General features: G+C 39.2%; 3 protein-coding genes, 8 long non-coding RNA genes and 1 other non-coding gene across 23 annotated transcripts in view; 9 read left to right on the top strand and 3 right to left on the bottom strand.

The window, feature by feature from the left end:
* LOC110840826 (kelch-like protein 10) overlaps positions 1 to 6202 on the top strand; it is a 13727-nt gene extending 7525 nt beyond the window's left edge. For all 3 annotated transcript variants that reach the window (XM_087359923.1, XM_087359922.1, XM_087359921.1), the window contains 5 exons: positions 490 to 769; positions 2798 to 3034; positions 4563 to 4732; positions 5035 to 5205; positions 6064 to 6202. In XM_087359923.1, coding sequence (XP_087216049.1) covers positions 490 to 769; positions 2798 to 3034; positions 4563 to 4732; positions 5035 to 5098 — 751 coding nt within the window. In that variant the 3' untranslated portion in view covers positions 5099 to 5205; positions 6064 to 6202. The remainder of the gene's footprint in view (positions 1 to 489; positions 770 to 2797; positions 3035 to 4562; positions 4733 to 5034; positions 5206 to 6063) is intronic.
* Positions 6203 to 23302: 17100 nt separating this feature from the next.
* On the top strand, positions 23303 to 38807 carry LOC147871910 (ribosomal protein S6 kinase alpha-5-like). Of its 7 annotated transcripts, XM_087359916.1 has the most exons (12): positions 23303 to 23418; positions 24647 to 24898; positions 31550 to 31686; positions 32026 to 32151; positions 33543 to 33761; positions 33972 to 34087; positions 34499 to 34609; positions 35305 to 35385; positions 35856 to 35962; positions 36364 to 36514; positions 36724 to 36856; positions 37439 to 38807. In XM_087359916.1, the coding sequence occupies exons 3-12, from the start codon at positions 31632 to 31634 to the stop codon at positions 37675 to 37677; spliced, it is 1338 nt and encodes a 445-aa protein (XP_087216042.1). In that variant the 5' UTR covers positions 23303 to 23418; positions 24647 to 24898; positions 31550 to 31631; the 3' UTR covers positions 37678 to 38807. The 7 variants fall into 7 exon arrangements, with proteins under 7 accessions (XP_087216042.1, XP_087216043.1, XP_087216045.1 ...); XM_087359917.1 differs by lacking the exon at positions 23303 to 23418 and having other exon boundaries at positions 24637 to 24898; XM_087359919.1 differs by lacking the exons at positions 23303 to 23418; positions 24647 to 24898 and adding an exon at positions 26507 to 26673 and having other exon boundaries at positions 32035 to 32151.
* Positions 38808 to 45131: 6324 nt separating this feature from the next.
* LOC147871909 (uncharacterized) lies at positions 45132 to 49322 on the top strand. Its single transcript, XR_015538197.1, has 2 exons — positions 45132 to 46924; positions 48718 to 49322. It is a non-coding gene; the product is annotated as an uncharacterized LOC147871909 (long non-coding RNA).
* Positions 48992 to 59004, bottom strand: LOC147871907 (uncharacterized). 2 transcript variants are annotated; one of them, XM_087359908.1, is made up of 5 exons: positions 58719 to 59004; positions 57701 to 58560; positions 53964 to 54378; positions 49901 to 50179; positions 48992 to 49090 (listed from the first exon to the last, which is right to left on the bottom strand). In XM_087359908.1, the coding sequence occupies exons 1-5, from the start codon at positions 58798 to 58800 to the stop codon at positions 49038 to 49040; spliced, it is 1689 nt and encodes a 562-aa protein (XP_087216034.1). In that variant the 5' UTR covers positions 58801 to 59004; the 3' UTR covers positions 48992 to 49037. The 2 variants fall into 2 exon arrangements, 1 of the variants encoding a protein (XP_087216034.1); XR_015538196.1 differs by having other exon boundaries at positions 49015 to 49090; positions 49678 to 50179.
* On the top strand, positions 50732 to 53738 carry LOC147871908 (uncharacterized). Its single transcript, XR_015538198.1, has 2 exons — positions 50732 to 50877; positions 51260 to 53738. It is a non-coding gene; the product is annotated as an uncharacterized LOC147871908 (long non-coding RNA).
* Positions 59005 to 59181: 177 nt separating the features above from the next.
* LOC147871906 (uncharacterized) lies at positions 59182 to 60450 on the top strand. Its single transcript, XR_015538161.1, has 2 exons — positions 59182 to 59266; positions 59573 to 60450. It is a non-coding gene; the product is annotated as an uncharacterized LOC147871906 (long non-coding RNA).
* A 2062-nt stretch (positions 60451 to 62512) lies between these two features.
* Positions 62513 to 97968, bottom strand: LOC110828649 (uncharacterized). The gene is made up of 20 exons (XR_015538206.1): positions 97736 to 97968; positions 94026 to 94138; positions 92783 to 92947; positions 92352 to 92494; positions 90556 to 90743; positions 89832 to 89962; positions 89080 to 89190; positions 87310 to 87537; positions 86858 to 87053; positions 86168 to 86288; positions 85648 to 85760; positions 83956 to 84546; positions 83317 to 83726; positions 79138 to 79274; positions 78122 to 78981; positions 77463 to 77892; positions 72393 to 73252; positions 68417 to 68840; positions 63429 to 64288; positions 62513 to 63199 (listed from the first exon to the last, which is right to left on the bottom strand). It is a non-coding gene; the product is annotated as an uncharacterized LOC110828649 (transcript).
* Positions 64881 to 68199, top strand: LOC147871905 (uncharacterized). Its single transcript, XR_015538159.1, has 2 exons — positions 64881 to 64979; positions 65284 to 68199. It is a non-coding gene; the product is annotated as an uncharacterized LOC147871905 (long non-coding RNA).
* LOC147871904 (uncharacterized) lies at positions 79576 to 80856 on the top strand. Its single transcript, XR_015538160.1, has 2 exons — positions 79576 to 79674; positions 79979 to 80856. It is a non-coding gene; the product is annotated as an uncharacterized LOC147871904 (long non-coding RNA).
* Positions 97969 to 104223: 6255 nt separating the features above from the next.
* On the bottom strand, positions 104224 to 110103 carry LOC147871903 (uncharacterized). The gene is made up of 2 exons (XR_015538211.1): positions 105320 to 110103; positions 104224 to 104830 (listed from the first exon to the last, which is right to left on the bottom strand). It is a non-coding gene; the product is annotated as an uncharacterized LOC147871903 (long non-coding RNA).
* Positions 110104 to 114926: 4823 nt separating this feature from the next.
* LOC110828647 (uncharacterized) lies at positions 114927 to 137716 on the top strand. 3 transcript variants are annotated; one of them, XR_015538204.1, is made up of 4 exons: positions 114929 to 115130; positions 117388 to 117547; positions 134526 to 134697; positions 134922 to 137716. It is a non-coding gene; the product is annotated as an uncharacterized LOC110828647 (long non-coding RNA). The 3 variants fall into 3 exon arrangements; XR_015538202.1 differs by lacking the exon at positions 134922 to 137716 and having other exon boundaries at positions 114927 to 115130; positions 134526 to 134834; XR_015538203.1 differs by lacking the exons at positions 114929 to 115130; positions 134922 to 137716 and adding an exon at positions 115149 to 115491 and having other exon boundaries at positions 134526 to 134834.
* A 509-nt stretch (positions 137717 to 138225) lies between these two features.
* Positions 138226 to 142222, top strand: LOC110828648 (uncharacterized). Its single transcript, XR_015538201.1, has 2 exons — positions 138226 to 138526; positions 138746 to 142222. It is a non-coding gene; the product is annotated as an uncharacterized LOC110828648 (long non-coding RNA).
* Positions 142223 to 144179: the final 1957 nt, after the last annotated feature.

Here is a 144179-nt window from a genome sequence, read left to right as displayed (position 1 = left end):
TGAGTCTCTACTATTGTACATATCCATGACCACTTTCACCCGCTCATTGGTCGTGGTTCCCCCATTTAGTCCGGTTACACGAGGTTTCACTGGATTAACACACACAGTTACCAAAACGTCGTTTCGCCAAGGTTAAGGCCAGAATTCAAAATTCTAAACTTGTCATCTCACAGACTTCTTCACTTGCGTACGCCATGCCCTTGTTTCAATCTATAATCTTATCACGAGGACGAGCAGGCATTGCCTGGAAACCTTCAGAGCCGAAAACTGTCTATTTTGCACCGGTTAAATGGAGCACCCATCATCGTTGCCTCTCCACGTGTCTGCTCTCAGTCTCGCTATTTCGGGCTTCAAATGGCTAAGATAAAAACTGCAGGCGAAATACTGTGGTGTGGAAATGCTTGAGAATCCAGTTCTTGCTTCAGTATTTCAATGTGTCAAATCCGAAGGAGAACGATTCTGAGTCGGCTCTTAACCTCGCTGTCGCAGGTCTAACTCCTGCGCCGACCTTGATACTCACGTTCGTCGCTTCGTTCTGCGCCAATTCGTGGATGTGTCTCAGCAGAGCGATGAACTGCTGGAACTGCCTGTAGAGGAGCTGCAGGCGATAATCGAGTCCGAGGAACTGAACGTGAAGGACGAGGGAGTTGTGTGGGAGTGCATTCTCCGGTGGATCTACCACGAGTCGGACAACAGAAAAGGCCACATCGCGGACCTTTTGAAGGGCGTCAGACTGGGATTACTTGACGAAACATTTTTCAAAGAGAAGGTCAGTATGCCCCTGAAATCGTGGATGTTTATCGGAAGTGAAGTCCGCATTTTAAATTCCATATTCACACGTGTTCGTAACCAATTTATGCAAATCGTGAGCTTTTTTCTTCGTCACGTGTAAGCCCGTCTGTCTGTCCGCAGTTCCAGCTCGAGAACATCTAAACGGATATTCATTAGATTCAATACTGATGAGCTTTAACAGAATCTGTTGACACATTCAGATTCTGGTTAAAATCTTTCAATAACAACGTGAAAACTACTGTCCGCAGACCAGGAGAAAATCCCTGCTTTGGGAAGTCGTTCTGGTCGGTTTCGGGGGGAATGTTTACTGCCTGGTGGACTAGAGGGCTGCTATTGGTGGGAAGTGCGATACGTCAGAGTTTAACACTACTACACACAGACTGAAAACATCAAGCAATTAAGAGTAGCGAGTAGTGAGTGCACCTCTAATGTGTTCTGATAATATTCTGGATTAAATCGCTGTGCCGCTGTGAGGTAATCTTAAAGCTGTACCCATTAGAACACATGAAAGCCTGTCGTCTGTTGTTCGTTCAGTGGTTGTGGAACGAATGCTATTAGGATGGGACGTCACTCACCGCGAAATCTTGCGCATGCGCGTATATCGCATTGCTTGCAGGGCTTTTCTCGTGGTCTGCGGACTGTGCACAATGATTTGAATGTCTTATTCCGCGCAAAATTTGCTGCGTAAGAAATCTCCAGATTAACTTAGTTGCCATGGTTACAATAACAACCTGTGGGATGCCGCCGGTAACACGCTCGCATGTGTGTGTATGTGCAAAACAAATATTCGATTCTTCCTTTTATGGAGAAATGTGGTTGGAGTTAATGATCGTCTTTTATTCATCGTCTGCGCTACAAACTTTTATTAGAGTCTCAGCTTATATTAAGATCAATTACGTGTTTTAGTTCAACTACAGCATTCCACCGTCAACTACATTCAAACGTCCACTCAGCTCGAACAGGAAAATCCTCCAACTGATAAATCACGTCTTATGGCGCAGCGTTCAACTTAACCAAAGATCCTACTGCCATAAGAAGCGGGTCTTAGCTGATATAAAAATTTCACGCATCTCAGACGATAAAAACTTAGCATGATAATCTGTAGCTGATTGACCACATAGGGACAACAGATATCCGAAAATTTCAGCAAGAAGCCTTCGTTCTACTTCCAAGAGTAAATTACCCGAATGACTTCAAACTCATAGACAGCTCTAACATTCTAATATTTTAACCGACATCTCAGGTAGTAGCCATATTCTTTCTTCCATTCCACCATACGCTTTAACCCGAGAGGAAAAAAGTTTCTACCTAAGTCAAATGCCCTGTGATTTCAGCCACTCACCCCTTACTAATACGTGTGAAACAATCCCACGGATTCATGAAAATGTTATCTGCGTCAAATGTCTTTACAAATAATCATTCGTATATTGTAGTTTCGATAACTTAAGGAGAACCACCTGATGACCAAATAAGGTAGAAACATGCAATGCCTCATAATAGACATCGAGCACAATCACACGGTGTTGTGTTGACGGGCCTTCCACCCAACCATCAACATGTAGCAGGTTGCCTCAATGACACTCGAAGCAACTAATTGTCATAATTTTCTTTCGATGTTACGTAATTTTGGCGATTAATTAAGGTTGTTGAATCAAAAAAATGTGATGGTCGCACAGTGCATCTCGCACGGAAGAGACGAGAATTAAATTTCAATTTTTTAATGTAACTCAAAACGCAACCCTTACTGAAGTATTTAAATTTCGGTTGACACACATTTCAATAGATTTTTCTAAGATCGAATTAACCTTGTTTTCGTTTCTCTCCACAACCTGTGCTTTTGTTAAGAGCGTCGTTAAATAAACCAAAAAAACATTTTTTCCTGTATATACAATTATATTTCGGTGAGTTCCCAACCAAATTAAGTGTGAATTTCTTGTGTCCTCTGCAATGGAACATGGCATCACTTCCTAAAAGTTCATAAGGTCCACATTGAACTGTTCAACAGGTGTCAAATAATCCGTACGTGAAGGAAAATGAGGAGTGCAAACCCGTGATCTCGGAGACGCTCACATTCCTGGACGACGTGAAAAGGTTGTCGAAGGACGACAAGGAATTCGTGCCACCAAGGATTGCCCGCCCGCGAAACCGACGGGACATTCTGTTTGCTATTGGTGGGTATCGCGACGGAACAATGACAGATGTGATTGAAGCGTACGACGCACGAGCAGACCGTTGGACTGTGGTGAGTTGCGTAAAATTTCTACTATTACCGTGGGTTGTTAAATGACGCCTACGAGAAAAAGTACTTTTCCTCTTTCTTGCTAAACTTAATTACAAGGACCCCTTAGCCTCTTTATTTCGAATTCGTTTATTTCCATTGCAGTGAACCCTTTTTAAGATAACCTAAAAAGTCATGAATTAAAGAGATCTACTATAAAAATTTGTGATTAGTAGTTGTCGTCAAAACATGACGTCATCAACAATGCCACCTTATATTTGTTTACTAGGCATTGTTGTGGAACACATCAATGCTGAGTAAACAAATAACGCTTCACAAGAAAGAAATCAAAAACTATCAAGCCAGTCGCATTGTCACTGCTCCAGAAGCAGCACATCGCCTCCGAACAGCGACATAAAACTATTTAAGAAATGAAGAAACGTGAAAGAAGACGTTGCCAACACCAAAAATGTAATCTGATACTAATAATAATATTCATCCAATAAGAAACTAAACTAACCCCCCGAAGGGGGGTAGTTTAGTGTCTTACTTAAGATTTTAAAACGCAACCAACCCCCCGAAGGAGGGGTTGGTTACGTATTAAACAAATGACCAACCCCTCGAAGAGGGATTGGTCAGTTGTTTTAACCACCATTCGGGGGGCTTAGTTTAGTTTCTTACTCAAGGGTTAAAATACTTGAATGCGACACTAAACTAACCCTTCCGAAGGGGGGGTTGGTTGCGTTTTAAAAACTTGACCACCGAATGGGATTTAATTTTGCGTGTTACTTAAGATTTCAAAACGCAACCAACCCCCTAGAAGGGGGGTTTGTCAATTGTTTTAACCCTCAATTTGGGGGGTTTAGTTTAGGTTCTTACACAAGATTGGTTGCGTTTTACAAACTTGACCAACGGCCCCTAGGAGCTCCGAAAGGAGCGCCCTGCTCTAGTAAATAAATAAATTACTCAAATGCTGAGTCTTGTGTACAATGTAAGTTCTAATAGGAATCGACGAAGGATGAGAAGTTTGACTTAAATACCGTTTACAATAAGCGTCCTACTTCAACTGTCATGGCAACCTGTGTTCTGATTTTAGACATGAAACGAAGTCATCGTCGATCGTCAGTGGATTCCAACGTAACAAATGAAGCACTGATCAGTCTCGATGTCGGTCATCTGCGTGGTAACGCCTGGGGTGGGGTGGGGGACGTACTACCTCCAGCGTTTCGTCGATAAAACCCAAAACACCAACATCTGTCTTTGCCATCGCACGAACGTGAAATGTCAGCTGTTGATCAGAATTAATTCTTCATTTGTCTGTCGAACTTGACGAGAGTTTCTCTTCGGGTCTTCCTGTTTCCACCTTTGCTCCAAGTTAATTTCTCACGGTCTTTGTCGAGTGCCACCCTCCACGGTGTAGCAATTTTGGTCCACTGTTTGGGAGTGCACCTCTGCTCGGATGGTTGGTCGCTTGAACTCTAATGTAATGACTTCACATCAGTAGACGTAATGACCCAAAGAAACATAAAGCCATAACCTGTCATTCCTGCAGGTGGAGGGGGTCGACTCGATCGGTCCGCGAGCCTGCCATCGCACGGCAGTGGTCGGTGTCGACATTTACGTCATCGGAGGTGAGAACGGCGTTGAAACCTTTAACTCATGTCGCTGCTTCAACGCTGTTACGAAGACATGCCGCGAGGTGGCGCCTATGCATGAACGCAGGTAACTAAGGAACTCCTTGGAACAGAGTCCTTCTTCAAAAGCTGATAGTCGCTGTCTTAGTCAAGATATAAATGTGGGCAGGGGATGTAAAATTGAAACACTCACATAGACGAGCATCGTGCAAAGTGTGAATAGGTCGGAGGACTTTTGCGACAAAGTTGGTTTTAAGAATGCGATTTGCTTGTTAATTCATTTGAGTTAAGATTTAACAATGACGAGCGAACAATTGCCTTCTGCGAGAGGAAATGCATCTGAATCGTAATAAATGACCATAGGAGAGAGTATACTTTTTTTCGTTTCAGATACAGATTTATGGTGGCAGTTCTGCTGAGGTGCAGTGTACGCCATGGGCGGTTCTCATTCTGAATTGTATCACAGAACGGCGGAAAGATACGACTGCAAGACGAACAAGTGGTCGTGGATCGCTCCCATGAACACAGAGCGATCCGATGGAAGTGCGGCTGCACTGAATGGTACGTAAATCCTGTGAAACAGAAATTTGTGAATTAGTGTCTGTCTGTCTGTCCGCGTGTAATAACGCAAGAACGGTTGAAGGAATCGCAGGATTTGAGGATCTCACGGCGGGGAGTACGAAGATGGCTGTCGTTTGACTTCTGCCGACGTTTCAGACGAACTTTATGCCTTCATCATCAGGGAATTCCTCTTCGCTCTTGATCTTATTTTCCCTCACTCCATTGTCCCACATTCTTTTATTATCTCTTTCTTTTATCCGTGCTACGTACTTCGTTATTTCACAGACTGCAACGGCTTGAAGTTCTGAGTGCGTGATGGTTTCTTCTGCTCTCGTAAGCTGTCCCTGTGCGTCGTCTTCTGCCTTTTTAGTGTGCACTAGGAGTGAATGCAAACCATCAAACTATTAAACTGGCTATCATAAAATACAGATGTAATGTTTTTGAAACAGCTAATAATCTCACGTAATTAGCACATTATATTATAAATGTAGAGCACCTTTTAGCAGCTCTTTCCGTACATCTCTGGTACCAAATTTAATAAAAATCATTTCACGGAAGATGTAACTTACCGTCATTTCCATTATGCATTAATTTAAGCACTTTATGCTGTTTATGTTAAATTTTATCAGTTAAATTCATTTTCTTTGACACGCCGATGGTCTGCATTCGAAACAAAGAAACAGATGAACAGAGACGGCCGTGTCTGTGTAGTTTCTGTGACTCGAAGGGGGACTTAATAGATTTACAACTTTAAGTACGGATTGTCCCATGTCTGTGCTCTGCAAGGACCAGTTTAATTCCTCTCCCTACATCAAATATGTGTACAGTTTGTGTCATATGGTTAATTTGGTTTTACAGACAAAATATACGTCGCTGGTGGACATTATAATTTCAATTATCTAAACTCGGTGGAAGTTTATGACCCGGACACCGACGAATGGACGTTCGTTGCACGAATGCATTCTGAACGTAAGGATTTTTCTTGTGTCGAGTTCCACGGCTGTCTATACGCCCTAGGTGAGAACTCTGGACATTCCGAGTGAAGCTCCTCTGTCCTTTTTACAGAACTTTCTATTGTGAAATGTTTTCCTGGTATTTTTGAGTGACTCAGATTTTATGAACAGAATTTTTCTCCCGTCATAACAGAGTTAGTTTGTCAGTAATTTTAACCCCGATTCGTGGTTTCGATTAAATTCTTCACAAAGAGCACTTAACTAACTAACTAACATCGCACAATCTCTTGTGGTATCCAAAGTAACGTAAGCCCCATTTGTCACACAGACCCAGTTTTAAAGGTAAGTATTTTGTTCTTTTAGCAAGGAAATTCCAGTTTGCCGCTGTTATCCCCAAAAAGCCGATGGTTTAAAGCAGTCCCTTCGCAGTCTTTGCTTCAAGTACGAAAATAAAAGTGTAGCTGTTCCTGGTGCTAATACTGACAATGCAAGAGGGAATGAATTTTCTTTGTTGTATTTCATTCATTCGTTCCGTTTACGGAATAACAAATTTTAAGAGCGTAAAGACGGTCGGATTGTGAGCATTGAATTTACGGGAAATACAAACATCTATAAATTTGTAATTGGTAATCTTGAAGAGAAGATACCACTTGTGATACATAGTTTTAAAAGGGAGGATAATATTAAAATGTTTTAAAGCACCTAGATTTTGTGAGATGAGGTCAACAACAGACTTTTGTGAATAAGGTAATGCATCTTGTGGCTCCATAAAAGCCACAAATTTCGTGGCCAGGTCTCAAAGTAATACATATGAAGAAGGGAACCGCTTAATGGGGTTAGAATAAGTTCCCTTTGGCAGATTTTTATATCCTGTGACCTATTACGGAATTTGTGTGTGCAGGAGGACACAACGATACATACAATCCCAGTACCGAAAAGTACGACCCTGCAGAAGACACGTGGACCGAGATCCCTGCCATGAACGTGTATGAACTTTTTTTTAACGCAGAAGTCATCGACGATATGATCTTCGTCATCTTTGATTATTATGAATATGGCATCTTCCCCCGTGTCGCATGTTTCAATGACAAGGAAAATCGATGGTTTGTTTCTTTGTTTCTTTGTATGATTGTTCAGGGCTGTATAATCACAAACTGTTACTTTCGAAAAGCTCTAGGAAGTGAATCATTTCCGGTCAATGTATCCGCGATCTTGCGGTTTCTGCGCCTTGTAGTGACGTAGAAAGTGACCGACGTTTCGGAGGTTCTTACTGCTTACTCAGAACCGCGAAGAAGCGCGCTAAAAATGGATGGGAGGAATGAAAGAAGGCAGGGCGATGTAGCGGTCAAGCTGATTGGTTAAAGCAGAGGGCGAATGAATAGGAAATGCTAATCACACGTAAGCTGTAAATGCATTAATAAGAAGATTTTGACTAAGTTTCCTTGATCAGTGGCACTCTCTCGGGCAGGAACTTTCTGGCATTCAGAACATCATCTTCGGCTTTCATCAAAGCGTTAGGCCAGTTTCAGGTTTAACGACGCCTGTCGTCTCATGTTTCCATTCCTGATGGAAGTTTTCGAAATGGCTGTCTTTTTGGCGTGTTTGACCACGCAGTCTCCTGAAATCTGTTGACGGATTTAAATCAGGAGCTCCAAAAACATCCCAGGAGCCATATTTCTTCATACTTGTTTGTGCAAGAGCCAGAAATCCCTCGGAAATTCATTTAATTTTGTTTTTTGTCTGTTTTACGTCTAGCAGAACCTCTCCGGAACTATTTTTGGTGGGACAAAATATTTTTTAAAATGTATTGCTAAAAGAGGGAAATATTGTCATGGGCGCGTGTCTCAAACAAGACGTGCTTATCTCTCCAAATAAAATTTATGATTAAATTTATTTTTCTGACCTAAGCTAATGGCTTAATGAAGTTTATCAAACGTCGCTAGCCAGAACACAAGTCATTTGACAGGGTTTTAAAATAGTCATAACCTTTCCCTCCATTTTGATGTAATAAAATGTTTTACCTTATAATAGGAATATGGCCGGGATTTTATGTGCATGAGTGAAAGAACGATCACGTGGGAACTGTTCTGAAATATGGTGAGGTAATCGTGCATTGAATTCCGATTGGGGGAATTTTTGTTAAGGTTGTCAGGAAACAAATTATAAGCAACGGCATTTCGGTGGAAGCTGTGCCCTTAGCTTAAAGCAGTTTCCCATTATACATAAAAGCAGAGCCAACCCATCAGACATGGATATTTTTAGGGCAAAACAATTTACTACTCACAAAGATAATTATTTTTACTACATCGAAATCTCTGATATTTTAGAACCGCAGAAGTACATATATATATATATATATATATATACTGTAATTGTGTCCGCGAAATGTGATAAAAATTGTCTTGAGTATCGATAACATTGATAGATGATGAAAGATTGTTTGTTTCCACTTTTAATATTTCAAATTGCAGGGACAAAATGACAAACATGAATGTTCGTAGAGACTGTCTGTCGACTTGTGTCATCAAGAACCTACCGAATGCAGGCGACTACACCTAAAAAATACAGAGAGAAAATGATGGAGGAGAAATGCAAGAAAATGTTTTTTTGGAAATGTAACTGTCCTTCCACAAACACACACTCGTCCTTCTGCTGATGTAGCCACGGGTTCGAACCCATTAGCTAGGCCGGCGCTGGTGCGGTTAAAACGTTTGTTACTTCGGTGCGCGGAGAAGTTTAAAGGTTTTCTCAGGATACCTTGACATAGGGTCAGTCGGTGGGCGAGGATCTCCGACTCTCAGGGAAAATACGGAGATGCCTTAATTGGAGCGGCGTTCGCGGGAGGGCAGCGAAGTCGCTGAGCTGGTGCAATTTTTGACGACACAGTTGTTGTTGTTGTTGGTGGTGAAATCACCCAGTTTATTCACGAATTGAGACACTGATGCAAAGACACAATTATGTTGATATTCAGGCAGTGCAATGAATCGGCTGTTTATGTACGAGTTGAAGTCCAACACAACACAAGCGCGTTATCACCTTAACTGTTCTTAAATTTTGAATTGAATGCGGCGATCGGATAAGTCCCCCAAAATCACCCCACGACGTCGGAAACGCGCCGAAAAGTCACATTGGAATTTCATTGGTCCCAGTCGCAGTGAGGCGTCTGTTCTAGGGCAACCGTCATTCTATATCTGGAAAGGCTTAAGTTTTCGCCTCGTAAACAACTTTTACGAGGCGAAAGCTTTGTGAGTGTCACGGAAGGTCTCGAGGAAAGACATTGAAGCGACTGATTGTCGCTACTCTCTTCCAATCCAATCTTTCGAATTTGGATGATTCCGTTGTCGTAATGGAGTTCGAATTTCGACCGCACAAAACAAAAACAAACTCTCAGAGACAGAATCGAAACAGACGCCACGAGGAATTGAGAAAGAAGAGGCAATGAAATGTATCAAACGCGACATTTTAAGCCCCTGAAAATATGATGTCAGGTGGTCTTAAAACACAGTTCTCAGTCCAGTATCTTTGATACTATTTTACAACTCATAATTTCAGTTAATACTAATAATTTATCTCGTAAATAATGACAGAAGTTTTAGCAACATCAATTTCAAAACAATATTTTTACACAGAATCAAATACGAGCTGCTAAGTCCTAAGTTTTGTGTTTATCTGGACGTCATCCATCGCTGAGTATTCCAAAAATGAAGCCACTACGTTTCAGGAGCTGGCTCTGTTTCTAGGATATTGAACGACAGAGAAACAGCAGTACTGAACATATTGCACCACCTTTAGAACACATGTGAATTATGTTTAAAAACACACGAAGGTTTGCTCCTAATACAATAGTCAATGCTCATCATAATTTGCTAAGCGAGTGCGACGTAGGAGACCTTGGTAGCACGAGATGAAAACGAGGTGATGGTGGCGCCTCTTGTGGAACTGGGAGGAGTCTGGAGTAAGGCGCTCGGTTTTATTTACGTGTTTTTGGTAGTCGCCGTGAAGGTATTTTTACATTTAATTTACTCTAAAGAGAAATATTATAAATTGCGTAATTTTAATGTGATTTGTATTGATACTGCTGGAATAAATTGTTTTACTGTCGAACAAAATGAAGATTAATTCCCGTCAAGATAGACGGGCCACACTACGCTGGGAACTGATATAAACGTGTTACAGAAAGACGGACCTGAAGATGATCCGGAATCTAGCCAACTGATAACGGTTGCTATAAACGCTCTGACTCCATCGCATGTGAATCTCCTGATACGGTAGCCACATTTTAAAGCAATGTCGAATACCAAATATGCAGATATTTATGATGGCGTTAATAAACCGAAGTGCACTTCCTGGAATGTTGATTTCAGTAGGAGTGTCTGAGGCCTGCATTCTGAAACTCCTAGGATTAAAAAATCTCAAGGTTTGTAGTACCACGAGTGTGTCAGTGGTTCAAAGGAACACTGGACAAAGTTATTTATATTTTATTGGACGGTGAAGAGGCTAATTGCACTTTCGAAACAAATATATTTTTGTTTGTTTTTGTTGAGAAAACAACATTTCATACGCTGGCTCTGCTTAAATTATTCTGTAACACTAGAAAAACTCACTGGATACAGCTCGTCTCAATCCCCAGTAAATACTCTTATATTATTCTCCTTATAAAAATTTGTGATTAGTCGTTGTCATCAATAAATTACGTCATCAACAATGCCAACTTATGTTTGTTTACTCGGCATTGTTGTGGAACACAACAATGCCGAGTAAACAAATATAACGCTTCACAACAAAGAAATAAAAAAATATCAAGCCAGTCGCACTATCACTGCTCCAGAAGGAGCACTTCGCATTCTTGAATATTGACTGACAGTTGGCCTAAAACATCAGAAAATTGAAAGAAGACGTTATCAAGTATTTGAAGTACAAACTCCAACAACTTCAACAAGGTAAACTGATACGCATTCGATATATTACGATTACGAAAACTATTATGAAAACTGACTTTATGATCGCTTTTAAGACGAAGATTTGCTAGGGTGGGGCTGGACATAAAAAGTGGACTGAACAAGAACTGTTGACTTCTGAACAGCGACGTAAAGAACTACAACATCAGACATATTTAAGAAATAAAGAAAAGCGAAAAAAGACTTACATTGATAAATGTAGAAAGTTGACTAACCTAGAACAGTTGGCCTCTGAACAGCGACGTAAAGAACAACTACATCAGACCTATTTAAGAAATAAAGAAGAGCGAAAGAAAACTTACATTGATAGACGAGACCATATTAACGACACACGTAGAAAGACTTATTCGGTAAGAACAGGGGAGAAAAACAAACGAAGACTTGCAAGGGTGGGATTGGACGTAGAAAGTTGTCTGACCAAAAACAGTTTGCCTCAGAACAGCGACGTAAAAACTCAAACATCAGACATATATAACAAATTTAACAAATAAAGAAAAGCGAAGGAAGATTTACATTGATAAACGTAGAAAAACGTATTCAATAAGAACAGAAGAGCAGAAGAAAACAAAAGAATTCTTGCAAGGGTGGGATTGGGCGTAGAAAGTTGACTGACCAAGAACAGTTGACCTCTGAATAACGACGTAAAGAATTAAAACATCAGACCTACTTAACGAGTAAAGAAAAGAGAAGGGAGATTTACATTGATAAACGCAGAAAAACTTATTCAACAAAAACAGAAGAGCAGAAGAAAACAAACGAAGACTTGCAAGGGTGGGGTTGGACGTAAAACGTTGTCTGACCAAAAACAGTTGGCCTCTGAACATCGATGTAAAGAATTAAAACATCAGAACTACTTAACGAGTAAAGAAAAGCGAAGGGAGATTTACATTGATAAACGCAGAAAAACTTATTCAACAAAAACAGAAGAGCAGAAGAAAACAAACGAAGACTTGCAAGGGTGGGTTTGGAAGTAGATAGTTGATTGAACAAGAACTGTTAGTCTCTGAACAGCGACGTAAAGAACTACAACATCAGATCTATTTAACAAATAAGGATAAGCGAAAGAAGACTTACATTGTTAAACGAGACCATATTAACAACACACGTAGAAAAACAGACGAAGATTTGCTAGGGTTTTATTGGACGTAGAAAGTTGACTAACCAAGAACAGTTGACCTCTGAAAAGCGACGTAAAGAACTAATCCATTAGACCTATTTAACAAATAAAGAAAGACGAAGGGAGAGTTACATTGATAAATATAGAAAAACGTATACAACAAAAAACAGAATAGAAAAAAGTAAGACTTGCAAGGGTGGGTTTGGACGTAGAAAGTTGACTAACCAAGAACTGTTGGCCTCTGATCAGCGACGTAAAGAAGTAAAATATCAGATTACAGGAAGCGCTCCGAAAGGATTAGCATTCGTTGTCGTCAAAAAATGACGTCATCAACAATAACACCTTATATTTGTTTATACACGGGGGTTAGTTTAGCGTCTCACTCAAGATTTTAAATCGAAAACAAACCACTTCGGTGTTTTGGTCAAGTGTTTAAACCACCCATTCGGGGGGGTTAGTTTAGTTTCTTACTCAGGGGTTAAAACACTTGAATGAGACTTTAAACTAAATCCCCTTCGGGACTAACAAAGGTTGGTTGCGTTTTACAAACTTGACCAATCCCCCCTAGGAGCTCCGAAAGGAAAATCAACCGAAGAGTCTGGGATTGTCCCAGAAAATGTATCCAAATCAAAGAAGACGAATGAATTCAAGGGGGAAGGTAATTTCTCTTCCTTTAAATTATTTAAATTTGTTCTGTAGCATAAGAATTTAATATATTTCGTTACTGCCTCAGGGATTTATATGCTAAGTCTGTAGCAGAAGCTGTGTGACTTCAATATAGAGATAGAATTTTCATTGTGGGTTAATTTGAGTTGCTATTACAAGTACATTGTTTGGTCATGCAAGGGGCCACTCCTTTAAAATTACAGTTCTATAATTTTATGTTGAAAGTAGAATATTTCAAGGCTTTAATGACAATTCAGTACTAATGAATAATGAATTGGACAGATGGATGAGGTATGCAAGTCTCAGTTAGGATAACCAGTCTCAGACCAAGATCTGGACCTTGGAACTCCCAAATTTGAAGCACGATTGCTAATCACTTGGCTGCAATTTTTGTATCCATTATATCCAGAAGAAGCACGTGGAATCGCATTATTGATAATTTTCTGACAGTTGTCCTAAAACATCAGGAAAGTGAAAGAAGACGTTATCAAATATTTGAAGTACCTACTCCAACAAGGTAAAGTGATACTCATTCGATATATTATGATTATGATCGATTTTGAGACGAAGATTTGCAAGGGTGGGGCTGGACGTAAAAAGTTGACTGAACAAGAAAAGTTGGCCTCTGAACAGCGACGTAAACTTGAATGAGACATAAACTAACCCTTCCGAAGGGGGGTTAGTTTAGAATTTAAAACGCAACCAAACCCCCCGGGGAGGGGGTTCGTCAAGTGTTTTAACCCCCATTCGGGGGGTTAGTTTAGTTTCTTACTCAAGGGTTAAAACACATGAATGAGGAGGGATAGTTTAGTGTCTTCCTTAAGATTTTGAAACGCAACCAACCCCTCCGAAGGGGGGTTGGTTGCGTTTTAAACAATTTTCCACCACCCCGGAGGGTGGTTGGTCAAGTGTCTTAACCCCCATCCGGGGGGTAGTTTAATTTCTTACTCAAGGGTTAAAACACTTGAATGAGACACTAAACTAACCCCCCTCGAAGGGGGGGTTAGTTTAGTGTGTTACTTAAGATTTTAAAACATTAAAACACAACTCAATTCGGGGGGGTAGATTAGTGTATTACTTAAGATTTTAAAACGCAATCCCCCCCGAAGTTGGTCAAGTGTTTTAACCCTCCATTCGGGGGGTTAATTTAGTTTCTTACACAAGGTTGGTTGCATTTTACAAGCTTGACCAACCCCCCCCTAGGAGCTCCGAAGATTTGAAAGGGTGGGGTTTGACGTAGAGTTGACTGACCAAGAACTGTTGACCTCTGAACAGCGACGTAAAGAACTAAAACATCAGAACTATTTAACAAATAAAGAAAAGCTAAGGAAGACATACATTGATAAACGTAGAAAAACTTATTCACCAAGAGTAGAAAAGAAAAAACGCAGATATGTATGGAATGGGTTAGACGTAAAAATTTGGCTGACCAAGAACAGTTGGCCTCTGAGCAGCGAGGTAAAGAACAAAAACACCAGAACTATTTAAAAATGAAGGAAAGATAAGTAAGACTTACATTGATAAAAGTTGAAAAACGTATTCAACAAAAACAGAAGAGAAAGAAATCAGACGAAAATTTTCAAGGGTGGGGTTGGACGTAGTAAGCTGACTGACTAAGAACAGTTGTCCTCTGAACAGCGACATAATGAAGTAAAAAATCAGATTAGAGAAACTGCTCCGAATGAGACACTAAATTAACACCCCTAAGGGGGATAATTTAGTGTCTTACTCAAGATTTTAAAACGCATCCAACTCCCCGAAGTGGGAGTTAGTCAAGTGTTTTAACCCGCCTATTGGAGGTGAGAGTTAGTTTAGTTTCTTACTCAAGGGCTAAAACAATTGAATGAGACATTAAACTCCCCCCCGAAGGGGAGGGTAGTTTAGTGTCTTACTAAAGATTTTAAAACGCAAATAACCCCTCCGATGGGGGGTTGTCAAGTGTTTTAACCCCCCATTCGGGTGGGTTAGTTTAGTTTCTTACTCAAGAATCTAAAACGCAACCAACCCCTCCGATGGCGGGTTGTCAAGTATTTTAACCACCATTCGGGGGATTGTTTAGTTTCTTACTCAAGGGTTAAAACAATTGAATGACACACTCAACTAACCCTTCCGAAGGGGTTTATTTTAGTGTCATACTCAAGATTTTAAAACGCAACGCAATGTTTAAACCCCCAAATTCGGGGGTTTAGTTTAGTTTCTTACTCAGGAGTTAAAACACTTGAATGAGTCACTAAACTAACCTCTCGAAGGGAAGTTAGTTTAGCGTATTACCTAAGGGTTGGTCAGTTGTTTTAACCCTCTATTCGGGGCGGTTAGTTTAGTTTCTTACACAAGGTTGATGGCGTTTTACAAACTTGACCAACCCCCCCTAGGAACTCCGAAAGGAGCGCCCTGCTCTATATTATTTTTTTTATACTATATTATACTATATATTTATATATATATATTATACTATATATATTATATATTAACTATAAAAATTTGTGATTCCTCGTTGTCATCAATAAATTACGTCATCAACAATGTCAACTATTAACAAACTCGGCATTGTTGTGTTCCACAACAATGCCGAGTACAACACAACAATGCCGAAAAAACTAATAACGCTTAGTACCAAGCCAGTCGCATTATCACTGCTCTACAAGCAGCACGTCACATTCTTGAATATTGATTGACAGTTGGCATAAAACATCAGGAAAGTGAAAGAAGACGTTATCAACTATTTGAAGTATCAACTTTAACAACTCCAAGAAGATCAACTGATACTCATTAGATATGTTATGATTAAGAAAGTATTATGAAAACTGACTTTTGATCGATATTAAGACGAAGATTTGCTAGGGTGGGGCTGGACGTAAAAAGTTGACTGAACAAGAACTGTTGGCCTCTAAACAGCGACGTAAAGAACTACTACATCAGACCTATTAAAGCGAAAGAAGACTTACATTGATAAACGAGACCATATTAAGAACACATGTAGAAAACTTATTCAACAAATCAGAAGAGCAAAAAACAAACAAACTAAGATTTTCAAGAGTAGGGTTGGACGTAGAAAGTTGACTGATCAAAAATTGTTGGCCTCTTATCAGCGAGGTAAAGAACTAAAACATCAGACCTATTTAATAAATAAATAAAAGCGAAGAGAGACTTACATTGATAAACGCAGAAAACTTATTCAACAAAACAGAAGAGCAAAAAACAAACAAACGAAGTTTTGCAAGGTAGGGTAGAAAGTTGACTGATCAAGAACAGTTGGCCTCTGAACAGCGACGTAAAGAACTAAAACATAAGACCTACTTAACAAATAAAGAAAAGCGAAGGGAGATTTACATTGATAAACGTAGAAAAACTTATTTAACAAGAACATAAGAGCAGAAGAAAACAAACGAAAACTTGCAAGGGTGGGTTTGGAAGTAGTTAGTTGACTAACCAAGAACAGTTGGCCTCTGAACAGCGACGTAAAGAACTAAAACATCAGACCTATTTAACAAATAAAGAAAAACGAAGGGAGAGTTACATTGATAAACATAGAAAAACTTATTTAACAAGAACATAAGAGCAGAAGAAAACAAACGAAAACTTGCAAGGGTGGGTTTGGAAGTAGTTAGTTGACTAACCAAGAACAGTTGGCCTCTGAACAGCGACGTAAAGAACTAAAACATAAGACCTACTTAACAAATAAAGAAAAGCGAAGGGGGAATTACTTGCAAGGTTAAGGTTGGGGTTGGACGTAGATAGTTGACTAACGAAGAACAGTTGGACTCTGAACAGCGACGTAAAGAACTAAAACATCAGACCTACTTAACAAGTAAAGAAAAACGAAGGGAGATTTACATTGATAAACGTAGAAAAACTTATTTAACAAGAACATAAGAGCAGAAGAAAACAAACGAAAACTTGCAAGGGTGGGTTTGGAAGTAGATAGTTGACTAACCAAGAACAGTTGGCCTCTGAACAGCGACGTAAATAACTAAAACATAAGACCTACTTAACAAATAAATAAAAGCGAAGGGGGAATTACTTGCAAGGATAAGGTTGGGGTTGGACGTAGATAGTTGACTAACGAAGAACAGTTGGACTCTGAACAGCGACGTAAAGAAGTAAAATATCAGATTACAAGAAGCGCTCCGAAAGGATTAGTCGTCGTTTTCGTCAAAAATGACGTCATCAACATAATCACCTTATATTTGTTTATACACGGAATTGTTGTGGAACAACAATGCAGAATAAACAAATAACGCTTAGTACCAAGCCAGTCGCATTATCACTGCTCTATATCGTCTCCGAACAGCGACATTAGACTATTTAAGAAATGAAGAAAAGTGAAAGAAGACGTTACCAACACCAAAAAGGTAATCTGATAATAATAATAATAATATTCATCCAAGTCATACTGTTCTTCAAGGGTTAAAACACTTGAATAAGACACTAAATTAACACCCCGAAGGGGGTTAGTTTAGTGTCTTATTCAAGATTTTAAAACGCAACCAATGGGGAGTTAGTCAATTGTTTAAAACCCCCATTCGCGGGTGAGGGTTAGTTTAGTTTCTTAATCAAGGGTTGAAACACTTGAATGAGACATAAACTAACCCTTCCGAAGGGGGGATATTTTAGTGTCTTACTCAAGAATTTAAAACGCAATCAACCCCCCGGAGGGAGGTTCGTCAAGTATTTTAATCAAAATTCGGGGGAGGGGTTAGTTTAGTTTCTTACTCAAGTGATAAAACACTTGAATGAGACACTTAAATAACCCCCCGAAAGCCAGTTAATTTAGCATGTTACTTAAGATTTCATTACGCAACCTAACCCCTAATGTTTTAACCGTCAATTCGAGGCGGTTAGTTTAGTTTCTTACACAAGGTTGGTTGCGTTTTACAAACATGACCAAACCCCCCGTAGGAGCTCCGAAAGGAGCGCCCTGCTCTAGTCAAGTAAAATAAAACCCGACGTTATTTTTAAATAAGCGAAAATAAAATTGCAATTCTTTCTTATGTAAATTCTCATTATTTTTAAATTTACTTCCTTCTGATAAAGAACACATTCAATATTAATTATTGACTCTTTAAATTTATGACTGAATGTAACCAAATTATAAGTTAGAGTGATTCTCTTTGTATTTTTTCAACTACCAACAATGTGTAAATGTGGACCGACAATGATCAGCCTTTACGTGAACACCTTCGTGTATAACAATGCAAGAAAAATGATTGGAATTTATAATCAACGACTGCAACAATCTTGGTTGAGCATGCCGTAAGTCTCTTTTCTCCTTTCCTATGCATGCAGTATAATAGCCTGAATGAACCGTATTGCACTCCATTCCTTTACCCAAGAAACTAATTGTTACGTCATCTGTTTACTCGGCATTGTTGTATTCGTATGTATTGCCGTCAACAATCCGCTTTCGTTAGTCCACACCTGACGTCCTTGATATTGTCCTCATCAAGGACTTCGTCCTACCGGTGCACCTGACTGTCTGCCCCGCACTCAGCTCAGATCACCTGCCCGTCCTCGTCGACACCACGTGCCGATCGTCCTTTCAAAACCTGCCTGATCGCCCGGACTTCGCGAGAATGGACTGGGCTGCATTCCAGGCTTGCCTCGAAAGCAGACTACCGGGGAACCCCGTGGTAAACGACGAGGAAGAAATTGACAAGTGCGTCGAGGAGCTGACCAGTGCTATCCTGGAAGCCACAGCAGCGTCCGCTCCCAAGCTTCGACCCCGCATTGACAGGCGACCGCTTCTACCCGCTAATATTCGAGATGAAATACGCCTGAAGAACCGGCTGAGGAGGCGATGGCAGGTCACAAGAGACCCCGCTCTTAAGACCCAGGTCAATCGACTCCAGAGGTCGGTGACCTATCGTCTCAACGAGTGGCGGAACGAACAGTGGAGCGACACGCTCGAATCCTTGGACTGCGAGGACCAGTCACTTTGGAAAATGACCAAGCGTGTGATGCGAGTCCCCACTCCGTCGCCCCCCTTCTTAGTGATGGGAGGACTGGCTCTCTCGAACCCCGAGAAGGCAGAAGCCCTAGCCGACAGCCTTGAGGTCCAGTTCCAGCCGGTAGACTACCCGTCGGACCTGACTACAATTGACATGGTTAACGAGGCGATGCGAGCATAGGAGTATGCCCCTGTAAATGAACCAAAATTAACCAGTCCATCGGAGGTCGCCCAGGCCATCAAGGGACTCAAGCTTGGCAAGGCTCCGGGCCCCAACGGTATACCGAACAGGGTCCTGAAACATCTTCCACGACGCGCGGTAACCTTTCTCACGAAAGTGTTCAACGCGGTCCTTCGCAGGCAACACTTCCCCTCGGCATGGAAACACGCTCGAGTGGTGTCCATACTGAAGCCGGGGAAGGACCCCACGCTACCTTCTTCCTATAGACCCATCAGTCTTCTCGACACGGTCGGCAAACTCTGCGAGAAAATCCTTCTAACGAGGGTCCTACACGAGGTCAGTGAACGCGGGCTGCTGCGCGACGAGCAGTTTGGGTTTCGACCCAGACACAGCACATCGTTACAGCTGGTTCGCCTCGTCGAAAGGGTCAACAGAAACCTTGATGAGAAGCGGCTAACCGGCGCGGTTTTCCTGGACGTGGCCAAAGCCTTCGACACAGTCTGGGTCCAAGGCCTCCTATACAAACTGACCGTCCTCAACTTCCCGTCGTACTTGGTGAAAACCATCTCTTCCTACCTCGCTGACCGGACATTCCAGACATCCTTCCAGTCTTCCACGTCCACACGTCGTACCATGCATGCTGGAGTTGTGCAAGGCGGAATTCTCTCCCCTGTGCTCTTCAGTCTGTATGTCAACGACATACCCACACCGTCCCGCCACGTCGAGTTAGCACAATACGCGGACGACACGGCTCTAATAGTCACGTCCCGTAGCCCAACGCTTCTCGTCAGGTATCTGGAGACCTACCTCAGTAGACTTGAGCTCTGGCTCAGGGCCTGGAGGATTGCTATCAACGTCTCGAAGAGCACCGCGGTTCTCTTCATTTCCGCGAGAAGACACATCCAACAGCCCCGAGCAGTGCAGTTCCTCGGACAGCCGATCCAATGGGTCAAAACAGCGCAGTATCTGGGGGTCACCCTTGACGCCGGGCTTACTTGGTCGGCGCACGTCAACCAAGTGGGAAAGAAGGCAGCGCAACGATTAGGTGTGCTAGGCCCGCTTATCAATAGGAGAAGTGGCCTGTCAATCAGGAACGGTGTACTACTCTATAAGCAGCTCATCCGTCCCATAATGGATTACGCATGCCCGATCTGGAGGTCAGCTGCCCACAGCCACGTCCAGAAGCTGCAAGTTCTGCAATCCAAGTGTCTTCGAATTGTTACTAACGCGCCCTGGTACGTTAGTAACAGGCAAATACATGAGGATATGGGGGTCCCTTTCTTTGCCGACCACATCAGAGCACTAACTGAGAGGTTTGACTCAAGGTTAGCTGGTGTGGGGAACCCCTTAGTTCGGCAACTCGGAAGACACTCGTGCCGAATGAGGGCTGCCAGAGTTCACCCAAGGGCAACCGAGGGCGACTGATGTTCAGCAGGCCAGCCGAAGCCATCCCCAAAAGACGGCCAAGTCAGCACAACGAGTGGTTAGACTACTCGGCTACCCTGACTGAGGTTTTCCGTGCTTTCCTCAGTTGTAAGGCGAATGCCAGGGTATAACTTAATAGGGGCACGGCCCGCCACCCTTCCCCTCGATCATGGAGGCCATCAGCTGAAGTGATCTTCCCCCCATGCCGCAGAGGCCTTCAGCCGAAAAGGCCCCTCCCTCTCTGGGTTCATACCCCAGAGACCCAACCAACCAAATTCCTTCGACAACTTGCCTGACAGGATAACCTCCCATCAGCAGCAACAAATCCCAGTTTGAATGGTCGAGGCTCCCGCCACGACGAAACCCCTTTAGCGTTAGCAAAATTTCCGTTCTTCTATTACGACCGTTTACCATTTCCAGCAATGCGTCTTGTGCGCAGGAATGGTTTCACCTAGGTAGGGACGATGCTTGCGCTTGCGCAGGCCTCTGCCCTCAGTTAGCTTCTTTGGTTGGTTGGTTGGTTGGCTTTCGTTAGTGCGGAAAGAGCTTTGCTGTGAATCGCTTGTAGAAGAAGTGCGTCGTAGAGTAGACAATTCTGTGCTGTTAAATCCTTTTAGAATATCACAAGTTCTTTTCTTATATAAGAATTATTAAGAAGTCTGTGATACTCCATTTTAGTTTTGATTAGATCGATCATTGTCGGTGGACGTCGTGGTCTCGTACACTTGAACAAAGTTTGAGGTAAGGGTTTCCTATTTATTATTATTGTTCATCACATTTAATGTTTTCATCTGCATTTGTGAACTCGTGTAAGAGAATTAAACTTTTTTAACACAATTTCAAGTAATGACTTCTATTTGTTCACGGCATCACTGATAATAAAAGAATATTCCAGTAGGCAATTAACTTTTTAAAGGAATAAAATGTTTTTCGTATCCCAGAATCTTAATAAAAATATGTGGATCTTAAGAAGTGGGGTGTATATTCTGAACAATAATTCTAACACTTTACATCTCTTGATACATCGACATTATTAAAACGTTTTAGGGAACTCTGAAGAAATTTTATTTCGGATTTAGAAGTCTAATTATCGATGAATCTCCCTCTCATTATCTCCCTACAACAGCAGATTAAATCCGGGGTATGTTTGCTGTTATTGAGTGCAAAGTATTTATGGGTGCAAAACACGGTCTTTCACTTTGAGGGAGGAACAGAGACTGAGGGTCTCTGAGAACAGAGTGTTGAGGAAGATGTTTGGACCCAAAACGGGAGTGGGGCAGATAATAGAGAAAATGCTTGACGAGCTCCTCACCCGATGTTGTTAGGGTGAGTTGAGTGTTTACAAGGCCTGAAGGGAGGAGACCTTTGGGAAGACCTTGGCGTCAGTGGGAGGATAACATTAAGATGGATCTTAGGGAGATGGGACTCTATGGAGCGAACTGACTCAGGATAGACCCTGGTGGCGGTCTTTCTGAACACGATGATGAACCTTCTGGTTCAGTAAACGAAGTGCCGAGTACCAGTCGACTTTCCGTAGAATATCTTGCACATTGCAGTGTGTGAGTAGTGATCTAGGCCTGATCTACGCATGCGTTAGAACAAATTAGAGCTTTCGTGACTGTTCCCAACTGTAAATGTCGCGTTCATTTCATAAATTTAAATGACACATTGTGTTCGTGGTTTATATAAATTTGTAACTTAGGCAGGAAAGTCCTTAATCATGTAAGCTCTTACGCACTTTTAGTTCTACAGAGAGAGAAGAACGCGAAAATTTTATGCTTATGAAAAGGCGTAACCTTATTTTTGCAAAATTTATTTCTTAACTGCCTGGTTCTGCATCGAAGGTCACGCAATTTCAATGGCATATTTTTTCGTATTTTTTTAAAATCGATTTACCAGAGTAGAGGCATCTAAGACTTTATAGATTACATTGATATTTTATAAGCAATGTCTACGTAGATTACATAAAAGAAGATTTAAATTATGCGAGTAATGACAAACACGCGGCATGACTTAATATTCCCTATATCAGTCACATCTTCAGGGAGATTAAGCCAAGAAGAGTGAGATTGGCGGGGCATGTGGAGTGCATGGATGGGGCGAGAGGTGTGCACCGGGTATTGGTTGGGAAGCCTGAGGGAAAGAGACCACTGGGGAGACCTAGACATAGATGGGAGGATAATGACAAGCGGGATCTATGGGAGATGGGAGTTGAAGGAGATTGGATTTTGTTAGGCCAGGTCATTGATCAGTGGAGGGCCGTCTAGGTAGTTAGTTCGATTAGTCACATTTAGATCTTTGTCATTTTGTATTGAATCTCAACAGGCATTCTGTAACACAGAAACAAACTGAGTCCATCGAACCGAAGTCGTACTTGAGAATCTAACAGTAGCCCAGGTGATCAAATGTCTCTCCTTTTATGAAACATGAAGTTTTGTGCCCGTGTTTACAAGACCCCGCCTCTAAGCCACACTTTCATACCACATGTCTCTAAGATCGATTTTAATATTATCCCAGCAACGTATAGGACTTTAAAGTGACATTTTCTCTTCAGGTCTTCCGATTAAAAAGTTGCACTTCCTGTCTCTGTCATGTGTTCTACAAGCCCCGCCCATCTCATCACCCCTGATCTGACAGCCTACAATTTATTAATTAGTGAAGAGATCTATTAAGCTCCATATTACGCAATTTTCGCCATTCCCTTATCAGTAACTCTCTCGCAGGACCAGATATTCTTCTCAGTACCGTGTTTCCTCTCAGTCACTCTCAGTATGAAGAAAAACCCGTAACAGCGATCGACTGTCTTTTCAGGAGATGGAGTCAAACCAAAGTCGCGCCAAAGCATTTGTCCGCCTGAACGAGCTGAGAGAGAAGAACATCTTGTGTGACGCGATGTTGAGGTTGGAGGACGGCGGCGTCTTTCCAGTCCACAGAGAAATCCTCTCGATGTGTAGCGCATATTTCAGGTGTGTTTATGAACTGATCTAATTGATTAACACGTGAAATAAGGACAAAACAGACGTCGATTCGTGTGTGAAATGTTTTACCCCCTCTGATGCAGAAACATGTATTTTTATACGGCTATTTGTTCGTTGTCATGAAATCTCACGGCGCCGTAGAAACTGAGTGGCATTTCAGACGTACTTACTGCCTTCTTTCCTTCAAGATGGAGGCAGTAAGCACCTCTGAAACGTCCGATAATTTCTAAGAGACAACACGAAGCAACATCCCAGAAGACGTAGGTGGTCTTTTGTACTAATTTTTAAGTGCGGTTGTACCAAGGTGACAGTCAATCGATCTGGAGGGAGAATTAGAATCCATTTCCAAATCGTCTTGGTTTTAATACAAAAAGACGACCTACAAAGTCCAGAAGAAATTTGGTAATGCCCGGAACATTGAAAGCTGCTGTGTGTTGCTCTATCTGAAGTATAATAAACTATAATAAAGATCTTCGCGAGAAATGTTTCATTGTTACGAGAGAATCGTTCGAGAATTTGTGCATAAATTAATTTGCTTGTGTTTTAAATAAAGATGCGGCGAGTTCTCGAAATGAGAAATGAATTTTAACCACGAGCCATTGCTTCTGTTTTCCAACAGACGCTGTGCCCCTTTTTCAGTTTCCGACAATCAAATCTTTCTGTTTGGCTTGCACTGAAAATCCCTTAATTTGTAGTAGGAAACTGTTTGCTGGTTGGTGATCACCTCTTGAAGGCCTCGTAGAATCATCGGCTTTTCTTTTAAGTTGTTTATTGTCGAAAAACATTTTGACAGAACAAATAATTTCATATTACGAACTGATCAATCAGTGGAATGTACAGCCCGCGATGAATGTTGAAATATTTGCGTTGGCTTTAAAATTTCTGTAGGAGTTGTTATAACCTCAGACATCTCTTGAAGGATTCAAGGGTACTTAACAAAACGAGGGTGGCTATTCCATAGTACAAATTCTCGCTGCTTGCTTTCCGATTATTAGTTTAAATTCTTTTAAGTCTTCGCCCGCTTTTGAACCTCTCGCAGTTAATCCGGTCCCATTCGTACTCATTCTGAGAGTTTTTTAATTATTCAGGTAACAAAAATTCATTCATCACGTTAAAAAAAGATTATTTTATTTGGCTACGTAAGTCATAAAAACTTAAACTTTATGCGCATGACTTGTAATTTTCTGCTCGCCGTTTCTCCAAATCGACGTTTCAGGACCCTCTTCACGACATCACTGCACACCAGTGAGGTGACTGATGTTCTCCTCCACGAAGTCAGCTCAGACATGATGACCCAGATACTGGATTATGTTTATTTTCGCGAGGTGGAAATCAACTCCGACAACGCGTGTCAGCTGCTCGAGACGGCTGAGTACTTGTGGGTACCAGGCGTTACTGGCCTCTGCTGCGACTTCCTCATGGACGCGATGGACGCCGGCAACTCTATCGGCATCATGCAGTTCGCAAGGTAATTCATGTTCATTTGTCATTTGCTGTGACGCCAGCCTTCGTCGCTGGAGCGAATCAACTTTACTCAAGACAAGCAGCCGAGTGCCGTGTAAATTATAAAACGTTGGCATTTTGTTATTAATGACCCTGTAATTTAAATGTTCTGATTTAACTGCGTATGTTTTGATCGTCATTATGACCAGCAGATGAATAATTTCACCACGTAGAACATTAATCACGACCTATTGCAGGGTCATAATGTCTTCCTCTCGAAATACTTTTCTGTTTCTTTCTCTGCGGAATTCCTTGCTTCTTACATAATCCTCCCAATATCAAAATCAACATTCAGCCCCACATCCTTCTGCGTACAGCAAAATCTCCGTTAACCGAGCCTCGATTATCCGATTCCCGCATTAAGCGACCGAATTTCAACCAGATCGGTTGCGATTGGATTCCACCGGGGAGAGTGTTTAAATCGATGTCCACGCGGTACAGTTCATTGATCTAACCTCACCCCAGGTTTTGCTGATTATTATGAACACTTCAAGATATTTAGAGAATTGGTTATTATGCGGCAAAGACAAAGACCTACACTGTGGTTCCTGTAGAAACTGAACTCTGACTCCTTGTTCAGGACAACATAGGAATCAAATCAACTGACATCGGCAGAATCACACCAGAACCTCCAGTTCAAGCGATGGACAGAATTACTGATAAATTCACTATTTTAAAACAGGGACTACCTCGAACGGCACTCACGAGTGACTTTTGCCTGTCGGCTTGTGCGTGCGACTCGCCCGCATCATTCGCTGGCGACTAAAATATGTATTGAGTCTCTACTTATTTGTTCAATTCCATGTCCACGTTCCCCTTTCCCTCGCTTATCCGACCCGAGGTTCCCCCCATTTAGTCCGGTTACACGAGGTTTCACTGGATTAACACACGCAGTTACACGCTAAAACAATTGAAAGAGACATTAAACCCCCCCGAAGGGGAGGGTAGTTTAGTGTCTTACTAAAGATTTTAAAACGCAACTAACCCCTACGATTGGGGGTTGTCAAGTATTTTAACCACCATTCGAGGGGTTGTTTAGTTACTTACTCAAGGGTTGAAACAATTGAATGACACACTGAACTAACCCTTAGTGTCTTACTCAAGATTTTAAAACGCAACGCAATATTTAAACCCCCCCATTCGGGGGTTTAGTTTAGTTTCTTACTCAGGAGTTAAAACACTTGAATGAGTCACTAAACTAACCTCCCGAAGGGAAGTTAGTTTAGCGTATTACCTAAGATTTCAAAACTCAACAACCCCCCAGTAGGGGGGTTGGTCAATTGTTTTAACCCTCTATTCGGGGCGGTTAGTTTAGTTTCTTACACAAGGTTGGTTGCGTTTTACAAACATGACCAAACCGCCCGTAGGTGCTCCGAAAGGAGCGCCCTGCCCTAGTCTCCTTATAAAAATTTGTGATTAGTCGTTATCTTCAACCAATTTGTCTTCAAAAAATGACGTCATCAACAATGCCAACAGATATTTGTTTACTCGGCATTGTTGTGGAACACAACAATGCCGTGTAAACAAATATATGTTGGCATTGTTGAAGTCGACACAACAATGCCGAGTAAACAAATAACGCTTCACAACAAAAGAAATCAAAGAATATCAAGTCAGTCGCATTATCACTGCTCCAGAAACAGCAAGTCGCATTCTTAAGAATTGCCTAACAGTTGTCCTAAAACATCAGGAAAGTGAAAGAAGACGTTATCAAGTATTTGAAGTGCCAACTCCAACAAGGTAAAGTGATACTCATTCGATATATTATGATTATGAAAACTATTATGAAGACTGACTTTATGATCGATTTTGAGACGAAGATTTGCAAGGATGGGGCTGGACGTAAAAGGTTGACTGAACAAGAACTTTTGGCCTCTGAACAGCGACGTAAAGAACTAAGACATCAGATCTATTTAACAAATAAGGATAAGCGAAAGAAGACTTACATTGTTAAACGAGACCATATTAAGAACACACGTAGAAAACAGACGAAGATTTGCTAGGGTGTTGTTGGACGTAGAAAGTTGACTAACCAAGAACAGATGGCCACTGAACAGCGACGTAAAGAAGTAGAATATCAGATTACAGGAAGCGCTCCGAAAGGTTTAGCCATCGTTGTCGTCAAAAAATGACGTCATCAACAATATCACCTTATATTTGTTTATACACGGGGGTTAGTTTAGTGTCTTCCTCAAGATTTTAAAACGCAACCAACACTTGAATGAGACACTAAACTAACTCCCCTTCGGGACTAACCAAGGTTGGTTGCGTTTCACAAACTTGACCTCCTTATAAAATTTGTGATTAGTCGTTGTCTTCAACCAATTTGTCTTCAAAAAATGACGTCATCAACAATGTCAACTATAAACAAACTCGGCATTGTTGTGGAACACAACAATGCCGAGTAAACAAATAACGCTTCACTACCGTTCCAGTCGAATTATCACTGCTCCAGATGAAGCACGTGGAATCGCATTATTGATAATTTTCTGACAGTTGTCCTAAAACATCAGGAAAGTGAAAGAAGACGTTATCAAGTATTTGAAGTACCTACTCCAACAAGGTAAAGTGATACTCATTCGATATATTATGATTATGATCGATTTTGAGACGAATATTTGCAAGGGTGGGGCTGGAAGTAAAACGTTGACTGAACAAGAACAGTTGGCCTCTGAATAGCGACGTAAACTTGAATGAGACATAAACTAACCCTTCCGAAGGGGGGTTAGTTTAGAATTTAAAACGCAACCAAACCCCCCGGAGAGGGGGTTCGTCAAGTGTTTTAAACCCCATTCGGGGGGTTAGTTTAGTTTCTTACTCAAGGGTTAAAACACATGAATGAGGAGGGATAGTTTAGTGTCTTCCTTAAGATTTTGAAACGCAACCAACCCCTCCGAAGGGGGGTTGGTTGCGTTTTAAACAATTTTCCACCACCCCGGAGGGTGGTTGGTCAAGTGTCTTAACCCCCATCCGGGGGGTAGTTTAATTTCTTACTCAAGGGTTAAAACACTTGAATGAGACACTAAACTAACCCCCCTCGAAGGGGGGGTTAGTTTAGTGTGTTACTTAAGATTTTAAAACATTAAAACACAACTCAATTCGGGGGGGTAGATTAGTGTATTACTTAAGATTTTAAAACGCAATCCCCCCCGAAGTTGGTCAAGTGTTTTAACCCTCCATTCGGGGGGTTAATTTAGTTTCTTACACAAGGTTGGTTGCATTTTACAAACTTGACCAACCCCCCCCCTAGGAGCTCCGAAGATTTGAAAGGGTGGGGTTTGACGTAGAGTTGACTGACCAAGAACTGTTGACCTCTGAACAGCGACGTAAAGAACTAAAACATCAGAACTATTTAACAAATAAAGAAAAGCTAAGGAAGACATACATTGATGAACGTAGAAAAACTTATTCACCAAAAACAGAAGAGAAAGAAATCAGACGAAAATTTTCAAGGGTGGGGTTTTACGTAGAAAGCTGACTGACCAAGAACAGTTGGCCTCTGAGCAGCGACATAATGAAGTAAAAAATCAGATTAGAGAAACTGCTCCGAATAAGACACTAAATTAACTCCCCTAAGGGGGATAATTTAGTGTCTTACTCAAGATTTTAAAACGCATCCAACTCCCCGAAGTGGGAGTTAGTCAAGTGTTTTAACCCGCCTATTGGGGGTGAGAGATAGTTTAATTTCTTACTCAAGGGCTAAAACAATTGAATGAGACATTAAACTGCCCCCCGAAGGGGAGGGTAGTTTAGTGTCTTACTAAAGATTTTAAAACGCAAATAACCCCTCCGATGGGGGGTTGTCAAGTGTTTTAACCCCCCATTCGGGTGGGTTAGTTTAGTTTCTTACTCAAGAATTTAAAACGCAACCAACCCCTCCGATGGGGGGTTGTCAAGTATTTTAACCACCATTCGGGGGGATGTTTAGTTTCTTACTCAAGGGTTAAAACAATTGAATGACACACTCAACTAACCCTTCCGAAGGGGTTTATTTTAGTGTCTTACTCAAGATTTTAAAACGCAACGCAATGTTTAAACCCCCAAATTCGGGGGTTTAGTTTAGTTTCTTACTCAGGAGTTAAAACACTTGAATGAGTCACTAAACTAACCACCCGAACGGAAGTTAGTTTAGCGTATTACCTAATTGTTGGTCAGTTGTTTTAACCCTCTATTCGGCGCGGTTAGTTTAGTTTCTTACACAAGGTTGATGGCGTTTTACAAACTTGACCAACCCCCCCTTTGTTACACAAGGTTGATGGCGTTTTACAAACTTGACCAACCCCCCCCTAGGAGCTCCGAAAGGAGTGCCCTGCTCTATATTATTTTTTTTACTATAAAAATTTGTGATTCCTTGTTGTCGTCAATAAATTACGTCATCAACAATGTCAACTATAAACAAACTCGGCATTGTTGTGGAACACAACAATGCCGAGTACAACACAACAATGCCGAAAAAACTAATAACGCATAGTACCAAGCCAGTCGCATGCAGCACGTCGCATTCTTGAATATTAACTGACAGTTGGCCTAAAACATCAGGAAAGTGAAAGAAGACGTTATCAACTATATGAAGTATCAACTCTAACAACTCCAAGAAGGTAAACTGATACTCATTAGATATGTTATGATTAAGAAAGTATTATGAAAACTGACTTTTGATCGATATTAAGACGAAGATTTTCTAGTGTGGGGCTGGACGTAAAAAGTTGACTGAACAAGAACTGTTGGCCTCTAAACAGCGACGTAAAGGACTACAACATCAGACCTATTAAAGCGAAAGAAGACTTACATTGATAAACGAGACCATATTAAGAACACATGTAGAAAACTTATTCAACAAATCAGAAGAGCAAAAAACAAACAAACTAAGATTTTCAAGAGTAGGGTTGGACGTAGAAAGTTGACTGATCAAGAACAGTTGTCCTCTGATTAGCGACGTAAAGAAGTAGAATATCAGATTACAAGAAGCGCTCCGAAAGGATTAGTCGTCGTTTTCGTCAAAAAATGACGTCATCAACATAATCACCTTATATTTGTTTATACACGGAATTGTGGAACAACACCTAGCCTCCAAGTAGCTGGATTACAGGAGTACGCCACAACTCCCAACACTAAATTAACACCCCGAAGGGGGGTTAGTTTGGTGTCTTACTCAAGATTTTTAAACGTATCCAAACCCCCCCCCCCCCCGAAGGGGGAGTTAGTCAAGTATTTTAACCAGCCCATTGGGGGGTGAGAGTTAGTTTAGTTTCTTACTCAAGATTTCAAAACGCAACCAACCCCCCAGTACTGGTATAAATTGCGGTCTACAATCGGGATTCGTTACTTTGGAAAGGATTGCCTTGTGAATCGGTTGTTGATGAAGTTTATCGTGGTCTAGATAATTTTGTGAAAACCTTTGAAAATAACTCGTGTATTCATCTTCTGTGAATCATTAACAATTTCGTGACAGTGTACTGCACTCTTTCTATTCAATTTCTGATTAAACTTTTGCTCCTGTGGACATCGAGTTCTGTTCTTCTTTAGAAAGGGTGAGACAAAGGTTTCCTATTTATTTTTAATATTATTATTTGATTTTGCATTTGTGATTGTCTGTGGTATTTTGAGAGTTTGTGTGTAATTTTTAAGCATCCACACACGTCGGCTATCATCAACAAAGTTATTTGAGTTCCGGCTAAGTTAAACGCCTGATAGTGACTTAAGTCAGAGTCACTTGGGAATAAATAAGTGTCTTAAGTGTCTTTCGTAGTTTACCAGGAAACGCGTGGGATTGCTTAGGCGTTGCCCGCGAGCTACAGGTTGGGGAAATATTACCTACGCAAACCAAATCGATCGGTGGAACAGAGATCTGTAATGCAACGCCTCTCAAAATGTTTCTTGTCCCCTGGTTCCCGAAATGTCACTGAAAAGTTTCGAGGTTTCTTAACCGCGGTTACCATAAGATTAGATTGTAGTCTCTAACACTAAATATGTATTCATTACACATTTGTCATTGAATACTAATGTTTTCGATTTGTTTTTCATTCAATATTAATAATCGTTTAGTGGATCTACGTGGGAAAAAGAGTATCTTACGACCTTACGAAAGGTTCAAAGTAAAGGCTCACAAGTCTGACTGTGCATTTTAAAAATGTTCAGGCGTCCGAATACACCATCCAGTTAAACAGCAGTGAACTGAACGATTGGTATGTGGTCTGAAAGAGGGTTTGTTGTCAAAATTACTTATCTTAATCAAGTAATTTATTACACTCTTACTCGCACTAACGAGGGAATGGTCAGGTTGGTCGTGCGCTCAGGATTGTCCAAAATTCAAATACGCTACTGCGTCCAAGGATGAGTAATACATAAAAATATCTTATTCCTGGAGAGACAACCCAGGAGAAATCATTACCTTCTCGTATATGCTACAAAATATGGGGCACAGGGTTGGCCATAAAGCTTCCTTCGCCGAAAAATGGCGCATGTAAAGAATGCCTCAGTGCCGTTATTTCGAACAATGTAGAGTACGTAGTATAAATTTGTATTTCGTGTGTTCCGAATTTCGTGTTGGATTTAAAAGAGCGCCGATGCTATTATAATGTTGGAAGGTAACAGGATATACCTTTTTTGACTACAGGTGCCTGAGGAGAATCCCGATTTTTTTTGTCAGCAGACGAAGAAATTGAGTCAGAGACATTGCGGAACCTGTTCTGAGTTCGATGACTGACAAGCAACCAGAGATGGACAGGAACGTGACTTCCGGCAGTCAATCCGGTTAGTATTCAAAGTTAGGTTTTGCCTTCGATGTGACCTTTCTAAATCAAAAGTTCTAACTATAATATATTGGAAATTTGTTAGGTTTATATTTTAGGATTGTAGCGTAACGTAGATGCTCTGCGGGCTGGAGACAACAATAACATTAGACAATGTGCTATGTTTGTTGGCAATATTTGAATCAGCCGACATGTTTCTTTTGAAGACGATAACTTTGCATATCAGGAAACAGCCCGCCATGCGAACTGGCACTCACTGGTTCTTCCATAACTATAACAAAGCACGATGGGGAATTTCATGGTTTATTTTACTAACTAACTAACTAACTCCTTGTATCAGAATCTGCAGGTCCATCAACACCACAGCGTGCCACCGGACAGAATCCTGAGGCAAATCCAACCATTTGCCTTAGTCGCGGCCTCAGGCTAGACCATTTTAAACGCGGGAGGGTTCTAGGAAAAGGAGGTAAGTGGAGGTTTCTCTTAATTCTGAGACGATTTTTCTTCTTATAGAATGCGACCCTGATTACTCGAACCTTCATGGACAGCTTTTACAGCAGAATAGAAGTAAAGTTATTATTGTTATTATTATTAGTAGTAGTAGTAGTATCAGCAGAAGCAAGGAAAGTGGATCCCATCCCCAGTTTTGAATCAGTCACAATTTTTATAGGCACGTGATTACAGAAAAATTTAAGATACTGAACATCAGTTATAAATTATTTCGCTGTATAAGAATTGCAATTAGTAACAACTGTCTGAGCACAACTCAGATCCCCGTCGCTATCAAAGTTCCGAGGACCACGGAATTAACGCATCTTAATCATCTTGCGATATTTCCTTGTATCTAGAAGTGGAAGATAATTTAAAATAACTCAGGATTTATTTATCCCTTCTGTAAGACAACGAAAATGTATCAGCAACAAAACTGATTTCTTTTTACGTTTTTCTCTGATGGCTGACAAGTTATTGAACGCCTTCCGAGCAAAGTACATCGGCAAATCGGAGCTGTTACTAATGCTGCCTCGTTGTCGTCACATCTCCTTACTGATCCTCTGTGTGACGCTAGGTCCAGTTCCTAACAGGGTAGAAGACTTCTTAACATCGACGGAACCGCACTGAATCTTTTTCCATGTCCGTGGACTTTTTGTAACGCAATTCTTAAGCAGCAGACAATGAGGAGACGAGCATCTGACCGCTGCCTCCGGGCACTGCAACTTAGTCGAGGGTGAAATTTGCGGGTGGAGGCTGACAGGACAACATTCTGAAGTGTAGTTTCTCGCCAATTTACACTGTTTTGCTGAGTTTAACACTGCTGACTGTCCCGCCACGACCGTTTTAATGCATGAGTGATATATCTAGTTATTTTCAAACTGAGAATTATGTAGAGCCTGTTCTGACGTAGATAATTTTCAACCTATGGCCTATAAAAGTTTATTTGTGGGTAGATTCAAAGCAAGATGGCGAGTAATGAATTCGGGCATTGAGCTCGTGTGACTTGGTCAATCAACCCTTCGAAGAAGTATTATAACAGGAAAAGTTTAATTATGGAACACCTGTAATAAGATCAAATAAAGTTTTATTATGTTACTCTCAATTAGTAGGTCTATTCATACCCCTTACTTGAAATTATGTGCTCCAATAATTAGAAACTACGAAAACTTTCGCGCTTACTGCAAGTGATTCTAGTGTTTTTTCTAAACTGACTACAGAATATACTGAAAGATTCTTTTTCACTCAAGAAGTTTAGACGCTGCATAGAAATTGTACTGACTCCTAAGCTGTATGAGGAGATTGTTTTCTACGTGAGAACCTTTTGTTGAAAGGGCATGAATTAGTAACACAGATGAAATTTTACAGGTTTCGGGAAAGTTCGCTTGGTCGAGCAGATTAGAGGCTTCAACGAGGGAAAACTCTACGCGATGAAATCAATGAAAATGAAGAAAGTCACTGCCGACAGAAATTCTTTGTGGCTGACGATGATGGAGTGCCGCGTGTTAGCGGAGGTAGGCGACAGCCCGTTCTTGGTTAAGTCGCACTACACCTTCATCACGCAATCTCATCTGCACTTGGTGATGGGTGAGTACATAAAGAACTGCTCTCATGTTTGGGACAGACCCGCGACTGGGTGTTTGGTTCCTGAAAGTCAACGAACTGAAGTCTGTAACTACGTTTAGAGCTACACTTTACAATTACATTTTGTCGAAATTAATATGCAATACACTACTATTCGCTGATGGTCCTTAAAATAACGAGGTCTGGAAATTATTGTTTTTAATGTGTTCACAGATTATCTGGAAGGTGGAGACTTACAAGTCCTTCTGGACAAGAAACAGAAACTTCCTGAGGGCGATGTCAAATTCTACACATCGGAGATAGTCCTCGGTATCGATCACCTGCACAAGGTAGGCGCACTTCAGCCCTTGCCAATGAACTGCCTAACAAATACAGTATTTGTTTGTTTGTTTGCACGTTCAGATAGCCCATTTCTGTGTCGGGTCGAAAATGACAGCCAACAGTTTCGAAAATCATGATTGTTTTCATTGAGTAAAGAAATAATTATTTTTTATGAGTTGTGTTAGAAAAAGGTCATTTGTTAAGGTCACAGGGTTCCTGTCCCTAATCCTCCCCCTCCGCCGCTTTCAGACCCAGTGACTTGAAACTTCCTGACTCATGAGCTTAGTCATAACTTAATAAATAACAAGAGTTATGGAGCACAAAAGCAAACTGCTGGGTTGTGCATCTCCCAGCCACAATAAGTACGGAAACAAAACAGAACAGAAGGAATTTGTTAATTTTTGTTTTGTTTTTTACAGATAGATGTCATCCACCGAGACCTCAAACCCGCAAACATCCTCAGAGACTCCAGTGGCCACTTGAGAATCACTGACTACGGCCTCTGTAAAATGTTCCACTCTGATCAGAAGGTAAATTTAATCTCCACCTGAGGCCCATTTGTTGCTTAGTTCAGCTACAGGGAAACGTAGGCCGTCAATGCAGGAGCTGCGTGGATCACTGTCAGTACGCTTTGTCTGACGGGCGCCAGAATACAAGAATCGTAAAGGTTGTACGTCTCTCAGTTGTTAAAATCGCTTCATCCGTGATCAGATTTTGTGTCTTGTATCAATATTTAACGGAATGTGCGACTAACATGCATCGGATGCACTCCGAAGTTGAGGAGCTGAACTCAGAAGCACAGAACCATTTCAACTGTAGCGCGACTGTTTGCAATTCCTTCGGGATTTTTACCATAAAGAAATACAAACAGAAATTACCGGTGTTAGAAGATAAACTCTAATGGAAACAAAGCTGTATGAGGTACAGAGAGGACTAATTTAGATGTTATTTTATGAGAAACTTTGTGGATAAGTCTTCGTGGGACAAACCCCTTCGAAAGGGCCAATTCAGAAGACCAGGAAGAACATCGAGGGACAGAGTTAAGAGGAATATAAGAAAAAGAATTGATATTGAGAGCAGGAGGAAAAGGGCGCTGCGTCCAGTGGTGGTCTTTGGAATTAGCGATATTAAGAGTTCTTAGCCTCACTACCAGAAAGTTAGTCACTAGTTGCTTTGTGTGTCATAATACTCTCACACTTATGTAAAATGTTGTTTCTATCAACAGCCTAAAATTGCACGTACCAACTGCTGTGGCACTCCCAAGTACACGTCTCCTGAGGTGATCAAATGCAAAGGACATACCAAGGTAATTTCTTACGTAATGGCAATCTGACAACGAGGATTTCACTGTTTCCTGTGACTGAACCAACAGTTATATTAACGTAAACAAATCAGCCGTCGCAATGTGAGGGTACGGATGCATATGTACAAATTTCATGCGGGATGAGATGGTCTTCTACCTCCAGGAGGGGTCAACGACGAAGAAATATTTTAAAATCTGCGTGTGTTTTCCAACTGCTCATAACATCATTTAAAGACAAATAGTTGGCGCACGTTACAGGCGTCAGAATCTTTCGTCTGTATTTGGGGCAGTTAACTTTGCGCCGACTGACACACATTTGCCAGAAGAATTGAGAATTAATATATAAAACCTTAACGCAATAAATTAACAACACCTTATAGATCCCGCAAAAATTTTGTCGCCCTTAAATTCTTGTGGACATGTAGAAGTCTTTAGAAATGAAAAGTGACTGATTTCACCTGATTTTGTTGCAGGTGGTTGATTGGTGGAGTCTAGGCATCATGGTGTTTCAGATGCTAAAAGGAACCACCCCATTTGAAAAAGAGGGTGATGAGAGTGACAAATACAAGAACCTTTTCAAGTGAGTTCAGTTTGTGACGTACAAGCTCCTTTAAACACGTTTCTCTCGAAAGACGTTTGTCGCTAAATAAACCTTAGGGCAGGGAACGAATTGTAGTCAGGAAAAAATTCCTGTTGACCAAAACCATTTAAAATCTGACGATTTTACAGGGCTCAAATTGACTGTGAGGGACAGGGAAGTAAAGGGTTTGAAATGTTGAGAAGCTGAGTGCGTCCTTATAGATGATCCATCTTAAACGTCTGTGGTGTTACCCGCTCCAGAGATTTCCGTGTCAAAGAGCCACTGATGAGGTTTCTTATAATAGAAGCAAGAGACTTTAAACACACTAATTATGGATGCGTATTTAATATGAAGTTTTCTGTATACAAGTACAAGAATGGCGTTCCTTTCTCCCATTGCAGACGAATTCTGAGGCGGGAGCCGAAGATCCCAAAAGAGTTTTCCGCTGAGGCGAGAGATTTCGTCCTACGATTATTAGCTAAAAGACCAAAGAACCGTCTAGGTGCAGGCGGGAACGGAGTCGTTGACATGAAGGGGCACCGATTCTTCAACGTGAGTTCTGTCTCAGTTTAGAGTAACAAGTTAGGAAGAGAATGCATAAATCATTGACAGATGACGTTTTAGAGAAAAAAACCTCTCACCGCAAGCCTTAGATTTCCATATAACTGAAGTGTCTGTTCATATGAGATGTTCCCAGTTGTGCCTTGCCAGCCAGACGTTCGCTCTGCAATCACGGTTAATGCTCGTGTTTCATCCCACAGGACATCAACTGGGCTGATACAGAACGAAAAGCCGCGATAGCTCCGTTTGTGCCGGACTTGGACAAGGATAATCAAAATCCGGACAAGGATAATCAAAATCCGTCATCCCAGGATAGTGACATTTCATCCTCAGGTGAGATACTTGACATAATTTCAGAAGAAACCTACTTTTTGTACCTCGTGTTTCTCTAAACGAGTTTGATTTCAATGTGCCCAGAAAGTGACACGACATGTTGACGTTGGTCCCCTGCGTTTTAATGCCATGTGCACACGTAAATACATTTCTGCGTTCCGGAGGAACATACTGCCTCCATCGCCATCGCTGAAGATGGTATCAGTACATTCTTCCGAAACTTTGGTACAGAGGCAACTCTGATGATGTGAAATTCCTTTTCCACCCAATTGCTCCAGCTGCTTGCAGAAACTGTTGTCCCAGGTCACATAATTAGTTAAAATGTGGTCCAGGAATTGCCTTCTGCCCCACATTCACTCGACTCAGGTTATAAAACTGCTCAGAAGTAACAAGAAAGGCGACTTTATGGGGAGAATTATGCACAGCTTTAATTTTTAAAACATTGAATAGTAGTTGCAGTCTCCAGAGAATGTGAGAGTATTTATCAGCAGAAAATATACTGGAGCAGACGTGTTCAAGTATCGAGAATCGCTGTGTCCCTTACGCGAACACAGACTGAATATGTCGTGTATTTCTCTTCAGCAGAGGTTTTGACCGATTTACAAACGACGGAATCCTCTTCAGAAGAGATTATGAGCGATACACGAACGACAGAGGTTCCTGCAGGGCAAACAACACCTGCGGTTGTCGGGAAGACTCCGTCAAAAAAGAGGAGGATGAGCAGCTCGGAAGACGACGGGAGGCCAGTGAAGAGACCACGATCACCAACGTCGGAGGTCGACCTCCCAAATGACGGCCATGGAATTGCAGAAGGAGACTGATAAAATGCGGGAACGATTTCACTACTTGTCTGATCTAAATTTGAATTCACATTGAGCCAGACGCCATTAGTTTGGTGCGTTATGAGATCCTGATGGATTAGAACAATTTAATTCATTGGAGTGCTGTATAAAGTATATACGTGGCTGCATACCTCTCGCACGACCAGCAGCGTCAGACTGACTTACTGATTCCAATGGAACAAATCCCTTTGTCGATCGGCGGACACGAGACATTACCAGCATTTCTGCAGAAACAAAATATTTATGATCCTCGTTAATGTTTTTAAAGGGAAAATTAGTTGTTCATCTGTTTTTGATGTAGTTAGATTTCTGCATACCCAGTAGGTCTATCAGGGGCTACTCTACCTTTATTGAAAAACGCAATTTCAAGGCCGGTCCATCTGACAGATGCGTTTCTGGTGCCAATGCAGTCTGTAGGAGCATCGACGTCTTTAGCAAAGATAATGTTTTGATTACTGATGTCAGTCGGATTTTTAAACAAGTAGAGCAAATCGTCTATCAAGGTCATTCGGAAGACGGGTCAGAAGAATTTGTAAGGTCAATATCAACAAATCGACAGCAATGGTTACCTAGGAAACGTCATCTGTTTACTCGGCATGCAATGAAAGGAAGGGGGTTAGAACACTTGACCAAACCCCCCTTCGGGGTGAGGGGGGGTTAGTTTGTGGCATGTTAGGTAATATATTTCGACTTTAAGCATACTTACATTACTGAGATAATGATTTTAATTATTAGGCTTAAATATGTTATTTATGTATAAAGTAAAATGTATAATATGACGTCTACAGAAGCCTGAATAGTACAACCGCACAAAAATCCAGGTGCAAATTGAAACATTTTATATGTTCTGAAAGCTGGAACTCTGTATTATAGTTGAGTAAAATAAATTTGGTTCGAAAATGACATATTTGATATCTAAACATGTCTCGAGGAATAACTTCAACTAATTAATATTTCAAAATAAAACCGTTGAATAAATGATGTAAATATATAATGGAATGTAATAATAATATTTATTTAAGTAGAAATGTCTCTGTATATGTGCGCTACAATATTTGTAATTCACGACTAATCGTAGCTTGAATAAAATTTCGTCTGACTGAAGGCAATTCAGAAACACTGATTTAAATGATAAATACACCTCATAGATCTTAATTTTCAATGTTTGTATTAGTAGAAAGGAAGATACAATTTCCCTGTTCTGGTAACCCACGTAGTTCTGTTTAACTGTAGAAAAGACTTTTAATACCTTGAGGGCCCAAAATTCCTCTCCATAATCAGTCGGATTATCATGACAGATTCCTGTAAATACTAACACCAAACACCTCAGCGAACACGGGGCTATAAAATGATTAGGCACTATTACCTGAACGAGATACCAACTTAATACAGCATAACCTCGCTATAATGCGGGTCGCGGGGGACGGGTAATCTCGCGTTATCACGGAAGTGCATCGGAGAAATCGGTACAGTATTGATAGACTATCGCCATTTAAGAGTATACATACTTATCTGACTATGTCACGATTGATTTTTACGGAAAAAGTAATAATTAATTTGGCTTGCATTTCAATATACTGTACTACCATTCCTACTCTCGACTATCGATTGGTTAGATTTGCGACTCTACAGAAATCCTGCCATAAGGGGTACATACAGCCATTTTTGCCTGCTCTATGTTGAGATTGTGAACATAGCAGCTTCCTTCCAAGACTATTATAATGGCTATGTGGCAAAGTCTATGGAGGTCCGGGCGTCTGACTCCAGGGAGAAACACAACAGCCAGTGCCAGCATACCCAAGGCCAGCCAACCTAGGGCCACACCCTGTACCCCAGGGACAAATCCTTACCCAGGCATCAGGTGGGGTGAAATTTGAAAGAAATTTTGAAATCTTTTCAAAATTTAAGAAAAATCAAAAAACGCTGGAAATTGTCCAAAAAGAGCAAAAACCATTTTTTTTAAAAAAATCCCACTTTCAATTTTCTTTTCAAAAATTTAAAAAAAATTCAAAATTTTTGGTTTTGTGCGCTTTTCAGATAATTTCGAACATTTTGAAAATTTTTCAAAACTCTCACCAAGAGATGCATGGCAACCTCGGCGATTGCCTCACCCTGTCTCTGCCGGACTCGGCCTCGATCCTTTCCGATTGCTGACTGCCTCGGTTTCTACACAACCGGCCTATGCACAGGGCTCGATGTGTGGCCGACCGTGTCCCTGCCCGTCTCGGTATCTGTCTTACGTGTTGCATCGAGAACCTCGGCTTATAGAAGACGGCAGTAAGAGACCGTGTGAGGCACAGACCGCGTTCGTCAGAGACACAGTCCGAAGGCGATCTGTCCTGCATGGGAACAGGTGGGGTGAAATTTGAAAGAAATTTTGAAATCTTTTCAAAATTTTCAAAAAATAAAAAAACGCTGGAAATTGTCCAAGAAGCGCACAAAACAAAATTTTGTTTTAAAAATTCCACTTCCAAATTTTTTTCAAAAATTTCAAGATTTTTGGGTTTTGTCCGCGTTTCAGACAATTTTCAGCGTTTTTTGATTTTTCGAAAATTTTGAAAATTTCTTCAAAACTCTCACCAAGGGATGCATGCCAACCTCGGCGAATGCCTCACTATGTCTGTGCCGGACTCGGCCTCGATTCTCTCCGATTGCTGACTGCCTCGGTTTCTGCACAACCGGCCTATGCAGGATTCGATGTGTTGCCGACCGTGTCCCTGCCCGTCTCGAAATCTGCCTTACGTGTTGCATCCCGAACCTCGGCTTATAGGAGACGGCACATAAGAGACCGTGTGAGGCACAGACCGCGTACGTCAGAGACAGTACATCAGACACAGTCCGACGGCGATATGTCCTGCATGGCATCAGGTGGGGTGAAATTTGAAAGAAAATTTGAAGTTTTTTCAAAATTTTCGGAAAATCAAAAAACGCTGGAAATTGTCCAAAGAACGCACAAAACAAAAAATTGTGAAAAATTCCACTTTCAAAATGTTTTAAAAAAATTCAAAATTTTTGGTTTTTGTGCGCTTTTCAAACAATTTTCAGCGTTTTTTCATTTTCGAAAATTTTGAAAATTTCGAAATTTCGGAATTTTTTCAAAAATTTCGAAAAATCAAAAACCGCTGGAAATTGTCCAAAAAGCGCACAAAACCAAATTTTTTAAACATTCCACTTTCAAATTTTTTTCGAAAATTTCAAAATTTTTGGGTTTTGTGCACTTTTCAGACAATTTCCAGCGTTTTTTGATATTTCGAAAATTTTTCAAATTTAGAAAAAAATTCAAAACTCTTACCAAGAGATGCATGCCAACCTCGGCGAATGCCTCACACTGTCTCTGCCGGACTCAACCTCAATCCTTTCCGATTGCTGACTGCCTCGGTTCCTGCACAACCGGCCTATGCAGGGCTCGATGTCGGGCCGACCCTGTCCCTGCCCGTCTCGGTATCTGTCTTACGTGTTGCATCCAGCACCTCGGCTTTTAGAAGTCCGTGTGAGGCACAGACCACGTTCGTCAGAGACACATTCCGACGGCGATCTGTCCTGCATGGCATCAGGTAGGGTGAATTTTGAAAGAAATTTTGAAATCTTTTCAAAATTTGAGAAAAATCAAAAAACGTAAATTGTCCAAAAAGCTAAAAAAACAGAAATTTTTGAAAAATTCCACTTCCAAATTTTTTCACAAATTTCAAATTTTTGGGATTTGTCCGCGTTTCAGACAATTTGCAGCGTTTTTTGATTTTTCGAAAATTTTGAAATTATTTCAAAATTTTCGAAAAATCAAAAAACGACGGAAATTGTCCAAAAAGCGCATAAAACCAAAAAAATTTGAAAAACTCCAATTTAAAAATTTGTAAAGAAATTTCAAAATTTTTAGGTTTCGTGCGCTTTTCAGACAATTTCCATCGTTTTTTGATTTTTCAAAAATTTTGAAAATTTTAAAAAAAAATTCAACACTCTCACCAAGGGATGCATGCCAACCTCGGCGAATGCCTCACAGTGTGAGGCACAGACCGCTTTCGTCGGAGACGGCTTTCGTCAGAGACGCAGTACTTCAGACAGTCCGACGGCGATCTGTGCGGCCCAACCCCAGGGCGGCCCAACCCCAGGGAAGGAAGGATCCTGTTCATATGGACCTGTCGTCAGACAGAACACTAAATAATAATAAGATGAGGTGGTCTAGCGGTTAGAACGCTGGCCTTGTAATCCTGGGGTCTCGGGTTCGATTCCCGGCGGTGCACGAATTTATAACTTGTGTTGGGCAAGGCCGTGGTCTGGGCAACACGGAGTTTTCCTCCGTGGCATCCCAACAATTTCTCCATTCACACACAGAAGAAGGCAATGGCAAACCACTTCTGGATCATCTGCCAAGAACGTATATGAACAGGTCCCAGTCCGAGAAAAGGATCGAAGGATCTTGTTCATATGGACCTGTCGTCAGACAGAACACTTAAAAAAAAGAAGTAAGAAGAGCCTTTTTTGACAATTAATAATAATTAATCCGGGAAATAAATTAAACGTCTTTTATGGATACGTAGATTAATTTCCCTGTTTATAACAGCTCCTCCCACTCACACAACGTGCCCAGATATATGCAGTCCACACCCTGGCATTCTACGTCCTTTAAGATGCTTTTTAATATTATCCACCCTGGTGGTATTTTACTTTAGGTCTTCCGACTAAAATTCTATACTCATTTCTCCATTTTTCCCTTGTGTACTACATTCAACGCATGCCTCGTAAAAACCTTGTAAGTAAAGCTAACTAACCAACTAACTCCCTCCCTGGTAGCAGAACCCATAGGTCCAACACCGACAACACCAAAGACCGCCACCGGCCACGATCCTGAGCCAGCTCCATCCATTAGCCATCGTCACAGCCCAACTCCCAAAGATCCGTCTCGACGTTACCCTCCCATCTCCTTCTTGGTCTGTCCGGTGGTCTTTTCCATAAGGATTCCTTACCATAAATCTGCATGCACACCTTGCCTACAACCCCCCTCCCATGCGCGCTACACGACCAGTCCATCGGAGCCAGTTTTCAAACGCTTGTAATCTACGTTCTTCCTTCAAGGTAAGAGACCATGTTTTACAACCATACAAAATCACTGTTTTATATATCCTAACCTTCAGTATTTTGGGTAGTGAATACAATCGAGCGTTTTCCGAATGAATTCTACTCCTAATTTCGTCATGGACCTCATTTCTCTTTGTTATTATTGTTCTCATTGGATTTTTATAAAAAATTTTGGCGTCAGTGACCGTCTTCAGGTAACGGGGAACTGACAGCATGACGCACTGGTGCAACGTGTACCCTTTAGAGTGGCAGTATTGTTAATTAAATAACTTCTCCGCCTGGAGTGGAGTCTCCATAAGAACGGCAGCTTTTGGGTTTGTCGACTTTTGGTCAGTGCAGTCGTGCCCTCCCACCTTCTTATCGCATAAAACTGACAATAACATTATAAATCTGATTCAAGTACATTCTCATAAAATCCCAACTAAATTTATAATAAATAAACAATTAATAATTAAAGGTGTCTTCATTAAAAAACTTAATACACTGAACACAGACACAAAAATAAATTTCTGCAACGTCCATTCCAGAAGTTAATATTTCACACTACATTTAAATTCACGACAGATAAATTACTGCACCCAATGAACAGAATTATTCGCCTTGTCAACTTGGATGTTTATTCTGATCGCTGGTTTAGTAATTGTATTTCCCAGTAAGTTAAGAAGAATTTTGTTTGGATAAACTCAGCTGACTTCCCTGTAAACATCTTCTTATCAATTCAATTCAAAGCAAACAATTACTTACCCCAGATCGAAAGAAGCAGAATCATTAATTCGTTCTTGATAAGAAGACAATTAAAACAAAACACTTCAACGAACAGCCGATTCACAGCGAGGGACGGATCGAATCCTTACACGACTATAAACAGCCAAACCACAACTGACAACAACACAACACTCGCGGGTCAGAATCCTCAGAAGGAATGAAGAAATTTTGGTGGGGGGCGCCTGTAACTACAGAGAAAGAAAGAATTTGCCAATAAAGTAATTACCAGGTAGAAGAATGCACACTGCTACACCGAATTATTAAAACTAATATTTTCAAGGCGGATAGTAGCTCAGTGGCGAGCTCCTGTCCTCTGCTGATTGTCCCACAGTTCGATTCCCGTTCCCTGCTTCTCCTCTGAATGGTTTAAAGTAGCAATTTTGTCCGATTAATATTATTCAATTTACGAGCAGAATTAATGTGTTGTCATATTTCGCGTTTTCATTTCTTGAGAAGCAAAATTCTCTATCAACGATCATAGGCGTGCAGCGACCACGGAGTTCGTCGGGGATTATCGCAGCAACTGAGATGTGAGACGCGATGTTAGAAACATGCTTTATTATAACAACAAAATATCAGCACCTTAATTTTGAGACATCTGGTAGCTTATAGACCTAATCAGTAAACGAGTATCGTTTAATACGCCCGAAAAAATTACCTCAGAAACCAACGCCTTAAGAGAAAGGCTCGAACCGAGGACTGTATTCGTGTCTGTGACCTTAGACCCCGTAATTTCCTCTCCGAAACGAAAGAATTTTGCTTTGACGTCGTTCGTCTGTCTCGGTTGAGTTCCCGTCAAGAGAAACCGTCCTCGTCGGGAGTCGAACTCAGTGTCGAGGCCTTAGTTTCCGTAGTCTCCACTTCTAATCAAATAAAAACTCTGATCCTGGCTCCGTTGTTCTGTCTCGCTTAGTTTCGGAGATAAAGGAACCGCCCTTGAAGGAAATCGAACTCAGGACACTTTGCCCAGAGTTCCGACCTTCCTGTGTTCGCTCATTGGTCAAGACGAACAATCACGCCACGTTTTTCCTCAACGGGCCGAAAGCGAACGAGTGAAGGAACACGTCAACCCCCAATCTCGAGTTTACACGTGACCACCAGACTCTGCGGTATTTACTAACGGCAAATACAAATTCATCTTCTCGATCTGAGGACAGTTTTCGGGTTTGTGATCTTAGCCAATGAGATCCCTTCCCAGGAACAAACAACAACAGAAAACATCTCAGCCGGGATTCGAAGGAAGGAAACATTTTTCTCTCGCCAAGGGGCGATGGGCTCAACAGCGCCCAGGACCCTAAAAATCGTCTTTAAAACACGACGTTGTTTTTAAAATAGGGCAAATCAAATTTAAAAATATACCCCAAGCCTCTTTTCAGTAGTTTTAAATCGATTTCCTTCTTACAGAGAAAATATTTAATATAAATTATTGACTTTTTACAATTATGATGGAATGTAACCAAATTATAACTTGGAGTAATTTTTTTAGTATTCCTGTATCTTTTAACCCCCCCTAGGAGCTCCGAAAGGAGCGCCCTGCTCTATATAATTTTTTTTATTCTTACTATTATTATATTTTTTTTTCTCCTCATAAAAATTTGTGATTAGTCGTTGTCGTCAATAAATTACGTCATCAACAATGTCAACTATAAACAAACTCGGCATTGTTGTGGAACACAACAATGCCGAGTACAACACAACAATGCCGAGTAAACAAATAACGCTTCACTACCGAGCCAGTCGCATTATCACTGTTCCAGAAGAAGCACGTGGAATCGCATTATTGATAATTTTCTGATAGTTGTCCTAAAACATCAGGAAAGTGAAAGAAGACGTTATCAAGTATTTGAAGTACCTACTCCAACAAGGTAAACTGATACTCATTCGATATATTATGATTATGATCGATTTTGAGACGAAGATTTGCAAGGGTGGGGCTGGACGTAAAAAGTTGACTGAACAAGAACAGTTGGCCTCTGAACTGCGACGTAAAGAACTAAAACATCAGACCTATTTAAGAAATAAAGAAGAGCGAAGTAAAACTTACATTGATAGACGAGACCATATTAACGACACACGTAGAAAGATTTATTCGGTAAGAACAGAGGAGAAAATAAAACAAGACGCTGAAAAGGAAATTATTAGATATCAAAGTAAATTAGTAATGAAGAACCGAGGATGACTGCTAATAGCAGCACATTTTATGAACGACGAACATCAACAACATTATCTCGGACCTATGAACTATGAATGTATTCATTGCAAAGCGCTTCACTGGCTCGATGAATCGACTCAACGTTCCAGTAAATCGTTTTATTATTGTTGTGCACATGGAAAGGTTGTGCTTGATTCGTTGCCTGAATATCCTGATGAACTTAGAAAACTCTTTTCTCTTCGACATTTTCGCAACAAATGTCGTGTTTACAACAACATGCTTGCATTCGCATCATTTCAAGCGAATCTCATGGACTTCGGAATTAATCGACCAGGGCCATATTGTTTTAAATTGCATGGCCAAATTTATTATAACATGAATGCGGCATCTTTTCCGAAAGATAATGAGAATGCAACTTTTGGTCAACTGTTTATGATCGACGAAGAAGAAGCCGTCAAACAAAGAATCGAAAATGCACGTCAGAATTCGAAAGGCGACACCAAAGATGACATCAAAGAAGAAATTGTCACGAAATTAACTAATATAATTTCGCGCATTAACGTCCACGCAGAATCCTATCGCATGATGAACTACCAATGCAAGCTTGAAAAAGAAAACGCTGAGCATAACAGCGAGTCTGAACCGGAGCTAAACTTGGTTATGTCGATGCTTCCTGGTGACGACAAAAACAGGTACAATCCGAAATGGAGCAATGACGTCGCTGTTGTGTGTCCTAAAACCGACGACGGTGACATTCCTGATTCGTATGTTGTTGTTTACAGTACCAAGGAGCAAAGACTCAGACGTCTTTCGACAATGAATCCATTCGTTGAACCCTTCGTCTATCCCCTTCTGTTTCCTTACGGCACAATGCAATGGCATAAAGACCTGAAACTGAAAGATGCTAAAGTTCGTGATCGTCTAACACGAGGAATGTTCGCTCGCTATAGAATCGCTACTCGCGAAAAGGAATCTTCTCCCCTTATAAAAATTTGTGATTACTCGTTGTCGTCAATAAATTACGTCATCAACAATGTCAACTATAAACAAACTCGGCATTGTTGTGGAACACAACAATGCCGAGTAAACAAATAACGCTTCACAACAAAGAAATCAAAAACTATCAAGCCAGTCGCATTATCAATGCTCCAGAAGCAGCACATCGCCTCCGAACAGCGACATAAAACTATTTAAGAAATGAAGGAAAGTGAAAGAGGACGTTGCCAACACCAAAAGGTAATCTGATACTAATAATAATATTCAACCAAAAAGAAACTAAACTAACCCCCCGAAGGGGTTTACTTTAGTGCCTTACTCAAGATTTTAAAACGCAACCAACCCTCCCCAAAACGTAGGTTGTTCAAGTGTTTAGCCCGCATTCGGGGGACTTAGTTTAGAGTATTACTCAAGATTTTAAAACGTCTGACTGACCTAGAAAAGTTGTCCTCTGTACTACGACGTAAAAACTAAAACATCAGACATATTTAAGAAATAAAGAGAAGTGAAGGAAGTCTTAAATTGATAAACGTAGAAAAACGTATTCAATAAGAACAGAAGGGGAAAAAAGCAGACGAAGATTTGTAAGGGTGGGGTTGGACGTAGAAAGTTGAGTGACCAAGATCAATTGGCCTCTGAACAGCGACGTAAAGAACTACAACATCTGACATATTTAAGAAATAAAGAAAAGTGAAGGAAGTCTTAAATTGATAAACGTAGAAAAACGTATTCAATAAGAACAGAAGGGGAAAAAAGCAGACGAAGATTTGTAAGGGTGGGGTTGGACGTAGAAAGTTGAGTGACCAAGATCAATTGGCCTCTGAACAGCGACGTAAAGAACTACAACAACTGACATATTTAAGAAATAAAGAAAAGTGAAGGAAGTCTTAAATTGATAAACGTAGAAAAACGTATTCAATAAGAACAGAAGGGAAAAAAGCAGACGAAGATTTGTAAGGGTGGGGTTGGACGTAGAAAGTTGAGTGACCAAGAACAATTGGCCTCCGATCAGCGACGTAAAGAACTAAAACATCAGAACTATGTAACAAAAAACAGAATAGAAAAAAGAAGACTTGCAAGGGTGGGTTTGGACGTAGAAAGTTGACTAACCAAGAACTATTGGCCTCCGATCAGCGACGTAAAGAAGTAAAATATCAGATTACAGGAAGCGCTCCGAAAGGATTAGCCATCGTTGTCGTCAAAAAATGACGTCATCAACAATATCACCTTATATTTGTTTATACATGGGGGTTAGTTTAGCGTCTTACCCAAGAATTTAAAACGCAACCAAACCACTTTCGGTGTTTTGGTGAAGTGTTAAGTTTCTTACTCAGGGGTTAAAACACTTGAATGAGACACTAAACTAACTACCTTCGGGACTAACCAAGGTTGGTTGCGTTTTACAAACTTGACCAACCCACCCTAGGAGCTCCGAAAGGAGCGCCCTGCTCTAGTAGTCTAAAATGTACAAATTTTATAACATAATTTAGCTATCACAGAACAAACTTAAGCATTACTAATTCAGGTTAAATAATCAATGTCTAAATCAAACTTATCTCAAATGTAAAGCATGTTTAAAGTAAGTATTTAGAAAAAGCCAATATAAAAACTACCTTTCCGTATAGACGCATTTACGTCAAATTCTCCGGAAACGTGGTTCCACTTACAACTTTTTTAGTACAGCAGAAGTTTAAATTGCCAGAGCTCTGACATATTACTAGCAAAACTTGGAGATGTTTATTTGACTAAAGCAAAGCGCTCCTTTCGCCTATCAAGGTCATTTGGCAAAATTGTAATAAATGCGGGTCACAAAAATGTGGTTGTTATTTTTTATTTGATGACGTCATTTCTTGACGTCAAATTTCTTTGACGGCGACAAATTACGAATTTTTCTAGTAGATATTGATAACCAACAATACCAATTTGTAAACTAAGAATAAATATTATGATTGTAATAATGAAAATATACTTATTTGTTGTACGGTAGTCACCTTGCCCATTGACGAAGGTGAAAAGGACTTTGTCTTTGTCAGGTGTGGCCCCCTTCAGTGTGATAGTTACGGTGGGTTCACTTCCGTTGGCTTCCATCACTCTCTTAATGGTTACCATCTGAGGTGGCTGCTGCAAAGCTGAAGAATTCACTCGTGTGCTGGTGGCAATCTCCCCGGGACCACCAACATTCTTTGCTTTGCTACAATTTCCCTGGTCTACTAGCCCTGAATCTTGTTTCTTTAAATTCTTATTTCCAGAGATATTTGAAGATTTGTTAGATTTGAGGTTAGAATTGACACCATGTGAACCAGGAGTATTTACTACAGTATTTGTAACTTCTGGTGTCTTATTTTGAAGCTCTTCAAGTCTTTGCCCCTCTGCCTCTTCCTGATCTTTCTTCTCCTTCTCCTCCAGCTGGGGCGAGAGAAAAGATATAATTAAAAAATGCAAAAAACATCAAAGTAACATATTCCAAATGTTAAAGGTGTTAGAAACATAATTCAGTAAAATCTCCGATACTCAAATTTCACTACAAAGATGTTTTCGGATTAAGCTCTCTTCATAAGTCATGCCACTTAACAAATTCACTGCCTGTATAATAACACAAATTCCAATAAAATTAAGGTAATAAAGAAGTAATCACCTTTTTCTGTTTCTGTCTTGCTTTCTTGGCAGCTTTCTTAGCATCTTTACATTTACTTGACTGATCCCTCTCTTTGAAGCCCAGCAATGCTTCTAGGTTTCTAGGGTCCTTTATGGGCTGTGGAAGGGAACCAACTGAGACCTGCTTTGCAAGAACTGGGCCTGAGAATGCTGGAGAAGGTGTGGATGCCACAGAGGGTGTGGGTTTTGAACTTTCTGAAGGTTTTGATTGAGATTTCCTTAAAGCTGCAGCAGTTGGACCATCAATCTTTGTAGTTGTTTTACCAGGTGGCAACTTAAGGTTTTCTAAGCTAAATGATCGCGAGCCAGAAGCTGGTAAAGAGGCTTCAGATTTTAACCTTTGAGCTGCAACTGATGAAGACGATACGACAGGCGCCTTCCCAGCAGAGGAGATTGTGTTTATGACATTATTAATTTGAATGGCGGTTTCTGCGGTGAACTGATTCAGTGATGGAGCATGACTGAGTGGAGACATCACTGAAAGCTTTTCATTTGTTGCATGATTAACAATAACGGATGAAGACAGTTACTGCTGCTGTGACATACTGGACTTATTATTACCAGACGATGTTTGCTGCCTGCCCCCAACATTTACTGCAGAACTATTCTTTGTTCCTGAGGAAGCTTTCAGCATACTAGTATTTTTGGCAGTGGAATGTTGAGAATTAGTTGCTGCTACCACAGATGCATTGTTCTGCTGCTGAGGGCAATTGTTATTTCCTTTATTCTTTTTCTTCTTATTACTGGCTGAGCTGCTGTTTGTGCTACACTGACTGTTTTTTGAGTTCTGGTTGGACAACGTCTGCACCCCCACCACACTGTCCTTCTGTGACTGACAAACTGTAAACAGAAAACGGAAATGGAGAAAAATTTATTCTGAACACACACACACACACAGAGTCTTACAACAACATATGAAAGTGCCATCAAAGTAAATCTTATTTTATAAAAGCAGAAATATCAATATTCTAAGTAGTGTAATTAACCAACCTCCACAAATTATTGCATCTGTACAAAATGGAACTAAAATTATATACAAATTAAACTTTCGTTTGTGCATGGCTTTGAACATAACATATTTTGTTATTCATTTAAAAAAAAATTCCCTTTTTAAACACCATTTTAATCTTTACACACAACACTAAAACTGTTTCCACTACACATCTAGTTTTTTGACGTAAATAAGTCTATATTTTAGGGTCAGTGTCATTCGGCAAAAAAGCGTTACAAAAAAGTTTTACGAAAAAGGGAAACGGAAAAGTGTAACTTCATTGTTGATAAACAGATGACGCTTTCTAATTAACATAACAATGAAGTTACACTCTTTCGTTTCCCAGGTTACATAAGAATGATGTTACACTGTTATAATGGTTACGTAGGAAACGTCATCAGTTTACTCTGCATTGTTGTGTTACATTACTGCCGTCAACAATACGATTTCATTATTGCGGAAAGAGCTGATCTATGAATCGCTTGTAGAAAAGTGCGTCTTGGAGTAGATAATTTTTTGCTCGAAAGATCGTTTTACAATAACACAGGTACTTATCTTATATAATAATTATTAAGTAATCTGTTGTTGCGTTAGTTTGTTGCGTCATACTATGTACAACATGGATGACAGTGAATCTAAAAGACTCCATAAAACAGAATAATGAGACAATACAGAAAAGGTATAAACATAGAAATATTAAATAATGAACCTAAAGTTTCTAAAAAAAATACATAAAACTAATGCCAAACGTATAAGAAAGTACAAAAATCGGAAGGAGCAATTATCAAATAATGAACATGAGATTCCAAAAAGAAATACCAAAAATTAATGCTGGACGTATGACGGAATTTAGAAATCGCAAGAAGGAATTATTATCAAATAATGAACCTCAAGTTAACGCTGGTGCTCTAACGGTTCATAAATCGCAGGGTGGTACGTTTCAACAAATTGTATCAACTACAACAACAGTCTAGATCATCAGTTGGTGTACGTTGCCCTTTCTCGCGTTACATCGTTGGACGGTTTGTACATCACAAGCAGAAACATCGACTTCGTGTTTTATCATGCCCAAGGAACAAACAACCCGAAGGTAGAGGACTTGCGCACTGAACTGAGGCGGTTAGAAACACTTGTATTGCCCACGTTGACTGCTTCGGTGAGAGCATTCATAAGGAGTGCTGGTATTCGTGATCTAAGAATTACTACTCTACACGTACAGAGTTTAAAAACTCATGTGCAAGGCATTGCAACGGATACAGTGGTAACTGATACCGATATCCTAGCGCTCACCGACACGTGGATGCACAACAACGAAACTGTACATTTGGAAGGTTATAAATGCGTCACGCAATTTATGAGTGACGAACAAAGAGCAGGCGGAGTGGTTGTGTACGAGAAATATGCAGCAACTTCCATGGCTACCCCACATCTGTTGATGAAACTACCTAAGGAGGATGGAGAAGAATACAGAATAGCTGAAGCTGAAAACAGAAGTGATATTTGTGCTGCAGATTGTATGGTCAATGGTGAAAACGTTTTAATTGTAACCCTGCATATTTATAACCACACACCTATTGATGATTGTAAGAGATTCATTTTGAGTCATTTGAGTAATTATACAAAGATGGTTTCAGTTATGGCCACAGAAGTTCCTAATACAATGCCGATAATATTTACAGGAGATATTAACATTAATTTAAAGAAAGAGGAAAATCAAAGCTTTATCACATTTATGGAGGAAACGTTTGGATTAATGTTGATGTCAAATCCTGAATGTAATACTACTAGATCAAAATCTTGTATGGATATGATTTTTGCACGATATGTTGATCTAATATAAAAATTTATGGTTTCGTCGTCGTAAACCAATTTGTCGTGAACCAATTTGTCTTCAAAAAATGACGTTATCAACAATGTCAATAGATATTATTTCTTTACACGGCTTTGTTGTGGAACACAACAATGCCGAGTAAACAAATAACGCTTCACAACAAAGAAATTAAAAAATATCAAGCCAGTCGTATTATCACTGCTCAAGAAGGAGCACTTAGCATTCTTGAATATTGACTGACAGTTGGCCTAAAACATCAGAAAAGTGAAAGAAGACCTTATCAAGTATTTGAAGTACCAAACCCAACAAGGTAAACTGGTACTCATACGATATATAATGATTACGAAAATTATTATGAAAACTGACTTTATGATCGATTTTAAGATGAAGATTTGCAGGGGTGGGGCTGGACGTAAAACGTTGACTGAACCAGACCTGTTGACCTCAGAACAGCGACGTAAAGAACTACATCAGACAAATTTAAGAAATAAAGAAAAGCGAAAGAAGACTTACATTGATAAACGTAGAAAAACGTATTAAACAAGAACGGAAGAGCAAAATAAAACAGACGAAGATTTGCTAGGGTGTTGTTGGACGTAGAAAGTTGAGTAACCTAGAACATTTGGCCTCTGAACAGCGACGTTAAGAACTAATCCATCAGACCTATTTAACAAGTAAAGAAAAGCGAAGGGAGAGTTACATTGATAAACATAGAAAACCGTATTAAACAAGCACGGAAGAGCAAAATAAAACAGACGAAGATTAGGAATGGTGTTGCTGGACGTAGAATGTTGACTTATCAAGAACAGATGGCCTCTGAACAGCGACGTAAAGAACTAAAACATCAGAACTATGTAACAAAAAACAGAATAGAAAAAAGAAGACTTGCAAGGGTGGGTTTGGACGTAGAAAGTTGACTAACCAAGAACTGTTGGCCTCTGATCAGCGACGTAAAGAAGTAAAATATCAGATTACAGGAAGCGCTCCGAAAGGATTAGCCATCGTTGTCGTCAAAAAATGACGTCATCAACAATATCACCTTATATTTGTTTATACATGGGGGTTAGTTTAGCGTCTTACCCAAGATTTTAAAACGCAACCAAACCACTTCGGTGTTTTGGAGAAGTGTTTAGTTTCTTACTCAGGGGTTAAAACACTTGAATGAGACACTAAACTAACTACCTTCGGGACTAACCAAGGTTGGTTGCGTTTTACAAACTTGACCAACCCACCCTAGGAGCTCCGAAAGGAGCGCCCTGCTCTAGTAGTCTAAAATGTACAAATTTTATAAAATAATTTACCTATCACAGAACAATCTTAAGCATAACTAATTCAGGTTAAATAATCAATGTCTAAATCAAACTTATCTCAAATGTAAAGCATGTTTAAAGTAAGTATTTAGAAAAAGCCAATATAAAAACTACCTTTCCGTATAGACGCATTTACGTCAAATTCTCCGGAACCGTGGTTCCACTTACAACCTTTTTAGTACAGCAGAAGTTTAAATTGTAAGAGCTCTGACATATTACTAGCAAAACTTGGAGATTTTTATTTGACTAAAGCAAAGCGCTCCTTTCGTCTATCAAGGTCATTTGGCAAAATTGTAATAAATGCGGGTCACAAAAATGTGGTTGTTAATTTTTATTTGATGTCGTCATTTCTTGACGTCAAATTTCTTTGACGGCGACAAATTACGAATTTTTCTAGTAGATATTGATAACCAACAATACCAATTTTTAAACTAACAATAAATATTATGATTGTAATAATGAAAATAAAATTATTTGTTGTACGGTAGTCACCTTGCCCATTGACGAAGGTGAAAAGGACTTTGTCTTTGTCAGGTGTGGCCCCCTTCAGTGTGATAGTTACGGTGGATTCACTTCCGTTGGCTTCCATCACTCTCTTAATGGTTACCATCTGAGGTGGCTGCTGCAAAGCTGAAGAATTCACTCGTGTGCTGGTGGCAATCTCCCCGGGACCACCAACATTCTTTGCTTTGCTACAATTTCCCTGGTCTACTAGCCCTGAATCTTGTTTCTTTAAATTCTTATTTCCTGAGATATTTGAAGATTTGTTAGATTTGAGGTTAGAATTGACACCATGTGAACCAGGAGTATTTACTACAGTATTTGTAACTTCTGGTGTCTTATTTTGAAGCTCTTCAAGTCTTTGTCCCTCTGCCTCTTCCTGATCTTTCTTCTGCTTCTCCTCCAGCTGGGGCGAGAGAAAAGATATAATTAAAAAATGCAAAAAACATCAAAGTAACATATTCCAAATTATTTATTATTGACTGCAAATGGGTTTATACCCGGTGGAAGTGTCCTACAATAACATACAAAACAATGAGACAGAACAGAACAATGAGATTCATCAACACAATGAGACAGAACAAAACAATAAACAAAAGGACACAACAATAACAATAAGACACAATAAACAATGAGATATATCAACACAGAGACAGAACAAAACAATAAAAAAAGGACACAACAAAAACAATATGACACACAAACAATGAGATACATCAACACAGAGACAGAACAAAACAATAAACAAAAGGACACAACAAAACAATAAGACACAATAAACAATGAGATACATCAACACAGACACAGAACAAAACAATAAACAAAAGGACACAACAAAAACAATAAGACACAATAAACAATGAGATACATCAACACAGAGACAGAACAAAACAATAAACAAAAGGACACAACAAAAACAATATGACACAACAATGAGATACATCAACACAATAAGACAGAACAAAACAATAAACAAAAGGACACAACAAAAACAATAAGACACAACAATGAGATACATCAACACAGAGAGAGAACAAAACAATAAAAAAAGGACACAACAAAATCAACACATCCCACTCAAAATCAACCAACTCATAAATTACTAAACCATCCAACCTCAAGTACTTAACTTAAAAAAAAGAACTTAATACCACCTAGACATAAGACAACAACTGTAATGTATTACAAACGTCATGAACTGATGCACTCACACAACAATACAACATACCACACTCAAAATAAAACATCTGACACACAATAAAAAAAACACACATCCACTAATTAATCACAATACTTAGAGTAGAATATAAAGTCCGCTCTCAGTACATGAAAATTTTATCCCAAAGAACTACAGCCCTTCATCACTTGGAGACTAAGACACTTCACTTCCCTTATCACCATTTATTCAAAACTTAATAACCCTTAGCTTGTAACTACGTTTCTGACCCTCTTTCTAAAGGTGCCTAATTTACAGGGGAAAGACTCTAGCACGCCTGGAGGTAATTGGTTCCAGCTTCTTATGGTCCTATTTACAAAGGAATATTTGCCTACATCCGTTCTTTGTTTCCTAGTCCTAATTTTCAGAGTATGATCGTCCCTGTCCAGGTAGCATGGCTTTAATAATCTATCCTCTATCATTTTCCAAGCCCGGCCCCCCGTGTATGCTTTGAAAAGGGCGCACATTCGGGCTATCAATCTACGCTTTGCCAATGTTTCCCAACCAGATTCGTTCGTGAAATTTGCAAATTTAGCCGCTCTCTTCTGCACCCGATTTAGGGCTCTTACCTGTCCTTCCCTGTAAGGGTCCCAACACACAGCTCCATATTCAAGTATCGGTCTCACTAGCGACGTATAAGCTAAACGTTTCGTATTGTTATTTCCCTTTTTTAGTATACGCATTACGAAATGGAGAGCCTTCCAAGCTTTAATTAGTGTATAATTCACAAGATCTGCCCAGCTCAGATCACTGCGAATAAGTATTCCTAAGTACTTAAAGCTATTTGCCTCTGGAATTAATTGATCCCCAAAAAAGTAACTCAGCTTATCCTTCACCCTAGCTCTATTGAAGCTGACTGCTTTACTTTTACCTGGATTTATCTTCATTTCATTTTCTACCGCCCATTCCCATAATCTATTCATATCTGTCAGTAACTTATCAATGTCACTACTATCCATTATTTTCCTGTATACTATACAATCATCAGCGAAAAGCCGTATATTTGAATCAATGTTTTTCCAAATATCATTAACATAAGCTAGGAATAGCAAGGGACCTAATACGCTCCCTTGCGGCACTCCTGACGTTACCCTGACTTCATGAGATAGCTGTCCGTCCACTCTTACTCTTTGCGAACGTCCTAAGAGAAATTCCTTTACCCATAACACTAACCTCAAGTCCACACCGGTTGCAGCAATTTTTGTAATCAGCCTATCGTGTGGGACTAAATCGAATGCCTTTGAGAAATCTATTATAACCGCATCAGTCCTGATTCCCTCGTACAATGAATCAGCAACATCTTGACAAACCGTGACTACTTGACTTTCGCATGAGTACCCTGGTCTAAACCTATGTTGACCCTCATATAACCACTCACTCCTTTCCCAGACTTGCCTTAGATACCCTGCTATAACGTGCTCCATTTGCTTACAAACCACCGAGGTTAAACTGACAGGTCTATAGTTCCCAACTACCGATCGATCTCCCCCTTTATAAATAGGGACCACTATAGCCTTCTTCCAGTCCCCTGGGATAGAATTGTTGTTCATCGTTACCTCCAGCAGACGCGCAAGGTATGGAATCATTGCTTCCCCACCTAACTTTAAAATTTCCCCGGGGATGCCATCTGGTCCGACGGATTTATTTTTCCCGATTGCTGCTATCCGTTTCCTTATGATATTGATACTAATGGTAAACGTTTCATCTGAATCTGTTGATTGGATTAGCTGGTTATTTAGCGGATTTATCCGTTCGCAACTGAATACCGACGCATAATAAGCGTTGAGGGAGTTGGCCTTTTCCATTTGATCTGTGATGAGGTTTCCTTTAACGCCCTTGATTGCAGGAATAGTTTCTCTATTACCCTTACGTCTTTTAACATATTTGTAAAACTCTGTCCAGCTTCTCCCTTCGCTTTGAAAGACCGACGTTAAGAATGTCTCCTGAGCCTTATTTTTTACTATCAGCAACTCCTTGGATAACCGTTTCAGCTCCGCTTGGTACTGCCCTCCAGAATTTCTCTTATTATAAACCCTCCTCACCTTTACCTTCAGACGTTTCACTTCCTTGGTATAATATTCCGGATCCGGATTTTTACTCAGGATTCTTTGAGGTACAAAACGGTCGATACCCTCGAAGACTATATCCTTATAACTTTCCCATATCTCTTCCACGCTACTACCATTTCCAGCCCATAATTTAAACTTTTCCCGAAAAAAGTTTTGTAATCCTAAAACATTTGTTTTATGGAACATGGAGACTAATCTTTCTACCTGCGGTTCACGGATTTTTTCTTCCCATTCCACTTCTAATAATACCCCACTGTGGTCACTGATACCCTGCACAGATAAAGGTGTTAGAAACATAATTCAGTAAAATCTCCGATACTCAAATTTCACTACAGAGATGTTTTCGGATTAAGCTCTCTTCATAAGTCATGCAACTTAACAAATTCACTGCCTGTATAATAACACAAATTCCAATAAAATTAAGGTAATAAAGAAGTAATCACCTTTTTCTGTTTCTGTCTTGCTTTCTTGGCAGCTTTCTTAGCATCTTTACATTTACTTGACTGATCCCTCTCTTTGAAGCCCAGCAATGCTTCTAGGTTTCTAGGGTCCTTTATGGGCTGTGGAAGGGAACCAACTGAGACCTGCTTTGCAAGAACTGGGCCTGAGAATGCTGGAGAAGGTGTGGATGCCACAGAGGGTGTGGGTTTTGAACTTTCTGAAGGTTTTGACTGAGATTTCCTTAAAGCTGCAGCAGTTGGATCATCAACATTTGTAGTTGTTATACCAGATGGCAACTTAAGGTTTTCTAAGCTAAATGATCGCGAGCCAGAAACTGGTAAAGAGGCTTCAGATTTTAACCTTTGAGCTGCAACTGATGAAGACGATACGACAGGCGCCTTCCCAGCAGAGGAGATTGCGTTTATGACATTATTAATTTGAATGGCGTTTTCTGCGGTGAACTGATTCAGTGATGGAGCATGACTGAGTGGAGACATCACTGAAAGCTTTTCATTTGTTGCATGATTAACAATAACGGATGAAGACAGTTCCTGCTGCTGTGACATACTGGACTCATTATTACCAGACGGTGTTTGCTGCCTGCCCCCAACATTTACTGCAGAACTATTCTTTGTTCCTGAGGAAGCTTTCAGCATACTAGTATTTTTGGCAGTGGAATGTTGAGATTTAGTTGCTGCTACCACAGATGCATTGTTCTGCTGCTGAGGGCAATTGTTATTTCCTTTATTCTTTTTCTTCTTATTACTGGCTGAGCTGCTGTTTGTGCTACACTGACTGTTTTTTGAGTTCTGGTTGGACAACGTCTGCACCGCCACCACACTGTCCTTCTGTGACTGACAAACTGTAAACAGGAAACGGAAATGGAGAAAAAATTATTCTGAACACACACACACACACACACACACAGAGTCTTGCAACAACATATGAAAGTGCCATCAAAGTAAATCTTATTTTATAAAAGCAGAAATATCAATATTCTAAGTAGTGTAATTAACCAACCTCCACAAATTATTGCAACTGTACAAAATGGAACTAAAATTATATACAAATTAAACTTTCGTTTGTGCATGGCTTTGAACATAACATATTTTGTTATTCATTTATTAAAAAATTCCCTTTTTAAACACCATTTTAATCTTTACACACAACACTAAAACTGTTTCCACTACACATCTAGTTTTTTGACGTAAATAAGTCTATATTTTAGGGTCAGTGTCATTCGGCAAAAAAGTGTTACAAAAAAGTTTTACGAAAAAGGGAAACGGAAAAGTGTAACTTCATTGTTGATAAACAGATGACGTTTTCTAATTAACATAACAATGAAGTTACACTCTTTCGTTTCCCAGGTTACATAACAATGATGTTACACTGTTATAATGGTTACCTAGGAAACGTCATCAGTTTACTCTGCATTGTTGTGATACATTACTGCCGTCAACAATACGATTTCATTATTGCGGAAAGAGCTGATCTATGAATCGCTTGTAGAAAAGTGCGTCTTCGAGTAGATAATTTTTTGCTCGTAAGATCGTTTTACAATAACACAGGTACTTATCTTATATAATAATTATTAAGTAATCTGTTGTTGCGTTAGTTTGTTGCGTCATACTATGTACAACATGGATGACAGTGAAGCTAAAAGACTCCATAAAACAGAATAATGAGACAATACAAAAAAGGTAAAAACATAGAAATATTAAATAATGAACCTAAAGTTTCTAAAAAAAATACATAAAACTAATGCCAAACGTATAAGAAAGTACAAAAATCGGAAGGAGCAATTATCAAATAATGAACCTGAGATTCCAAAAAGAAATACCAAAAATTAATGCTGAACGTATGACGGAATTTAGAAATCGCAAGAAGGAATTATTATCAAATAATGAAGCTCAAGTTCCCGCTGGTGCTCTAACGGTTCATAAATCGCATGGTGGTACGTTTCAACAAATTGTATCAACTACAACAACAGTCTAGATCATCAGTTGGTGTACGTTGCCCTTTCTCGCGTTACATCGTTGGACGGTTTGTACATCACAAGCAGAAACAACGACTTCGTGTTTTATCATGCCCAAGGAACAAACAACCCGAAGGTAGAGGACTTGCGCACTGAACTGAGGCGGTTAGAAACACTTGTATTGCCCACGTTGACTGCTTCGGTGAGAGCATTCATAAGGAGTGCTGGTATTCGTGATCTAAGAATTACTACTCTACACGTACAGAGTTTAAAAACTCATGTGCAAGGCATTGCAACGGATACAGTGGTAACTGATACCGATATCCTAGCGCTCACCGACACGTGGATGCACAACAACGAAACTGTACATTTGGAAGGTTATAAATGCGTCACGCAATTTATGAGTGACGAACAAAGAGCAGGCGGAGTGGTTGTGTACGAGAAATATGGAGCAACTTCCATGGCTACCCCACATCTGTTGATGAAACTACCTAAGGAGGATGGAGAAGAATACAGAATAGCTGCAGCTGAAAACAGAAGTGATATTTGTGCTGCAGATTGTATGGTCAATGGTGAAAAAGTTTTAATTGTAACCCTGTATATTTCTAACCACACACCTATTGATGATTGTAAGAGATTTATTTTGAGTCATTTGAGTAATTATACAAAGATGGTTTCAGTTATGGCCACAGAAGTTCCTAATACAATGCCGATAATATATACAGGAGATATTAACATTGATTTAAAGAAAGATTAAAATCAAAGCTTTATCACATTTATGGAGGAAACGTTTGGCTTAATGTTGATGTCAAATCCTGAATGTAATACTACTAGATCAAAATCTTGTATGGATATGATTTTTGCACGATATGTAGATCTAATATAAAAATTTATGGTTTCGTCGTCGTAAACCAATTTGTCGTGAACCAATTTGTCTTCAAAAAATGACGTTATCAACAATGTCAATAGATATTATTTGTTTACACGGCTTTGTTGCGGAACACAACAATGCCGAGTAAACAAATAACGCTTCACAACAAAGAAATTAAAAAATATCAAGCCAGTCGTATTATCACTGCTCTAGAAGGAGCACTTAGCATTCTTGAATATTGACTGACAGTTGGCCTAAAACATCAGAAAAGTAAAATAAGACCTTATCAAGTATTTGAAGTACCAAATCCAACAAGGTAAACTGATACTCATACGATATATAATGATTACGAAAATTATTATGAAAACTGACTTTATGACCGATTTTAAGATGAAGATTTGCAGGGGTGGGGCTGGTTGTAAAACGTTGACTGAACCAGACCTGTTGACCTCAGAACAGCGACGTAAATAACTACAACATCAGACAAATTTAAGAAATAAAGAAAAGCGAAGGAAGACTTACATTGATAAACGTAGAAAAACGTATTAAACAAGAACGGAAGAGCAAAGTAAAACAGACGAAGATTTGCTAGGGTGTTGTTGGACGTAGAAAGTTGAGTAACCTAGAACATTTGGCCTCTGAACAGCGACGTTAAGAACTAAAACATCAGACCTACTTAACAAGTAAAGAAAAGCGAAGGTAGATTTACATTCATAAACGCAGAAAAACTTATTCAACAAGAACGGAAGAGCAGAAGAAAACAAACGAAGACTTAAAAGGGTGGGATTGGACGTAGAAAGTTGTCTGACTAAAAATAGTTGGCCTCTGTACAGCGACGTAAAGAAATACAACATTAGACATATTTAAGAAATAAAGAAAAGCAAGAAATCTAAGACTATTTAACAAATAAGTACAAGCGAAAGAAGACTTACATTGTTAAACGAGACCATATTAATAACACACGTAGAACAACAAACGAAGATTTGCAAGGGTGGGGTTGGAAGTAGATAGCTGACTAACCAAGAACATTTGTCCTCTGAAAAGCGACGTAAAGAACTAATCCATCAGACCTATTTAACAAATAAAGAAAAACGAATGGAGAGTTACATTAATAAACATAGTAAACCGTATTAAACAAGAAAGGAAGAGCAAAATAAAACAGACCAAGATTAGGAATGGTGTTGCTGGACGTATAAAGTTGAATGATCAAGAACAGATGGCCTGTGAACAGCGACGTAAAGAACTAAAACTTCAGAACTATGTAACAAAACAGAATAGAAAAAAGGACTTGCAAGGGTGGGTTTGGACGTAGAAAGTTGACTAACCACGAACTATTGTCCTCCGATCAGCGACGTAAAGAAGTAAAATATCAGATTACAGGAAGCGCTCCGAAAGGATCAGCCATCGTTGTCGTCAAAAAATGACGTCATCAACAATATCACCTTATATTTGTTTATACACTGGGATTAGTTTAGTCTCTTACTCAAGATTTTAAAACGCAATCAACCTCCTTCTGTGTTTTGGTCAAGTGTTTAAACTCCCCATTTGGGGGAGTTAGTTCAGTTTCTTACTCAGGGGTTAAAACACTTGAATGAGACACTAAACTAACTACCTTCGGGACTAACCAAGGTTGGTTGCGTTTTACAAACTTGACCAACCCACCCTAGGAGCTCCGAATGGAGCGCCCTGCTCTAGTAGTCTAAAATGTACAAATTTTATAACATATATCAGCTTTCACAGAACAATCTTAAGCGTAAATAATTCAGGTTAAATAATCAATATCTAAATCAAACTTATCTCAAATGTAAAGCATGTTTAAAGTAAATATTTAGAATAAAGCCAATATATAAACTACCTTTCCGTATAGACGCATTTACGTCAAATACACCGGAACCGTGGTTCCACTTACAACTTTTTTAGTACAGCAGAAGTTTAAATTGTCAGAGCTCTGACATGTTACTAGAAAAACTTGGAGATTTTTATTTGACTAGAGCAAAGCGCTACTTTCGTCTATCAAGGTCTATTGGCAAAACGTGTAATGAATGGGGGTCACAAAAATGTGGTTGTGAATTGTTATTTGATGACGTCATTTCTTGACGACAAATTTTTTTGACGGCGAAAAATCACGAATTTTTCTAGTAGATATTGATAACCAACAATGACAATTTTTAAACTAACAATAAATATTATGATTGTAAAAATGAAAATAAACTTATTTGATGTACGGTAGTCACCTTGCCCATTGACGAAGGTGAAAAGGACTTTGTCTTTGTCAGGTGTGGCCCCCTTCAGTGCGATAGTTACGGTGGGTTCACTTCCGTTGGCTTCCATCACTCTCTTAATGGTTACCATCTGAGGTGGCTGCTGCAAAGTTGAAGAATTCACTCGTGTGCTGGTGGCATTCTCCCCGGTACCACCAACATTCTTTGCTTTGCTACAATTTCCCTGGTCTACTAGCCCTGAATCTTGTTTCTTTAAATTCTTATTTCCTTTTCCAGAGATACTTGAAGATTTGTTAGATTTGAGGTTAGAATTGACACCATGTGAACCAGGAGTATTTACTACAGTATTTGTAACTTCTGGTGTCTTATTTTGAAGCTCTTCAAGTCTTTGTCCCTCTGCCTCTTCCTGATCTTTCTTCTCCTTCTCCTCCAGCTGGGGCGAGAGAAAAGATATAATTAAAAAATGTAAAAAACATCAAAATAACATATTCCAAATGTTAAAGGTGTTAGAAACATAATTGAGTAAAATTTTCAATACTCAAATTTCACTACAAAGTTGTTTTCGGATTAAGTTCTCTTCATACGTCATGCCACTTAACAAATTCACTGCCTGTATAATAACACAAATTCCAATAAAATTAAGGTAATAAAGAAGTAATCACCTTTTTCTGTTTCTGTCTTGCTTTCTTGGCAGCTTTCTTAGCATCTTTACATTTACTTGACTGATTCCTCTCTTTGAAGCCCAGCAATGCTTCTAGGTTTCTAGGGTCCTTTATGGGCTGTGGAAGGGAACCAACTGAGACCTGCTTTGCAAGAACTGGGCCTGAGAATGCTGGAGAAGGTGTGGATGCCACAGAGGGTGTGGGTTTTGAACTTTCTGAAGGTTTTGACTGAGATTTCCTTAAAGCTGCAGCAGTTGGACCATCAATCTTTGTAGTTGTTTTACCAGGTGGCAACTTAAGGTTTTCTAAGCTAAATGATCGCGAGCCAGAAGCTGGTAAAGAGGCTTCAGATTTTAACCTTTGAGCTGCAACTGATGAAGACGATACGACAGGCGCCTTCCCAGCAGAGGAGATTGTGTTTATGACATTATTAATTTGAGTGGCGGTTTCTGCGGTGAACTGATTCAGTGATGGAGCATGACTGAGTGGAGACATCACTGAAAGCTTTTCATTTGTTGCATGATTAACAATAACGGATGAAGACAGTTCCTGCTGCTGTGACATACTGGACTCATTATTACCAGACGATGTTTGCTGCCTGCCCCCAACATTTACTGCAGAACTATTCTTTGTTCCTGAGGAAGCTTTCAGCATACTAGTATTTTTGGCAGTGGAATGTTGAGATTTAGTTGCTGCTACCACAGATGCATTGTTCTGCTGCTGAGGGCAATTGTTATTTCCTTTGTTCTTTTTCTTCTTATTACTGGCTGAGCTGCTGTTTGTGCTACACTGACTGTTTTTTGAGTTCTGGTTGGACAACTTCTGCACCCCCACCACACTGTCCTTCTGTGACTGACAAACTGTAAACAGAAAACGGAAATGGAGAAAAATTTATTCTGAACACACACACACACACACACAGAGTCTTGCAACAACATATGAAAGTGCCATCAAAGTAAATCTTATTTTATAAAAGCAGAAATATCAATATTCTAAGTAGTGTAATTAACCAACCTCCACAAATTATTGCAACTGTACAAAATGGAACTAAAAGTAGGTACAAATCAAACTTTCGTTTGTGCATGGCTTTGAACATAACATATTTTGTTATTTCTTTATTAAAAAATTCCCTTCTTAAACAGCATTTTAATCTTTACACATAACACTAAAACTGTTTCCACTACACATCTACGTTTTTTGACGTAAATACTTCTATATTTTAGGGTCAGTGTCATTCGGCAAAAAAGTGTTACGAAAAAGGGAAACGAAAAAGTGTAACTTCATTTTTAATGTTACCTGGGAAACGAAACAGTGTACCTTCATTGTTGATAACCAGATGACGTTTTGTTGGTAACATAACAATGAAGTTACACTCTTATAATGGTTACCTAGGAAACGTTATCTGTTAACTCTGCATTGTTATGTTACATTACTGCCGTCAATAATCCGATTTCGTTATTGCGGAAAGAGCTGAGCTGTGAATTGCTTGTAGAAAATTGCGTCGTGGAGTAGATAATTTTGTGCTCGTAAGAACGTTTTACAATATCACAGGTACTTATCTTATATAATAATTATTAAGTAATCTGTTGTTGCGTTGGTTGGTTGCGTCATACTATGTACAACATGGATGACAGTGAAGCTAAAAGACTCCATAAAACAAAATAATGAGACAATACAGAAAACGTAAAAACATAGAAATATTAAATAATGAACCTAAAGTTTCTAAAAAATACTTAAAACTAATGCCAAACGTATAAGAAAGTACAAAAATCGGAAGGAGCAATTATCAAATAATGAACCTGAGATTCCAAAAAGAAATACCAAAAATTAATGCTGAAGGTATGACGGAATTTAGAAATCGCAAGAAGGAATTATTATCAAATAACGAAGCTCAAGTTCCCGCTGGTGCTCTAACGGTTCATAAATCGCAGTGTGGTACGTTTCAACAAATTGTATCAACTACAACAACAGTCTAGATCATCAGTTGGTGTACGTTGCCCTTTCTCGCGTTACATCGTTGGACGGTTTGTACATCACAAGCAGAAACATCGACTTCGTGTTTTATCATGCCCAAGGAACAAACAACCCGAAGGTAGAGGACTTGCGCACTGAACTGAGGCGGTTAGAAACACTTGTATTGCCCACGTTGACTGCTTCGGTGAGAGCATTCATAAGGAGTGCTGGTATTCGTGATCTAAGAATTACTACTCTACACGTACAGAGTTTAAAAACTCATGTGCAAGGCATTGCAACGGATACAGTGGTAACTGATACCGATATCCTAGCGCTCACCGACACGTGGATGCACAACAACGAAACTGTACATTTGGAAGGTTATAAATGCGTCACGCAATTTATGAGTGACGAACAAAGAGCAGGCGGAGTGGTTGTGTACGAGAAATATGGAGCAACTTCCATGGCTACCCCACATCTGTTGATGAAACTACCTAAGGAGGATGGAGAAGAATACAGAATAGCTGCAGCTGAAAACAGAAGTGATATTTGTGCTGCAGATTGTATGGTCAATGGTGAAAACGTTTTAATTGTAACCCCGTATATTTCTAACCACACACCTATTGATGATTGTAAGAGATTTATTTTGAGTCATTTGAGTAATTATACAAAGATGTTTCCAGTTATGGCCACAGAAGTTCCTAATACAATGCCGATAATATATACAGGAGATATTAACATTGAATTAAAAAAGAGGAAAATCAAAGCTTTATCACATTTATGGAGGAAACGTTTGGATTAATGTTGATGTCAAATCCTCAATGTAGTACTACTAGATCAAAATTTTGTATAGATATGGTGTTTGCACGATATGTTGATCTATCTAACTATAAAAATTTATGGTTTCGTCGTCGTCAACCAATTTGTCGTCAAAAAATAACGTCATCAACAATGTGAATGTCAATGTCAACGGCATTGTTGTGGAACATAACAATGCCGAGTAAGCAAATAACGCTTCAAAACAGAAAAATTAAAAAATATCAGCCAGTCGTATTATCACTGCTCTAGAAGGAGCACTTAGCATTCTTGAATATTAACTGACAGTTGGCCTAAGACGTCATAAAATTGAAAGAAGACGTTATCAAGTATTTGAAGTACCAAATCCAACAAGGTTAACTGATATTAATTCGATATATTACGATTACGAAAACTAATATGAAAACTGATTTTTTATGATCGATTTTAAGTTGAAGATTTGCAGGGGTGGTGCTGGACGTAAAACGTTGACTGAACCAGACCTGTTGACCTCAGAACAGCGACGTAAAGAACTACAACATCAGACATATTTAAGAAATAAAGAATTCGAAGGAAGACTTACATTGATAAACGTAGAAAAACGTATTCAATAAGAACAGAAGAGGAACAAAGCAGACAAAGATTTGTAAGGGTGGGTTGACCAAGAACAATTGGCCTCTGAATAACGACGTAAAAACTCATAAATCACAAATATTTAACAAATAAAGAATAGCGAAGGAAGACTTACATTGATAAACGTAGAAAAACGTATTAAACAAGAACGGAAGAGCAAAATAAAACAGACGAAGATTTGCTAGGGTGTTGTTGGACGTAGAAAGTTGACTAACCAAGAACAGTTGGCCTCTGAACAGCGACGTAAAGAACTACAACATCAGACATATTTAAGAAATAAAGAAAAGCAAGAAATCTAAGACTATTTAACAAATAAGTACAAGCGAAAGAAGACTTACATTGTTAAACGAGACCATATTAATAACACACGTAGAACAACAAACGAACATTTGCAAGGGTGGGGTTGGAAGTAGATAGTTGACTAACCATGAACAGCTGGCCTCTGAAAAGCGACGTAAAGAACTAATCCATCAGACCTATTTAACAAATAAAGAAAAACGAAGGGAGAGTTACATTGATAAACATAGAAAAACGTATTAAACAAGCACGGAAGAGCAAAATAAAACAGACGAAGATTAGGAATGGTGTTGCTGGACGTAGAAAGTTGAATGATCAAGAACAGATGGCCTCTGAACAGCGACGTAAAAAACTAAAACATCAGAACTATGTAACAAAAAACAGAATAGAAAAAAGAAGACTTGCAAGGGTGGGTTTGGACGTAGAAAGTTGACTAACCAAGAACTATTGGCCTCCGATCAGCGACGTAAAGAAGTAAAATATCAGATTACAGGAAGCGCTCCGAAAGGATTAGCCATCGTTGTCGTCAAAAAATGACGTCATCAACAATATCACCTTATATTTGTTTATACATGGGGGTTAGTTTAGCGTCTTACCCAAGATTTTAAAACGCAACCAAACCACTTCGGTGTTTTGGTGAAGTGTTTAGTTTCTTACTCAGGTGTTAAAACACTTGAATGAGACACTAAACTAACTACCTTCGGGACTAACCAAGGTTGGTTGCGTTTTACAAACTTGACCAACCCACCCTAGGAGCTCCGAAAGGAGCGCCCTGCTCTAGTAGTCTAAAATGTACAAATTTTATAAAATAATTTAGCTATCACAGAACAATCTTAAGCATAACTAATTCAGGTTAAATAATCAATGTCTAAATCAAACTTATCTCAAATGTAAAGCATGTTTAAAGTAAATATTTAGAAAAAGCCAATATAAAAACTACCATTCCGTATAGACGCATTTACGTCAAATTCTCCGGAACCGTGGTTCCACTTACAACTTTTTTAGTACAGCAGAAGTTTAAATTGTAAGAGCTCTGACATATTACTAGCAAAACTTGGAGATTTTTATTTGACTAAAGCAAAGCGCTCCTTTCGTCTATCAAGGTCAATTGGCAAAACGTGTAATGAATGGGGGTCACAAAAATGTGGTTGTGAATTGTTATTTGATGACGTAATTTCTTGACAACAAATTTCTTTGACGGCGACAAATTACGAATTTTTCTAGTAGATATTGATAACCAACAATGCCAATTTGTAAACTAACAATAAATATTATGATTGTAATAATGAAAATATACTTATTTGTTGTACGGTAGTCACCTTGCCCATTGACGAAGGTGAAAAGGACTTTGTCTTTGTCAGGTGTGGCCCCCTTCAGTGTGATAGTTACGGTGGATTCACTTCCGTTGGCTTCCATCACTCTCTTAATGGTTACCATCTGAGGTGGCTGCTGCAAAACTGAAGAATTCACTCGTGTGCTGGTGGCAATCTCCCCGGGACCACCAACATTCTTTGCTTTGCTACAATTTCCCTGGTCTACTAGCCCTGAATCTTGTTTCTTTAAATTCTTATTTCCAGAGATATTTGAAGATTTGTTAGATTTGAGGTTAGAATTGACACCATGTGAACCAGGAGTATTTACTACAGTATTTGTAACTTCTGGTGTCTTATTTTGAAGCTCCTCAAGTCTTTGTCCCTCTGCCTCTTCCTGATCTTTCTTCTCCTTCTCCTCCAGCTGGGGCGAGAGAAAAGATATAATTAAAAAATGCAAAAAACATCAAAGTAACATATTCCAAATTATTTATTATTGACTGCAAATGGGTTTATACCCGGTGGCAGTGTCCTACAATAACATACAAAACAATGAGACAGAACAGAACAATGAGATTCATCAACACAATGAGACAGAACAAAACAATAAACAAAAGGACACAACAATAACAATAAGACACAATAAACAATGAGATACATCAACACATAGACAGAACAAAACAATAAAAAAAAGGACACAACAAAAACAATATGACACACAAACAATGAGATACATCAACACAGAGACAGAACAAAACAATAAACAAAAGGACACAACAAAACAATAAGACACAATAAACAATGAGATACATCAACACAGAGACAGAACAAAACAATAAACAAAAGGACACAACAAAAACAATAAGACACAATAAACAATGAGATACATCAACACAGAGACAGAACAAAACAATAAAAAAAAGGACACAACAAAAACAATATGACACACAAACAATGAGATACATCAACACAGAGACAGAACAAAACAATAAACAAAAGGACACAACATAACAATAAGACACAATAAACAATGAGATACATCAACACAGAGACAGAACAAAACAATAAACAAAAGGACACAACAAAAACAATAAGACACAATAAACAATGAGATACATCAACACAGAGACAGAACAAAACAATAAAAGAAGGACACAACAAAAACAATATGACACAACAATGAGATACATCAACACAATAAGACAGAACAAAACAATAAACAAAAGGACACAACAAAAACAATAAGACACAACAATGAGATACATCAACACAGAGACAGAACAAAACAATAAAAAAAGGACACAACAAAATCAACACATCCCACTCAAAATCAACCAACTCATAAATTACAAAACTATCCAACCTCAAGTACTTAACTTAAAAAAAAGAACTTAATACCACCTAGACATAAGACAACAACTGCAATGTATTACAAACGTCATGAACTGATGCACTCACACAACAATACAACATACCACACTCAAAATAAAACATCTGACACACAATAAAAAAAAACACACATCCACTAATTAATCACAATACTTAGAGTAGAATATAAAGTCCGCTCTCAGTACATGAAAATTTTATCCCAAAGAACTACAGCCCTTCATCACTTGGAGACTAAGACACTTCACTTCCCTTATCACCATTTATTCCCAACTTAATAACCCTTAGCTTGTAACTACTTTTCTGACCCTCTTTCTAAAGGTGCCTAATTTACAGGGGAAAGACTCTAGCACGCCTGGAGGTAATTGGTTCCAGCTTCTTATGGTCCTATTTACAAAGGAATATTTGCCTACATCCGTTCTTTGTTTCCTAGTCCTAATTTTCAGAGTATGATCGTCCCTGCCCAGGTAGCATGGCTTTAATAATCTATCCTCTATCATTTTCCAAGCCTGGCCCCCCGTGTATGCTTTGAAAAGGGCGCACATTCGGGCTATCAATCTACGCTGTGCCAATGTTTCCCAACCAGATTCGTTCGTGAAATTTGCAAATTTAGCCGCTCTCTTCTGCACCCGATTTAGGGCTCTTACCTGTCCTTCCCTGTAAGGGTCCCAACACACAGCTCCATATTCAAGTATCGGTCTCACTAGCGACGTATAAGCTAAACGTTTCGTATTGTTATTTCCCTTTTTTAGTATACGCATTACGAAATGGAGAGCCTTCCATGCTTTAATTAGTGTATAATTCACAAGATCTGCCCAGCTCAGATCACTGCGAATAAGTATTCCTAAGTACTTAAAGCTATTTGCCTCTGGAATTAATTGATCCCCAAAAACGTAACTCAGCTTATCCTTCACCCTAGCTCTATTGAAGCTGACTGCTTTACTTTTACCTGGATTTATCTTCATTTCATTTTCTACCGCCCATTCCCATAATCTATTCATATCTGTCTGTAACTTATCAATGTCACTACTATCCATTATTTTCCTGTATACTATACAATCATCAGCGAAAAGCCGTATATTTGAATCAATGTTTTTCCAAATATCATTAACATAAGCTAGGAATAGCAAGGGACCTAATACGCTCCCTTGCGGCACTCCTAACGTTACCCTGACTTCATGAGATAGCTGTCGGTCCACTCTTACTCTTTGCGAACGTCCTAAGAGAAATTCCTTTACCCATAACACTACCCTCAAGTCCACACCGGTTGCAGCAATTTTTGTAATCAGCCTATCGTGTGGGACTAAATCGAATGCCTTTGAGAAATCTATTATAACCGCATCAGTCCTGATTCCCTCGTACAATGAATCAGCAACATCTTGACAAACCGTGACTACTTGACTTTCGCATGAGTACCCTGGTCTAAACCCATGTTGACCCTCATATAACCACTCACTCCTTTCCCAGACTTGCCTTAGATACCCTGCTATAACGTGCTCCATTTGCTTACAAACCACCGAGGTTAAACTGACCGGTCTATAGTTCCCAACTACCGATCGATCTCCCCCTTTATAAATAGGGACCACTATAGCCTTCTTCCAGTCCCCTGGGATAGAATTGTTGTTCATCGTTACCTCCAGCAGACGCGCAAGGTATGGAATCATTGCTTCCCCACCTAACTTTAAAATTTCCCCGGGGATGCCATCTGGTCCGACGGATTTATTTTTCCCGATTGCTGCTATCCGTTTCCTTATGATATTGATACTAATGGTAAACGTATCATCAGAATCTGTTGATTGGATTAGCTGGTTATTTAGCGGATTTATCCGTTCGCAACTGAATACCGACGCATAATAAGCGTTGAGGGAGTTGGCCTTTTCCATTTGATCTGTGATGAGGTTTCCTTTAACGCCCTTGATTGCAGGAATAGTTTCTCTATTACCCTTACGTCTTTTAACATATTTGTAAAACTCTGTCCAGCTTCTCCCTTCGCTTTGAAAGACCGACGTTAAGAATGTCTCCTGAGCCTTCTTTTTTACTATCAGCAACTCCTTGGATAACCGTTTCAGCTCCGCTTGGTACTGCCCTCCAGATTTTCTCTTATTATAAACCCTCCTCACCTTTACCTTCAGACGTTTCACTTCCTTGGTATAATATTCCGGATCCGGATTTTCCCTCAGGATTCTTTGAGGTACAAAACGGTCGATACCCTCGAAGACTATATCCTTATAACTTTCCCATATCTCTTCCACGCTACTACCATTTCCAGCCCATAATTTAAACTTTTCCCGAAAAAAGTTTTGTAATCCTAAAACATTTGTTTTATGGAACATGGAGACTAATCTTTCTACCTGCGGTTCACGGATTTTTTCTTCCCATTCCACTTCTAATAATACCCCACTGTGGTCACTGATACCCTGCACAGATAAAGGTGTTAGAAACATAATTCAGTAAAATCTCCGATACTCAAATTTCACTACAGAGATGTTTTCGGATTAAGCTCTCTTCATAAGTCATGCAACTTAACAAATTCACTGCCTGTATAATAACACAAATTCCAATAAAATTAAGGTAATAAAGAAGTAATCACCTTTTTCTGTTTCTGTCTTGCTTTCTTGGCAGCTTTCTTAGCATCTTTACATTTACTTGACTGATCCCTCTCTTTGAAGCCCAGCAATGCTTCTAGGTTTCTAGGGTCCTTTATGGGCTGTGGAAGGGAACCAACTGAGACCTGCTTTGCAAGAACTGGGCCTGAGAATGCTGGAGAAGGTGTGGATGCCACAGAGGGTGTGGGTTTTGAACTTTCTGAAGGTTTTGACTGAGATTTCCTTAAAGCTGCAGCAGTTGGATCATCAACATTTGTAGTTGTTATACCAGATGGCAACTTAAGGTTTTCTAAGCTAAATGATCGCGAGCCAGAAACTGGTAAAGAGGCTTCAGATTTTAACCTTTGAGCTGCAACTGATGAAGACGATACGACAGGCGCCTTCCCAGCAGAGGAGATTGCGTTTATGACATTATTAATTTGAATGGCGTTTTCTGCGGTGAACTGATTCAGTGATGGAGCATGACTGAAAGGAGACATCACTGAAAGCTTTTCATTTGTTGCATGATTAACAATAACGGATGAAGACAGTTCCTGCTGCTGTGACATACTGGACTCATTATTACCAGACGGTGTTTGCTGCCTGCCCCCAACATTTACTGCAGAACTATTCTTTGTTCCTGAGGAAGCTTTCAGCATACTAGTATTTTTGGCAGTGGAATGTTGAGATTTAGTTGCTGCTACCACAGATGCATTGTTCTGCTGCTGAGGGCAATTGTTATTTCCTTTATTCTTTTTCTTCTTATTACTGGCTGAGCTGCTGTTTGTGCTACACTGACTGTTTTTTGAGTTCTGGTTGGACAACGTCTGCACCGCCACCACACTGTCCTTCTGTGACTGACAAACTGTAAACAGGAAACGGAAATGGAGAAAAAATTATTCTGAACACACACACACACACACACACACACAGAGTCTTGCAACAACATATGAAAGTGCCATCAAAGTAAATCTTATTTTATAAAAGCAGAAATATCAATATTCTAAGTAGTGTAATTAACCAACCTCCACAAATTATTGCAACTGTACAAAATGGAACTAAAATTATATACAAATTAAACTTTCGTTTGTGCATGGCTTTGAACATAACATATTTTGTTATTCATTTATTAAAAAATTCCCTTTTTAAACACCATTTTAATCTTTACACACAACACTAAAACTGTTTCCACTACACATCTAGTTTTTTGACGTAAATAAGTCTATATTTTAGGGTCAGTGTCATTCGGCAAAAAAGTGTTACAAAAAAGTTTTACGAAAAAGGGAAACGGAAAAGTGTAACTTCATTGTTGATAAACAGATGACGTTTTCTAATTAACATAACAATGAAGTTACACTCTTTCGTTTCCCAGGTTACATAACAATGATGATACACTGTTATAATGGTTACCTAGGAAACGTCATCAGTTTACTCTGCATTGTTGTGATACATTACTGCCGTCAACAATACGATTTCATTATTGCGGAAAGAGCTGATCTATGAATCGCTTGTAGAAAAGTGCGTCTTCGAGTAGATAATTTTTTCCTCGTAAGATCGTTTTACAATAACACAGGTACTTATCTTATATAATAATTATTAAGTAATCTGTTGTTGCGTTGGTTTGTTGCGTCATACTATGTACAACATGGATGACAGTGAAGCTAAAAGACTCCATAAAACAGAATAATGAGACAATACAAAAAAGGTAAAAACATAGAAATATTAAATAATGAACCTAAAGTTTCTAAAAAAAATACATAAAACTAATGCCAAACGTATAAGAAAGTACAAAAATCGGAAGGAGCAATTATCAAATAATGAACCTGAGATTCCAAAAAGAAATACCAAAAATTAATGCTGAACGTATGACGGAATTTAGAAATCGCAAGAATTAATTATTATCAAATAATGAAGCTCAAGTTCCCGCTGGTGCTCTAACGGTTCATAAATCGCATGGTGGTACGTTTCAACAAATTGTATCAACTACAACAACAGTCTAGATCATCAGTTGGTGTACGTTGCCCTTTCTCGCGTTACATCGTTGGACGGTTTGTACATCACAAGCAGAAACAACGACTTCGTGTTTTATCATGCCAAAGGAACAAACAACCCGAAGGTAGAGGACTTGCGCACTGAACTGAGGCGGTTAGAAACACTTGTATTGCCCACGTTGACTGCTTCGGTGAGAGCATTCATAAGGAGTGCTGGTATTCGTGATCTAAGAATTACTACTCTACACGTACAGAGTTTAAAAACTCATGTGCAAGGCATTGCAACGGATACAGTGGTAACTGATACCGATATCCTAGCGCTCACCGACACGTGGATGCACAACAACGAAACTGTACATTTGGAAGGTTATAAATGCGTCACGCAATTTATGAGTGACGAACAAAGAGCAGGCGGAGTGGTTGTGTACGAGAAATATGGAGCAACTTCCATGGCTACCCCACATCTGTTGATGAAACTACCTAAGGAGGATGGAGAAGAATACAGAATAGCTGCAGCTGAAAACAGAAGTGATATTTGTGCTGCAGATTGTATGGTCAATGGTGAAAACGTTTTAATTGTAACCCCGTATATTTCTAACCACACACCTATTGATGATTGTAAGAGATTTATTTTGAGTCATTTGAGTAATTATACAAAGATGTTTCCAGTTATGGCCACAGAAGTTCCTAATACAATGCCGATAATATATACAGGAGATATTAACATTGAATTAAAAAAGAGGAAAATCAAAGCTTTATCACATTTATGGAGGAAACGTTTGGATTAATGTTGATGTCAAATCCTGAAAGTAATACTACTAGATCAAAATCTTGTATGGATATGATTTTTGCACGATATGTAGATCTAATATAAAAATTTATGGTTTCGTCGTCGTAAACCAATTTGTCGTGAAACAATTTGTCTTCAAAAAATGACGTTATCAACAATGTCAATAGATATTATTTGTTTACACGGCTTTGTTGCGGAACACAACAATGCCGAGTAAACAAATAACGCTTCACAACAAAGAAATTAAAAAATATCAAGCCAGTCGTATTATCACTGCTCTAGAAGGAGCACTTAGCATTCTTGAATATTGACTGACAGTTGGCCTAAAACATCAGAAAAGTAAAAGAAGACCTTATCAAGTATTTGAAGTACCAAACCCAACAAGGTAAACTGATACTCATACGATATATAATGATTACGAAAATTATTATGAAAACTGACTTTATGATCGATTTTAAGATGAAGATTTGCAGGGGTGGGGCTGGTTGTAAGACGTTGATTGAACCAGACCTGTTGACCTCAGAACAGCGACGTAAATAACTACAACATCAGACAAATTTAAGAAATAAAGAAAAGCGAAGGAAGACTTACATTGATAAACGTAGAAAAACGTATTAAACAAGAACGGAAGAGCAAAATAAAACAGACGAAGATTTGCTAGGGTGTTGTTGGACGTAGAAAGTTGAGTAACCTAGAACATTTGGCCTCTGAACAGCGACGTTAAGAACTAAAACATCAGACCTACTTAACAAGTAAAGAAAAGCGAAGGTAGATTTACATTCATAAACGCAGAAAAACTTATTCAACAAGAACGGAAGAGCAGAAGAAAACAAACGAAGACTTAAAAGGGTGGGATTGGACGTAGAAAGTTGTCTGACTAAAAATAGTTGGCCTCTGTACAGCGACGTAAAGAACTACAACATTAGACATATTTAAGAAATAAAGAAAAGCAAGAAATCTAAGACTATTTAACAAAGAAGTACAAGCGAAAGAAGACTTACATTGTTAAACGAGACCATATTAATAACACACGTAGAACAACAAACGAAGATTTGCAAGGGTGGGGTTGGAAGTAGATAGCTGACTAACCAAGAACAGTTGTCCTCTGAAAAGCGACGTAAAGAACTAATCCATCAGACCTATTTAACAAATAAAGAAAAACGAATGGAGAGTTACATTAATAAACATAGTAAACCGTATTAAACAAGAAAGGAAGAGCAAAATAAAACAGACCAAGATTAGGAATGGTGTTGCTGGACGTATAAAGTTGAATGATCAAGAACAGATGGCCTGTGAACAGCGACGTAAAGAACTAAAACATCAGAACTATGTAACAAAACAGAATAGAAAAAAGGACTTGCAAGGGTGGGTTTGGACGTAGAAAGTTGACTAACCACGAACTATTGTCCTCCGATCAGCGACGTAAAGAAGTAAAATATCAGATTACAGGAAGCGCTCCGAAAGGATTAGCCATCGTTGTCGTCAAAAAATGACGTCATCAACAATATCACCTTATATTTGTTTATACACTGGGATTAGTTTAGTCTCTTACTCAAGATTTTAAAACGCAATCAACCTCCTTCTGTGTTTTGGTCAAGTGTTTAAACTCCCCATTTGGGGGAGTTAGTTCAGTTTCTTACTCAGGGGTTAAAACACTTGAATGAGACACTAAACTAACTACCTTCGGGACTAACCAAGGTTGGTTGCGTTTTACAAACTTGACCAACCCACCCTAGGAGCTCCGAATGGAGCGCCCTGCTCTAGTAGTCTAAAATGTACAAATTTTATAACATATATCAGCTTTCACAGAACAATCTTAAGCGTAAATAATTCAGGTTAAATAATCAATATCTAAATCAAACTTATCTCAAATGTAAAGCATGTTTAAAGTAAATATTTAGAATAAAGCCAATATATAAACTACCTTTCCGTATAGACGCATTTACGTCGAATACACCGGAACCGTGGTTCCACTTACAACTTTATTAGTACAGCAGAAGTTTAAATTGTCAGAGCTCTGACATGTTACTAGAAAAACTTGGAGATTTTTATTTGACTAGAGCAAAGCGCTACTTTCGTCTATCAAGGTCTATTGGCAAAACGTGTAATGAATGGGGGTCACAAAAATGTGGTTGTGAATTGTTATTTGATGACGTCATTTCTTGTCGACAAATTTTTTTGACGGCGAAAAATCACGAATTTTTCTAGTAGATATTGATAACCAACAATGACAATTTTTAAACTAACAATAAATATTATGATTGTAAAAATGAAAATAAACTTATTTGATGTACGGTAGTCACCTTGCCCATTGACGAAGGTGAAAAGGACTTTGTCTTTGTCAGGTGTGGCCCCCTTCAGTGCGATAGTTACGGTGGGTTCACTTCCGTTGGCTTCCATCACTCTCTTAATGGTTACCATCTGAGGTGGCTGCTGCAAAGTTGAAGAATTCACTCGTGTGCTGGTGGCATTCTCCCCGGTACCACCAACATTCTTTGCTTTGCTACAATTTCCCTGGTCTACTAGCCCTGAATCTTGTTTCTTTAAATTCTTATTTCCTTTTCCAGAGATACTTGAAGATTTGTTAGATTTGAAGTTAGAATTGACACCATGTGAACCAGGAGTATTTACTACAGTATTTGTAACTTCTGGTGTCTTATTTTGAAGCTCTTCAAGTCTTTGACCCTCTGCCTCTTCCTGATCTTTCTTCTCCTTCTCCTCCAGCTGGGGCGAGAGAAAAGATATAATTAAAAAATGTAAAAAACATCAAAGTAACATATTCCAAATGTTAAAGGTGTTAGAAACATAATTGAGTAAAATTTTCAATACTCAAATTTCACTACAAAGTTGTTTTCGGATTAAGTTCTCTTCATACGTCATGCCACTTAACAAATTCACTGCCTGCATAATAACACAAATTCCAATAAAATTAAGGTAATAAAGAAGTAATCACCTTTTTCTGTTTCTGTCTTGCTTTCTTGGCAGCTTTCTTAGCATCTTTACATTTACTTGACTGATTCCTCTCTTTGAAGCCCAGCAATGCTTCTAGGTTTCTAGGGTCCTTTATGGGCTGTGGAAGGGAACCAACTGAGACCTGCTTTGCAAGAACTGGGCCTGAGAATGCTGGAGAAGGTGTGGATGCCACAGAGGATGTGGGTTTTGAACTTTCTGAAGGTTTTGACTGAGATTTCCTTAAAGCTGCAGCAGTTGGACCATCAATCTTTGTAGTTGTTTTACCAGGTGGCAACTTAAGGTTTTCTAAGCTAAATGATCGCGAGCCAGAAGCTGGTAAAGAGGCTTCAGATTTTAACCTTTGAGCTGCAACTGATGAAGACGATACGACAGGCGCCTTCCCAGCAGAGGAGATTGTGTTTATGACATTATTAATTTGAGTGGCGGTTTCTGCGGTGAACTGATTCAGTGATGGAGCATGACTGAGTGGAGACATCACTGAAAGCTTTTCATTTGTTGCATGATTAACAATAACGGATGAAGACAGTTCCTGCTGCTGTGACATACTGGACTCATTATTACCAGACGATGTTTGCTGCCTGCCCCCAACATTTACTGCAGAACTATTCTTTGTTCCTGAGGAAGCTTTCAGCATACTAGTATTTTTGGCAGTGGAATGTTGAGATTTAGTTGCTGCTACCACAGATGCATTGTTCTGCTGCTGAGGGCAATTGTTATTTCCTTTATTCTTTTTCTTCTTATTACTGGCTGAGCTGCTGTTTGTGCTACACTGACTGTTTTTTGAGTTCTGGTTGGACAACTTCTGCACCCCCACCACACTGTCCTTCTGTGACTGACAAACTGTAAACAGAAAACGGAAATGGAGAAAAATTTATTCTGAACACACACACACACACACACACAGAGTCTTGCAACAACATATGAAAGTGCCATCAAAGTAAATCTTATTTTATAAAAGCAGAAATATCAATATTCTAAGTAGTGTAATTAACCAACCTCCACAAATTATTGCAACTGTACAAAATGGAACTAAAAGTAGGTACAAATCAAACTTTCGTTTGTGCATGGCTTTGAACATAACATATTTTGTTATTTCTTTATTAAAAAATTCCCTTCTTAAACAGCATTTTAATCTTTACACATAACACTAAAACTGTTTCCACTACACATCTACGTTTTTTGACGTAAATACTTCTATATTTTAGGGTCAGTGTCATTCGGCAAAAAAGTGTTACGAAAAAGGGAAACGAAAAAGTGTAACTTCATTTTTAATGTTACCTGGGAAACGAAACAGTGTACCTTCATTGTTGATAACCAGATGACGTTTTGTTGGTAACATAACAATGAAGTTACACTCTTATAATGGTTACCTAGGAAACGTTATCTGTTAACTCTGCATTGTTATGTTACATTACTGCCGTCAATAATCCGATTTCGTTATTGCGGAAAGAGCTGAGCTGTGAATTGCTTGTAGAAAATTGCGTCGTGGAGTAGATAATTTTGTGCTCGTAAGAACGTTTTACAATATCACAGGTACTTATCTTATATAATAATTATTAAGTAATCTGTTGTTGCGTTGGTTGGTTGCGTCATACTATGTACAACATGGATGACAGTGAAGCTAAAAGACTCCATAAAACAAAATAATGAGACAATACAGAAAACGTAAAAACATAGAAATATTAAATAATGAACCTAAAGTTTCTAAAAAATACTTAAAACTAATGCCAAACGTATAAGAAAGTACAAAAATCGGAAGGAGCAATTATCAAATAATGAACCTGAGATTCCAAAAAGAAATACCAAAAATTAATGCTGAAGGTATGACGGAATTTAGAAATCGCAAGAAGGAATTATTATCAAATAACGAAGCTCAAGTTCCCGCTGGTGCTCTAACGGTTCATAAATCGCAGTGTGGTACGTTTCAACAAATTGTATCAACTACAACAACAGTCTAGATCATCAGTTGGTGTACGTTGCCCTTTCTCGCGTTACATCGTTGGACGGTTTGTACATCACAAGCAGAAACATCGACTTCGTGTTTTATCATGCCCAAGGAACAAACAACCCGAAGGTAGAGGACTTGCGCACTGAACTGAGGCGGTTAGAAACACTTGTATTGCCCACGTTGACTGCTTCGGTGAGAGCATTCATAAGGAGTGCTGGTATTCGTGATCTAAGAATTACTACTCTACACGTACAGAGTTTAAAAACTCATGTGCAAGGCATTGCAACGGATACAGTGGTAACTGATACCGATATCCTAGCGCTCACCGACACGTGGATGCACAACAACGAAACTGTACATTTGGAAGGTTATAAATGCGTCACACATTTTATGAGTGACGAACATAGAGCAGGCGGAGTGGTTGTGTACGAGAAATATGGAGCAACTTCCATGGCTACCCCACATCTGTTGATGAAACTACCTAAGGAGGATGGAGAAGAATACAGAATAGCTGCAGCTGAAAACAGAAGTGATATTTGTGCTGCAGATTGTATGGTCAATGGTGAAAAAGTTTTAATTGTAACCCTGTATATTTCTAACCACACACCTATTGATGATTGTAAGAGATTTATTTTGAGTCATTTGAGTAATTATACAAAGATGTTTCCAGTTATGGCCACAGAAGTTCCTAATACAATGCCGATAATATATACAGGAGATATTAACATTGATTTAAAGAAAGATTAAAATCAAAGCTTTATCACATTTATGGAGGAAACGTTTGGATTAATGTTGATGTCAAATCCTGAAAGTAATACTACTAGATCAAAATCTTGTATAGATATAATTTTTGCACGATATGTTGACCTAATATAAAAATTTATGGTTTCGTCGTCGTAAACCAATTTGTCTTCAAAAAATGACGTTATCAACAATGTCAATAGATATTATTTGTTTACACGGCTTTGTTGTGGAACACAACAATGCCGAGTAAACAAATAACGCTTCACAACAAAGAAATTAAAAAATTTCAAGCCAGTCGTATTATCACTGCTCTAGAAGGAGCACTTAGCATTCTTGAATATTGACTGAGAGTTGGAATAAAACATCAGAAAAGTGAAAGAAGACCTTATCAAGTATTTGAAGTACCAAATCCAACAAGGTAAACTGATACTCATTTGATATATTACGATTACGAAAACTAATATGAAAACTGATTCTTTATGATCGATTTTAAGTTGAAGATTTGCAGGGGTGGTGCTGGACGTAAAACGTTGACTGAACCAGACCTGTTGACCTCAGAACAGCGACGTAGAGATTTACAACATCAGACATATTTAAGAAATAAAGAATTCGAAGGAAGACTTACATTGATAAACGTAGAAAAACATATTCAATAAGAACAGAAGGGGAACAAAGCAGACAAAGATTTGTAAGGGTGGGTTGACCAAGAACAATTGGCCTCTGAATAACGACGTAAAAACTCATACATCAGATATATTTAACAAATAAAGAATAGCGAAGGAATACTTACATTGATAAAATGTAGAAAAACGTATTAAAGAAGAACGGAAGAGCAAAATAAAACAGACGAAGATTTGCTAGGGTGTTGTTGGACGTAGAAAGTTGACTAACCAAGAACAGTTGGCCCCTGAACAGCGATGTAAAGAACTAAAACATCAGACCTACTTAACAAGTAAAGAAAAGCGAAGAGAGATTTACATTCATAAAAGCAGAAAAACTTATTCAACAAGAACAGAAGAGCAGAAGAAAACAAACGAAGACTTAAAAGGGTGGGATTGGACGTAGAAAGTTGTCTGACTAAAAACAGTTGGCCTCTGAACAGCGACGTAAAGAACTACAACATCAGACGTATTTAAGAAATAAAGAAAAGCAAGAAATCTAAGACTATTTAACAAATAAGTACAAGCGAAAGAAGACTTACATTGTTAAACGAGACCATATTAATAACACACGTAGAACAACAAACGAACATTTGCAAGGGTGGGGTTGGACGTAGATAGTTGACTAACCATGAAGAGCTGGCCTCTGAAAAGCGACGTAAAGAACTAATCCATCAGAACTATTTAACAAATAAAGAAAAACGAATGGAGAGTTACATTGATAAACATAGAAAACCGTATTAAACAAGAAAGGAAAAGCAAAATAAAACAGACCAAGATTAGGAATGGTGTTGCTGGACGTAGAAAGTTGAATGATCAAGAACAGATGGCCTCTGAACAGCGACGTAAAGAACTAAAACATCAGAACTATGTAACATAAAACAGAATAGAAAAAAGAAGACTTGCAAGGGTGGGTTTGGACGTAGAAATTTGACTAACCAAGAACTATTGGCCACCGATCAGCGACGTAAAGAAGTAAAATATCAGATTACAGGAAGCGCTCCGAAAGGATTAGCCATCGTTGTCGTCAAAAAATGACGTCATCAACAACATCACCTTATATTTGTTTATACATGGGGTTAGTTTAGTGTCTTACTCAAGATTTTAAAACGCAACCAAAACACTTCGGTGTTTTGGTGAAGTGTTAAGTTTCTTACTCAGGGGTTAAAACACTTGAATGAGACACTAAACTAACTACCTTCGGGACTAACCAAGGTTGGTTGCGTTTTACAAACTTGACCAACCCACCCTAGGAGCTCCGAAAGGAGCGCCCTGCTCTAGTAGTCTAAAATGTACAAATTTTATAACATAATTTAGCTATCACAGAACAATCTTAAGCGTAACTAATTCAGGTTAAATAATCAATGTCTAAATCAAACTTATCTCAAATGTAAAGCATGTTTAAAGTAAGTATTTAGAAAAAGCCAATATAAAAACTACCTTTTTGTATAGACGCATTTACGTCAAATTCTCCGGAACCGTGGTTCCACTAACAACTTTTTTAGTACAGCAGAAGTTTAAATTGTAAGAGCTCTGACATATTACTAGCAAAACTTGGAGATTTTTATTTGACTAGATCAAAGCGCTACTTTCGTCTATCAAGGTCATTTGGCAAAACGTGTAATGAATGCGGGTTACAAAAATGTGTTTGTTTATTGTTATTTGATGACGTAATTTCTTGACGACAAATTTTTTTGACGGCGAAAAATCACGAATTTTTCTAGTAGATATTGATAACCAACAATGACAATTTTTAAACTAACAATAAATATTATGATTGTAAAAATGAAAATAAACTTATTTGTTGTACTGTAGTTACCTTGCCCATTGACGAAGGTGAAAAGGACTTTGTCTTTGTCAGGTGTGGCCCCCTTCAGTGCGATAGTTACGGTGGGTTCACTTCCGTTGGCTTCCATCACTCTCTTAATGGTTACCATCTGAGGTGGCTGCTGCAAAGTTGAAGAATTCACTCGTGTGCAGGTGGCAATCTCCCCGGGACCACCAACATTCTTTGCTTTGCTACAATTTCCCTGCTCTACTAGCCCTGAATCTTGTTTCTTTAAATTCTTATTTCCAGAGATACTTGAAGATTTGTTAGATTTGAGGTTAGAATTGACACCATGTGAACCAGGAGTATTTACTACAGTATTTGTAACTTCTGGTGTCTTATTTTGAAGCTCTTCAAGTCTTTGTCCCTCTGACTCTTCCTGATCTTTCTTCTCCTTATCCTCCAGCTGGGGCGAGAGAAAAGATATAATTAAAAAATGCAAAAAACATCAAAGTAACATATTCCAAATGTTAAAGGTGTTAGAAACATAATTCAGTAAAATCTCCGATACTCAAATTTCACTACAAAGATGTTTTCGGATTAAGCTCTCTTCATAAGTCATGCCACTTAACAAATTCACTGCCTGTATAATAACACAAATTCCAATAAAATTAAGGTAATAAAGAAGTAATCACCTTTTTCTGTTTCTGTCTTGCTTTCTTGGCAGCTTTCTTAGCATCTTTACATTTACTTGACTGATCCCTCTCTATGAAGTCCATCAATGCTTCTAGGTTTCTAGGGTCCTTTATGGGCTGTGGAAGGGAACCAACTGAGACCTGCTTTGCAAGAACTGGGCCTGAGAATGCTGGAGAAGGTGTGGATGCCACAGAGGGTGTGGGTTTTGAACTTTCTGAAGGTTTTGACTGAGATTTCCTTAAAGCTGCAGCAGTTGGATCATCAACATTTGTAATTGTTATACCAGGTGGCAACTTAAAGTTTTCTAAGGTAAATGATCGCGAGCCAGAAGCTGGTAAAGAGGCTTCAGATGTTAACCTTTGAGCTGCAACTGATGAAGACGATACGACAGGCGCCTTCCCAGCAGAGGAGATTGTGTTTATGACATTATTAATTTGAATGGCGGTTGCTGCAGCAGTGGTTACACTGGGAGGACTTGATGGTGCTGGAAGAGTATCTAGTGGCAGCAGATCATTTACATCTTGCACTGCAGGACTTGTCAGCTGAGATGAAATTACATAAGCTGGTTTAGTATCAGAAACTGTTGTCAACTTTAACATAACAATTTCCAGCATGATCTTATTAAAACAAAATAATTGGAAACTCACAACATCCTTGTGATTCACAGCTATTCTGAGCCTTCATAACAGAATTTTTTTATAATGGATCTAATTCTATCACAATGCAGAAACTTTCAAATCTAATTTCATGGAACTTGCCATGAATAACTATACCAGCATCATTTAACACACAGCACTGTGCATCTCCCTGTCTATGGCAGTATAACATAAAATGTGTATCTTGAAATATACGAACAATTTCTTCAACCAAGAAGAGGGGCCAAACAGAAAACTTAATATTTATATATGAGACCCACAGAGGAAAAAGATCAGAGATGCAGGTGTGTGAAAAGACAAAATCTACAATTTCAGAAAGCCAGAATCCTGGATTATATCCCTGTGGTTTTAAACATACCACATGGAAAACAGTGTGTTAAGTTAGAGTATAAACAGCTCCTTAGTCACAATAAGAAAGTGTGAATATTTGTGTAAACATTTAGCACTACCGTTTCATTCTATGGCTGCAATCTGCCCTGTCATATAGAAAAAATGAAATGATAATGATGATGATTGCAACAACAAAATTATGCTGAATATAATCATGTAATATGTACATTATGCACACACACAGGATGTCACACCAAAGGACACTTCTATTTAATACAAAGACATTTACCAATCTATTTCTGTTTTATTTGTGTATTCTATTGCTTGACTACTGATTAGGACTTCATTTCTTAAGATTCTGAATTGTGTTACATTAAAAAGTGTTCCACCTCAATTACGGCAATGAAACACAAGTGCTTAGACTTGCACACGAAGTTTGAAGTAATATGTGTGAAATCAGTGATTTATCAGAGTGAAACAGGAATGCAAAATAACAAATTGTGAATTGTAGATAAAGCATAACTCAAACATATATTTCTTATTACTTATTCTGTTTGTATTAAAATTCCTCTGCATAAAGATCCAAAATACAGAAAGCATTAAAATCCAAAAAAAAGACCTTAGGTCTAACACTATCTGGAATCTGCTACTATACAATGTTTTAAATGCTTCTATGTAGTTCTTTGGTTCATATTATATTCTTACTTGAAGGTGATCCTGAAGATAAACACCAAGGTGTGAATGTTTAGGTCCCAGCTGTGTGAGAAGAGATGGATGAATGTTATATAGATGTGGGTATAAACTGCCAGCATCACCACCTGTAAAAACGAAACACACTTATTTTACAATATATAGTTTAAATGGATACAAATGGATAAAAAACTGAAACAATCATAAAAGGAGCTCCAACACTTTCATTTTCATCTACTTAACACGACACTGAGAGAAGAAAACAACACATTCCAATGGAAGTATGGGGAAAATATTTTATGGCTACGAGGCACTGCTTTCCAAACGATGCACAATCACTGTGATGGCTGCTGTGGGTTGCAGAGAGTCAGCAGCAATAATAAAAGAAGTGTATTCGAAGCATTATATAAACCAACAGTTAAATTGACTCTCATTCAAGAAAGTAAATAATTCAGTTCTCCTGAGAATCCTTACAATCGTATGGCATAAGGCACTTCACAAACAGAGAAATATGAAGGTCCATTACGAAACTCACCTTCTCCAGTACCATGGATATGTGGGTACAAATGAAAACCACCGGCATGCAGGTTACGTTTGACAGCTGATGTACCTCCAGGAACACAAGTATGACATTCGTAGCTTTCCATAAGATCCATCTGAAACAAGCAGCAATACTACTGCTCAGACTTCAAAATTTATTTAAACTAAGACTTAATCACACATTTATGAGGAATTGTAACGATCAACCATCTCAATTACCATTAACTTACAATTTATACATATATGGGTGTGGGGCAAAATAGATAGTTTTTTAAAAGTGGGAAACTGTGTCTTTTTCCCAGTAACTCAACATGCCAAACTTCAAAATTTGCAGCTTTACAATGTTGAATATGGGTTCTAGAACATATTTCAAAAGCCTGAGAGTTATCAAGTAAATAAGTCTAGAAATCAGAACCATATTCTGAAACACAACCATGCATCAGAAAAAGTGCATTTTATTGTTTGAAACCGGTTTTCCAATTGTTTTTAATTATAGAACTGAAGTAACAGTGAGCATCTCCATATTCACAATATGCCATGAAATACACTGAATAGTAAAACTAAACTGAAAAATTATATATATAAAATCAAATATTAAATTTATGTGGTGAAAGGGGATATTTTCTACATCACTATTATAACTCCGGAGCTGAACACATCGATTGCACTCGAACACAATGCTTACAGGAGTCATGAGTGGGGCAGTACACACATGACACTCGCAACTCTGCTGCTGAGCTGAAGCTAACTCTGTGCCATCTGTATCTCCTCCTCCTCCAATTGCACCTTCACCCAAAACATCAGGTTCTAATGGAGATTCTTGGGGCTGCTCACTGCCCTCGCCCTCGACGCGATACTCTTGTATGACATCCACTTTATGACTGTAACAAGAAAGAAAATATAAGATTTTTTAGATTTTCACAGTAGCGAAAATTCCAACTGTGCTATTCTAGATTATAAAGCCATGTAGTTTCATAGGTAATTACAAAAAGTTTGGAAGAAACAATCTACTCCATCTTCTGAGCAGAAATAAAGATGGTAGCAAATGGAACCTCTGTAATGTTGGTAACCAACTAAATGCAGACTATTATAATCCAAAAAGGAGCAAAACAATTTTTGTTCACAACCATCTAGTACCTGTAGAGTGGGCCTGGGGAGTCGGGTGGTGTGATGAGGCCACCACAGGTCATGAGATGACACTCATCACATGGACAGCCCCTGCGAGAGCTACAGCTAGGGCAGTACCCCCCTGTACCTCCAACATCATCAGGGCTACTATCTCTGGGACTACCAGCTCCAGGACCTGATAAAGGCCCACCAAGACTAGCCAGCGTCATCAACTGCTCATAATACTCTCGGAGTTCACTGCAAAAGAAGGACAACCGAAATTTTATACTCACCTTTCTCTCATTCGTATACATACACATGCTGCCCACAAAGCCAACAACTTCGGTGGCTGTCTGTTAGTCACTGCTCACTGCTGTCAACTGTGCCATAAAGCAAAAGGTTTTCATTTTGAAAACCTACACTAGATTCACTAAGTGCCATTGCTGATGTATACAATGGTTTAGTTTATTAAAATGTATTTTATTCACTGAATGTGCGCATACAGGTTTTTGGGACAACTTGTATATCAAGAACACTGCCTGATTTTCAATATTCTGAAAACTAAAGCACAGGAGACCTCTTCAAGTTTTCATAGTTACCACAACACAGAAGTGTTTAATCATGCAAAATCGATGCATAAATTTGAAGCATTATGCACAAGAGCACCATCTGTTAAATTCCAAGCCAAACTAACAAAGCAGATAACATGGGACATTTTATTCTCTTGCTTTGCGGTAAAATCTTACAGAAAATGCAAGATGTTCTTTGTGGCAGAAAAAATGCCAATATTCCCATCAGTCATTTAAAGATGACTGACTTTTCAAGAATGACGTGAGTGCTGAATTAGTTTATTACTGAAATTTTGTGTGGCAGTAGTGAAACCGACACAAGTAATGATGACAACGTTAAGGATTACACACAACTTCACAGTGTTTTATATTAAGCATTTAACAGTGACATGTGCAAAGAGCCATCCATTTAAACTGATGATGAATTCTTGTGATCATGAATCAGAGTTGATTTTCCATATAAAGGCACAAAAATACCATATAGTTTTATAGTGAGTCTAAAAAATGGCGTATTCTGTGTGGGAAAACTTATTGTCTTTTCTCGATGAATAACCAATAAACATATTTGTGCCTCTTATAACATTTGCAATCTAAAGCTTAATCAAGAATATGTAATTGAGGGTTGTCACAAGAAATTAACTGCATTGTTCTTGAAATTCTGATGTTTACTGGTGATTGTGATGATATAATGTCCATGAGAAACTGATGATTTTAAAAGTGGGAAAAGTCACATTTTTATCATGCATTAGTTTTTCATCAAAAATGTTTTCCCCTTAGAAACACTATAAAAAATGGGGTTCGTGCCTTATCTAGGGGCACATGATATTAAAAAAATTATAAAAAAACGTAGAATAGATGCTCACAGATTCAAGCCAGCCACTTGAAAACAGCTATAACTTCTGCTGGATTTGACAAGGTAGACATACAGATGACTAAATTTTGTAATTTTATTTCTGAATACATAATGGTTTGCAAAAAATGCTTAATTTTGAATAGATAATTACGAGACACTCTGTTTTATTAATCAGCTCAAATATAATGTGACATGAAGATGACTGTTTTTCGGATTGTAGATCCCTGTAGTCTGGTAGAAGTTTACCAACATATCAGAGATTGTTGAAGCCTCCATCATCAGGGTGATTCACTCACAGAAGATAGCCATTTTTGTACTCACCGCCACGAGAACCTCAAATCCTACTTAGAATGTGACATGTTAGGATTTCATATGCACCTTGCAGCCTTATTCCACATCTTCTGCTGAATAAGCTTTCGTTGTACTTTGAACAGCTCCCAGTCCTCCCTTAGCATGCGCTGCTTAGCTCTCAGGGTCGCCTGCTCTTGACTAGAACATAAGATATAAGAGTAATCTTAAGCAATGAGCTGGAGTAATATAATTAGCTAATTTGTACCTGATATGAATATGTATGTTTCTATGCTACGGTGCCCTAAAGTCTTCAACTGGGGGTTCAAGGTAGATATTGACAAACCTTAAAGTAAAGGGTTTTAAGTGAAATAAAATGTCCTACTGTAACCAAAATAAATTAAACACTGCTTCACAGATACTATGCACATCATTCTTACATTTGAAACAAGGTCACATATGTGGTCCAAACCACAGTTCTCAAGAGCTGCTTTGGTATAATTAATATATATATATTTTTCTTAATATTTATACAGAGTTGCATATATTGTAAATGTAGTTCAAATAACAAAGAAGTCAGCCAATACGTAGCCTAACAGAAAATGAATGAGGGCAATTACAAAATAATACCTCCAAATATTAGTAGTTAGGGGTCAGTGACAGTCTTTTTAAACACAGAAATCAATCTTTAGGTCTCACAAAAGGTAGGGTATACTTAAAAAGCTGAGTAACTATCAGCTTCTCAAGGAATGTGTTCCAGGAAGTAACTTACTGTCAGCACCAATTTTGTCAAAGAGCACATTTGGGAGAGAACTAATTTCACAAGTAAACAGAAATCTTACTTATATTTATGAACAAGCATCTCTGTGTCCCTCCACATAGCTCCAATAAGGGTCATTTCATAATCAAATACCAAGTAGCGGTGCACCAGCTCAGAGTAGGCTTGATTCTTCCCTGGCAACATGTTACGTAACTGGAATGGCAAGAAATCTGCTGTACATTTTATGCTATGAAATACTTCAGGTTTTCTAAAAGCAACATGATGACGCTCAACATCTCCACATAAGCACATTCAATGTCATGGCAAAACATAGTAAGCGTTGTGGAACATTTGTTCCTTTATTTTCCTTAAAAAGTAGACTGAAGTGCTTAACCTTGCCGACAACTTGGCAGAAAGTCTTAATATTGTGAACATTTTATGTGAACAATTTGAAAGCCAACTTGATATAAACTGACAAACACAGATAGTCAACAGACAAGGTGTTATTTCATTTTGGACGTTTGCACCAATTTAAAAAAAACATGGCAATTAATGCTTACAGACCAAAACAGTAAAAAAGGTTATTTAATACACTTAGGGGAAAAAAGTCATGATTTTGGAACAATTTTAATTTTAAATACCAATTCGTCAATTCCTTTTTGAATAAAAAATCTCTGCATGCAAGTCTACAAATACACAAGCCCAAGTATTTCTGAATAAGTTTCTTTCTTTTAGTTGCATCTAAACCAAACACCACCTGCAAATATTATATAACCAACAATCAAAAGTAACCCATATTTGCTCACCTGTCCTATGTAGTGGGGAAGATTATCCTGTACAAGAGGGTCAGTATAGACACAACTCTGATACAAGTGTTTGTTAAGGACCTCCCATGTAAGGTTGAATCGTTGCAAGTGTTCAGTCTCCAACTGCTGTAGCAAAGGGGCTAGCTGCTTTGCAGCAAGGCAAAGTTTGTCATATCCCTCCAGAAGACCTGTACAACATAACATAACAGAGTTTTCATCACAAGTCCTTGTGGCCATACTGGAATAAAGAGCACATCCCCCTCCCCCCCAAACAATACAATACATGCTTTGCCCAGAAAATTGGTATACTAAAATTTGTCATTGAAAGGTTTAAAAGATACGTGACGTGTGAAAAGAGACGAGTAAAAATAAACGAACGAACAAAATTTAAATTTAAAGGTTTCTAACAATGGTATGACACAATGTGGGCTTAACCCACAATGTTTTTTAATAAAACAATTTTACAGCATCAGAACATATACACTGCCTGATCAAACGTATCCGGACACTCCTCTGTAAACGTAAACTCGAGTCTAGATATCACTACGCCCGCCGCTGCAGCTATAAAAGGAATCAGAGGGCTCGATGTTGTTCGGTGCTATGCGATACCGACAGAATGGGTAGAGCAAGGGAACTCAGTGACTTCGAATGTGGTATGGTTATTGGTTGCCACATCAGTAAGCAATCCATCAGGGCCATTTCCGCCCTTCTCAAGTTGCCCAAGTCGACCATCAGGGACGTGATTGTGAAGTGGAAATGAGAAGACACAACCACAACAAAATCACGGTCGGGTAGACCACGTGTGTTGACCGACAAGAAACCGTCGAGAATTGAAGAAGGTGGTACGGGAAAATCGCATATCATCGTGTGATACCATCACCCGTGAATTCCGCAGTGCCACTAATTGTGCACCTAGCACCATGACTGTGCACCGTGAGTTACGAGGACTGAGGTTCAAAGCCCAGGCACCTGATCATAAACCACACATTTCGCCTGTGAACGCTAAGCGCCGCTTTCAGTGGTGTAAAGAGCGCCGCCACTGAGCTGTGGACGATTGGAGACACGTGATTTGGAGTGATGAATTACGTTATACCATGTGGCAATCCGATGGGAGGGTTTGGGTGTGGCGAATGCCATGTGAATGCTACATGCCGGCCTGTATAGTGCCACAATGAAATTCGGTGGGCGTGTTTTTCATGGAAGGGACTTGGTCCTCTCGTAATACAATGGAGCACGTTAAAGGGGGAAGGATATAAGTACATTTTGACCTGCTGCGTGTTGTCTACGGTAGAAGACCAGTTCAGAGATGACAACTGTGTGTTTCAGCATGATAATGCTCCCTGCCACAAAGCAGGGTCTGTTCATGAGTCGTTTGTGGACAATAAGGTTCCAGAAATGGACTGGCCAGCCCAGAGCCCCGATATCAATCTTATTGAACACCTCTGGGATGATCTAGAAAGGCAGCTGCGCGCCAGACTCCAACGATCCACATCACTAACTACGCTTGCTACAGCGTTGCAGGAAGAATGGTCGGCCATTCCCCCGGCGACGTTCCAACATCTAGTAGACAGTCTTCCCACACAGAGTTAGAGCTGTAATAAATGCCAATGGTGGGCCCACCCCGTATTAGTATAAACTACTGGGAAGTAAATCCGAGGGACACTTAGAGGACAGTTTCGCATACGTGTCCGGATACTTTTGATCAGGCAACATACCAAACTAGGACTTAATCAAGGTTCTTATTCTAATAAGTTACTTTTATCTCTCCTCCACATCCACAGATGTTCAGATTCTACCTGTGAGGAATATCTGAGCAAATTCAGGAGTTTGCTCCTCTCGATGAAGAAGTTCTAACTGACGGACTTTGGCTTCAATTACAAATTCCTGCACTTGTGACTCAAGCCTCTGAAAAAACTGATGTGGATCACGAGCACACATCCTGCAATGAAATAGAAGATTAAGTAACAGAATAACATTTATAGACCAGAATATGCTATAAGTTAATTAACACATTTTACAGAATCTTCCCTTTGAGACCCAGTACACATGCACAAGCACACCTGTGTGTATGCACACACAAACAAGACAAGAATATTCCATGTGCAGAGGAAATGATTGATACATCATGGTCTCCCCACACCAGTAAATGGATGAAAACACAACCTAGGATAAGGAATATCCCTTTCAGTAACTCACGTTTCAAAGGGTTAACAGAGTTTAAACTCACTTCTGAACCAAGTCCTTCATCTTGACCTCATAATCCTCTGCACCATTGTTCTCTACTGTTCTGCCTTCTATGGCCATACGGTAAACCATACGGATGTACTGACGAAGCTCCATCCAATAAGTCTGTAATCGACGCATTTCTTCCAACTGTTCTGCTGCTAACTCTCTGAAACAATAATTCAACATGAAAAGTAATTCTGCCAAGACCTCTTATTAATACATAGAAATACAGGAAAACCAATGAAAAAACACAAACTTTTAGTCAGAAAATCCAAAGAGAAGACACCACTTTGGAAACCTACATGTAGACTGAGGCTCATGTTATAACATACACTAATTTTCAGTACACTTTTGCATCCTATAAATGTGGGTATAAACGTGAGTTTACACTCTCGTCTACAAATGTACAATATGTTCTGGCAAATATGGCTATTGCGCTATGCAGTCTGGTAGAAATTTAGGTGCTGGGGATCTGTGTATTACAGAAAGGCTCAACTTGTGAAAACATCTTAAATATGGAGCCACATACAGTATACTGGCAGCTTGGTTGGTTAGTTGATCACTTGCTGTTAAGCACTTACGGGTCTTTCGAATAATATTTGTGTGTGTATGTGTTGGTTGTTATAATCTCTGAATGACTGCCATGGTAATGCTGTTTAGGGACATTAGTTCTATCTACATAATAGGGAAGTGTTGGCTGGTTGGTGATCATGTGCCATTACGGGATTTTGAGCCTTATAGAATAATACAAAGTGGATTTCCTTCTGCAAGACTATGTGGTGTGGCCAAACAGGCAGCCAGCTGGGTCCCAACCCACCACATGTGTAGCAGTAGCAGTTAGCGATAACATACTTCCACTATGGATCACACTGTTTATCTGTGTGTGTTAATGCATTTCTCAATCAATCATTAAGTGTTGTATAACATGGTTTGAATGAAATATACTACTGATTAGTGAGTGTAAAAATAATCTGCAAGAAATTTCATTATTTCAAGGCAACTTCAAAGTGTCTACAGACATTTTTTTCAAGAATTGATTGTGTGCAAAGAACCTGGTTAGCACTTCAAAACTCTACTCTGAACGAAGGTGGGTAGTACTGCAGGGAGGGAATGGGCAGCAAATAAACAGCTTCTCCTAAGCTGACATGTAAAAGTCTTGCAATAACAATGTATGGGACCTTGTCTCATGATAAACTGGATACCTTGCAGAATTCCTTTTGCAAAAACTAACAATATGAACATACCGCTTGTCCTTGCAGGCTTTACACGTACATGGCTTCTCCTCTCGCTGGCTTGCTGCAGCTACTGTAGAAATGACTGGCAATGCTGAACTTTCATCTGCTTTTACAATTTCATCCTAAAAGAAAATCATGGATTCATGACAAATATTAAGATCCAGAAAAAATGACACATATGTTAACAATTTAGGGGACAGGAAAAAGGATTAATATGGATTTAAGGCTCTGAGCTGTAAACGTTCAAGCCATTTGCCAGCTAACTTTACTCATTTTAGAACTAGAAAATCTAAAAAGTACACAATCTCAAAATTATGTCCAATAAATAACAGGAAAAAAGAAAAAAGAATCACGTGACATGTTCTAAAACAATATAAATATATGTGTATGAGTATATTTGAGATGAGGGGTCTTATTATTTTTAGGTGTTCATGCTCTGGTGTGAGCAAAGAACACCTTTTAGGCCCATCAATGTCCATATACCACCTTTCTTGAACAATGAAAACTGAGGTCATCACTGAAACACACTGTTGTGCAACAACGACCTGTGGTAACATCAGTGTAAAAGTAACATAAGAAGCAACAATTACTTCAGAATGTATTAGTGCAACAACAACCTTTGTGATGTAGCACAAAAAACACCTTTGGAAGTCTATGTACTTCTCAGTTAGTTGTAAGTAAATGTCACTTAAGCAGTGACTGTGATCTTGGTGCCAGCCAATGGCCTGACAAACTGGGGAAAGGATGGCCAGATGTGATAAGAATCTGGGAAATAGAAATGCTACTTTATAATTCAATGTGAAAACATTTTTACTGCTTATCATGAGAAATGAAAATTAATGTATTTACAAATTTATGTAGTACTATATTTATTCATATACAATTTTACAAAGGATTTAATGTTTAATGACGCTGTATTAATGAGTTTTATTACAATTCATACACTGAAAGTTTTGGACATAAGCTTAAAATTACTTTTAAACTTAAAAAGTTATAAAAATAGTACACCTTGTTTCTAATTTTCAGAAATTTTAAACGGTAAAGACATACGGTAGAATGTCAGTTTCTAGTACAATTACAATAAGAGCAAATAAAAACAGAGAGATCAAAATGTCTTCCATTTTACTGTTCATTAAACTACCAAACATGGCAGTTGCCAGTTCCTTCACAAGAGAGTGATTAAAATCACTGCTGCGCATCCATAGCCTAATCAGTTACCAGCTACTTGTTAAGTTGGATATAAGCAGTAAAATGTAAACAGAAACTAAAATCACTCCTACTTCAGAGTAACTGCTAGTGATAGCAATGAAATCAATGTTACTTCAATACTTTTCATATATATTTTAACATTCATTAGTAAATTATGTTCACATTTTCAAGTTCATTTATAGTTTCATATGTTTTACAAAACCTCACTATTCTTGTTTGGTAATTATAAAATAAAAGAAACATTTAATTTATACATGTTTCACACTATAATATTCACGAGAGATACAGTATTTGAAGAACTGTAAAAACAACTTTAATGAACAGCTTCAGGTAAGAAGGGTAAATTCTGCACTTGTTTATAAGATTTTAAAAGTGAGATATTAAATAAAGTCGTCTTCTGGATTGGAAATGCCATCATCATCACTAGGGTAGTGTTCAACCCCTCCAGGTTTCATCCTGTGTGACCTATTAAGGCAAAGGTCTACAGAAACAATTCTCACATGATTAACAACATTAAAGAAAACATTTGACATGAAATTACAACCATGGCTATGAACATGTGTCTTTGCTAATTTGGACCACAGCATCCCATTATACATGGATTCCACAGGCAATCACTTTCAGCACCCAATGTGGTGAGATTCAGTTTCACGGTTGAGGTATGTACCTACAACATCTGATCATTTGTTCATAAACAGAGGTTCTACGGCCACAATTTTGGAGCCCCTAGTGAGAGGATCACCCTGTAGAATTTCTTGGGTGATAACTACAGTTTCAAGTTATCATGGTTTCCAGTGAAGATGCTGTTTTCTGGTTCTGTTTGTAATAATGTTGGCCATGATCTTTCAAAAATTTAAGTGTGTTTAGAGAGAAAGCCTTTAACTCTCATGCTGCACCAAGCTCATGCTTTTCATAGCAAAGCTTCTAGAGGCAGAAGTTCATTACAAGGTCGATTTCTGTAAATTTAATCAATAATACAGTCTTCTTTAATAAGCTTATAATTAGCTAGTCAAGCTCTCCCTACCAACACCCTTCATTCCCAACTATAAACATTTTAAAGGAAAATAAAATAAAAATGACCAATTCTTAGGTTATTTCACGATCTTGCTGCAGCTTATGTCTTGAATTAGATTGAAAGATGATCATGAATGGTCAGTAGGTGAGGTTAAGAGAGGTTGCATGGTCTTGGGAAAAACAATAAGAAACCTTAGTTACTACAGCCAAATGCCATAAACTTTTAACCAGGTTCCTCAAAGATACAAGTCTAGATCATTACTACTACACCACCTTCCTTAGTCTTTAATGTCACGTCTCATGTGAATACATCAAGGACATCACAGGTAGTCAGAGCTTGTTATTTCTGTAACTTGTAATACCATTGTTTTCCAATTCATTTTGTATCGCACTGCAGCCAATATTATAACACGGACTTACCTCATAACTCAACTTCCTGTCTCATAATTATCCTGCATTAATGTTACGCCATAGTAGTAGAAGTAGTAATGCTACTGTTAATAGTTTTACAAATACTTATAAGTATGAGTGTGTATGTGTGTGTGTGGCTAAAGGCATTTGCCGGTGTACAACACAGTGTTTAATAAATGACAGACTAGATATAAAATTATTAGTGTAAATACAATGAGTACAGCAATATTTGAAAATTACAACACACTTGATACAGCAATAAAATGCATTTATAATAATATAAATAAATAAAGGTAGCTTTTGAAAAATGTTTAAGTTAGGTAATATAACATATTCAAAGATGGTTCATAATACAGAAAACCCTCAATTTAATGCACTAATAGCAAGGAAATTGGTGTCTGGTAATGTCAATTGTCCATTAAATTGCACTTTTTATGACAGTAATGCGGCCTTAGGCCACAATATCCTTTAAAAATCTCATTAAACAGATTAGGAACATTAATCAGACACCTACAATAACATACGGTTCATTAAACCACTAGTGTGAACAGATAATTAAACATAAAATTTAAATCCAAGTCATTATTGGACATTTTCAATTTCAATAGTCTTTGTCCGTTAAAATGGAGAATATCCGCTAAAGCCTTGCATCCAGAAAGTATCTGGCAATATAACACAGTGGCCATTAAATCGAGGATTTACTGCATTGCACCTCTGAAGAGTGAAATGAAAAGTGTTGCTTCCTTGCGATCTGGTTCAAATATTAAGAAACGCTGTAAAAACAATATATAATTAACAGCACACATTAACAAAGGCTACAGTATGCTAACTAAATTCAACAATGATCAACATTAGGTTCAGCAATGGTTTTAATATTTTCATCTACAACTTTTGCAATTCTTTACCTTTCATTTGTCTATAAAATATGCATCTCTCAACTGCTGTAAACAAGAAACTGACACTGAGAAATGCGAATTAACAAAACTCTGGATAATGAACCTAAATACAATATTTGTTATAACTCAATTGCAAATTTAAGCCTATCCTACTTTTTGATAACCTATACCCAAACACAAACAGCTCACCTTGATTTCATCTGGCCGTTTCAATTCGTAGCTATCCAGTTCTCCACTAGATTGAGAAGACTGTTCATCTCCACTGGGAGCCCCATCGGCCTCCTCTCTAACATCTTCACCGCACATTTCCTGCGGCATTTCATCTTTCTCTCCATCCCCGCATTCTTTCCCAAGAACGTTACCCATGTTTCCACTTAACTGCTCTTTATTTTCTTCGATTTTTTCGAATCCGAGCAGCTCATTCTAGTTCCCAATGTTTAAATAGTGATTATTACCCATGTTAAATTAGTTGCTAACACTATATGAGAAATAGTTCCTCAAATACTTGTAGAATCACAAGGTAAATTACCCCAAGCTTTACGAGCAACATTCGCTCAATATGGCGTTACCACTTTCATATTTGTATCAATAGATGCCGTCTTCGTACCCATGAGATTCATAAGAATAATAATAATATTATTACCGATGATGAATAATTAACGGTCTATCCTTTATAAAAAAACATAATTCCTAGAACTATGTAAACAGTAGGCATTTTAGGACCTAAAGTACAAATAGAATTATATCTGATTGAAGTTAGCTTCATCGAATGTACGCATTATGCACTATACCACAGACTTGTACATCCCTGTACCGTTACCTCATATGCGGTACTTAAAATAATACGTTATCTGTGCTTAAATACAAAATTAATTTGTATACAGTTCTGTAATTATTTCCACACACTTCACTAGATATCACGTAAATGATTACTGAATAATTAGCCTCTACACATAATGAGTAATTATTCCTGCCAAAAGCAGGAAAATGGTTTAAATCCTACCTAAATAATAGAAGGCAGAAAGTAGAAATTAAAAGCCCCCATACCAATCATAATACCTATTCAGGATGGGGTATCGTAAATCACGGAGTGCCACAAGGTTCAGTTATCATACCCTTACTTTTCCTTACATATACGAGGTGCGATCGGAAAGTTTCTAGACTGCGCCTATAAAAACCCGTACACTTATTTCAGGTATTAAATTCATCCATCACCCTCGAAGTAGTTCCCTTGGGAGTGAAAACAACGATCCCAGCGCCGCTGCCAAGCCTGGAAGCAACCCTGGAAATCTTTCTTTGTCAGCCTGTCAAGCACCATTTGCGATTCTGCCTGAATCTCTTCTATCGTCTCAAATCTCCTTCCCTTTAGCTGAATTTTCATCTTTGGGAAGAGGAAGAAGTCACACGGAGCTAAATCCGGCGAATAAGGAGAGTGCGGGATGACGGCCATGGTGTTTTAGGCCAAAAACTGCCGAACTTTGAGGGCGGTGTGCGCTGGCGCGTTGTCATGATGCGTCACATGTGGAGTTCTTCCTATAGAATCAGCTGACAGGTCCCATAGCCTATCCCAACAATGTCGCACAAGTCGTTGATGGTACGACGTCGATCTTCGTGAATGGCCTGCCGAATCTTCGTAACATTTTCGGGCGTTATGCTCGAAGATGGTCGTCCAGAACGCTCGTCATCATCGACAGAGGTTCGGCCATTTTTAAAACGTGATTGCCACACAAAAGTTTGTGCACGACCCATTGCGGACTCCCCAAATGCTTGCTTTAGCATTTGATAGGTTTCCGTAGCCGTTTTGGCGAGTCTTTGGCAAAATTTGATGCACACTCTTTGTTCATGAAAATCCGCCATTCCGAAATCGCAGGAGGGTCGGTGTAATGCACTACCAAAACGCCCGTAACTAAGAAACAAATGCTAATTCGATGATGCCAGCTGGCACACTGATTCACTATGAATGTAGGCCGCACCCCCTAGCGGCAGAAGCTCGTACTACATCCAGTTCGCCCTCTATTGACACAGTCCAGAAACTTTCCGATTGCATCTTGATACAAGTATCATTATTGTTGATCTATCTTCAAAGTATCATGGATGATGTCTTTGCCAACATAAACAAATGGTTTAGAGCTAACAAACTGTCACTAAATTTTGAAAAGACACACTTCATAAAATTTGTTACTAAGCACAAGACATATCCTAGATTAAATATAGGTTTTGAAGAAAAATTAATTGTGGAAGTTGAAACAAACAAATTCCTTGGCTTACAAGTCGACAATACCTTAAATTGGAAAAAACACATCGAGTATGTTGTCCCCAAATTAAGCTCTGCATGCTTTGCCATGAGAACAGTCGTAATGAAATGAAATACGTTCTTGTACGTGTGTTGAAAGTTCTGAAGTGTATGTATATTGTATGAAATGACATGTTCTACATCCTTTGGTTGAGTCCTAAGAAGGATCTATGGAATGTAAATAAACTCTACTCTACTCTACTCTACTCTACTGATCAAATAACATACACTGTAGTCTACTATGCTGGGATGAACATTTTAGAAATGCCCCCTTTATATATTATGTTTGTGTAATAACAAAAAATAATTTAGGGTAATATAAAAGGAATTACTGAGAGTCATACATTAGATTCTGTTGACACTAATTCAGTGACATTTTCAGATGCCTGGCTCAGGTCACATCTTCATACCCCACCATCTCACCCAACAAATATAAAAAGGGTACTTACAAATAATTCAAATTTACAGTAAATATAGACTGCCTATAGGCAAAAAAAGAGCCCCTAATACACACGAATCAAGCGAAGTCAAGTTTCTTGCGCCTCTGTACGTTTTCATTTATATTATTTTTAATACCAATACTAAGAAACAATGTGTGCCTAAATACAAAATTTGTTTATAGATTTTGTGTTTGTTTATGTGCGTCGATTTTAAATTTATTATGGTGATTAAGAGAGCGAAATTTCAAAGTGTAATTATTTGCTTTGCCAACAAACATATCGCAAATGAGATCCTAATCTTATACAGAGATGATTTAAAATACACACGAATATATGATTTAAGAAGTCAGTATAGATTTAATGATATCTTCTATGCAGCACATAATTCACTGACAAATCACTCTCTTACTCATTCTACATTCAAAATCTGTGCTCATGGCAAACAATGTGGCATTTCTTGTTTTTGAAGCAAATACATTCTCTATGGATTCAGGACAGTTGTCCAAAACATAACAACCCGAAGGCCATAGATTATTAGCACTTTAATTTAAAAATCACTTTATTTGTGCGGAACAATCTATATCAGCACAATATTTGACTGATTTCTCGATTCTCTTTTGTTATAAACTTATAAATTAGTTTTTTATAATTAAGATGTCGAGTGTTTGTTTCGCCTTTTCATCCTTGCGTTGCAAGGGGCTGTGTGCAGATGCTATGGTAGTAAGCATAGGTGATGTCTGTGGTGGAATATGATACACGGAAGGTCATCCGTGATGTATAAAAATCTTTTCATTTGTTTATATTTTATTCTTTATTGTATATGTAAGACAACTGCGGCGGAGTTTAGGTATCCCCCTCATGGGCCTTTAGCAAAGTGTTCGTTTCTGTAAGTATATTGAATTGGGCTGTCAGCAATTTCTCTTCCTTTGTAGGTTAAGTTTGTGAGTTCCGTTCTTAGATGTATAATAAACACACATTTGAGGATGACAATTCATTTCGAGAAATATGTAGCGTCGATTAATACTGGTGTGGAGTATAACGGGTTATGGACAGTGAATCAAGCGGGTAACAATATTTTATCATCTTCTTTCACTGCACAGCCTGTTTTATTATAAATTCGACAAGTAACTTGTATGAAGGAACTAGACTAGACAGTGTTTTGTTGCACAGAAGTCATAATTTTAATTTCGATTGTATTGAAAATCGACACTTCATTTTGCATTGAACACACTGGTGCCCCCCTCCCCTCGAATTTACCATTTAGAAGATGAGGAAATGTAGAAACATTCCAAAAATTAAATGTCCAACGATTCAAACGCATTTCACTCTTGCAGGGTTATCAATTGTGGTCTTCTGGGTTGTAATGTAATGACAAAGGAGAGGAAAACTACATATAATTTGGGATTTCTGACACAAACTGCAAGGAGGACCACCACATGTCAAGCACAAAAGTGGCTTTACTCTGTGGTTGCTGTTTAAAATCAATACCTTTTCCACAACTGTTACTGAAGCCATGAGATTAATATTCTTAGCTTGGTTATTATTATTTTTGGTGTTATCAGCAAGTCCACCTAACTACCAATGTCTTCTTTATTTCACAGACCGTTGGAATTCATTGATTGTGACCCTCCAATAGATCATAAAGGTAATAAAACTGCAAAGGAAGAAGATGGTGGTTATGGCTGTGTTAAGGTAAAATAGCTCATACTGTTTCAGTCTTTACTGTCAAACAGAAACAGGTGACATTGGAATCAGCTTCTGTGGAGATAATTATTCCTTTCTCCCCATGTTTCCATTGTACTTATTTTCCCAAATTTCTGTGTGTCTAACATTACATTAGCCACATTGCTGTTAAATCAGTAATATTATTGAATTCAGGCAATTTAATGAATTAAAATGGCAAACAACCTAAAACAACTGGAAAAATTTAACCATTGGAAAGTAAAATCTCTAATACTGAATATAGTACTAAATTTTATGACATGTTCATAAAGCAAAACTGAGGAAAGGTACATGAATTTGTGTGCAATAGTAACAAATGCAACAGTGTAAATAATGATTCCATTTCAGGATCACTCTTGAAATTTGAAGAAAGAAATTGAAATTTTAGTTTATGAAATTTTTGTACTTGTGTGTGGTACTACATTTCACAAAATTTATATTCAGATTTTTGAGATAACATTGAAATTTACTGTGCAAAATAACTCTGAATATGATGTTTATATATGAGTAGCTTTTCGCACCCTAGTTTGGTGGATATAGATATGAAGATGTTGAAAAAGGAAAGAGAAACTGCACAGCACTACAAGACATAGAATGTGAAGGTGAAAGAACATTTGGACGGGATGGCTTTCCCTGTCTCAAGTAAGTGTTTTTATATTGTTGGGTAACTTTTATACAAAGCAAAATAAAATAAAAGTTTCTGTGGAGTTGGATCCCTTCATTTGTCAACAAATGATGTACTTTCAGCAGTACTACTGATGAGTCAATTCTTTAATTACATTTGAACGGACTTATGAGGTTACCTCAAGACTTCGTGATCAATTCTGAAACATTACTTTACATATTTTTCCAAACATGTTTTTGATACTGTTGTTATATTGACTCGAATGCCTTCAAGTATTTAGAGATGAGACTCCCTGAGGAAGCCTTGGTTTTGTGAACATAAATCATGCGGGACGAATCAAGTCTGTAGAATGTGAGAAAACGTTGTGTTTGCTTTTGGCCAACTGTTGAATTTCTGAAAGTTCACTTGGAAGACATGTTATGATGCAGAATTCACTTTTCCAGCCAGAGATTAGGTCTCTTTGGTGTATTGCAGGACTTTGAGAGAGAATGTTAGTTTGGTTTGGAGGAAAATCTTCAAAAATTGATAATTATATCGATACTAATTAAAACTGAACACCATGTTTTTGATGTTGTATCCTAACATTGTTTTCTTTCTCCCAGTTTCAGCAATTTTTGCATTTTCTTCCTCTATCACATTGGAAGATCATGTCACTTTTTTCTTCTTGCTGCTGAGATGTTTCACTGCGAGTTTGGCTAATGTTAAGATCTGCTAGTTCTACAATCATCTGTACATCAAATTACAGTAATTTCTCATTTCATATGTTGAGCAGTGCTAAGGGCTAACAGGACCTCCAAATATCATACCTTTGTTGAATATGATAATTACTGTTACAAGTATGGTGGTTACTACTTTGCTAACACCATCATCTACAGTATTTTATTAAGTTTCTTAGGTATGGACAGATTTTGTTTGGGGCAAACAGGAACAGCTGTTGGAAAACTATTCACTTTAGGTGGTGTTGGAATTTGGTGGATTGTTGATATAATATTGTTAGTGACAAATGGATTACAACCAGAAGATGGAAGCAACTGGAATCCATATGTATAAGTGACTTTGGATTTTATACTATATGCATAACATTTTACATTACTGATGTAAAATATTATGAAACCAGTGTGACCCAGGGTTCATAATCAACATTTCATCTACTGATTACAAAGACTGAGGTTATGTGATTATAATAAAACACTATTTGATGCTTAACACAATTACACAAAAATATATTTCACCATGCGGTTCACCATCCAAAATACATTATTTTACTTCAGTGCTGTTCAAAATATAAATTGTGCAATCAATATAAATTATAAAGATTTCTGTCTTCTGGGTTATTGCGCTGTGTAGTCTGGTCGATGTTAACCAACGTTTCAGAGGTCATACTGCCTCCGTCATCAGGCCCTTCCTCAACCATCCAACATTATTTTAACAGTAATAAACATTGCATCCATTCCACAGGCCTTCACAACTAGAACATTTCTAGGCTGAGGTCTCTAAATGGTGTTGAACGATGCCCAATATTCTAGTTACAAGACAAACATCACAGGGAATAAATCTGGCATATTACAGGAACTAGCTTTTAATGTCTCACATAAAGTCAATTGAAATATATATTATTCTCCTTAACAAAATGGTATAAAAATGGAAAATTCATTTGAAATATCATTCAAAACAAAGGCAAAAATAAAATGCATGTAACTAGTATATAATGGATTACATACAGATAACACTGAAAACATGACTCAACTTAACTTACATTCTTAGATAGAAAATGTCATGGAATGTACATAATGGAGGTTTCACACTATGCTGTTCTAATAGTTATTGGACATCATGGTTATTAATGCATCATACATACATACATACATAAGAACAGTGACATTTTATTTTGGAGTATTTTCAGACTTACTAATAGCTAAACATATTCAAATTAATAACTGCATAGTAAATAATTTCCCAAAGCACCAATTAAAAAACACGAAGCATTTATGAACAAATTATATATACATATAATATATATATATAGAAATTCCTTCATATTCTTGGACCCTACATAGTAAATTCAGCACCAGAAACATTTATAAATGGATGCATTTGTTTCCATTTAGACCAATAATAGTTCCGTGGTGTAATTCTTTGTCACTAGATGCACAAGGCTACCATTTGGGGGAAGTTCTTCTCCTCTGCTTTACCGAAGAAATAATCTGGAATTATTCCTTAAGCTTTAGTAGGCATATTATGTTATTAAGTTACAATGCAACCACAAGGATCAACAAGATTAGGAAAAATGCTCAGTGACAGGGGCGTGTAAAATCTGATAATGGATGAACTACATAACCTTCAAGTCCTTCTCCTGACTTCTAATTATGTATATCACAATATGACATTACATTTTTAATCAGTAATGTGGCTAGAGTAATATTAATTGTTGAAGTGGTTATCATGGTGATATGTGACAACATAGTTTTAAGGGTACAGATTTGTAAAAAAATCGCTACTTACATTCTTGAAATATGGCAAAATGTTAAAATAAATTATTAGTTATAGGTGAATAGCTTCGCAGTCTACCCCTTACTGTACTTTGCCAGAATTTAAATTGTACAGTGCTAAGTAACTTCTAAAGTAAAAAACAAACTTTATATGTTGCAGCAGCCTTTGTTTTTACTAATTTCTTGCTGCTACTCTGTACTTACTCTGCTACAAATTCAAGTGGTGTCCAGGTTGAGAAGTCTGCATTTGGCATCCATTTGCGATTCATTGGCGTGTCGAGGGTCACTGGAAGGTTAGCAACTGACAGAGAGTTTGGTGGAAGTCCACTATTATCTGCAGCTAAGGACTTTGTGAGCTGGTGAACAGCTGCCTTTGCCATTCCATATTCAATCATACCTGCAGTTGTTAAAAAGAAGCAGTGAAATATGTAATTGACCACCGTTTGTACTTCAGCCACTTCCAAACATGACAGTTTTACACAAGCACTATGCAAGTGTATCAGTTTATATAATATATGTGTACATTTTACAGTATGAGCACAAAACTGAAATTTGGGCATGGAAGACAGCTGACAACATTAAAAAAGCAGGCTGAAATATAATGTACTTGTGTATAATTTAAATCAGTAACTCTGGTCTGAGTTCATATAACATACATTTTTATACCATTTCCACTACACACAACACAAGTGATTAAACATTTGAAGATAACTGTTCTATAGTTTGTTGGACTGTGTAGTCTGGTAGAAGTTTACTGATGCTTCAGAGATGAAGCATCAGTAAACTTATACCAGACTATATAGAGCAGCCGGAAGACAGCTATCTTCATACTCGCTACTGTGAAAACCTGACATGTTCCTTGCTTTCAGGCAGTTTCCAGTATTTTTTTGATTGTAAAGAAGGAATTTATATAGCAATTCTGATGTAATCTTTGGGCCACCCTGTTGTTATACATTAAAAACTGTTAGTTGTAACATGCCACTCCCCTTCTGCTCCCTGTAACCTATCAGGCAGATTACAGCACGTATAAAAACTGGAATATTAGGTTCCCAGTTACTTGAAATAAGGCTTGTTCACTTTTTGTGTAAAGTACTATCTTGTGTTTCCTAATGCTTTATATGATGTTTTACATTATTAATCGGTAGTCAGGAAGGAGGGTTTTAAATGCATACAAACTGTTTAATTTAAACCCATATTACTGAGCATCAAAGATTTAAAAACTTAAAACATATTTTACACATGCATAAAAAATTAATTTTAGGTGAAAAAATGAGGACACATGATTTTCTGGTTAAGAAAATGGTTAAATGCCATAAACATGGGGGGGATGCTGCATGTTCCAAATACTTTTACAACACTATATATCAATGATTAACAAAGAAGAAGATTTCCGTCTTCTGGGTTGTTGCGCTGTGTAGTCTGGTCGATGTTAACCAACATGTCAGAGGTCATACTGCCTCCGTCATCAGGGCCTTGCCCAGGGCAGCGTAGGCAGCATCCTCCAATGGCCTTCAGCTCAGGTTAACCACAGTTTTCTTCGTGTCGGGCCGCGGGCCTGCATGTTGAGCTCCATGCAGTCGTTGGAACTTCTGGCACTGCCTGACTTTGTCGTCAGCTGCAGCACGTGAAATCCTCTCGAAGGTGATGCGGTCGATGAGAGCCCAGTTCGCGGTGGACAACTCCGCAGCGAGGCGGAGGTGCATGCCCAACAGGTCCCGGGAGATCGCATCCAACTCGCGCCGCAGTGGCACTTACAGTGTTGCCCATCGAGGATTTCCTGAGCGGTGTTGAGAGAGCTGTTCGCTCCCTACCTGTGGAAGCGGCCGAGGAGGTCCGGCAAGAGACCGTTCGGATCCTGAGAGCCTCCAAGAAGCCGAAAGACAATCTGTCCGGAGCTGAGAGGAAAGCTCTTCGAGCCCTGTGGAATAACGCGGACCTGACAGTCCTCCCAGCTGACAAGGGCAGCGTGACGGTTGTCCTTAGCACTGATGATTACAACGGGAAGATCCGAGCCCTTCTGGAAGCCCCGACGTACAGGTTACTGCCCAAGGACCCTACGGAAGCCGTTGAAAGGAAGACCAACCTGCTTCTCAAGAAGTCATCATTCCCAGAGGAGGTCATCCAAAAGCTACGGCCCCAGGGTTCGAGGCCCCCTAGACTGTACGGGCTACCCAAGATCCATAAGGAAGGAGCTCCCCTCAGGCCCATCTTAAGCACCATCGGCGCTCCAACCTACCGGCTTGCCCAGTATCTCGCGGGTCTACTCGGTGGATTGGTGTGACACTCTCCACGTCACGTGAAGAACTCCACCGAATTCATCAATACTATCAAGTCGCTCCGCGTGGGCCCTGGGGACATCATGGTCAGTTTCGATGTCGTGTCTCTCTTCACCATGGTACCCGTTGGTGAAGCCCTACGTCTCCTGGAACGGCACTTCGATGGCGACGTCTTGAGGCTGTTCCACCTTGTATTAACATCTTCATACTTCAAGTTCGGCGGCCGGTTCTACGAACAGACCGACGGGGTGGCTATGGGTTCCCCACTATCACCTGTCATCGCCAATTTCTACATGGAGCATTTTGAAGAAATGGCGGTAGACGGGGCGACCTTCAAGCCCCTCTGCTGGTTCCGTTACGTGGACGACACGTTTGTTCCCTGGCCCCACGGCCCTGGCAAGATCGCTGAGTTCCTCAACCACCTGTATTCACGAGAGCATCCAGTTCAATATGGAGACTGAAAATGACGGCCATCTCCCATTCCTCGACATAGATATCCACCGGAAACCTGATGGCTCATTAGGCCACAAGGTGTACCGAAAACCTACCCATACCGACCTTTACCACAATTACAATTCCCATCACCACCCGTTCAACAAACAGTCCGTGCTTTCCACCCTGGTACACAGGGCTAAAGCTCTTTGCGACCACGAGAGCCTACAGAGTGAACTGGAGACACTCACCACCACCTTCAGGAAAAACGAATACAGCAACCGTCAGATCCAGATAGATCTCAATCCGCCTGCGAGGCTGTCACCGCCTACTGGAAACCCAGCCTCGGTTGCCTTCCTGCCCTACGTAGGGACGACCTTCAAACGCATAAGCAGGTTGCTGGCCAAGCACGACATCAAGTCTGTTGGTCTTCCGCCAAAGAAAATTCCCAGTTTTCTCCGGCCGGTAAAACACGACCTAGAACTGAAGACACCTGGCGTATACAGCGTTCCCAGCGAGTGCGGTTTAGTCTACATCGGCCAGACAGGATGTTCCGTTGAGGCCAGGATCAAGGAGCACGAACGCCACATTCGGCTCGGTCAGCCCGAGAAATCTGCGGTTGCTGAACACCGCTTCAACATGGAACACCGCATACAGCTCGAGGACACTTCTATCCTCTCCTCAAAAACCGGCTACATAAATCGGATAATAAGGGAAGCCATCGAAATCGAACTACATCCCCATAACTTTTACAGGGAAGATGGACTTCACCTGAGCCGGTCCTGGAAGCCTCTTATTCACACACTTCGAAGACTCCTTGAGCGAGCAAGTGTGCGCCGCCAGAACCAACCAGACCACTAACATGGCCCTTTTCAGGGCCCTGATTCATCCAACCAAACTCAACCTTTCTCTCTCTACTTTCCCTACCTCTCTCACTCTCGCCCACGTGCTACCATTGGTCCACTCCCATGCCTGCTCCCATTGGCTCGGGGCAGCTACAACTTTCACTTTCCGGCTGAACCGACTTGCTGACTCGGTTGTCTGCGTATTCTAAGCCCCGAGGTATTATTTGGGAAACCAAGGAACATTGAAATTTTAGGCAGTTGAACATAAACACTTCACCAATCAAATCAATATGAATTTAAACAAAAGAAACAAGAATATAATTATTTTAAAAAGACAAGGTGAAATGACAAAAACTGTAATATTAAACAAGGAATACAAACCAATCTTTCAGAAGAAACACATTCAAGTTCACACACAGACAAAACCGAGGTGGGTCCACACATCAGTGGCTACCACACCCAATACACTGTAATGGAAAACATTTCCCTTTGATGCAGAATTAATAATTAATGCCCCCCTCAAAATGTGTAGGTTTGCGGGCACTTGCTTCTTACCCGACTTACCCCCAGCCGCCAGTCCGGCCGCAACTAATAACTTCAATTATTAGCTCTCAACCACCTTCCCTTCATCACATAAACGAAATTTTAAATATTAAAGTTGGAGTGCGTCCACTCCCCATCTCTTACACAACAGCGACGACAATGTTGAAGATACACCGCCTATGTGGTAACACATATGAGCGTGCCAACAAACTTCAACCGAACCCTATTTGCCCCAAAGCACGGTTCACATGTTCTGGTTCCCTCCACGTCAAGAATCCAGAAAAAAACTTCACTTTACTTAAAGAATGACCAAGTTCCTTTATGGTCAGCCTTCCCACACCAACTCACTTCTTTTTCTGTCTAGCGTCCCAACGCCAACCGAGACAAAAGAAGCCTCTAGCCTCTCACAGGGCGTAGGCTTGTAGATCACGCGACCACCACGCAGTGACCTTCACAAAACTGTACTTCCCCGGGACCGATCTCTCGGTGCTAGCCTGAGAACGGCGCCCCATTCCACCGTCTCAAAGCCGCACCTAGTGATGTCATCAGTACCCGTTCCAATATAAATGAATTAGCTATATACGTAACGCCAAATTCAAATACACGAGAATTTTTGGCTGTAGCATATAAAAAAAACAATAATACAAGTCAACCTAATATGAAAATGAAGGGCACACACAGTTTACACTGGGCCAGGCCCAACCCCTATCATACATACTTACAAGTCCATTTTCTCACAAAAATATGAACACAACAGAACATAAACTTTATGTACAAGTGCAGATCCCGTCGGCTACCATAGTGAGCGTACTAAACTTAATTTTGAACCAAAATTGACGACCCAGATAATTATGAAGCCAGACCAAACTCTACGCACGTCCAATCACTATGACAGTCGAGCAGGAAGAGGACGACCGAAGGTCATATCAGTCCAGATCACACGTCTTCCCGAGCAGGAGACAGGAGAGGGGAAAAGTGACAGCTAATTGGCTAATTATGACGTAAAGGGACATAGAGATTTTCTTAGCCGGAACGTCATCTCGCAGTATACCACTCTCTCGTGGCCGACCAAACACAGTTCAAATGCCGGGCCACAGAGGTCGTTCTTAGCCCTGAACCAAGGAACGGTTCACGGCCTATAAACCAAGCAACTCACACCCTATTGGCATGGATCCGATAGATGGTTCACGGATAGTTGTCCACGGATAGTTGTCCACGAATAGTTGTTCACGGATAGTTGTCCACGGAGAGTTCATCAACGCTCGGCGAGGCATGGAAGGAGGTGAGCTGGCCTTTCTGAAGGCCCACCTCCCTGAGCTGTTCCAGCAGGTCCGGAAACAGCTCCTGGACGCCATCGCCGCGGAAAAGAAGAGAGAGCGGGCAGCAGCAGCAGTAACTACAGCAGCAACAGCCGTAGTCGGAGGGCCCACTCGAGCCAACGCTGGCAAGAGGAAAGCCAACGTGTTGAAACCCGCATCAAGGCGCCCGAGCCACTGTCCGGAGTCGGGTCCAATCCTCTGCCGGCAGCGGCAAAAGTTCATCGGCCCGATGGCCCGGCGGTAGCAGCATCATCCACCACCGCTTCCACGAGCGAACAAGCCACCTCGCGTGGCCGGCAACTCAGCTATGCTGAGGTCAGCGCGGCGTACACCGGGGTAGTGGCCGGGCGACCGGTTAAAGGGGCGACTGCTGGGGTGGATTCCTCGGCACCGCTCCCCACTAAAGCCGGGGCCTCGCAAGAGGTTAAAGGAGTGAGGAACGTGAAGTCGTCCCGCGGACCTCCCCCCGCTCACCCCGCCGCGCTGAAACCGCCAAGCGAGACAGTGAAGCCCGCAGCCGAGGGACCCGGCTCCCAGTTATGCACCCAGGTGCGTGGCCTGCAGGGACGCTCACCCATCCGGGTCGTGTGCCACCCCCAGGCAGCAGCTTAAGTGCTGCAGCTGCGGGGGCAACCACACCGCGAACTATAGAGGTTGCAGTAAGTGAAAGGAAGCCAAGGCGGCCGCTGCACAGCGTGCGAAAGGGGATCGCGGCAGAAAGGACGGCGTCTCCACGCGCCTGCCAGCGCCCAAATCGGCGCCAGCTACGCCTTCCCTCGAGCAGGTGAACTTGGGCCCTGGGTGGAACCCCGTGGTCCGTGGTGGCCGCGTCGTCAAGGCTGCGGCTATGAAGAACCCCGCCCCAACACCATCTGGCGCCATTGCACGGACTGAGCGGCAGACTGTCCCCAAGGGCGGCCGTGCCAAGCCCGCTCGTTCTGTGGTGCCGGTGGCAAATCCCACTGCACCTGCTCCCAAAAAGACTGACCCCACCCCACCCAAGGGTCAGTCACCGCTCCAGGACATTTCAGATGTCCTGGAAACCCTATCGCCACGGGTCTGCATCGAGTTGACAAGCCGTCTCCTCGCCGCGATCCATTCACTCCCACCCGGGGGGTCTCGTCCGCGAGCCCTCCTCCAAACCGTTCTCCTCTTCATGGCCGACAATGACTGCACGGCCTAGAGGACACGGTAGCAAGGCCTTGCGGCTGGCTTACTGGAACTCCGACGGTGTTCGCGACAGGAAGCTGGAGCTGAAGCAGTTCCTCGGCGACTACGGAGTCGATGTTTGCCTCCTGAACGAGACGCACCTCACGTCGGGTCGGGCCTTGAGGTTCGCGAACTACGTTTGCCACCGTACGGACAGCCCGACGCTGGGGGGCGGCACAGAGATCCTTGTCCGCAGGGGCATTGATAATTACCCTGTGCCTGTCTCGGGTCTGCAGCAACTGGAAGCAACCGCCATTCACCTGGTGCTGGCAACCAGGAAAGTCAAGCTCGTGGCGGCATACCTCGCACCCACCCGGCCATGGATTGAGTCGGACCTGACCGAGTGCTTGAGCGGGGGTTTCCCGGTCCTCTTGGCTGGTGACCTCAACGCGAAGCACACTGACTGGAATTTTAGCCTTATCTCTGCTAGGGACTCGCTCCTGCGTGATTACGTCAACAGAAATTCCTGCTTCATCTACGGGCCGGATTCCCCAACCACGGCTCCCTACACAAACAACGCCACACCCGACGTCCTTGATATTGTCCTCATCAAGGACTTCGTCCTACCGGTGCACCTGACTGTCTGCCCCGCACTCAGCTCCGATCACCTGCCCGTCCTCGTCGACACCACGTGCCGATCGTCCTTTCAAAACCTGCCTGATCGCCCGGACTTCGCGAGAATGGACTGGGCTGCATTCCAGGCTTGCCTCGAAAGCAGACTCCCGGTGAACCCCGTAGTAAACGACGAGGAGGAAATCGACAAGTGCGTCGAGGAGTTGACCAGTGCTATCCTGGAAGCCACAGCAGCGTCCGCTCCCAAGCTTCGACCCCGCATTGACAGGCGACCGCTTCTGCCCGCTAGTATTCGGGATGAAATACGCCTGAAGAACCGGCTGAGGAGGCGATGGCAGGTCACGAGAGACCCCACTCTTAAGACCCAGATCAATCGACTCGAGAGGTCGGTGACCTATCGTCTCAACGAGTGGCGGAACGAACAGTGGAGCGACACGCTCGAATCCTTGGACTGCGAGGACCAGTCGCTTTGGAAAATGACCAAGCGGGTGATGCGAGTCCCCACTCCATCGCCCCCCTTCTTAGTGCCGGGAGGACTGGCTCTCTCGAACCCCGAGAAGGCAGAAGCCCTGGCCGACAGCCTTGAGGTCCAGTTTCAGCCGGTAGACAACCCGTCGGACCTGGCTGCAATTGACATGGTTAAAAAGACGATGCGAGCAAACGAGTATGCCCCCGCAAATGAACCAAAATTAACCAGTCCCTCGGAGGTCGCCCAGGTCATCAAGGGACTCAAGCTTGGCAAGGCTCCGGGCCCCAACGGTATACCGAACAGGGTCCTGAGACATCTCCCACGACGCGCGGTAACCTTTCTCACGAAAGTGTTCAACGCGGTCCTCCGCAGGCAACACTTCCCCTCGGCATGGAAACACGCTCGCGTGGTGTCCATACTGAAGCCGGGGAAGGACCCCACGCTACCTTTTTTCTATAGACCCATCAGTCTTCTAGACACGGTCGGCAAACTCTGCGAGAAAATCCTAGTAACGAGGGTGCTACACGAGGTCAGCGAACCCGGGCTGCTGCGCGACGAGCAGTTTGGGTTTCGACCCAGACACAGCACATCGTTACAGCTGGCTCGCCTCGTAGGAAGGGTCAACAGAAACCTTGATGAGAAGCGGCTAACCGGCGTGGTTTTCCTGGACGTGGCCAAAGCCTTCGACACAGTCTGGGTCCAAGGCCTCCTATACAAACTGACCGTCCTCAACTTCCCGTCGTACTTGGTAAAAACCATCTCTTCCTACCTCGCTGACCGGACATTCCAGACATCCTTCCAGACGGCCACGTCCACACGTCGTACCATACGGGCTGGAGTTGTGCAGGGCGGAATACTCTCCCCTGTGCTCTTCAGTCTGTATGTCAGTGACATACCCACACCGTCTCGCCACGTCGAGTTAGCACAGTACGCGGACGACACGGCTCTAGTAGTCACGTCCCGTAGCCCAACGCTTCTCGTCAGGTATCTGGAGACCTACCTCATTAGACTTGAGCTCTGGCTCAGAGCCTGGAGGATTGCTATCAACGTCTCGAAGAGCACCGCGGTTCTCTTCATTTCCGCGAGAAGACACATCCAACAGCCCAGAGCAGTGCAGTTTCTCGGACAGCCGATCCAATGGGTTAAAACAGCGCAGTATCTGGGGGTCACCCTTGACGCCGGGCTTACCTGGTCGGCGCACGTCAACCAGGAAGGAAAGAAGGCGGCGCAACGATTAGGTGTGCTAGGCCAGCTCATCAATAGGAGAAGTGGCCTGTCCATCAGGAACGGTGTGCTGCTCTATAAACAGCTCATCCGTCCCATAATGGATTACGCATGCCCGATCTGGAGGTCAGCTGTCCGCAGCCACGTCTGGAAGCTGCAAGTTCTGCAATCCAAGTGTCTTCGCATTGTTACTAACGCGCCCTGGTACGTTAGTAACAGACAAATACATGAGGATCTGGGGGTCCCTTTCTTTGCCGACCACATCAGAGCACTGATTGAGAGGTTTGACTCGAGGTTAGCAGGGGTGGGGAACCCCTTAGTTCGGCAACTCGGGAGGCACTCGTGCCGAACGAGGGCTGCCAGAGGTCGCCCAAGGGCAACCGAGGGCGACTGATGTTCAGCAGGCCAGCCGAGGCCGTCCCCAAACGACGGTTAAGTCGGCACAACGAGTGGTTAGACTACTCGGCTAACCTGACTGAGGTTTTCCGTGCTTTCCTCAGTTGTAAGGCGAATGCCATGGTATAACTTAATAGGGGCACGGCCCGCCACCCTCCCCCCCCCCCCGATCATGGAGGCCATCAGCTGACGTGATCTTCCCCCCATGCCGTAGAGGCCTTCAGCCGAAACGGCCCCTCCCTCTCTGGGTTCAAACCCCAGAGACCCAACCAACCAAATTCCTTTGGACAACTTGCCTGACGGGATAACCTCCCATCAGCATCAGCAGATCCCAGTTTGAATGGTCGAGGCTCCCGCCACGACGAAACCCCGTTAGCGTTATCAAAATTTCCGTTCTTATATTAAGACCGTTTACCATTTCCAGCATTGCGTCTTGTGCGCAGCAATGGTTTCACCTAGGTAGGGACGATGCTTGCGCTTGCGCAGGCCTCCGCCCTCAGTTAGCTTCTTTGGTTGGTTGGTTGCTTTCGTTATTGCGGAAAGAGCTGAGCTGTGAATCGCTTGTAGAAGAAGTTTGTCGTAGATTAGATATTTTTGTGTTGTTAAAAACCTTTTAGAATATCACAATTACTTATCTTATATAAGAAGTCTGTGATACTCCATTAGTTTTGATTAAATTGATAATTGCCGGTGGACATCGAGGTCTCTTACAATTGAACAAAGTTTGAGGTAAGCGATTCCAATTTTTTATTATTGTTATTATTTGCAATTGTATTTGTAATTGTCTGTGGTATCGTGAGTGTTGGTGTGTAATCGTTAAACATTCACATGCCAGCAATGCCATTTGAAAGATCTCGTTGAATCTAGAGGACTCTACTTCTGTAATGTTGGCTACCGGAGGAATTCTGTAGCCACCTTCGTCCTTAAGGGAGGATAGCAGCTGGTTCTTTTTATGTCATGTTATTGGCAACGGCCGATTGTCTGATTTTATTTGTGCTGTCACGAATACTAAACAATTTGAGGTAGAATTGCATTGAACTGTTTTCTACAGCACGAGGTTGTTGTACTCCAAATACCTTCTGCATTCAAGGTGAATATTTCAACTTTACAGCAATACGAAAAAATCTCTTGAATTAATTTCGTAACTCTTAAATCGGAAGACGGTCTGAGAAATATTTAAGAACTCCTAATAACCACTGCTTGCAGTGCAACCGATAAACACAGAATGCAGCGTTGAAGCTGATGGTTCATGCACGAAGTGTCGTGAAAATTAAGAAATTTCCTTGAGTTCAGTGCGTAACAGTAGCCATAGTAGCTTGTTGCTTTTCAGATTTAAACGATGATCAACCAACTGACAAGTGTGAAATCTTCTTATTAACTGCTGGCGTCATATTGAGGGAACGTAAATTCTATTTCTGGGAATTAAAATCGTAGAAGGCCAGTGTTCGTGATCCTGTTTTGATCAAAAGCGCCGGAAATTTTTTTTGATAGATCCAAGACATGATTTATTTAGACTAGACACATTTGAAATTTAATTTGAAAACGACTATTTTGATAAAGGAAAACAAAGAAGTTTTACCTGGCGCTAGTAGAAATTTGGGGATAAGTGAGGTTTTCCGAGCTTTTCCTCAGTTGTAAGGCAAATACAAGAGTATAGTTCAAAAGCAGGACGGTCCGCCAACCCAAAATTTTTGAGTCCTTCAGCTGAAGTGAACCTCCTCCCCCATGTCCAATTCGCAGACCGTCAAGTCTTCCGAAGCGACAAAACTCTCGTTTCAGCTACGAGGCTCTGTTTACCATTTCCAGCTAAGCGTTCGTTACGCAGGAATGGTGTTTTCTTAAGACAGACTCGGGTCTGTGACCTTAGATCCTGTAAATTCCTCTCCGAAAAAGAATTTCGCCTTGGCGTCGCTCTCTTAACGCGGTTGCGTTCCTGTCAACAGAAACCATTCTTCTTGTCAGGAGTCGAACCCAGTGTCGAGACCTCTGTTTCCGTAATCTCGTCTTGGTAGCAGAGAAACTCTGATCCTAGCGCCATTGATCTGTCTCGCTTAGTTTCGGAGTTAATAGAACCGCCCTTGAAGGAAATCGAACTCAGGATATTTTCTCCAGAGTTCCGACCTTCCTGTGTTCTCTCACTTGTCTTGAGGAATAATCGCGCTATGTTCCTTCTTCACGAGCCACAAGCGAACGAGTAAAGAAATGTCAACCCTCAATTTCGAGTCTACACATGGCCGGTAGGCTCTGCGGTATTTACTAAGGAGGGAATACGACGGGTCCTTACAAATTCATCTTCTGGGTCTCAGACAGTTTTCGGGCTTATGACCTTAGTCAATTAAATTATTTCCCAGGAACAAGAACAGAATTTGCCTTAGCGCCATTCGTCCCTAGTGGTCGCTGTCCGAACAACAGAAAACGTCTTTGCCGGTGTTCGAAGGAAGGAATTATTTTCTTTGGCTCAGCGCCTGGGCACCTCAAAAATCATTTTTAAAATTAATCAAGTACACTGAAACCGGGCGTTATTTTAAATAAGGGCAATGAAATTGCAATTCTTCCTTATGTCTCTCCTCATTCTTTTTAAATGTGTTCTCTTCCTATAGTCAAAGAACTTAGTATTATGAATGAATCTAACCATAATTATAAGTTAGAGTAATTATCTTTGTTTTTATTTGTGACGTAAATACGTCTATATGGAAGGGTCAGTGTCATTCCGCAAAAAAGTGTGACGAAAAAGGGAAACGAAAAAGTGTAAGGAAAATGTGTTAGATGGTAACCTAGGAAATATCAAGAATTTGTAAATATGGACTGACAACAATTTTCAGCTTGCATGCATTAATATGTTACCTAGGAAACGTCATTGTTATGTTACCTGGGAAACGTCAAACCTCATTATTTTGTTACCTAGGAAACGTCATCTGTTTATCAACAAATAAACAATAATTTTTACCTAAGTAACATCTATTTACTCGGAATTTTTGTTACCAAGGAAACTTCATCTGTTTACTCGGCACTGTTGTTTTCCATTATTGTCGTCAACAACCGACTTTCGTCAATGCGGAAAGAGCAGAGCTGTGAATTGGTTGTACAAGAAGTGCGTCGTAGAGTAGACAATTTTGTGCTGGTAAAAACATTTCACAATATCACAGGTACTCATCTTATATAAGAATTATTAAGAAATTTGTTATTGCGTTAAGTTGTTGAGTCATACTGTGTACAAGATGAAACTCTCTTTGTGTTTAAGAAGAACGATTTTATTTCTAGGTTGGTTAGGTTAAGTTAGGATAGGTTAGGTTAGGTAAGGTTAAGTTATGTTAGGTTAGGTTAGGTTAGTTTAGGTTAGGTTAGTTTAGGTATGGATAGGTTAGGTTAGTTTGGTTAGGATAGGTTAGGTTAGGTTAGGTTAGGTTAAGTTAGGTTTTGTTAGTTTAGGTTAGGTTACTTTAGATTAGGTTAGGTTAGGTTAGGTTAGATTAGGTAAGGTTAGGTTAGTTTAGGTTAAATATGTTAGGTTAGATTAGGTAAGATTAGGTTAGGATAGGGTAAGTTACAATAATTTAGGTTAGGTTAGGTTAGGTTAGGTAAAGTTGCGTTATTTTAGGACAGGTTAATTTAGGTTATGTTAGGTTAGTTTAGGTTATGTTATGTTAGGCCAGGGTAGGATTGGTTAGGTTATTTAGGTTAGGTTAGATTATTTTAGATTAATTAAATTAGATTAGATTATGTAAGGTTAGGTTAGGTTAGGTTAGTATAGGTTAGGTTAGGTTAGGTTATGATTGTTTATGTCAGGTTAGGTTATGATATGTCAGGTTAGGTTAGGCCAGGTTAGGTTACGTTCGGTTAGGTTAGGTCAGGTTAATTTAGGTCAACCTAACACTACCTAACACCCTAACTAATCTAACCAAAACTAACCTGTATTAACCTAACCCAACCTAAACAGACGTAACGTAAACAATTCTAAAATAACCTAACATAACATAAACTGACCTAACGTAAAATGATCTAACCTAACCTAACCAAAAATAACCTAACCTAACTTAACCTAAACTATCCAAACCTACCATAATATAACCTAACCTACCCTAACCTAAACCTATCTAACCTAACCTAAACTGAACTAAATTAACCTAACCTAACTTAACCTATCCTAGCCTAACTCGAACTAATCAAACCTAAATTAATGTAACCTAACCTACATTAACCTAACCTTAAGTAGCCTAACCTAACCTAAACTAACTTAACCTTATTTAACCTAACCTAACTTAACGTAACTTAACCTAACCTAACCTAACCCGACATAACTTAACTTAAATAACCTAACCTAATCTTACCTAAACTAACCTATCCTAACCTAACCTAACCTAACCTAACGTAACCTAACCTAACTCTACATTACCTACCATAACCTAATCTAACATACACTAACCTAACCTAACATAACCTAACCTAACCCAATCTAACCTAATCTAAACTAATCTAACTTAACCTAACCTATCCTAACCTAACCTAAACTAACCTAACGTAACCTAACCTAATCTACCTTACCTAACATAACCTAACCAAACCTACCCTAACTTAAACCTAACTAACCAAACCTAAACTCAACCAACCTAACTTATCCTAAACTAAACTTACCTAAACTAACCTAACTTAACCTAATCTAAAATAAGGAAACCTTATCTAAACTAATTTGGTTTAGGTTTGGTTAGGTTAAGTTAAGTTAGGTTAGGATAAATTAGGTTAGGTTAGGTTATTTTTGGTTAGTTTAGGTTAGGTTATTTTAAGTTAGGTTAGTTTAGGTTAGGTTAGTTTAGTTAAGGTTAGGTTAGTATAGCTTAATTAGATTAGGTTAAGTTCGGTAAGATTAGGATGGGATAATTTAAGTTACGTTAAGTTAGGTTAGGTTAAGTTTAGATCTATTTAAGTTAGTTTATGTTAGGTTATTTAAGTTAGGTCAGGTTATGTTAGGTAAGGTTAAGTTAAGATGGACTATTTTAAGTTAAGTTAGGTTAGGTTAGGTTAAGATAGGTTAGGTTGGGTTAAGTTAGGTAAGGTTATGTTAGTTTTTGGTTAGGTTAGTTTAAGTTAGGTTATTTAGGTTAACTTATTTTAGGTTAGGTTAAGAAAACATGTTAACTTTGGTTAGGTTCGGTTAGGTTAGGACAGGTTAGGTTATTTTAAGTTAGGTTATGTTAGATTAGGTTAGATTAGTTTAGGTTAGGTTACTTTAGGTTAGGTTAATTTAGGTTACGTTAGTTTAAATAAGTTAATGTTAGGTTAGGTTAGGTTAGGTAAGGTTTGGGTAGGTTAGGTTATGTCAGGTTTGGTTATGATACGTCTGGATTGGTTAGGCGAGGATACGTTACGTTCGGTTAGGTTAGGTCAACCTAAAAGTACCCAACACCCTAACTAACCTAACCTAAACTAACCTAAACTAATCTAACCTAACGTAAACAGACGTAACGTAAACTAACATAACTTAACCAAACCTAACCTGATATAACATAAACTGGCCTAACTTAACCTAACCTAACTTAACCTAACTAAACCTAACCTAATCTAAATTAACCTAAACTAACCTTAACTACCATATTCTAATCTAACATACCCTAACCTAAACCTACCTAACCTAACCTAAACTGAACTATCCTAACCTAACCTAACTAAAATAACCTAACCTAACTTAACCTATCATAACCTAACCTAACCTAACCTATTTTAATGTAACCTAATCTAACCTATCCTAACCTTACGTAAATTAACCTAACCTAAACTAACATAACCTTAGCTATCCTAACCTAACTTAACGTAACTTAACCAAACTTAACCTAACCTTCACTAACATAACCTAACCTAATAATCCTTAACTATTCTAACTTTACCTAAACTAACCTAACTTAACTAACCTAACTTAATTCAACCTAACCTAACCTAATCTAACCTAATTTAACCTAACCTAACCTATCCTATTCTAATCTAACCTAAAATAACCTAACCTAACCTACCCCAAACTAAACCTACCTAACCAAACCTAAACTGAACTAACCTACCTTAACCTAAACTAACATAACCTAAACTAACCTAACCACATCTAACCTAATTTAACCAGACCTAACATAAACTAACCTATCCTAACCTAACCTAACCTAACGTAACCTAACCTAACCCTAACTTAACTACCATAACCTAAACTAACCTAACAATAACCTACCCTAAAATAACGCAACAGTAAATAAACTAACTTTGTTTAGGATCGAGTAGGTTTACTTAAATTAGGTTAGGTTAATTTAGGTTAAGTTAGGTTAAGTTAGCTTAGGTTAGGTTAAGTTAGACTAGGTTAAGTTAGGTTAGGTTAGGTTAGGTTAGGAAAAGTTAGGTTAGGTTAAGTTAGGTAAGGTTATGTTAGTTTAGGTTAGGTTAGTTTAAGTTAAGTTACATTAGTTTAGGTTAGTTTAGGTTAGGTTACTTTAGGTTAGCTTAGTTTAGGTAAGGTTATATTAGGTTAGGTTAATTATGTTAAGTTAGGAACGGTTGCGTTATTTTACGAAAGGTTAGGTGTGGTTAGGTTACGTGAGGTTATGTTTGGTTAGGTTAGGTTAGGTTAGGTTAGGTTATCTACGGTTGGGCTAGATTAGGTTAGGTTGGGTTAGGTTAGGTTAGGATATGTTTCGTTATATCAGCTTAGGTTATGATAGTCTGTTAATGTTAATTCAGCTTAGGTTAGATCAACCTAACACTAATAACACCCTAACTAACCTAACCTAAACTAATTTAACCTAACCTAAGCTAACCTAACCTGACATAACATAACCTGACCTAACTTAACCTAAACTAACTTAACCTAACCTAACTTAAACTATAATAACCAAATCTACCATAATAAAACCTAACCTACCCTAACCTAAACCCACTTAACCTAACCTAAACTAAACTAACCTAACCTAAGCTAACCTAACCTGACATAACATAACCTGACCTAACTTAACTTAACCTAACCTAACTTAAACTATACTAACCAAATCTACCATAATAAAACCTAATCTACCCTAACCTAAACAAACTTAACCTAACTTAAACTGAAGTAACCTAACCTAAGCTAACCTAACCTATCCTAAACTAACCTAACCTAACCTAATCTAACCTAATCTAACTTAATCCAACTTAACGTAACCTAATCTAACTTAATCCAACTTAACGTAACCTAAACTAACCTAACCTTACCTAACCTAACCTAACTTAACGTAACTTAACCTAACCTAATCTAACCTAACTTAACTTAACCTAACATAACCTAACCTAACTTAACTTAACCTAACATAACTTAACCTGACCTAACTTAATCTAACATAATTTAACCTAACCTAACCTAACATATCTTAACCTAACATAACCTAAACTAACCCTACCCTAACTGCCATAACCTAACCTACCCTAACCTAAACCTACCTAACCAAACATAAACTTAACTAACCTACCTTAACCTAAACTAACCTGGCCTAACCTAACCTAAACTAACCTGCCTTAAAATAACACAACCTTACCTAAACTAACTTTGATTAGGTTTGGTTAGGTTAAGTTAAATTAGGTAAGTTTAGGTTAGGTTAGGTTAAGTTATGTTAAGTTAGGTTAGGTTAGTTTAGGTTAGGTTGGTTTAGGTTTTATTAGTTTAGGTAAGTTTAAGTTAGTTTAGATTTTTGGTTAAGTTAGTTTAGGTTAAATTTGGTTAAGTTAGGTTAGGTTAGGTTATGTTTGCTTATATCAGGTTAGATTGTGATATGTCTCGTTAGGTTAGGTTGGTTTGGTTACGTTGGGTTAGGTTAGGTCAGGTTAGGGTAGGTTAACCTAACACTATTTAACACCCTAACTAATCTAACCTAAACTAACCTAACCTAAACTTCAGTAATTGAACCTAACCTAATTATCCTAACCTAACCTAATTTTACCTAAACTAACCTAACCTAACCTAACATAACCTAAAGAAACCTAACAACATCTAACCTAGTCTAACCTAACATAATATAACCTAACCTATCCTATTCAAACCTAACGTAACATAACATAACCTAACCTAACCCTGCTTAACTAAAATAACCTAACATAACCTACCCTAACTTATCTTACCTAACCAAACCTAAACTGAACTAATCTTACTTAACCTAAACTAACATAACCTAAACTAACCTAACCTAATCAAACCAAATCTAACCTAACCTAACCTAACCTAACCTATCCTATCCTAACCTAACCTAACGCAACCAAAGCTAACCCTACCGTAACTACCATAACCTAACCTAACCTAACTTAACCTACCCTAAAATAACGCAACCGTAAATAAACTAACTTTGTTTAGGTTTGATTAGATTAACTTAAATTGTTTTACGTTATGTTAGGTTAGGTTAGGTTATGTTAAGTTAGGTTAGGTTAGCTTAGGTTAGGTTAGTTTAGATAAGGTTAGGATAGTTTAGTTTTTTTAGTTAAGGTTATTTTAGGTTAGGTTAGGTTAAGTTAGTTTAGGTTAGGTTAAGTTAGGCTAGGTTAGGTTAGATTAGGTTAGGTTAGGATAGGTTAGGTTATGTTAAGTTAGGTAAGTTTATGTTAGATTAGGTTAGGTTAGTTTAAGTTAGGTTACTTTAGGTTAAGTTGGGTTAGGTTAGGTTAGTTTAGGTAAGGTTATGTTAGGTTAGGTTAATTAGGTTAGGTCAGTAACGGTTGCGTTATTTTAGGGGAGGTTAGTTTAGGTTAGGTTAGGTGAGGTTATGTTTAGTTAGGTTAACCTATCCTTAGGTTAGGTTAGGTTATCTACGGTTGGGCTAAGTTAGGTTAGTTTAAGATAGGTTAGGTTAGGTTAGGTTATGTTTTGTTATGTCAGGTTATTTTATGATATGTGTGGTTATGTTATGTCAGGTTAAGTTAGATCAACCTAACACTACTTAACACCCTAACTAACCTAACCTAAACTAACCTAACCTAACTTAACCTAATCAAACCTGACATAACCTGACTTAACTTAACCTAACCTAATCTAACTTAAACTATACTAAATAGATCTACCATAGTAAAACCTAACCTACCCTAACCTAAACCTACTTAACCTAACCTAAATTGAACTAACCGAACCTAACCTAACCTAACGTGTCCTAACCTAACCTAACCCAATCTAATCTAACCTAACCTAACTTAACTTAACCTAACATAACCTAACCTAACCTAACAAAATCTAATCTAATCTAACCTAAATTAACATAAGCTAACCTAACCTATCCTAACCTAACATAAAATAACCTAACATAAACTAAACTAACCCTACCCTAACTGCCATAACTTAACCTAACCTACCATAACCTAAACTTACCTAACCAAACCTAAACTTAACTACCCTACCTTAACCTAAATTAAAATGACCTAACCTAACCTAATGTAACCTGCCCTAAAATAACACAACCGTACTTAACTAACTTTGTTTAGGTTTGGTTAGGTTATGTTAAATTAGGTTTGGTTAAGTTAGGTTAGACTAGGTTAAGTTAAGTTATGTTAGGTTACTTAGGTTAGGTTAGGTTAGGTTATCTACGGGTGGGCTAGGTTAGGTTAGGTTAAGTTAGGTTAGTTTAGGTTAAGTTATGATTCGTTAAGTCAGGTTAGGTTATGATATGTCTGATTATGTTAATTCAGTTTAGGTTAGATCAACCTAACACTACTTAACACCCTAAATTACCTAACCTAAACTAACCTAACCTTACCTAACCTATCCTAACCTGACACAACATATCTTGACTTAAATTAACCTAAACTAACCTAACCTAACTTAAATTATACTAACCAAATCTGCCATAATAAAACCTAACCTACAATAACCTAAAACTACTTAATCTAATCTAAAATGAACTAACCTAACCTAACCTATCCTAACCCAACCTAACCTAACTTAATCTAACCTAACCTAACTTAATCTAACCCAACGTACCCTAAACTAACCTTACGTAAAGTAACCTAACCTATCCTAACCAAAATAACCTAACCTAACATATTATAACATAACATACCCTAACCTAAACCTAGCTAAACTAACCTAAACTGATCTAACCTAACTTAACCTAACCTAAAATAACCTAACCTAACCTAACCTATCATAACCTAACCTAACCTAACGTATCTTAATGTAACCTAATCTAACCTATCCTAACCTTACGTAACCTAACCTAACCTAATCTAACATATCCTTACCTATCCTAACCTAAATTAACGTAACTTAACCAAACCTAACCTAACCATTACTAACATAACCTAAACTAATTATCCTAACCTTACCTAACCTAACCCAACCTAACCTACCCTAAAATAACGCAAACGTACCTAAACTAAATTTGTTTAGGTTTGGTTGGATTAAGTTAGGTTAGGTTAGGTTAGGTTATGTTTCGTTACGTCAGGTTAGGTTATGAAATGTCTGGTTATGTTAATTCAGTTTAGGTTAGATCAACCTAACACTAATTAACACCTTAAATAAACTAACCTAAACTAACCTAACCTTACCTAACCTAACTTAACTTAACAGAACTTAACCTTAACTAACCTAACCTAACTTAACTAAACCTAACATAACCTAAACTAACCTAACCTAATCTAACCTAATCGAACCTAACCTAACTTAACCTAACCTATCCTATCCTAACCTAACCTAACGTAAAGTAATCTAAGCTAACCATATCTTAACTGCCATAACCTAAACTTAACTACCCTAACCTAAACCTACCTAACCAAATCTAAACTGAACTAACCTACCTTAACCTATACTAATCTGACCTAATCTAACCTAAACTAACCTACTCTAAAATAACGCACCTTATGTAAACTAACTTAGTTTAATTTCGGTTAGGTTAAGTTAAATTAGTTTAGGTTAAGTTAGGTTAGGTTAGGTTATGTTAAGTTAGGTTAAGTTAGTTTAGATTAGATTAGTTTAGGTAAGATTAGGTTAGTTCGTTTGTTTATTTTAGGTTAGTTTAGGTTAGTTTAGGTTAAGTTAATTTAGGATAGGTTAGGTTATTTTAGGTTAGGTTATATTAGGTTAGGTTATGGTTAGTATAGGTTAGGTTACTTTAGGTTAGGATAGTTTTTATTAGGTTAACTTAGGTAAGTTTATTTTAGGTTAGGTTAATTAGGTTAGGTTATGTTAGGTATGGTTAGGTTGGGTTAAGTTAGGTTAGAATAGGTTATGTTAGGTTAGGTAGGTTAGGTTATGTTTGGTTATGTCAGGTTAGGTTATGATATGTCTGGTTAGGTTAGGTGAGGTTAGGTTACGTCCGTTTAGGTTAGGTTAACCTAACACTACCTAACACCCTAACTAACCTAACCTAAACTAACATAAACTACCCTAACCTAACGTAAACAGAAGTAACGTAAACTAACATAACCTAACCTAACCTAACATGACATAGCATAAACCGGCCTAACTTATTCTAAAATAACTTAATTTAAACAAACCTAACCTAACGTAACTTAACCTAAACTAACCTAACCTACCATTTTATAATATAACATACCCTAACCTAAACCTACCTAAACTAACATAAACTGATCTAACCTAACCTAACCTAACCTAAAATAACCTAACATAACCTAACCTATCATAACCTAACCTAACCAAACCTAACCTAACCTATCTTAATGTAACCTAATCAAACCTATCCTAACCTTACGTAACCTAAAATAACCTAAACAAACATATTCTTACCTATCCTAACATAACTTAATGTAACTTAACCGAACCTAACCTATCCTTCGCTAACATAACCTAACCTAACCTAACCTTACCTAAACTAACCTAACCTAAAGTAACCTAACCTAACTTAACCTAATCTAACCTAATCTAACCTAACTTAACCTAACTTAACATAACTTAACTAACCAAAACTATTCTAACCTAATCTAACCTAAATTAACATAACCTAACCTAACCTATCCTAACCTAAAATTACGTAACCTAACCTAACCCTACCTTAACTACCATAACATAACTTACCCTAACCTAAAAATACCTAACCAAACCTAAACTGAACTAACTGAACTTAACCTAAATTAACCTAACCTTTTCTATCCTAACCTAACCTAAAGTAAAGTAACCTAATCTAACCATACCTTAACTGCCATAACCTAATCTAAACTACCCTAACCTAAACCTTACTAAAAATACCTAAACTGAACTAACCTACCTTAACCTATAATAACCTGACCTAACCTAACCTATCCTAAAATAAAGCAACCGTACCTAAACTAACTTTGTTTAGGTTTGGTTAGGTTAAGTTAAATAAGTTTAGGTTAAGTTAGGTTAGGTTATGTTAAGTTAGGTTAAGTTAGTTTAGATTAGTTTAGTTTAGGTTAAGGTTAGGTTAGTTTGTTTGTTTAGGTTAGGTTAGTTTAGGTTATTTTAGGTTAAGTTAGGTTAGGATCGGTTAGGTTATTTTAGGTTAGGTTATATTAGGTTAGGTTATGGTTAATTTAGGTTAGGTTACTTTAGGTTAGGATAGTTTAGATTAGGTTAATTTAGGTAAGTTTATGTTAGATAACATACAATGACCTAAACCTACCTAAACTAACCTAAACTGATCTAACCTGACCTAACCGAACCTAAAATAACCTAACATAACCCAACCTATCATAACCTATCATAACCTAACCTAACCTAACCTAACCTAACCTAACTTAATGTAACCTAATCTAACCTATCCTAACCTTGCGTAACCTAACCTAACCTTATCTAACATAACCTTATCTATCCTAACCTAAAATAACGTAACTTAACCAAACCTAACCTTCACAAACATAACTTAAACTAATTATCCTAACCTAACCTAACCTAAACTAACCTAACCTAACTTAATCTAACCATATCTAACCTAACTTAACCTAACCTAACATAACCTAAACTAACCTAACCTACCCTATCCTAACCTAACTTGACCTAACGTAAACTAACCTAACCCTACCTTAACTACCATAACCTAACCTAACCTACCATAACCTAAACCTACCTAACCAAACCTAAACTGAACTAACCTAACTTTACCTAAACTAACATAACCTAAATTAACCTAACCTAATCTAACTTAATCTAACCTATCCTAACATAACCTAACTTAACCTGTCCTATCCTAACCTAACCTATCCTTAAGTAACCTAACCTAACCCTACCTTAACTACCATAACCTACCCTAACCTAAACTTAACTAACATACCCTTAAAAAACGCAACCGTACATAAACTAACTTTGTTTAGGTTTGGTAATTTTAAGTTAAATTAGGTTAGGTTAAGTTAGTTTAGGTTAGGTTATGTTAAGTTAGGTTACGTTAGTTTAGGTTAGGTTAGTTTAGGTTAGATTAGTTTAGGTAAGGTTAAGTTATTTTTTTTGGTTAGGATAGTTTAGGTTAAATTTGGTTAACCTTACCTAAACTAACCTAACCTAAACTAACCTAACCTAAACTAACCTAACCTAAACTAACCTAACCTAACGTAAACAGACGTAACGTGAACTAACATAACCAAATCTGACCTAAAATAATTTATCCTAAACTAACCAAACCTACCATATTAGAACGTAACATACTCTAACCTAAACCTACCTAACATAATCTAACCTAAAATAACCTAACCTAACCAAACCTAACCTAACCGATCTTAGTGTAACCTAATCAAACCTATCCTAACCTTACGTAACCTAACCTAACCTAAACAAACATAACCTTACGTATCCTAATTTAACTTAATGTAACTTAACCAAACCTAACCTAACCTTCGCTAACATAACCTAACCTAATTATCCTAACCTAACCTAACCTTACCTAAACTAACCTAACCTAAACTAACCTAACCTAACTTAACCTAATCTAACCTAATCTAACCTAACTTAACCTAACCTAACATAACCTAACTAACCTAACCTAATATATCCTAAGCTAACCTAACCTAACTTAACCTAACCTATCCTATCCTAACCTAACCTAACCTAAAGTAACCTAATCTAACCATACCTTAACTGCCATAACCTAATCTAAAATACCCTAACCTAAACCTACCTAACCAAACCTAAATTTGATCTAACCTACCTTAACCTATACTAACCTGACTTAACTTAACCTAACCTACCTTAAAATAACGCAACCGTAACTAAACTAACTTTGTTTAGGTTTGGTTAGGTTAAGTTAAATTAGTGTACGTTAATTTAGTTTAGGTTAGGTTATGTTAAATTAGGTTAAGTTAGTTTAGATTGGAGGTAAGCTTAGGTTAGTTTGTTTGTTTAGGTTAGATTACTTTAGGTTAGTTTAGGTTAAGTTAGGTTAGGATAGGTTAGGTTACTTTAGGTTAGGTTATATTAGGTTAGGTTATGGTTAGTTTAGGTTAGGTTTCTTTAGGTAAGTTTATGTTAGGTTAGGTTAAATAGGTTAGATTAGGTTAGGTAAGGTTAGGTTGGGTCAGGTTAGGTTAGAATAGGTTTGGTTAGGTTAATTAGGTTAGGTTATGTTTGGTTATGTCAGGTTAGGTTATGATATGTCTCGTTAGGTTAGGTCATGTTTGGTTACGTTGTGTTAGGTTAGGTCAGGTTACGTTAGGTCAACCTAACAGTATTTAACACCCTAACTAACCTAACCTAAACTAACCTAACCTAACCTAACATAACCTGACATAACGTAACCTGACCTAAATTAACCTAACCTAACCTAACTTAACCTATACTAACCAAACCTACCATAATATAACCCAACCTACCCGAACTTAATCAACCTAACCTAACCTAAATTGAACTAACCTAACCTAACCTAACATAACCTAACCTAAACTAATATAAACTAACCTAACTTAATCTATCCTAAACTAAAATATCCACAACCTTACGTAAACTAACCAAACCTAAACTAAACTAACCTTACATAACCTAAACTAACTTAACGTAACTTAACCTAACCTAAAATTAAGTAATGTAACCTAACTTAATTAACCTAACCTAACCTAACCTAAAATTAAGTAATCCAACCTAATGTAAACTAACCTAAAATAACTTAACCTAAAATAACCTAACCTAGCCTAACCTAACTTAACCTAACCTTAAACAACCTAACCTAACCTTCTCTAAAATAACATTACTTAATTATCCTAATTTAACTTAACCTTACCTAAACTAACCTAACCTAAACTAACCTAACCTAACTTAACCTAATCTAACCTAACTGAACCTAACCTAACATAACCTAATCTAACCTAACCTAACATAGCCTAACCTGACCTATCCTATCATAACCTTACCTAACCTAACGTAACCTAAACTAACTCTACCTTAACTACCATAACCTAACCTACCCTAACCTAAAGCTGCCTAACCAAACCTAAACTGAACTAATCTAACTTAACCTAAACTAACCTGACATAACCTAACCTAACCTAACCTGCCCTAAAATAACGCAACCGTACCTAAACTAACTTTGTTAGGTTTGGTTAGGTTAAGTTACATTAGGTTAGGTTAAGTTATGTTAGGTTAGGTTATGTTAAGTTAGGTTAAGTTAGTTTAGATTAGGTTAGTTTAGGTAAGGTTAGGTTAGTTTGTTTCTTTAGGTTAGGTTAGTTTAGGTTTTTGTAGGTTAAGTTAGGTTAGGTTAGGTTAAGTTAGGTTAGGTTAAGTAAAGTTAGGTTAGGTTAGGTTAGGATAGGTTAGGTTATTTTAGGTTAGGTTATGTTAGGATATTTTAGGTTAGTTTAGGTTAGGTTACTTTAGGTTAGTTTAGGTTAGGTTACTTTAGCTTAGGATTGTTTAGATTAGGTTGGTTTAGGTAAGTTTATGTTAGGTTAGGTTAATTATGTTAGGTTAGGTTAGGTATGGTTAGGTTGGGTTAGGTTAGGTTAAAATAGGTTAGGTTACGTTAGGTAGATTAAGTTATGTTTGGTTATATCCGATTAGGTTATGTTATATCAGGTTAGGTTAGATTAGGTTAGTAACGTTCGGTTAGGTTAGGTCAGGTTAAGATAGGTCAATTTAACACTACCTAACACCCTTAATAAACTAACATAAGCTAACCTAAACTAATCTAACCTAATCTAAAGAGACATAACGTAAACTAACCTTACGTTACCTAATCTGACATGACATAACCTGACCTAACCTAACCTAACATAACTTAACCTAACCGAACAACCTAACCTAACCTAATCTAACCTAATTTAAACCAATCTAACCAAACCTAACCTATCCTATCCTAACATATTTTAACCTAAATTAATCTAACCTAACGTAAACTAACGCAACCCTACTTTACCTACCATAACCTAACCTAACCTACCCTAACCTAAACCTACCTAACCAAACTTAAACTGACCTAACATAACATAACTTAAACTAACCTTACCTAACCTAACCTAAATAACGCAACCGTACCTAAACTAACTTTGGTTAGGTTTGTTTAGGCTAAGTTAAGTTAGGTTAGGTTAGTTTAGAATAGGTTAGTTTAGGTAAGGTTAGGTAAGGTTGTTTGTTTAGTTTACGTTAGTTAAGTTAGTTTAGGTTATGTTAGCTTAGGTTAGGTTAGTTTAGGTTAGGTTACTTCAGGTTAGGTTAGTTTAGGTTAGGTTAGTTTAGGTAATTAGGTTAGGTTAGATTAGTTAAGGTTAGGTTGGGTTAGATTAAGTTACGTTAAGTTAGGTTAGGTTAGGTCAGAATAGGTTAGGTTAGGTTAGGTAGGTTTAGTTATGTTTGGTTATGTCAGGTTAGGTTATGCTATGTCTGGTTAGGTTAGGTCAACCTAACACTATCTAACACCCTAACTATCCTAATTTAAACTAACCTATACTAACCTAACCTAACGTAATCAGACGCAACTTAAACTAAAATAACCTAACCTAACCTAAACTGAGATAACATAACCTGGCGTAACTTATCCTAACTTAACTTAACCTAACCTAAACCTACCGAACCTAACCTAAACTGAACTAAATAACCTAACCTAACCTAAAATAACTTAACCTAACCTAACCTTTCATAACCTAACCTAACCTAACCTATCTTAATGTAACCTAATCTAACCTATCCTAACCTTACGTAACCTAACATAACCTAAACTAACCAAACCTTACCTAACCTTCACTAACATAACCTTACCTAATTATCCTAACATAACCTAACCTTACCTAAACTAACCTTACCTAAACTAACCTAACATAACTTAACCTCTCCTAACATAATCTAACCTAACTTAACCTAACCTAACATAACCTAAACTAACCTAACATAATCTAACCCAACCTAACCTCTCCTATAATAACCTAACCTAACCTAACGTAACCTAACATAACCCTACCTTAACCACCATAACCTAACCTAACCTAAACTACCCTAAAATAACGCAACCGTACCTAAACTAATTTTGTTTAGGTTTGGTTATGTTAAGTTAAATTAGGTTAGGTTAAGTTAGGTTAGGTTAGGTTATGTTAAGTTAGGTTAGGTAAGGCTTTGTTAAGTTAGGTTAGGTTAGTTTAGGTTAGGTTAGTTTAAGTAAGGTTAGCTTAGTTTAGTTTTTTAGGTTAGGTTAATTTAGGTTAAGTTAGGTTAAGTTAGGATAGGTTAAGTTATGTTAGGCTAGGTTAACTTAGGTTAGGTTAGGTTATTTTAGTTTAGGTTATGTTAGGTTAGGTTAAGTTAGTTTAAGTTAGGTTATTTTAGGTTAGGTTAGTTTAGGTTACGTTAGTTTAGGTAAGGTTATGTTAGGTTAGGTTAATTAGGTAAGGTTATGTTAGGTAAGGTTAAGTTGTGTTAGGTTAAGTTTCGTTACGTTAGGTTAGGTTAGGTTAGGTTAGATTAGGTTAGGTTAGGTTAGTTATGATGTTAGTTAGTTTTAGGTTGACCTAATCTGACCTGACCTAAAATAACCGAACTTAACCTAACAATACCTAACCTAACCTGACATATCATAACCTAACTTGACATAATCAAACTTGCCCTAAACTAACCTGACCTAACCGAACCTGACCTGACCTAACCGAACCTGACCTGACCTAACCGAACCTGACCTGACCTAACCGAACCTAGCCTAAAATAACCTAACCTAATATAATCCAACCGTACATAACCTAACCTAACCTAAACTACCTAACCTAACCTAACCTAACATAACATAACCTAATCTAACCTAACCTAAAATAATACAACCGTACCTAAACTAACTTAGTTTAGATTTACTTAATTTAAGTTAGGTTAGGTTATGTTAGGTTAGGTTAGGTTAGTGTACGTTAGGTTGGTTTAGGTAAGGTTATGTTAGTTCAGTTTAGGTTAGGTTAGGTAGGTTTAGGTTAGGTTACGGTTGGTTAGGTTAGGTAGGTTCGGTTAGGTTATGTAAGGTTGAGTTAGGTTAGGTTAGATTAGGTTGGGTTAGGTTATGGTAAGTTAGGTTATGTTATGTTTGGTTATGTTAGGTTAGGTTATGATATGTCAGGTTAGGTTAGATTAGGTTATGTTACGTTCGGTTAGGTTAGGAAAAGTCAACTTAACACTACCTAACACCCTTATTAACCTAACTTAAGCTAACCTAAACTAATCTAACCTAACTTAAACAGTCATAACGTAAACTAACCTTACCTAACCTAATCTGACATGACATAACCTGACCTAACCTAACGTAACATAACTTAACCTAACCGAACAACCTAACCTATCCTAATCTAACCTAATTTAAACCAATCTAACCAAACCTAACCTATCCTATCCTAACATATTTTAACCTAACCTAATCTAACCTAACGTAAACTAACCCAACCCTACTTTACCTACTATAACTTAACCTAACCTACCCTAACCTAAACCTACCTAACCAAACTTAAACTGAGCTAACATAACATAACCTAAACTAATCTAACCTAACCTAACCTAAATAACGCAACCGTACCTAAACTAACTTTGGTTAGGTTTGGTTAGGCTAAGTTAAGTTAGGTTAGGTTAGTTTAGAATAGTTTAGTTTAGGTAAGGTTAGCTTAGTTTAGTTTGTTTAGGTTTGTTTACTTAGGTTAGGTTAGGTTAAGTTATTTTAGGTTAGGTTAAGTTAGGTTAGTTTAAGTTAGGTTAGGTTAGGTTAAGTTAGGCTAGGTTAGGTTAGGTTAGGTTAATTTATTTTAGGATAGTTTAGGTTAGGTTACTTTAGGTTAGGTTAATTTAGGTTAATTAACACGATTCGATCTTTCATAGCATAAATTCCACACCCTCACATTTTTCGAACGACATTTAATGCATTAATATTTTTAACAAAACAATTAATTTTGTGTAAACCAGAAAGATGTTTACCTCTCATCATGCACACGTGGCTAATCAGTTATACTGCGCTGAACCAACTGCTATTGTTATGCAAAATCAAATCGGGAGACAAGGGAGTAAGTAGTGGTCCAATAAAAATTCTGTTATGCAGAGTCCATTTGTTTAATAATGTTGCGCAAACAGCTAACATTTTCTAACATGAAGTAACTTCTGAGTGACAAGTTCGGAGGGATGTAAGATGAAATGGGCGGTGTGTATTTTAAAATGTTTTTTCTGGTATTTATTTTACAAAACAGTTCAAACTGACGAATATATGTCACGATGTTGAGATTGTTGAACTGAAGAATATTAAGGCCCTATTCTGTGTTACCTGAAATTTCTGTCGAAATGCAGAAACAACCTATGCGCTTAGCTCGACACAGACTGGATTCAAAGTGGACATTCCCAGAACGAGGCACAGTTCCTCACTTTTCTTGATTCTCGGCATGGTTTTTAGCCTAGCCGTATCGAAATACTGGCCGTAGGCTTCTTCGTGCCGGTCACAGTCATATCATGAAGAAATCTGATGAGAGCAGAGTGGCTGGTTCTCAGGGTATTAATGACGCCGTTTAAACCACTGAGACTATAAAGAGTGAAATTAGATGAAATATGATAATTATTTTTAAATATGCAGGAGATGGAAGGAGCCGATCTTGATTCATTTGATGATTTTCGTGTCATAAGCTTCAGACACTTCTGTACGGATTTTAACTTCTAACTCATGGCAACCACCCCAATTATAATTATAAGATATTTCACTCACAGTTTCTCGTGCTTCAATTGTCTCCATTTGGCATACTTTTCGTCATTTACAGGTCCACACCCTTACAGAAACAACGGAAATTCAGAATACCTTAGAGAAAAGACGATAATATAATTAAATTTACTACGTAAATTTAATTTGCTCTCTGTGTCTTTGAGCGTCGGTTTGACTACGTTCCACTCGAAATGCATAATAAATTATGGCAAATAATGATTGAAATATAGGTAAGCAGTATTTTGAAACTATATTCTAGAAGTTTAACCTTCGAAAACAAATGTTCGCTCATTCTTAAGATATCCAAACAAGAAGTTTTTGTATATTTTCCATCGTCAAAAATAATAAAAATCACAATAAAATTGAACCGACTTTTCGGAGATGGGCTCTATCTCCTTCTTCAGATACCTACTCTGTTGGGCTATATGGTGCTAATCCCTATCTCCGAACCTAGGTACACGTCGAAATCAATGAATGTTTATTACGACTCCTTCCTTGAAGAGACTTCACACAGTCCCGATCGTGAGAAACGCAACCCTCATTAAAAGAACAACTAGAATACTCAATTGTAAACAAGAACAACTGAGCTCGGACGTCAAAACAAGTTCCGGCCGGTTACGAGGACTTCGATGTGCGTGCCCTGTTCAACGAATTTCGAATGAAATACGAAACTAACTAATTCTCGTTTCTTGATGTTTAAAAGCAACGTGTGACTCAGGTATCGATTGTGTCAGGAATTAGAATTAGAACGAGATTAAAATTAATATTTCCTCGTCACCTTCCGTCTGAAGAACACAGGACGGCCAGCCTCAGAATCTGATTTTTTGTCTGTGTACGTCTGTGAACGATCACCCAACCAGACACAGGGTGACGTGAGGTCAGCACGACGAACCCACAGCCATTGCTAGCTTTCATGACCGGATTACGCTACTCATTGTAGCTCCCCAGTTTCCTCACGATGCTGGGTTGGCACCGGTCGAAAGCTCATGAGAAAATTTCTTCTCCCCCGAGACTCGAACCAGTGTGCATTCCGTATCACCCGGTCCGAAGCAATGAGGCACATTGAGTTTATGTGTGACGACGTCATCTAGACGCAGGTGTCCATTTGATTCTTGCCTTCAGTAGCAAGAGCAGACCCAGTCAGTTCCTCGTTGGACGTTGATCGTTGTCGGTCGTGCAGTGAAATCTGAAGTGTATCTCGAACCTCGATTTACCTGATTTATAATTACGGGATTTTAAATCTGTGTTTAATTGGGAAGTGTAAATAATTCTCGTACCCCATCAAAGGCAAAATAAGGTAAGAAGGCAGTGTCGTATTTATGGAGAGAGGCTACGAAATGAGGAATTTTTTGGTCGGCTGTCACGTATATTTAATGACAAGTAATTTGTGGAAAATGGAACCAAAATTGTTTTCGAACGAATGTTCTTTTGTTACGCAAAAGATTTCGAAGAATGAAATAAATCGCCTATAAAATTTTAAATGATAAAAGCCGGATTTCTATTGAATTTGGACTCCAATGATATGCAAATTTCGTGAAATATGAGAGTGGGGAAGAAAAACTTTCGAAATTTTCTAAGATTGAAATGAAGTTCAAATTGGGAATGTGCGTTTGGCGTCATGTAACAGGTGTTAGCCGTCTCTTCAAGGGTAAATATTTAGATAACATTATACGAATTTTTTAAATCGTAGACGTGTCGTTTTAGTTAAAAATTGTTATATTTTACCATAAACTCACATAGTTATGTCATCTGTTAAAATTTCCTTTATACTTCCTGAAGTTTCACTGGAGTTTATGTACACATTGCCAATACAGAATTGGTTTTCGTTTTAAATTCAAATTAAATGTTTGTCTATCGTCGACTATTGTAATTTTAATGCTTTAAAATTTCTAATGATTCTGTTCACATTACTTTTAAATTAATATGAATTCGTTGTGGTATGGAAACGAGAAAAACTGCCGAATAATTGAAATTCTAAAAGGTGTCCGTTTAGGATTGAGCAAAATTTGAGAGCCATGCGTGTGTGGAGCGTAAACAAAATTTTAGCCATAAACCTCGGTGACCAAATCGTAGAAAATAGGACGTGTGTGTGTGTGTTGATACTGAGAAGTGTCGCGTGATATTTTGGCTCGGTACATGGAATCGTACAGGATAGCTCAGGATAGTGTCCCGTGGTAGGATCTTGTGACCAACCTTCGTGTTTCAAGATTAAAGTGGAGCTATTATGTGAGAAGCGAGTGTGCTAATGCGGTGCTTGGCGGAGCCACTGTTGGACGAGCTCCAGGTACAGCGTCACCATCTACCGGTCGCTGGAACAACGAGGAGCATACACCACTCTCAACATAAGGTAGGAAAGGGACAATTTTATTTTGTGCCGAAGAGCCAAGGCCAAACGTGCCAAATACAGAAGGAGATTTCCCAAGTCATGCTGAAAATGCCCGGGACAAACCGAAGAGTTCAAGATGCGGGGTTCTTCTCCCCAAGAGCCTAAATGGCGTGTAGCGAGTTGACTTTAGTTTTACGTGTGTACTAGATTATAGAACTGTTTCTCCTTAAGAAATCCTTCCGATGTGAATGCTTTCTTGGGTATCCGGTGACCTCATTGGCCATGCTACTGGGCCACCACGCCCAATCCATCGCTGAGGGTACTGTTCATTGAGATGATATCTGACTCTGACATGACGATGACATACACGTTACCTCAAAGTGAAATAAGTTTTATTTCTCAGATTCCTACAGATCGGGAGATATGTGCCTTTCAGAAATTGACTTTCGAATAACCTTAAAAAATTAAAATGTCTCTATCCTGGAAACCCTTGGACATACATTGACGTGACTCTGACATGCCGATGACATACACATTACCTCAAAGTGACATAAGGTTTGTCTCTCAGATTCCTACAGATTGGGAGATATGTGCCTTTGAAAAATTTAGTTTCGAATACCCCTGAAATATTAAAAGGTTTCTATCTTCCAAACATTTGGACTTATATTGACGTGACTCTGACATGACGATGACATACACGTTACCTCAAAATGACATAAGGTTTGTCTGCCTTACGTGTTGCATCCCGCACATCGGCTTATAGAAGACCGTGTGAGGCTCAGACCGCGTTCGTCAGAGACACAGTACGTGAGACACATTCCAACGGCGATCGGTTCTGCATAGCATCAGGTGGGGTGAATTTTGAAAAAAAATTGATTTTTTAAAAGTTTCAAAAATTCAAAAAATGTGGGAAATTGTCCAAAAAGCACACAAATCCAAATTTTTTGAAAAATTCCACTTTCAATTTTTTTCAAAAAAGTAAAAAAATGGAAAAAATTCAATTTTTTTATTATTGTGCACTTTTCAGAAAATTTCCAGGTTTTTTGATTTTTCGAAAATTTTGAAAAAATTTTGAAAACTCTCACCAAGAGATGCATGCCAGCCTCGGTGAATGCCTCACCCCGTCTCTGCCGGACTCGGCTTCGATCCTTTCCGGCTCCTGACTGCCTCGGTTTCTACACATTCTGGCATTCACCGAGGCTGTCATACATCTCTTGGGGAGAGTTTAGAAAAAAATTGGAAATTTTCAAAATTTTCAAAAAATGAAAAAATGCTTAAAACTGACTGAAATGCACACAGAAGGAAATTTTTGAGAAAATTTTTGTATGTGAAATTTTTCAAAACTTGAATGTTTTGGGCGCTTTTAGACAATTTCCAGCATTTTTTGATTTTTCGAAAATTTTGATAAGTTTTCAAAATTCTCCCCATCTAATGCCTTGCAGAACCGGTACCTGTCGGACTGTTTCTGATGTACTCTGCCCCTGACGAATGCGGTCTGTGCCTGTCACGATCTCTGACGTGCCGTCTCTGAAGAGACGAGGTGCGCCAAACACTACGTAAGGCAGAGACCGAGACGGGCAGGAACACGGTCGGAAACACACTGTGGCGTGCAGAGGCCGGCTGGTGCAGACAACGAGGCAGTCAGCAACGGGCTGACATAGATGCCGAGTCCGGCACAGACAGGATATGGCATTCACCGAGGCTGGCATACATCTCTTGGGGAGAGTTTAGAAGTAAGTTCAAAATTTTCAAAATTTTCAAAAAATCAAAAATCCTTGAAACTGACTGAAATGCACAAAAATCGATTTTTTTGAAATTTTTGAGAAATTTTTTGTTTGTGAAAGTTTTCAAAAAATTATGTTTTGTGCGCTTTTTAGACAATTTCCAGCATTTTTTGATTTTTCAAAAATTTTGATAAGTTTTCAAAATTCTCCCAATCTGATGCCTTGCAGATCCGGTCTCTGTCGGACTGTTTCTGATGTACTGTCTGTGACGAACGCGGTCTGTGCCTGCACGCACTCTGATGTGCCGTCTCTGAATAGCCGAGGTGCGGCGACCCCCACCTAAGGCAGAGACCAAGAGGGGCAGGAAAACGGTCGGCCACACAGCGAGTCATGGAGAGGCCGGTTTGTGCAGACACCGACGCATTCAACAACAGGTTGATATTTGACTAAGGACACCAATATGTTACCAGCCGTTTGACGTGCGCCCCGAATTCCGCGCCCACCAATATTTGCAAATAATGTACCAGAGATTTATATTCAGTGTTTTTCTGTGGCGATTTATATTAATAATTGACGTACTATCATTCACGAATGTTTAGTCCGATTCCTTCGTTATATGATACTTATTTATAATGTATTAGATTGGGTCATCGTTACTCATGAATCTGCTACGTATTTGGGTCAACATCTACACTGCATCAATTTTGCAAGAAACAATTCTTCTGTTATCATTATGTAATTTTAGACGTGTTATGATGTATTACACGCATATAAGCACTATTTGTGTTATATGGGAATTGTGTAAGCGCGTAATATCGTTATTGGTAAGTGGTCGTGGCCGATTTTGCGCATCCTCCACCTCACGATTCAGGATTGTCCGCGGTGTTACATCAGAGAGTAAATGGACACAGCTCCTATCTCGTTTTATAGTAGACTTTTGTCCTCTGCCGAAAAACGCTACAATACTTATGAGAAAGAATATTTGGCAGTGTTATTCGACTGTGAAAAGTGTAGGAGTAACCTTGAACACAAGGAATTTGAATTACAGTGTGATAATCTGGCTCTGGCTTGGCTCCTTAGAGGGGTTAAAGATGTAGGTCAGCTAGGCCGGTGGATAATGCGACTCGCGCACATTAAGTTTAGAGTCACACATACTCGGGGAATTGATAATGTGGTGGCTGATGGGTTATCGCGTATGTTTGAAGGATGGGAGGCCGTTGAACCGGAAGCGAGTTGTATGGCTTGTTGCAAATGTTGCCCCTAGTGTATTCTTCCCTTGCGGAACAGCAGAAAGAGGATCCCTTTTGTTCGGATTTCCTTGAGAGGGGGAGAAATGGTGAGTTGGTCGGAGGGAACTTTCGTGTAGACCAAGATCTCCTTTGCTATCAACTGAGAGGAGTTAAGCGAAGGCGTTATTATATCCCTCCTCCATTACGAACGATGCTGGTCAAATATTTTATATGATTCTCCGCTTTCGGGACATCTTGGGGCCTTTAAGACTTTGAAGAAGATCACGTATAATTTCTATTGGCCCAAGATGAGGTATGAGGTGTCTGGCTTTGTCCAGACTTGTGACTTGTGTCAGCTAGCGAAGGCCGCTCATAATACTCAAATTGGGTTTCATTCGGCAATCCCATTATCTCGGCCGTTCATTGATTTTATGTGTGCGATGGTTAGAACCAAACGAGGAAATCAAGCTATTTTGGTCGTGTTTGATGGATTTTCTAAGTTTGTTGCCTTTTGCCCGGTTCGGAATAGTAACGCGAAAACGGTTAGCGACGTTTTGGAACGTCGGTACTTTCCGGCTCATGGTATCCCTGCCTCAGTGGTATCGGACAATGCTAAAGATTTCCGATCTAAAGCTTTTTGTGATTTGTGTTTTAAGTGGGGAATTAAGCGAATAAACACGACGCCTTAGTATCCTCAGGGGTCGCTGGTTGAAAGAGTTAACCATAATCTTAAGTCTGCATTGAAAATGTTTCATCATAGCTCCCAGAAGTCGTGGGACGAGGATCTTCGCTCATTTAATACTGCCGTCCATGAGAGTACCAAATTTACCCCGGCTAAATTATTTTTGGGACAGGAAATTAAATCACCCTTAGAAATTAATTGGAATTTCAGCCCTGAGCTACATGAGGAGGGTCATCCCATTGAGTCGTTTTGGACTCAAGCGTATGAAAATTTGAAAGCAGCGAATCGCAGGGTTGCACGAAGGTTCAATGAAGGACGCATTTCAAATTCATTTGAGCTTGGAGATACTGTAGTGTATCGGATGAATTTAATGAGTAATAGAGTCCGCGAAACTTCTGCCAAATTACTGCTGAAATGGTCGAAGCCAGTGGTAATTGCGAAATGTTTGAAAGAAAATTTTGTGTTGTTAGCTAATCCGGAAACTGGGCTCATTGTAAGGAAAGCCCATGTTTGTCAATTAAAAAGATACAAGGCATAATTTTTATGTATTCTTGTTGTATGAGCTGTGTCTGGCGAGAATCAGGTTTAGAGGTGTATATTTGCATCTGTCTCCGGCCTTCCCCTCGCGCATGGCCAAGCACAGCCTTTTGTTTCGTCGATCTCTTCTGGAGGCGCCGTCGGTGGATGGAGTTCCACGATAGGCGATCTTGTGGAGAAGAGGATTATCTTCGCCTGATCACGGAGGCGGACCCTGTTTGGTGGGCCGCTACAAGGTAGCGAAAGTCACTGAGACTGTGAGGTCTCTCATGAGAAAATGTATATGACAGTACCAAGTGGAACTGCAATCCCCTGGAGAAGCTGATGATCATCGCTAGACTGCAGTTGCCGACCCTGCCATGTGGGTTGATGCATGGCAGAACCCTTATCAACGGTGTAACTATCCGCTGAGACCTCTTAGGAGGACGCCTAGGGGACCGTGCCGAGTGGAATGGACGAGGGTGCGAGTCGCTGCGGACGAGTCACGGGTGGATGCCATTGGGCCACTGGTGTGGCCTGTTCCTGGTACTGAGAAATGTGCATGAGGTGGTGTTTGCAAATGGAACGGTGGACCTGATATCTGGTGGAAGATAGGGTGGCAAAAACTTGTTTTGACCTCTGCACGGGAGTATATTTGAGCGAAGCTAGAGCTGGCTCTGGTGTTTGAGACGGCGGATGGTGCGCATGCCTGCGGGGAGGTTAAGCTTGTTGGAGAGGGAACTGATGCGGACCAACCCTTCTCTCCAGAACACAAAGAAGTCAGTGAGACACTCTCTCTCAGCTGGTCTGTAGCTGCAGGTAGGTCGACAACCCCTCTCTGGCTGGGTACACCCTGTGAGGTGGTATTGTATTTTATTGTAGTAGTTGCCCATCCTGTTGTTTTGTTGTTAGTTGACGGGGCAACTGCCGTGTGGTTGATATTTTTGGTCTCTCGGGGTGGTCCCAGCCGAGGGAGACGTAGGGGTATTACCAATAGTGAGGCTGTTGTGTGAGCTTTGATTGTATCTAAATATTTTTAATCAAGATTTTGTTGGTAATTGTTTTGTGTTATCAATGGCCCAAGTAATATATATATATATATGAAGATTTCTGTCTTCTGGGTTATTGCGCTGTGTAGTCTGGTCGATGTTAACCAACGTTACAGAGGTCATACTGCCTCCATCATCAGGGCGATGATATATTTATGGCATTCATATTAAGTACTGTATTGATGTGGCGTTTGTTTTAAGTAATTAAATTCATTGCCTATTGGATGTATGGGCGTTTGAGTACCTTATTGTCTGGGGCGTGGGCCAAGCGAACCTACGACACACAGAACTCGACACCTCCTTCCCATTTCGACTGCGGTGGGGAGGGTGGATCAATAGAATATTTTTTATTAGTGGTTTGTGTTTCCACCAGGGTAGATCTCTGTCTCGCGTCTGTATCGGCTACGGCGATGCACCGATCTGAACATGGCTAGAGCCACAAAGCAACCGAAGCTGACACCCTCATAGCACACACTTCTGACTTCTGATTTGTTTCTTAATGAATTTTTAAGCTATAATTTGGAAAGTTAAATAAGTAATTTACCGGCCTCCACTATAATGGCTTAAATTTTGATGAATTTAAATCCGGATCGCCGCATAAGAAGCATGAAGTGGCATCTTGGAAATTGGGAACCATCTCAGAATTTGCTTAAAGACAGAGGAAAACTAAGAAAACCTCTGTCGACACGTGGTTTAAATAATATTTAAGAATTTAGTCCGTACCGCGAAGAAAACACTACACTTTACCATTACTAAGATCAATTGGTTAACGCTGTTTAAGGAAATGATCGCGGTTTATAGTGAGAATCATAGTTCGTCTGAATAATATTTAAGAATTCAGTCCATACCGCGAAGAAAACACTACATTTCACCATTACAAAGGTCAAGTGGTTAACGCTGTTTAAGGAAATAATCGCTGTTTACACTCAGAATCTTGACAAAGACGCAAAACAAATAGCTTCAGAGGGTTAATAAGATGAAGTGTGTTACCAACTCCTCATGTGTTCATTTTCATGTAAGAGCGCCGAAAATACATGACAGATTTCGAAGAGATTCGGTATTACAATCACACATTACATTCTGCTTTAAGTACACGTTACTTGGATGCGTGATCATTTTGATTAAACTGTGTGTGTGTGACGCGTTTATTGGTCACGAAATTTATTAGTGCTAAAGTCTAATCAACTTTTAATTATGATTCGACAGACTTTTGGTGTAATGTATTTGTTATTCGTATTATTAACCGTTCATGTTAATATATTCTATTGTTTATATACAGCCTATAAGTAAAGTCACCGAATATCGCCCGTTCTCCTAGTTCCATGCGCTCTCGTTTTCATGTTGTATGGTGGTGCACTCTGTTGATTTTAAGTGGTACCTGGTCACGGTGCAAATCAGTCTGGCTGTCTTCTGTTGCAATAGAACGTGTAGTGAATGCTATTGATTTCTCAAGGCAGAGCTTTTGGAAGGTTATGTCAATTAGATTGTATCACTACACAGCGTCTGTATTACTATTGTTAAAACCATAAATTCTGTGAAACAAGTACTATGAGATAGAAGGGCCAGTAACAAAAGAAAATTTATATGGTCAAAGAATACGAACCAGCGCAAAGACGGAACAATAACAAAGAACAAATAATTTATGAACTTAGAAGTTGTGTAGAATAACATGTTTTAGTTTATGAAGACTTAATAAAATCAAGAGGTTAGGAGACATTTTACATTGTAAATTATAAACATCGCACACTGAACAGTCTGTGATGTATAATTAAAGTCAACACCGTCCATTTGAAACGTACTGTTCGCTAAAGAGTTGCCTCTTGTCCAATATATTTCATTAATTAAGGTGATGTGTGCGTGTGTTCTAACCTTATTTTGTCCGACCTTCTTTTTCAGTGTGCAAACATTTTTGTTTATCGTAGCCATTGTGTTTCTGCCGTGGGCCGAGAGGTGGCAGCTCCGTTCCTTCTTACCGCACGTTCCAGTCAGAACTTCGGTACACGCGTCCTTGAGTCATGTTGGCTGTACCTTGTTCTTTGCCGACGCACTACGAATCAGTATCTTATATACAGAGTGTTACAAAATTACGCAAGTAGAAAAACTCAAAACGAAAATGTGAAAGGAAGAATTGTGTACAGGGGACCGTCAGATGGGACAAGTGTATGAATCACTGTGGGAGGACCAAA

The sequence above is a fragment of the Zootermopsis nevadensis genome, unplaced genomic scaffold (assembly GCF_977971745.1).
Source record: "Zootermopsis nevadensis isolate Lab colony 2312 unplaced genomic scaffold, Znev_1.0 Znev_ptg000037l, whole genome shotgun sequence".
Classification (NCBI taxonomy): domain Eukaryota; kingdom Metazoa; phylum Arthropoda; class Insecta; order Blattodea; family Termopsidae; genus Zootermopsis; species Zootermopsis nevadensis.
Note: the sequence above shows the minus strand (reverse complement) of the source record. Positions and strands in the feature narration are given on the sequence as shown.

Coding starts and splice junctions, on each gene's coding strand:
- LOC147871910 (XM_087359916.1), top strand. CDS start 31,632: ATGACTGACAAGCAACCAGAGATGGACAGGAACGTGACTTCCGGCAGT. Junction 31,687..32,025: donor GACTTCCGGCAGTCAATCCG/GTTAGTATTCAA, acceptor TCCTTGTATCAG/AATCTGCAGGTCCATCAACA. Junction 36,857..37,438: donor TAGTGACATTTCATCCTCAG/GTGAGATACTTG, acceptor ATTTCTCTTCAG/CAGAGGTTTTGACCGATTTA.
- LOC147871907 (XM_087359908.1), bottom strand. CDS start 58,800: ATGTTCAAAGCCATGCACAAACGAAAGTTTAATTTGTATATAATTTTA. Junction 58,561..58,718: donor AGTTGCAATAATTTGTGGAG/GTTGGTTAATTA, acceptor TCCTGTTTACAG/TTTGTCAGTCACAGAAGGAC. Junction 49,091..49,900: donor CAGGCAGCAAACATCGTCTG/GTAATAATAAGT, acceptor CTCTCGCCCCAG/CTGGAGGAGAAGGAGAAGAA.